At 37.6% G+C, this 130,413-nt stretch overlaps 7 protein-coding genes across 18 annotated transcripts; 3 read left to right on the forward strand and 4 right to left on the reverse strand.

Moving 5' to 3' along the window:
* The first annotated feature begins 248 nt into the window (after window positions 1–248).
* On the forward strand, window positions 249–23,682 carry LOC311073402 (acidic mammalian chitinase-like). Of its 4 annotated transcripts, XM_084099136.1 has the most exons (15): window positions 250–369; window positions 1,130–1,252; window positions 4,011–4,066; window positions 4,166–4,209; window positions 14,097–14,168; window positions 14,260–14,286; window positions 15,846–16,050; window positions 16,190–16,246; window positions 16,341–16,506; window positions 20,983–21,107; window positions 21,245–21,368; window positions 22,000–22,182; window positions 22,283–22,399; window positions 22,483–22,615; window positions 23,489–23,682. In XM_084099136.1, exons 5-15 carry the CDS (start codon window positions 14,141–14,143, stop codon window positions 23,635–23,637), a joined length of 1,314 nt encoding a protein of 437 aa, XP_083955262.1. In that variant the 5' UTR covers window positions 250–369; window positions 1,130–1,252; window positions 4,011–4,066; window positions 4,166–4,209; window positions 14,097–14,140; the 3' UTR covers window positions 23,638–23,682. The 4 variants fall into 4 exon arrangements, with proteins under 4 accessions (XP_083955260.1, XP_083955262.1, XP_083955261.1 ...); XM_084099135.1 differs by having other exon boundaries at window positions 252–369; window positions 1,088–1,252; window positions 4,011–4,209; XM_084099134.1 differs by lacking the exons at window positions 4,011–4,066; window positions 4,166–4,209 and having other exon boundaries at window positions 249–369.
* Window positions 23,683–34,829: 11,147 nt separating this feature from the next.
* Window positions 34,830–40,212, reverse strand: pm20d1.2 (peptidase M20 domain containing 1, tandem duplicate 2). The gene is made up of 13 exons (XM_084099132.1): window positions 39,930–40,212; window positions 39,635–39,721; window positions 38,629–38,867; window positions 38,447–38,533; window positions 38,245–38,378; window positions 38,037–38,156; window positions 37,800–37,875; window positions 37,645–37,706; window positions 37,082–37,160; window positions 36,925–36,996; window positions 36,413–36,578; window positions 36,234–36,333; window positions 34,830–36,158 (listed from the first exon to the last, which is right to left on the reverse strand). The coding sequence occupies exons 1-13, from the start codon at window positions 40,147–40,149 to the stop codon at window positions 36,029–36,031; spliced, it is 1,572 nt and encodes a 523-aa protein (XP_083955258.1). The 5' UTR covers window positions 40,150–40,212; the 3' UTR covers window positions 34,830–36,028.
* Window positions 40,213–42,200: 1,988 nt separating this feature from the next.
* Window positions 42,201–51,551, reverse strand: LOC311072718 (N-fatty-acyl-amino acid synthase/hydrolase PM20D1.1; the record flags this gene model as incomplete). Its single annotated transcript, XM_084097906.1, has 13 exons — window positions 42,201–42,752; window positions 42,829–42,928; window positions 43,047–43,212; window positions 47,346–47,417; window positions 47,525–47,603; window positions 47,696–47,757; window positions 47,842–47,917; window positions 49,232–49,351; window positions 49,434–49,567; window positions 49,654–49,740; window positions 49,837–50,075; window positions 50,612–50,698; window positions 51,338–51,551. The coding sequence occupies 13 exons, from the start codon at window positions 51,549–51,551 to the stop codon at window positions 42,638–42,640; spliced, it is 1,551 nt and encodes a 516-aa protein (XP_083954032.1). The 3' UTR covers window positions 42,201–42,637.
* A 2,216-nt stretch (window positions 51,552–53,767) lies between these two features.
* lemd1 (LEM domain containing 1) lies at window positions 53,768–70,445 on the reverse strand. Of its 9 annotated transcripts, none has more exons than XM_084099746.1 (11): window positions 70,053–70,178; window positions 68,725–68,754; window positions 63,053–63,157; window positions 60,410–60,515; window positions 60,164–60,322; window positions 59,262–59,323; window positions 56,313–56,414; window positions 56,088–56,183; window positions 55,927–56,013; window positions 54,636–54,700; window positions 53,768–54,508 (listed from the first exon to the last, which is right to left on the reverse strand). In XM_084099746.1, exons 4-11 carry the CDS (start codon window positions 60,489–60,491, stop codon window positions 54,226–54,228), a joined length of 936 nt encoding a protein of 311 aa, XP_083955872.1. In that variant the 5' UTR covers window positions 60,492–60,515; window positions 63,053–63,157; window positions 68,725–68,754; window positions 70,053–70,178; the 3' UTR covers window positions 53,768–54,225. The 9 variants fall into 9 exon arrangements, with proteins under 9 accessions (XP_083955872.1, XP_083955875.1, XP_083955876.1 ...); XM_084099749.1 differs by having other exon boundaries at window positions 60,164–60,319; window positions 70,053–70,176; XM_084099750.1 differs by lacking the exon at window positions 68,725–68,754 and having other exon boundaries at window positions 60,164–60,319; window positions 70,053–70,445.
* Window positions 70,446–85,513: 15,068 nt separating this feature from the next.
* Window positions 85,514–93,346, forward strand: mfsd4ab (major facilitator superfamily domain containing 4Ab; the record flags this gene model as incomplete). The annotated part of the gene is made up of 10 exons (XM_084098932.1): window positions 85,514–85,743; window positions 87,183–87,381; window positions 87,800–88,033; window positions 88,113–88,266; window positions 88,891–89,021; window positions 89,106–89,279; window positions 89,459–89,606; window positions 90,944–91,014; window positions 91,094–91,211; window positions 91,309–93,346. 10 exons carry the CDS (start codon window positions 85,514–85,516, stop codon window positions 91,434–91,436), a joined length of 1,587 nt encoding a protein of 528 aa, XP_083955058.1. The 3' UTR covers window positions 91,437–93,346.
* Window positions 92,601–100,373, reverse strand: nucks1b (nuclear casein kinase and cyclin-dependent kinase substrate 1b). The gene is made up of 8 exons (XM_084098933.1): window positions 99,871–100,373; window positions 98,092–98,141; window positions 97,752–97,806; window positions 96,857–96,885; window positions 96,598–96,735; window positions 94,439–94,609; window positions 94,190–94,330; window positions 92,601–94,047 (listed from the first exon to the last, which is right to left on the reverse strand). The coding sequence occupies exons 1-8, from the start codon at window positions 99,885–99,887 to the stop codon at window positions 93,734–93,736; spliced, it is 915 nt and encodes a 304-aa protein (XP_083955059.1). The 5' UTR covers window positions 99,888–100,373; the 3' UTR covers window positions 92,601–93,733.
* A 16,686-nt stretch (window positions 100,374–117,059) lies between these two features.
* Window positions 117,060–124,947, forward strand: LOC311073576 (chemokine-like protein TAFA-4). The gene is made up of 6 exons (XM_084099433.1): window positions 117,060–117,178; window positions 118,022–118,063; window positions 118,508–118,664; window positions 119,779–119,934; window positions 123,105–123,229; window positions 123,469–124,947. Exons 1-6 carry the CDS (start codon window positions 117,173–117,175, stop codon window positions 123,478–123,480), a joined length of 498 nt encoding a protein of 165 aa, XP_083955559.1. The 5' UTR covers window positions 117,060–117,172; the 3' UTR covers window positions 123,481–124,947.
* Window positions 124,948–130,413: the final 5,466 nt, after the last annotated feature.

Here is a 130,413-nt window from a genome sequence, read left to right on the forward strand (position 1 = left end):
CCTGGTCAGTGGCGGAATTGTTTTCTAAACCTGCAAAATAGCATCAGGGAACGTTTGCGCCGGAACACGCCTCCTCTTTGCGCTGAACCGCCCCCGGGAGCACAAATGCATTTCCGACGTGCGTCTGTGGAGGGAAAAGTCCGCTGTGCGCGGGTGCAAAATAGGAATGATACATGCGTCGGTGTACAAAGTCAATTGCACTGGGTGCAAAATAGGGCCCCATAAGAATTAATCATTGACAGTATGACAGAGCAAAGTCAAAAATATAAACTCTGACATACAGAAGACTACTTGTAAAGTTGTGAAATATTACATAAAAATGCAATAACCTGAAACAGTGGATAGGAGCAGAATGTGGACAAGCCAGAGGTAATGTGTGCAAAGAATTAACCTTTAGTTACCCAGCAGCACTAACACAACAGCTAGTAAACAACATTTCCATTTTTTTTATAGGTTTTTCAATAACAAGTAAATCTTAAGATAACAGAAATATTGGAAGACATATTTTACGTGGACAGAAGATGCATATACATAACTTTTAAAACTAATGCATAACTTTTAAATCTAACATAACTATTAGAAAAATATTTGTACACTATGTTTTACATGAAGACAAACCTCATAAATGGCAAGATATTTTATATATTTACACTGGTAGCATGAGTAACCTAGTGATTTGTATTTAAAATGTTAACTCATCCAGGGAAAACTACCTAAAGATACTATAGAAAGGAATTCCAAGAAAATTATTTTTATTATCAATTTTACATGCATAATTTCAAGCAAGTTTAGGATCATTCAGCATCATTTCAGCATCATTACTCCAGTCTTCAGTGTCACATGATCCTTCAAAAATCATTCCAATATGTTGATTTAGTGCTCAAGAAACATTTCTTATTATTATCAATTTTGATTTTAAGAGTTGTGCTGCTTAAAATATTTTTTTGTGGATACTGTGATGATTAGAATCTTCTGTTAAATTGTGTATATGTATATATATATATATATATATATATATATATCTTTACTTTCACTTTTGATCTCTCTCTCTCTCTCTCTCTCTCTCTCTATATATATATATATATAGAGATATATAGAGAGAGAGAGACATGACATCTGTGTATTTTAGGTGCGAGGTGGCGACAAGTTCCTAATGTCACTATTCTGCATGAGTTGAAAGTAGAACAGCACGATCTCTTCATAGTTTTGGATGGAGATTCTCTCATTCACACCATGGAATCTAAAAGGAAGTGTAAGCGGTTTAATATTTAATTACTTTTACAGCTTCAGCAGGAGTACCATTTCTCTGTGTCCTACCTCGCAGAATCACCGGGTTTGTACCATGATGGGGCAAAGGGGTAAATGTCCGGAGACAGTTCAGTGTAGTGCCGGCTGTCAGTGTTACCCACACAGATACCTGTGAGAGGAGACCGTAGAAAAAAACTAAGAGTGAGAGAAGCTCTTCATGAGTCAATGATGTATGTAAAGGGGCACTTAAACCCCTTATGTCAAGGATGACAATGCTTAAAGCCTTACCAGGAGTTACAGCGACCTGAGGGTGTAAGGACTGATTTTCCTGCTAAGACAAAACGCACCCTGCAATAAAGCCATAAAATGCACCCTGGACCGCAGATAGCAAAGACAGAGCACAGAACCTGTGAAGCTGCTTTGATACAATCTGTATTGTAAAAAGCGCTTTATAAATAAAGGTGACTTGACTTGACTTGTATATACGTATGATTTTTCAAGGCACACTATGCAGTTTCTGTTTTTTTCAAACAGCGACCCCTAGAGTCGCTGTGGAGTACTTGTATTTAACGTTACTGTTGTAAATACCACTCACGCAGAGCCGTCTCTGCACTCTTCCAACCGCGCTTTCTTAATTTTCTTTGTCGACTCTGCTATGATTCACGTCTGAAATGCGTGCTAGTGTCTTCCATAGAGGCTGCTTCATATGTTGTCGATGTATTCTCTTGGTCGGCGTTACGTCACAAATCATGTGACCTGCATGGCAACAAGCCGCCGCCAAGTTTGAACAGGCGGTCAGGGTTTCATATTATTTTGAAGGTACCCCCGGGAGCCGCCATTGGCTAACAAGCCTTCACCTGCTGTTAGCATCCCATTGACTCCCATTCATTTTGGCGTCACTTTGACAGCGAATAACTTTACATCTGAGGCGTTTAAAGAATCCATTTGTCCATTGTTTATTTCTAAAGAAACACGACAATGTATAAAAGGCTCCATTACCTTGTATCTTACGTTATGGCCCCGTAGAAGCAGTTTTTGTAAAAGTAGGCTAACGATTGCGTCATAACCACGCGACTCTCTGGAAATTACCGTAGAGACAGGAAGAGAAGCTCGCAATCAATCGGGGGGACGTGGAGGTATAAAGTCCGATAAAGTCAAGGGAGAAGCCCATAGAGAGTCATGAAGTTGCTCCTGCTCCTAGCTCATGGACAGCTCCTACTCACACTCTCCGTCTCTGCGAGATTCGTAAGGGAATGGTTCCGATTTCGCTTGGCACAGCTACTAGAAAACTTACAACTGTCAGGCAGGCTGCTCACGTCACATCTACGTCGTCAAGCTCAGTTTGAGTCTGCGCAGTACGCTCGGCAATCAGGAAGTGACTGCTTCTAATGTGCTTCAACTTCTCTCCGTTGAAACCTATGGGGTCGCTGTGTCCAGTTTATATACTGTCTATGAGTTTGAAGGGTAAAACAAACTGAAGGCAAAGCCCGAGGCAAATCAAAAATGTATTTATTCACAGAAGTTTTGCTGTGGATTATGTCAGTTATGGATACTAACGGACTACTTTGTATTAATGATGAATGATATCTGTGTATGCAAATGTATGTCGGTGGTGAGAAGTTAATGTAATAAAACACTTATGTAAAGCGCTTTGTGACTAGCTACATGTCTGTGAAAGCTCAGTCTGTCAGTGGCACAGCTTGTACAGTGTCAGTGAGGGACACAGTTTTTTCAAAAGCCAAAAAAGGCTAACTGCAGAAATGTATCTTATTCCCCACACAACTAGTGCATTTTCATTGTTGCTTATCAGTGTAGAGCTGCCGACCATTATTCATAGCAATGTCATAACATAGCAACAGAAAATGGAGTGGCCATCTCTGCAATGGTATTATTTTGTTATTCTTTGATTTGCCCCTCAATTTGTCCATTCATTTGAGATTACATGGTATGTGCATACCCTCTATTCACACTTTTTGCATTAACCAGTCATCAGATTCAATTTTATTGAATGTAGTGTCTAACAACAACAGCTAGACTTTAACATTTGTAATGAGAAATTGTTTCTTAGACATTGTATAAGTTGTGAAATACTAAAAGGCGTGAAGATTGACATGCATTTGTGCTGTGTGAACTAACACCTCTTCCAATCGCCTGGAGCCATTTCTCTCTCCTTTCTGGCTCAGTTGCCTCGCTAGGAATCAAATAAAAGGAGAGGTCACTCCTTTTTACGCTGTTGTTGGTGCAACCAACAACACAACAGTTTTTCAGCATGATTTGCAACCAAAGGAAAAGAGCTCGGCGCTCGTTTGTCTTCCGCTTCGTGTTGCTTAATGGCGGGCGCTTGTTTGTTTTACCCTTCGCCGCGTTGCTATGCGCGCGCAGTGCATTATGGGAGTACAAGTCCCGGATGTCCGACCTCGAGAATGTGACGTCGTGCCGTAAAGCAAGTTGTGATTCTCGCAAGATTTGTTGGGGCGCCACCTCTCAAACTTGCATTGCTGGTTGAAGCTGTTATATTAAGGTACAAATCTTGCATAGTGTGCCTTTAAGTATAGTTTTATACCCATCTTTTTGTATAATTTTTAATTTAGGTAGGAAAGATCACCAATCAGTTTTGAGTATGCAAATATTTTGATGACTCAGTTGCTGTTGAATAATGCAAATTCTATAGTTGTACTTCCATGGCATATTTTCATACTTGAATATATTCCATAAAGTTTGCTAAAACCACATGTTAAATAATTAATGCCCTCACTTTCTAGACGTTCTAAAGCTGATTGAATCCACCATATCCGATGAGCGTGTGAAGGTAGAGTTGGTGAGTGGATTCGACCCTCTGCCCATCAGCTCCTATGATGATGATACATTCGGGTACCAGATCATAAAGAAAACGGTGCATGACATTTTCCCGTGCAAGAACCATCCATTGGCCCAACGACGGAATCCAACGGCCTGGAGAAGGTATAATGTGTGTACGTCATTTCAGCGCTCCAGTGAAGTTCACTTAATTTATTGGAATTTAGTTTTAGTATTACTTTAGCTCTATGCGTAATCTGACTCCAATTTCAAATGATAATCAAATTTAGATTGTGTAATATTGTAAGATTGATAAATATTGATTATGAATTAATTTAGATCTTTGATTATTCTGGGCATCTCACACTCTCAGAAAAAAAGGTACACGGTGGTACAAATAATGTTCCTCAAAGAACAGTTTTGTACCTTTTCAATAATAGTACCTTTAATGGTACAGGAAAGACCACTGATGATACTGTTTGGTACCTGTTAAGGTACAATTGAAATGAAGGTACATAATTGTTCTCACATCAAGGGTACAGTGATGGACCAAATTACTGTTTCATTCATGATTGGTTGCTGTGTTCAATATTTGGCATAGCAACAAGTCAATGATTGGTCGAAATCGCTTCAGCCACGGAATTTTCCGAACTGACAGCGGGAAGCAGCGGGCTAACATTACACAACTGCAGCGCGGTCGATATTATTTTATCAAACTTGAAGAAGACGAAATTTAAAGGTGAGTTCTGATAATTTATGTATATATTTAGTTCACAAGTCTAAAATATAAATGTTTCAGCCACTTAACATTAATTTAGCAAGTTAAATTTGCTCCAAATGCTTTTTAGCCATTTGACTTGTAAGTTATAACGTTACACTTAAAAAATAAAATAATGCAGTTATTGACTATTATTAAGTCATCACGTGTACAATATATGGCGTTTGTTCTCCATTATCCACTATAACGTTAACTGTTAAATGTTAACTTTGCTATTAGGCAACATGAAACTGATTGCCCAAGGTTGCTGCAGCCGTTACTGCATTTTCAAATAGACCGGAGAGCGGGAACTTCGCGAAGCAGATTACGAGCCCGGAGCACCACCACAAGCCGTGGCTTCGCCCTCGTCAGAAGAACTTTAGTGGCTGGACTCCAATTATAAGACGAAGAGAAGAGGGAATTCAAAAGTGGGTTTTATGTTTGTTTAACCAAATAAAATGTATAAAACGTTACAGCTACTCAACATGATAATAGCGAGTGTAACGTTAAATAGCTTAATTGTAACTTACGAATCCAGTCAGTGATAGCCGTCTGCAATTGAGTTTCTGTGTCGTAAGTTCACATTTAAAACATTATTGCTGTAAATGAATGCTCAACCAGAGGTGCCATGCTGGTGTAGCCTACTTTACACATTAGTCCACAATACTGTAAGTTATGCGGTTTTGGAACAACGTGATTGAACGCCAACGAACAGTGCGCAGATAAAATAGTTGATCACTCGTTCTGTGTTTAAATTAATGCGATTACCTGATTCTGTCCTAATTCATCATATACATGTCATATACTCAGCTAATGTGTCTGTGATTTTTAGATCATGATGGGGTAAACTGTCAGTGCTGGTCTCACTGACTGATCACACATCTGAAAGTCTTCCTGCGTCCTCAGCTGTGAGGCAAGTAACTTATCAGTACAATGTGTTATTTGAGTTTCTTAATCTTATGATATTCTTTTTTCTGATGAGGTTGAATTTATATTTCTAAGACAAAATGTTTGCCATAATGACAGAGTGATGTCAATCTTGATAAAGCACAGTAACTGCACTTCAAATGAACTCTGAAAGATTTCTGTCACTTAACTGAAAGTATATTCACCTAAAACTCTGACACTCACAAAGTATGGTAGCATACCGGTACCAAATGTCAACATGAAATGTAACGTGCAAAATGGCAATGCAATGTGTAAAATGGCAATGTATTTCTGTATTTATATTTACATTTTCTATATGATATGTGCAACATCTGGAGCAAAAAAATATTCAAAATCAATAATATAATAATTTGCATTACTACACTAGCTTTAACATAAAATTAAAACATACATTTGAAAATGAAATGTATTACAGAAATTAGATGTTTAAAATGTTCAAGCAAATATTATAGCAAAATTATAATTTAGGTTATTTTTCCTAGTTGCTTTTACACTCAAAGTTAAGGCACTTGATGCAATGATCGTCTCAGAATCCTTTTTTTAAATCCAGATTGAATTTTGCCACGTTCATCACGGGTATTTAATAAAAATGCAATCATAAGTGTCTTAACTGTGAGTGTAAATGCAATTAAGAAAAATAGCATTTAAATTATAATTTTGCTACAATTTTACGTTGAACATGTTAGTTCACCCAAAAATGGAAATTCTTTCATCAATTACTCATCAATTGCGAGCTTTCTGACCCCCCATAGACAGCTACGCAACTACCACTTTGACGCTTTAAAAAGTTCCTAAAGTGTTTGTAAAACTAATCCATATGAATTGAGTGTTTTAGTCTAAATTTTGTGCTTCATTTATGATGAACAGGTTGAATTTAGGCTTTTATTCATCAATTCACATCAGATACGGTAAAAGGAAGCTCTAGCATGTTCGCTTGACATGCGAAAACAAATGAGGTTCATTCTCGTGTGTTGCGCAGCACGTTTGAGAAAGAGGTTTGTTCTCACGTGTCAAGCATGTTCGGTTGAGCTTCTGAAATCTGTTCATCATATAAAGTGTTCATGTCTCTTCAGAAAATTTTAACTACGGTAAACTGCTCGATTCAAATGGATTGGTCTTACGATCTCTTTATGAACTTTTTGAAGCATCAAAGTTTTAGTTGCATGGACTGTCAATGGGGGGGCAGAAAGCTCTCAGATTTCATTAAAAAGATCTTCATTTGTGTTCCAAAGATGAACGAAAGTCTTACAGGTTTGGAACAACATGAGAGTGAATAATTAATGCCAGAGTTTTTTTTAATTTTGTGTGAATTATGCCTTTAAACATCTCTAATCATTTTTGTAATATGTTTAAATGATATGTTAAAACAAGTGTAGGAGATGGCTAATTTAATTATATTATTGAATGTGAATTGTCACTTTGCCCCAAACATTGCACATATGGTATGGAAAATGTAAATTTAAATAAGAAATACATTGCCATTTTATATATTACATTGCCATTTTGCATATTAAATTTCAAAATGTCTTTTGATACTTGTATGCTACCATAATAAAGATATCGTAAAATAATTTGAATTGAGCAGTTTAGTCCAAGTTTTTCTGTAGAGATACGGTCATTTTATATGATGAACAGATTTAATTTAGGCTTTTATTCACATATAAATATTCATCAATTCACACATCAGTTGTGGTAAACGGAAGCTCAAGGGGCGGAGCTTCATGAGCTCGCGCTCAGTCTCTCAGGACAATTTAATTTCACGGAATGATGATAATATCAGAAACTCTCAGTAACGGTGTTCATTTCGAGTCGGACAATAATGCCTACAGAGTCAGAGTGCTGTATAGAGATGGAACAGGTATAGTTTAGTAGTTTAATAACGGTTATTATAACGTATTTGTCATCTGCTTGTATGTATCCATTATTCATTAATAGCCTACAAGTCTGCTGTCTGAATGATGATCAAACATATACTGATGAGTTTAATAAAGTTTATTGTACATCACACAAAAGATGAAGCGTCAGTTTTACTTCAGAAAATCACCGTAAGAGCTGAGTAAACACAGTAAGTTATAAGAAGTGCGCAAGTACATAAACGAATTTCGGTAGAGTTGAGGGAGCATTCCTGTGGGCGGAGGTTAGTCAAAAAACTGTTCTAGTGACGTCATTAAAGAAGGAAGTAGTTAAATAAAATATCTTGCTTGGTATTGAACTTTGAGCTTTATAATTTTACAGATATTATTTATGCTCTAACAGCAACATTACACACTAACTAAAGTTTGAAACATGGGATCACGAAGAACGGGACCTTTAAATGTGAATAAAATCCTAAATTTAATCTGTTTATTATACTAAGTGGTAGTCTCTTCAGACATTTTTTACTAAACTTCTCAATTCAAATGGATTAGTTTAGACATGTGCCGGTATTCGGTAATGCGATAAATCGCGGTAATGAATATGCACGATATTGTTATCGTGGGCACTTCAAAATACCGTGAAAAATAATAGATCAGAATTTATATTTATAGAATGCGCATTAGCTTATTTTCCATCAACCGCTTAAACAAACACTGCGTATGCTGCACGAAACACGTACGCACTCTGATGTAAACAATCCCCACATGAAGCACTGCGTGCACGCGGCGCAGTGCGCACTCTAGTCTAATGTAAACAATCCTCACATGGAGAAGAAGCATGGCGGAAGGAGGAACGCTGCCGACGATTTATCCATAGGCATTAGGCAGTAAAGTAAAGGATTTATCCCCCTTCTAAAAGCAGGGCTGTCAACTCTACGCATTCAGCTTGAGACTCACGCAATTTACACTTTTCACACGCTCTCGCGCCACACATCCATTTTCTCATGCAGAGAAAAATCGCGGAGCAAAGAGGACACTGACACCGACAGACTAGACAGAGCAGGTTACTTTTCATATGAAATAATTCTCAGCTCTCAGGTTCTGTCCATTTTATTACGAAAATCAGACAATAAATACCGTTTTGGCGCTTGTAAATGTGACGTGACCGATCGCTGTAACGCCTCAGTTCAAGTAAACCGATCATCTGTTACCTCATATTTAAAGATACAGTACAACTTACTGAAAGGTATTTATGCCTCATACATAATATCGATCAATCAGTGTTTTTCAACCATGGAAAGAGGTCAATAAAACTGCAGGTGAACAATTTATGTCACAGAACGTTACATTTACCTCAGGAAAGCCATTTAATGACCAATACATTAGTTGACTAGAAAAAATAGCTATAGAGAGGAGTATTTTGCTAAATATGTGCACTATATTACATTTGTAATATATTTTTACTTGTGTCATAATTGTTATTATAATGAAAACCAAATTATATTTAATTTAATTTTTAACCTTAATTTAATTTTTAATACCAGCTGACAGGGCTCTCTGTATGTTTACAGCATTATGTGAGATATATTTTTTCTAGAGAAATAATAACATTTAGGCTATGTACTGTAGCCTACCTAATATTTATCCAAAGAGTCAATATTGAATCAAGATTGAAATCAAATCCCAAAAATTGAATTGAAATCGTGAAAATTGTGTAAAATTCTGTTTAGTTACCAAATGTTTTGACAATCACAATTACACCTATTGTGATGCAAGTTGTTTTTTTTCTACATCCCCTCCCAATCCATCTGTTTCTCTTGAGCAATTAAAATATCGTGATAATACCGTATACCGTGATAAAAGCTCAATCAATTAATCGCAGCATGAAAATTTGATACCGGCACATGCCTAGATTAGTTTAACATTTTACTTTTCTGGGTATTTTATATGAAGCTTTAAGTGAATCATTTCAAACTTAGTGGAAAATGTCAAAATAAAGAGAGTTTTTTTGTGTGTGTGTGTGTGAAACTTGTTTTCTTATCTGCATTTCAGTTATTCCAGAAAATGGACCGAATGCATGCTGTGGTTGATTTAAGGTGTTTCCAGGATTTCTTAAAGGTATAGTTCAGCAAAAAAAATGTATTCTGTCATTAATTATACACCCTCATGTCATTCCGAACCTGTAAGACCATCGTTTATCTTCGGAACACAAATGAAGATATTTTTGATGAACTCCAAGAGCTTTCTGTTCCTCCATTGGTAGCCTACGCAACTAATACATTCAAGCCCCAGAAAGGTAGTAAAGACACCATTAAACTAATCTAAGTGACTCCAGAGGTTTTATGAAGCGATGTAAGCTTTGTTTTGCCAAAAAAAAAACAACATAATTTACCTCTATATTTACAAAATAATATTTTCTAAAGCACATTCACGGAACAACACCTGGTCTTGAGTCAACACAATTCGCATGCGTCGTAGTGCTCCCCCTACTAAATAAAGTGGTAAATTGTGTTTTTTGCTAAAACAAAGCACCTGCATCGCTTCATAAAATTGGTTAAACCACTGGAGTCACATGGATTACTTCAATGATGTCTTTCCTATCGTTCTGGGCCTTGAATGTGTTAGTTGCATTGATCCCAATGGAAGGACAGAAAGCTCTTAGAATTTCATTAAAAATATCTTCATTTGTGTTCTGAAGATGAACAAAGGTCTTATAGGTGTGAAATGACATGAGGGTGAGTTTTTGGGTGAACTAACCCTAAGTAAAATTGTTGAGGTTGGCTAAGCTGAAATCCGTTATAGAAGCACATTACATGGATGCCAAACGAGATGTTGCAGGATTTGTAGTTCACCCAAAAAATTAAACAGTCAATGAGGCCCCATTGACTTCCAGAGTATGAAAATAGTATGAAAAATATTCTATGGAAGTTAATGGGGCCCCATCAACTGTTTCATTTTCAATTCTTAAAATATCTTCTTTTTTGTTCAAGTAAACAGATTCGGAACAACTTGAGGGCGAGTAAATTACAGAATTTTTAGTTCTAGGTGAACTATCCTTTTAAGTTTAGAGGTCAAATTTGAGCTTGTCATTGGAAGTATAAATTTAATAAATTTACGTCTGTCTTTTCTAATATTGATTCTTCATTATGTTCAGGAAGAACCGGCTACATCTCAACCCACTGTGCAGATCTTGGGAACTTCTTGACTGGAGGGGTCTTCAGTGAGAGGAGAATCTTCAGCAGTGGAAAAATGGAGGGATCTGAAATTGCCGAGCAGTTCGGTTGGAGGATGGTGTTTTAAAAAAGTTAAATAAATGCAAGGGTATTGTGTGAAAGTAAGGGAAAAAACAAGTCTAGCTTTGTTGTAGATGAGAAAATATATTTTATGTACTGTAACATTTTAGTGTAATTGCATTCTAAATTATTTCAAATCTTTTTAAAGAAGTGATATTCTGTTAATTTTGCTAAGTCTTTATTGTATTGTGAAGTCTTTGATGTATTTACACAAATAAATACTTTACTGTAAGTTGGAATGAAAGTATTCAAATGTTCATATGTATTTGATATGTATTTACAGAAATTATTAAATTGATGCCTTTTGGATTCAGTTGTTGAATGTACATGTTATTCAATAGAAAAATAGCCTTTAATAGTTCTCGTAGGAACAAATTTTACACAGTTAAGGTACAAAGGGGCTTGTCACTGGGGTGGTACCTTAAAAGATCAAATTTGTACCTTTGATGAAGGTACAATATTGTATCAACAAGTTTTAAAAAACAAAAGGTACATTTTGGTTGCCCATGGTACAAATCATGTCCTTTAAGGTACAAACTGGAATGGAACAAATTTGTTCCTCTATATTAAGGTACAATTTTGTACCAGTAAAAGGTACCGCCCCAGTGACAAGGGTTTGTACCTTCTTTGGTACAAAATTGTACCTTTTTTTCTGAGTGCATAATTTCAATTATTAATTCACTAAGGGACTCGATGCCGCACAGAGTCACACGCCCCGGGTTTACGTGGATTTCACGGACACAGCCTCGCCAGTCTGATCTTGGTCAGAGGGTGTAGGGTTTGCTAATACCTCTTAAGTCGGTTGCCTACTGCTCACGCATACAAAAAAGTGTAGTTTATTTAGCCACTTCCGTACAACTTGCCAATTCAGGGATAGACAGAAATCAAAAGGTCTTCAGATGACATGCCTACTGCTCCATTCATATGCGCCTTTAGTTTGACCTATCCTGGACACAGAGCTGCGGTAGCACCAGCCTCCTCATAGTCTACTAAAATAATGATTTCAGAAAACTACAGAATAAATCAAGATGTAACATTTATTTTTCAGGTAAAAATGTATCATGCCAATTACAGAAGTAAATGATAAAAAGCCAATTCAGAAATAATAAATACATGACATCATTTACTCAAAGATGACTCTAAAAGTAAGTAATGTTTTCCTGACAAAGACACACAGTGATGTGTCAGGGCTTTCCAACAGGAAAACACTGAAACAGCACTGTATGGGGGATGATCCTGGTAAAGAGTCCCCAAGACTGCTCTGACACCTAGCCTTAAATACCTAGACAAGAACAAAAGGGTTATACAAATATTGTTTAGAGTTGTTTGGGCCAATCCATTTACCCCAGGGGGTAGCACCTGGTTTCTTGAGATATCTTAAAGAGATATCACCCATAGAGGAGAAACAGGATTCTCCTAATTTCTCAACCTTTCTCATCAAACCAATGACTGCAATGAAATTAAGACCATTTTACCAATCGCACTGAGACACTTAAAATGATACCAAACATGAAAAGGAAAAACAATATATTCACAAGAAACACCATATGTGATATATAGACATTCTTACTGAACTTTCAGTGACTTGAGGATGGACAGGGGGGATGAGTTGAAGTCAAACAAGGAGACAAGAAAATAAGTTTGGGCAGGGCAAGGTTCTGTGCTCTGTCTTTGCTATCTGCTGTCCAGGGTGCATTTTATGGCTTTATTGCAGGGTGTGTTTTGTTTTAGCAGGAAAATCAGTCCTTACAGAAGTGATAGGTTTAACATATTTATAACACGGAGTCAGCTTTGCAGCCTTGGCTAAATTAAGTTTACACAAGAATATATAATGATCTGAGATGTCATCGCTCTGCTGTAGAATTTCAACGGCATCAACATTGATTCCATGTGATAATATTCGATCTAGACTCGCAGGGGTGGGCAGCTTCGGTCCTGGAGGGCCACTGTCCTACAGAGTTTAGCTCCAACCCTGAAAAAATCACCTGCCTGTAATTTTCTAGTAATCCTGAGGACCTTGATTAGCTTGTTCAGGTGTGTTTGATTAGGGTTAAAGCTAAACTCTGTAGGACAGTGGCCCTCCAGGACCGAAGTTGCCCATCCCTGATCTAGAGTATGATTACGACAATGGTCCTGACACATGTTGTCTAACTCCAATAGAGTTAAGAATGTCTTTAAATGCCAATCCCAATGCATCTTTTTCGTTATCTACATGTATATTAAAATCACCAACAATTAGGACTTTATCTGCAGCCAATACTAACTCTGATAGAAAATCAGCAAATTCTTTGCTAAAGTCTGTATGGTGCCCTGGTGGCCTGTAGACAGTGGCCAGCACAAATCTCAAACGTGATTTATCCTAATTATATTTGAAACTAGACTTCTAGTAATTCTGAAAATATTACTATAAATTACAGCAACACCTCCCCCTTTGCCTTTCAGACGAGGCTCATGTTTATAACAGTAATCTTGGGGGACTCATTTAAAGTAATATAATTGTCTGGTTTTAGCCAGGTTTCTGTCAAACACAGCACATCTAGGTTATAGTCTGTAATCATATCATTAACAATAAGTGCTTTTGAAGTAAGGGATTGAATATTCAGCAACCCAAGCTTTATCATTTGCTCATTTGTATTATATCTGTTTTTTATTTGTTGAACATCAATAAAAATGTTACCCTTAGATGGATTTGGAAGTTTTTTGTATGTCCTAATTCGGGGAACAGACACAGTCTCTATATGATGATAGCTTGGTGAAAGAGGCTCTATGTGATGGGATTTATCTGACCTGCAGTGACGTGAGACAGCTAGAAGACGGTCGGTTTAGTCAGTCTGTCTGCTTCCTGAGCTGAGCCCCAATTCATGTTTGAGCTTTAAGACTATGTGCCATATTACAAACAATTGAAATAATTGGCTACTTTATATAGCTCACATTTGTTTCAGTTCAAAAGTTCTTAAATAAGTCTTAATGGTTTGTTCATTTAGAGAGTAAGGATATTTTTTTACTTTATAACTTTATGATACAGTACTCATAACTTTATGATACAGTAGTTTGTGATATCTGGCAACATCCTGGACAGATAACAGTGAGCAGCTTTTCTGTTTTGGTTAATCATTGTTTAACCAATCATTGTTTGTGGTAAGTCATGTGTTTTGGGGTTAAAAGGAAGTAATATACATGATACATTCTGCATTTCAGCAATAGCAGACACAGTTTCTTGACTGACTTCAAGTCTTCACTTTATGATGACCAAATTTATTTTTCTAGCTGGTAAGTGATTGTTGCTCTTAGAGAATGCTTTTTAAGAGTTTGAATGTTTGAGTGTTTTATTTGTTAACATTCCATTTGTATCTCTTTTCAGGCTTTTCTCTGGCATTGTGCCACTTTGGTAAGTTTTTATTTATTTATTAGTTGTTTCATTATTAAATATTATATTGAAAAGCCACATTTAAATAATACTAATAATAACAATTCAAATTTATCCATTATCCAAACAGCTTGTCCTTTGTAGGGTTGTGGAAATAACAATATTAATACTAATAATAATAATTCATATTCATATTATTATTAGTTCTGTTTTTTATTATTACTAGTGCAAAATGCCCGTGCAAAATAATTTTTTGTGTGTGTTTTTAGTAATTGTTGGTTTGGTGCCCGTGAAAGAGACTGTGAACGCATTTAATTCAGGGAGCAGGCTAGGTTACTACAAATGATGGCTGTGAATAAACTATAATATTCAGAAGTAAATAGTGTAGCTGACTGAGTGTTTATGTATACCACAACCTTCTAAGTGCTAGTGCAAAATGCCCGTGCAAAATCAGTTTTTGAGTGTGTTTTTAGTAATTGTTGGTTTGGTGTTTGAGTGCTCATTGTTACAATTACACAGCAAAAGTTCAGTGACATTTTTATTTGTGCATGGTAGAAAGCACACAGTGAACTCCGAGAAAACGCTACGCTTGAGGAAACAGTTTGTGAATAGGCAACTACAAATGATGCCCGTGAAAGAGAATGTGAACGCATTGAATAGGATATGTTTAGTTGGTGAATAGCATAGGCTACTATTACACAGCAGCGATAACGTTAATCGCACCAGAATGAAATATAATATTCAGAAGTAAACAGCATAGCTGACTTACAGATTCAGTTAGCATCCACAAATGAATAAGCGTGTCGATTCAGGGAGCAGTGCAAAGTGCCCGTGCAAAATCAGTTTTTGTGAGCTGATCGCCGTCAAAAAAGTTCAGGAGATATTTCTTAGCGATGGCTGATTTCAACAGTTTCAATATGATAAAAAACTTTTATATTGATTCAATGGATTAATTGCATTTTGGAAAAAAAAGTGTCATGAATTTATTGCATTTTTGGGGGAAAATAATCCATTTTTATAATAAATCTTCGAAAATCAAAATCTGGATTTGAATTTTTTATGTTATTATAACCTAAAGATGCTATGTGAAAGTTTGAAACAGAAAATAGTGGTTTTCATCTTGCCACTTTCTTGGTAAAGAAAACACATTTTTACTCAAATTAATCAAAATGGATTTATCACGTTCTGGAACCAAACTATAATATTCAGAAGTAAACAGTGTAGCTGACAGAGTGTTTATGTCAGAATGTTTATTTTTAAACCACAACCTTCTTGGGGCTTCTTTGACTGATACAAGCCTCTAATGTCAGAATGTTTATTTTTAAACCACAACCTTCTAAAAATGATATATTTAACGATATCTTTAGCATTTCTCATCCAAACAATGTCAAACTTGGCACTGCACTTACTCATGCCCGTAGCGAGACACCTGTCGAATTTGAAATCCATCGGACTAACGGTTTGAGAGATATGTGGTTGACAGACACACAGACAGACAGACGTTTCTGTAATTTATAGATATATTATTAATATTTGTGTAATAAATATTTGTGTAGTAATTATTATTTTATTTTTTTCAGGACTGGCCTTCCAACTGCTATGCTACTTCACAAACTGGTCTCAGTACAGACCTGATGGTGGCAAGTACCTGCCATCTAATGTGGACCCAGATCTATGCACTCATTTAATTTATGCTTTTTCCATGATTGATGAGGAAAATAAATTGACAACCGTTGAATGGAATGATGAAATTCTCTACAGATCTTTCAATGGACTAAAGGAAAGGTATGTGTGATCATCTGATGTTTTGTTTATGAATATATTTGTTTACAGAATGGAATGCATTATGTAATGTAGTTTTGAATAAGTTTTTTTTTTTTTTTTTTTGTACAGCGAATAATGATACAAATATTTGTCTTGACAGAAACCCCAGCTTGAAAACTCTCTTGGCTGTCGGAGGATGGACCTTCGGCTCAGATCAGTAAGAGTCCAGCTCAAACATTGAATATTGAAGGATGTGTGTCTAGAACAGAACTGTTTATTTAATCTTCATGAGTTTTCCTGCTTTACTCTAGGTTTAGTAGCATGGTGTCCACATCAGAAAACAGGAGTACGTTTATTGAGTCCTCCATCGCATTTCTGAGGACCCATGGCTTTGATGGTCTGGATCTGGACTGGGAGTATCCTGGTGCTCGTGGAAGTCCTCCAGAAGACAAGCAGAGATTCACTCTGCTGTGTAAGGTACTTCATTATTTACAGATTTGTATTCTCTCACACAAATCAATGCTCTTTACAACAAGTTGATAACATGGTTGAATGTTGGAGTAAAAATCAATAAAGATGATAAATAATCATATGCATGTACGCATGTCCATAAGCACACTGGTGAAAATGCTTATTTTGGATTTTTCTATTTAAAAATGGGTAACGCTTTACAATAAGATTTCATTTGTTACAATTAGTTTACTACATTAGTTAACATGAACTAAGAATGTTATTGTTAATTTCAACATTTACTACTACATTTTTAAAATCAAAAGTTCTATATGTTAACATTAGTTAGCCTAGTCAATGCTCTGTAAATTAAGATGAACATAGACATTTTATTAACTAACATTAACAAATGTTTTCTAAAATGTATTGCTCGTTTAAATGTGCTCTAAGCTATGCCACGCGTTTTTTAGGCCAAAACATTTTTTTGTCACATACAGAAAACAAACATCTCCTCACTATCCGCTAGCTGCCTGTCCCCTGAACACACTGTAAAAAAAACGCGGTCTCTGTAGACACCACAGGCTCCACAAACGGCAACAAAAACAAACTGGGCTCACCCAGAGCCCGTCTACGGAGAGCCTTGGCACTTCCTATTAGCCCCATTGTATCGATCTTGGTTGCAGTTCCATTAGAATTCCACTGGAGGTGATCGCGGGCGAGTGCAGACTGAATGGGAGTCTATGGGGATAGGCGGCTAAATGTGTCTCTTTCACCCGATTGCCGTTGAGAAATCTCAGATTTTATTGTAGGTTTTGCAAGTTCAACATGGGTTATAGGTCGAAAGTTGAATGAACGAGTACTTATGTCCTTTCGATTTCTTACAGGTAGAGTTGTTGTTGCCCATAACATGCTAGCATTCTGCTAATGAACGCTGATTGGTCAGTGAAGGACTGATTACGACAAGAGATACCGCTTGATGGCATCGTGGCATCCGAAGCGGGACCAGAAACAAACAAAACAAAAACTCTTCTAGCATGTGTATTTACCTGTGTCAGCTGTGTTGTCGATGCCTCGAGAGAAAAGAAAGTGCAGAGCGTGAAAGCACCGTAGTGACTGAAGGATTGTCGTAAAGCAGTATCTCTGGTCGTATGATGTGTATGACGTCATTGACATTTTAAAAGACTTTTTAAAGCAAATAATTGACTCTAAAAAATCTAACACCCAGCAATGTGTAATTTCTTTGCATATCCTTTCGAATACAACATTCAGATTACTAGAAAAAAAATTATATCCTGATAAAAGTGGATTTTGATGGGTATTTCGCCATAGACCTCCATTCATTCTGCACTCGCCTGCGAGCGCCCCCGCATGGACAGAGACGTGTTACTGCAGCCAGTCCAGAAACCGGAAGTAAGCAGAGAGTGACAATTCTCTTCCACCCCTGGCTCACCCGCACCATGAAACCATAGACTGTAAAAAAATATGGACGTAGTGTCCGTGACGTCACCCGTAGGTTTCTGGAGAGCATTTTTGAAGCCTAAAGTGGGCGGAGCCGTCCGTCGCCATCTTGGCCTTGCGTCACTCCCGGATAACAGAAAATAGGCAAACAGTGCGTGAGTGGAGCTGAGGAGCCTGGCCCTGGCCATAGATATGAGCCTGGCTATCTGAAATCACCTAGCTCGACGTGATCGAGTTAGCTGATGATGTAAAGCCAATTAAAAGTTCCTGTTTTTGCCCTTCGAAATATTATAATAGTTAAAATACATGGCTACAAGTGAGACTGTGTATTACTTCGAGAGTGTTTGTGTGTGACAGTGATTTATGTGCATACATGTCAGTCACTCTTTCATGGTCCGTCAGCGCGGCATCGCTCAAGTTCGTAGAGAGCTTATTCAGTCCATTTTAAATTCTGATTTCGGCCGCCTCTCAAATGGGTTAAACCGTTAAACCATAGATATAGCTGCTATTGCCTTTGAAGTGCAAGTAACGTTAAATGCGCTAGAAAATCCGCGCTCATTCATGGATGTGCATTTATTGCATGAACGGAGAAAGCGCCGACGCCTGCATGATTTCATCTGACGGTACATAAGCATATAATCCATCTGTTCCGTGAGAGCAGAACGAACGAGCCTTTATTGACGTTTTAAATTTGAAAACCCCAAAAAGCAACGAAATTGTCAGACATCCATTAGTGCATGTTCACAGAGGAAAACAACTGAAATACAGCGCTGGTTGTTCTCTCAAACGATACTCGACGACAACGACTGAATCCAAAGACGTGGGCTTTGTACCCAAGTATTAAATTGTATGAAATAATCCCGAAAAAAAGCAAAAACACTGCAGAGAAGGCAAGTTCAGCAGCTAACATTTGCTGAGGTGAAGTGACGGCTATAGTAACAGCAGACAAACGGCTAGCATTGACATCAGCGGGAATCCACCTGTCACTCAAGTGGCCACACCCTTAAATTTAAATATTAATCAACTAAACGGATGAGTTATAAAAAAATTCACCCCCCTCACAGTTGTTATGAAGGGCAAAATTAGCTGTATAGACCAAAGCCACAGAGAGAACCAGGCTGTAAACATGTTTTTGTCTGCTGTAAAGTTGGTAATTTTAACATGAGGGAGATACAGATTTGACTCACTTCTGCAGCCAGGCCAAGCGGCCAGTTAATGAATTGCAGTTTAACTCACTTCCGTGTTGGTTTCAAGAGAGAGACGGGGAGGTTGCCGCTTGCATGAAACACAACAAACAGTGCTCCCGCCAATCACCGACAAGAAGTATTTGAGGGTGGGGTTTGGGGGGTTAGTGCGCGTGCACATGAAGTGGGTGTGGAGCCGAGCGTGTGGAGGAGAGAGAAGCATGAAGAGGGAAGTTTGAATTATGGCCGAAACACGACCAAAGAGACGACGTTCCGATGAACAAATTGCAAAGAAGAGGGACAAGGATAAGGAACTCGCGAAACACCGAATTTACATCGGAAAAACCTTTTAAAGGTGGCGAGAACTCCGCCGACAGAAGGGCTTCCAATCCGACATTCAGTTGCTCTGTTTTTGCAGAACAGGTAACGCTAAATGCGTTTTTCTTTCTAAACTGACGTTCATGTTCGCCAAACCAACACAAGGATGTGAACAACTTTGACTAAATTTTTAGTCAAAAAAATCGTTGTTTATGCTCACTGGTAAACGCGAAGCTAACGTTATCTTGCTAATTATTGCGTCCTTGTATAGGAGCTATACGTTAGTTATAACCTCAGGTGGCGAAACGATTTTAAGACAATGTTTCTCTTTTTCTGCATTCTGTTCTGCAATATATAAAACCCTTTATCTAACTTGGCGACATTACACATTGAATGAAGTATCAGTAAAACTTAACTTTGTTTGTGACTAAAGGCCAATTTATACTTCTGCGTCGGGTGCGCGTAGTAGGTACGGCGTAGCATACGCATAGACGCATATCATACGTCGTACCCTTCGCCGTACCCTGACGCGCACCTCCTCAAAAATGTAACTACGCGTCGCGGCGACGCGGACCGCAAGATCTGTGATTGGTCGGCTTGGTAGCATCGCATTTCCTCCTACACATTTCCGGCGTGTTCTTCTGCACCGCCCGTCATTTTTAAATTCGGTTCAACCGTCAACAGGTTCACAGGTTGCACGTACCATCTCCTCCGACGCCTTCTCTCGTTTCTGCCTTTTAGTTTTAGTGATTTCACTAAAACTGTTTTTCCACCTCGATAAGCTCCAACTCCAACATGATCCACTTTCTTTCAGACGCTAGTAGCCTAAACTCAAAACAGCCGCGAGGAATCTAAACACAGTGGAAAATTAAAACCCGCCCCCGCCAACTAGCGTCTCGGTGGTGTAACTGTAGAGCAACACAAACATAACGCAGAAGTATAAATGCTCACGACGGAGTCACCTACGTGCGTAGCCTACGACGTACACTACGGCGTACACTCGACGCAGAAGTATAAATTGGCCTTAACTTTACTTTGACTTTCCTTTATGCCGGAAGGGAGGGGAGGAGGGAGGAGACGGGATGAGGAGGAGGGAGGGTCTAGCTAGCCTCCGTTTTGTTTGACAACAATTCGAATGTCAACAAGAAGTTACGACTCCCGGCATCGCTTAGAGCACCTTTAATGTATTAACTAATGTTGACAAATAATTCCTTATTGGAAAGTGTTACTTAAAAATGTAAAAAAATAATAATAATAATATGAGCATAACAAAAACTTGAGAGGAAAATTAATTACAATTTTCAACCATGCTGAATTTCAGCCCATAAAAATGCAAGCCCTAAAAATACAATGCATTAAAATGCAAGCATGGTTAATGCAATGCCTATTTTTTTCAAGTAGTGCAATTCAACAGGCTTTTTATTTCAAAAACATTTGACATTATTTTACTTCCATATATTAGATTTTGGATGGCAGATTTTCAATGTGTATTATACATTGAGTTAAAAAATGCATTAATCCACTGCAAATATGTGACTAACAGGAACTCCAGGAAGCTTACCAGGCAGAGAGTGCCGCCACTGGACGCCCCATACTCATGCTCAGCGCTGCAGTGGCTGCTGGGAAAGGAATCATTGATGCTGCTTATGAAATTGCAGAAATGGCCAAGTATGTCTCCTGTTCACTTTTTTGTTCACTTTGAATCATGAAATATGATTATGGTTTGGATAGAATCTCTTAAAATGCCAATCCGATGTATAAATGGGTGATAACTATGAACTCGCTATTTCCCTTTTGTAATGCAGATATTTGGACTTTATTAATGTCATGACCTATGACTTCCATGGCTCAAACGAGACGGTAACTGGGCACAACAGTCCTCTGTACCGTGGCTCTGAAGACACTGGAGACGATATCTACTTAAATACTGTACAAAAGCCTTATATCCTACTGTAAAATTTCTGAAATACACTGCCTTGCCAAAAAAAAAGTCAAATGCCTATTGATGGAAATAACATCACAACATTTATTTCCATCAAGAGGTGCATCAATTGTTGGTCAAGATCTTGTATTGACAATGCAATAGTCAAGCACTCTGTAAAGTCTCCTCCAGCAAAGGCTTTCAATATATTTAAGGTCTGGTGCCAATTCATGTGTGAAAATCATTCTTCATGCTCCCTCCAAACCATTCTTTCACAATTTTAGCCTGATGAATGTTGACATTGTCTTCCTGGAATATGGCCATGATGTGTCTTCCTACTGGTTGTTTAAGAAATGAAAAGCTAGACACTCCATCAATTAGGGTTAGAAGAACTGTTGTCAAACATACAGTATAACATGCTTGAAACATAATAATCACTGCAATAATGATCAAATCATAGATTTTTATTAAGCATTTGTCTATTTAAATCCAAAAACTTTTTTTTTTTGGCTGAGCAGTGTACAGTATAACATCACGTATAACATTTAAATTATTTATGAATTATACTATGAGTCATTGCAAACACCAAGCAGCTGGAAACATGCAACAGAAAATAACTGATTCATCATGACAATGTAGGATTTTGCAATGAAATACTGGAGAGATCAGGGTACTCCTGTGGAGAAGCTGAGGATGGGCTTTGCAACATATGGAAGATCGTTTCGTCTGGCGTCTGCAGCCAGTGGAGTTGGAGCTCCAGCTAGTGGACCTGCCTCAGCTGGACCTTTCACCGCAGAGGACGGATTCTGGTCCTATTATGAGGTCTTATCTTCAAACTATACTCATGCACTTACATCATAGCACAATATTTAATTGTGAAAAATAAGATCAGAAGAGTTATGGACTGATCATCTTCCATCAGATCTGTACTTTCCTTCAAGGAACCACCGTGCAATGGATTGATGATCAGAAAGTTCCTTATGCAACCAAGGATGGGAACTGGGTGGGATTTGACACCAAGGAAAGCTTTACGACTAAGGTGAATATGTCATAAATGTTGGAAATTACATACAATTTAATGCAGTTCTCCTGCTTTCAATAATTAAATCTGGTCTGCTACAGGTGAACTACCTGAAGGAGAACAAGTTCGGTGGAGCTTTCGTCTGGGCTCTGGATCTCGATGACTTTGCAGGACAGTTTTGTGGGCAGGGCAACTACCCTCTTATTGGGCAACTCCGTACACTTCTTGATACTGGTACAGTACATCTCATATTTATAGAAGCCTATTCCAAAAAAAAACAAAAAAAACAAAACATACTTTGGTAGATCATAATTATCACGTGAAAAGTCATAATTATGAGATACTAATTTATAATTATGAGATAAAAAGTCAGAATTATGACATAAATGGGAAAAAGTAGGAAATTGATTATCCTACTTATTTTTTTTATCTCCATAATTTCAACTAGTTATAATTTCCATTTGTCATAATTAAGATTTTTTTAATCTCATAATTATAACTATCTAATTTTGAATTTTTTTACTTTTTTTTTTACATAATTATGTGCAAAATTTCATGTCAACTTTTTGTGATTTCAATTTGAGTTCAATTTCGACTTTTGATCTAATAATTATGCCATTATTTCAACTTTATTTCAACTTTATCAGACTTAAATTTCGACTGTCATACTTCAGTTAGTCAATTTTAATTTTGTCATGACTTATCATAATTTTGACATTTTATCTCATCATTTTGACTTTTATATCATAATTATTACATTGTATCTAATGATTATATTATATAAAGAATAGATAATGTATCATCTGTTCTGCATCACCCTGTCACGGTTTATTTTGCAATAATAACCGACTGACTGTACATTATCCTTTATTACTCCCCAAATAAAGAAATAATAAATATGTGGGGGTGAAATATTGATTTGAAAGTGGTTCATAATATTACCCGCACGCTTAAGCGTAGCCATGTTAATGTTTATGTTCCTAAATATTAGGAAATATCAAACCACTGATTAACCAGTCAGAATCCAGTATTCCAATAAATATAATAAACTAAATTAATAATTGGAAAACTTCAGATAAAACATAAAATTCTAATTTCCTCCTCCAGAGTTTCCTCTCCCTCCAAATACAACCGTGCTCTCTGGGACCTCAACAACACCATCCACCACCCCTTCATCTACACCTCATTATGTATTTAGTGTTGGTAACTTGATTATCCTGCAGTTGTTTTATTATGCTGTAGATGGCGCTGTGTAACCATGTATATTTTGAACATTTAAACAGTAAAAGAAGACAGTTCTAAGCCTACTCAGTTTCATTGTGTTATTGTTATCTATAGCTCCTCAGAACACAATGTTCTGATAAACACAACAAAATTGGCGATGAGGAGTGGAAATATTGACTTTAACCTTTACGGAGAAGATTAACGTAACCGAGTGTACTTGCTGACATAGATGAAGAGTGCACGGTGTTGCAGAAGACACTAGCAACAATCGAACAGTGGGCCAATTCAGGATGGCGACTATCGGGCATATTGATGCTTTTGACGAGGCCATCGAACAGTGGACAACATATATTGAACGGTTTGACCACTTCACAAAGGCAAATTATATCAACGAGGAAAAACTAGTACCAGTGCTGTTAAGTGTTATGGGCTGCGTTTCCCGAAACCTTCTTAACGCTATGTCGTTCTTAAGTTACACCTTAAGCGATTCCGTTTCCACAAACGCAATCAACAGGAAAGAGAAATAGTTGCACAGTATGTAGCAGTATTAAAACAATTCTCTGAACATTGTGACTTCGGTACACATTTGCAAGTTGCCCTTCAAGATAGATTTGATTGTGGATTAAACAAAGAGGCGATACAAAAGCGACTTCTCACAGAGGCTGCACTTACTTTTCAAAAAGCAGTAGAGATAGCTGTTGCCGCGGAAAGCGTCGCCCGCGAAGCACAGCAGCTCAGCAGTTCCCTTAAAGTCAATGCAATGCATGTTTCCTCGCCCAAACAGCGACATGATTGTAAGAGATGTGGAAAAACGAACCACACAGACGAGGACTGCTGGTACAAGGACCAAGCCTGCCATTCATGCGGAAAGAAAGGCCACATCGGGCGAGTGTGCAGACATAAAAGGAACTTTGAGAGAGAAAGAAAGCACGAGAGTCAGTTTAGTCAAGTAATCGACGTAGTAAAGTTGATAAGAGACGGGTGCATCATTTGGACACGGGTGGAAAACAAAGTGGTGAGTCCAGTACAGACACCGAAAAGGAAATGTCACTGTATATGGTGACTAGAAGTGAGCAACTGGCACACATTTGTGTAACGGCAGAAATTGAAGGGAAAATTATTGAAATGGAATTGGATACAGGCGCTGCAGTATTGTTGATTTCAAAAGGAAAATATGACAGTAACTAGCAGCATATTCCACTGCAGCCAACGGACATAATCTTAAAAACATACACCGGTGAAGCACTAGCGCCAGTAGGGGTTATCAGTGTAGCGGTGAAGTTGAACAATCAGTTGGCACGATTGCCTCTGTATGTTGTTAACAGTGATGCACCACCATTATTTGGTAGAGAATGGCTGAGAGCTATAAAACTAAATTGGCAAGACATAAAAACAGTCAAGCATGGAGTCACAGACACTATGGAGAGTGTGTTAAAACGACACTCCCAAGTTTTTGGAAAAGAACTAGGCGTCATGAAAGGAATTGAGGCAAAAATTACACTCAAGCCTGACCATACTCCAGAATTCTACCAGCCACGGGTAGTGCCTTATGCTATTTGACCAAAAGTGGAGGCTGAATTGACACGTTTAACAGAGATGGGAGTGATTTCACCAATGCAGTACAGTGAGTGGGCCACACCGGTGGTACCAGTTATAAAAAAAGATGGCTCAGTGAGACTGTGTGGTGATTTTAAAGTGACACTCAACCCAGCCATTTGTGTGGATCACTACCCAATTCCATGCATAGAAGATCTTTTTGCATCTCTGGCTGGTGGTCAATTATTCAGTAAGCTGGACTTGACAAGCGCTTACTTTCACACATTGCAAGTCATTTGGAGTTGATGCGCACTCCAAATGACTTGCGTTTACTTGCACACACGAGTCAAGAAAACTACTCACCATATCCATTTAAAAAGGGCTATTCTGCTATAACCGCTTACCCTTCGGGATTGCCCCGGCCCCTGCATTATTTCAGAATGCAATGGATCAAATCCTTTTGGGAATTCCAAACACTCACTGTTATCTTGATGACATACTGATAACAGGACGAGATAATGTGGAACACCTCGAGACATTAGACCAAGTACTCACCAGACTGGAGAAATATGGTCTGAAATTGCAGTGTGAAAAATGTGAATTTTTCAGACAGTCCCTGGAGTATCTGGGTCACTACATCGACGCAGCTGGATTACACAAATCACCAGAAAAGATCAAAGCCATGGAAGCACCTGCACCGACCAATGTAAGACACTTAAGTCATTTTTCTTGGGATGATCAACAACTATGGCCATTTCATTCCAAATCTGCCATCTGTTTTGAACCCCCTCAATGCTCTTTTATGTAAAGAAAAGAAATGGTGCTGGAGCGTGGCATGTGAACAATCATGAAGGATCTCCTTACTTCAGCTGTACTCACACATTATGATCCAGAATTACCTATTTGTCTCGCCTGTGATGCTTCCCCATATGGGGAGGGGCTGTGATATCACGTGTGCCCCGATGGGGAGGAAAAGCCGATTGCTTTTGCGTCTAGGACACTCGGAACAAAATTATGTTCAGATTGAGCATGAGGCCCTGAGTATAATTTTTGGAATTCGCAAATTCCATCAGTACTTATACGGAAGAAGGTTTACCCTCTTTACTGATCATCAACCTCTAACGGCTATTGTCAGTCCCAACAAGAGCATTCCATCCATGGCAGCAGCTAGAATGCAACGATGGGCTCTGATATTAGCCGCCCATGACTATGTCCTTGAGTATAAGAAAGCAGCCTTAAATGCCAATGCAGACGGACTGTCACGGCTGCCATTACCAGTGACACACAATGGGAAAACGGACACGGTGGATGTGTTCTATGCTGCTCAGATAGCCACCCTGCCTGTCAGTAGTGCTGAAATTAGACGTGACACCCTAAAGGATCCCACTTTGTCACCTGTGCTGGACATGGTTTCAACTGGACGGTTCCCAAAATCTAAAGAGGTACCTCAAGACTTGCTACCCTTTGTGACACGTCGCCATGAGCTCACAGTTTTCAAGGATGTTTAATGTGGGCAAGTCGTGTCGTGGTACCAATCAAGCTTCGCTACCGGGTGTTAGCTGATCTGCATTTGGGCCATCCTGGGGTGGTAAGGATGAAACATCTGGCCCGTAGTCTGGTAGCCGGGTATTGATGGACAGATCGAATCTCAGTCCAAAACATGCCAGTCTTGTCAGCGTATCCAAAATGCCCCCTGTCCTGCACCACTTCACCCATGGATTTGGCCAGTTCATCCTTGGGAAAGGATACAGGTGGATTTTGCTAGTCCCTTTGAAGGCCATATGTACTTCATTGTAGTTGATGCGCACTCCAAATGCCCAGAAGTCTCAATTATGGATAGTACTACCACCAGCAAAACCATTCAGGTCTTACGAGAACTTTTCAGTCATTATGGCGTCCCTAATGTCATTGTCAGTGACAACGGCCCACAGTTTGTGCTGAGGAGTTTTCACTTTTCCTGAAGGCAAATGGGGTGCTACATATTCAAACTGCCCCATATCACCCCTCTAGCAATGGGCAAGCTGAATGTTTTGTCCAAACATTCAAACACGCTCTAAAAGCTTCAAAAGGGTCAGCTCCAATCCAACAGAGACTTGATGGATTCCTGTTAACATACAGAAACACTCCGCATGCTACCACAAAGGAGTCACCTGCGATGCTATTCCTCAATCGCAAAAGAAGAACCCAGATGGATCTTCTAAAACCTAGTCTCGCCAAAACAGTGAGTCAGTCCCAGGATGCCCAGCAGTTACGACGTCAAAAACACTCCAAGTTCAGAGAATTTCGTGCTGGAGAGTCCGTTCCTGCTTGTGACTACAGAAAGGGGGGAAAATGGATACCTGCAGTGGTGATGTCCAAAACGGGACCTGTCTCCTACATCGTCAACGTGGGTGCTTCTGGAATCTGGAAATGTCATGTAGATCAATTATGGAACCAGAAGTTCCTGCTGGTCCTGATAATTTTCAGGCACATTCAGAAGAACATTGGGGAAAAGACTGACAATCTTGTGGAGGTGATGACTGTCAAACCAGGGTCAGGCAACAATGACCAATCACCCCCGGGGACTGTACAAACGGGAGAGACTATTAAGCGATATCCTACCCGTCTCACTAGACCACCTGTTCGCTAAGACGTGTTCACTAAGTAGTGGTGTTGTAAAGTTTTCTTTGTTCGAAGCAGAGACCAGTGAGACAGTCGGGATCGCGTTCAACAGACGTTGTTCTTTATTGAGAACTCCACTGTACGCGGCTGTAGAAACTTCCAACATGATCTAACTCTAATACAGTATGCATTGTAGTTATATACATTCCAAGGGGGAGGGATTACATAGAGGTGGAGACTCTGAACAAAGCATGCAAATGAAGTAGGAACACACCCTACTCTGAGTCCAATTGAATCAGCATAACTACTCAAATGATCCAATCAGCCTGACGGTATCACCCATATCTTCACATGATCACAGAGACAAAAGCACAGCTGTACATTGAGCTTACTGGGCAGGAAATGCATAAGGACAAAGGGTGAGGGTGAGAGTCTCAGGAATTGACTCATTTAGAGAACAAAGGAAAACCAGGTCGGGCAGGAATATCTTGCTGTAAACTCAATAATCACTTTCTCAGTTTATATACTAACTAAATTAAACATTTAATAAAAATGTAATCCAACACTTCCCCCTTTGAGAGTTCTAATAACTCTCACAAAAATACAAATTTATACACTATAAAGTTCATTCTTGTAACTGGTGTAAGTTACAGGCACATATAACTTGCTCTGTGTTGTTCATCTGTAATTGCATGCTGACACAGAAACAAACATGCAATTTAGGGTCCGTGAATTTCTCTGCGTTGTGTATTTTTCATTTTCTTTTGTGATAGTTCGTTCAGCAGTGGGTCTGGTTGTCTTCTTGAGGTTGGGGCTTCAAACGCAGATGAGACGGTCGTTGCATATGGATCTCGGAAAAGAACATCAAGTTTTATCTGCACACTGTAAGACAGAAAACAGAAAAACAGAGAGCAGTATTTCTTCAAAACACTACGGTTGTAGCAGTTTAAACACTATGGTTCTATCGTTTTCAGAGTCTACTGTTGTCGTTTCATTCTTTCCCTATTTCTTAATTGATTTGACACCTATGGACCAGTGAGGTAAGGATGGACTAAATGGGGAAAGGCCTATGAGGTTGTCTTCACCCTGGATTGGCCCCCGACGCCTGTTGCGTCAGTTCTTTCCAGGGCCCTCACTGAACCGTGTCCTATTCTGTCCCTGTGTTGTGTACACACTGTACAGTGTGTGAGAAAATTGGCACATTTTCATTCTCCAGTGAAACATCAGTCTTAATAGACATCATATAGAGCATGGAGGTCTGACTGGAATATTTCTGTGGTATAATATTTTAAGGCTGTGAGTTTTCTGAATGTCCCCCAAACAAAGGCTGTGACAGTCAATAAATCGGTCATCTTTGTTGTAAGTTACTGGGGAGATTAAGCAATCACAGCCTAAATGGTTAACATCTTATCAAGTTGCCCCACGAGTTTAACGAGGAGGGGAGAGGCTGCTTCAGAGTATCAAGCAGGCTAAGCAGAAGCTGAGTAACTTTATTTACATCTTTAAAGTTCTTTTTGCTTTTCCTACACTCATTTCCAAAATGTCCATGCTTGCCACAGTAAGAACAACTGGCTTCTCTAGGACTTTTGCGTTTCTTTGGCTTCTCTGAGTTGACCTTAATGGATGCTGCTGCAATTCTTACTCTCTCTTTGACATCAGAATTTCTTTCCCAAATAGCTAAACTTTCTAGGTTACTTCTGAGAGTTCTTTTAGCCCACGTAATATCTAGGAATGGCAAGGCTGTTCTGTACTCAGCTACAAGACCATCTGCCCAAATTCGGATTAGAGCTCCTTTGTCAGCTAACACACTTTCGGAATCATCCACTATTCCACTGTACGTTACCGCTACCTGACAGAACCTCTCAGTATATTCACTCACAGTTTCTTCTTTCTCTTGTACACAGCTAGTAATCTTTGACCAGTCCACGTTCGGTCCAACAATGTTCGTTAACACTCTCAAAACTCCATCTCTCAATTCATCTTTTCTGGCATTTTGAAACTCGGAATTGTTTACAGCACTTTCAAAATCATTGAATTCTGACTCAGTCAAGATCTGTGATATTAGCTGAGTGACTTCAGCTAGAGACATATCGTAGAGCCGCATCTTTTTGGACAACTCTCTCCTAAACTCAGAAAAATTTCTTTGCACTGATGGCAAACTTTCAGCAATTCTCTCAATATCTTTAGGACATAAAGATGTTTTGACTGCTTGTGGCTGCAATATGGGGGTTGCAAATGAAACTGTATCAACACCTTTTCCCTGAGGCTTTTGTCTAGCTACGCACACTTCAACTGCATTTACATCTGCATTGACATTGTCCTCTATACTATCAAAAGACTGTAAATCAGGATAGCTTTCATCTGACTGTTGGTTTTCTGAGTCACATTTGGTTGAGGCCTTGAGGCCCACCGTTTTCGTGAAACAGGACACTTGAGTAAGCAATTTTTTGTTCTGTTCTTTCAAATTATCTATACAACGAGCTTGTTCTTGTACAATGGATAAGCTAAATTCTCTGTGACAGAAGATAATGCCTTTGACACTGTTCTTGCGAATACTTTCTCCTAGTACCTTCTTACAATCTTCGATTGACCAAACGTTGCCTGGATTAATGCAAAATTTCTTTGTTAAATTCAATCTGACTTCCTCAGTCACGATTGAGTCCATGTGCTCTGATAACAAAGACTTGAATTCACTATCTGTCCAAAAAGGTGTAATCTGTCTAGTACTTTTCCTAAACATTTTTGTGAATTTCTTTGTTACCACACAATCAAAAACATTAAAACTTCTCTCTACTGTCTACAATAGAGGGTACACTTGTTAACACAGCTTAACTATTGTTAACTTTCCAAATTACCACACTTAACTTCCCTGCCGACAAGAACAGAGAATCAACAGAAATAACTAGCACGTAAAGCTAATTCTTCTCTGCCTAAAGCAAAGGATACCAACTATTAGCACTTGATGCTAACTTTCTCTAGCTTACAGATAGGTCTTCTCTAGCAAGAGCATACACATAATATTAACATGTAACTGTTAATCTTCCCTGTCAACAACAGAGGATCAATTTCATCTCTAAAAGAAAACTTTTTAGAGGCTTATCTTTAGTTAACCAAACTCTACAGCTGTTTGTTAACTACTTCTCTGAACGGCGCAGAGGAAAACATTTGTACTGGTCTGCATTGGTTCTTTGAATGGAGTGTAAACTCACCGAATCGTTGGTTGTACAGAAAAATTTCGTCTGGAACTCAGTCAGCTTTGTTGAGATCTTTGAGCTTGAAGTTTCAAGATTCAGTCTGGAACTCAGTCAGCTTTGTTGAGATCTTTGAGCTTGAAGTTTTCAATCTGGAGGAAGCTGGAAAGATTCAGTCTGGCAATCTTTGTCAAATCTTTTGTTGAGCTTGAAGTTTCAAGATTCAGTTCATTGAGCTTAAAATTCTTTGAGTTTCCTTCTCCATCCGGGTCACGGCACCATCTGTTGTAAAGTTTTCTTTGTTCGAAGCAGAGACCAGTGAGACAGTCGGGATCGCGTTCAACAGAAGTTATTATTTATTGAGAACTCCTCTGTACGCGGCTGTAGAAACTTCCAACATGATCTAACTCTAATACAGTATGCATTGTAGTTATATACATTCCAAGGGGGAGGGATTACATAGAGGTGGAGACTCTGAACAAAGCATGCAAATGAAGTAGGAACACACCCTACTCTGAGTCCAATTGAATCAGCATAACTACTCAAATGATCCAATCAGCCTGACGGTATCACCCATATCTTCACATGATCACAGAGACAAAAGCACAGCTGTACATTGAGCTTACTGGGCAGGAAATGCATAAGGACAAAGGGTGAGGGTGAGAGTCTCAGGAATTGACTCATTTAGAGAACAAAGGAAAACCAGGTCGGGCAGGAATATCTTGCTGTAAACTCAATAATCACTTTCTCAGTTTATATACTAACTAAATTAAACATTTAATAAAAATGTAATCCAACAGTGGTGTAAGCTTGCACTCGATCGGCCCAAAACCGGCATCCGACCAGCACGGAAGGTCTTTACGCGTTACTGTCCTTTTCTCGAGGCAAAGTATTTTTTGATTAAATGCAATACATTTGAATATGTATTCTCTCGTTATTTCATCATAAATGAAAAGGTTTTAATGATATCTGTGCATCATTAAATGTGAGCGAATGTTTGACTATTCCTTTTAACTCTTTAATGAAAATAATGCCAGAGTCGGTTAGAATAACCAAATGTAACAATTTATTATGTCAGGTAAATGTATCATGCCAATTTCATAATCAATTCAAAGATCATCGATACAAAACATCAAATGCTCTGGAATAGAGAGAAGATGCAACCCAACATTAAGATATACAGGTCTCACTCTCAGCCTCACGGGCTAATCTGAGATACAGAAAGGGCCCAGAATTACCGGCTGCATTTCATTATATAGACAAACCTCTTTCACATGGAAACATGTACTAACAAAAGAAATTTGCATTCAGAGGCTGCACCTTTTGGGGGTGTGTGACCATTTGCCAGGAGATCACCTTTCTGTGTATGTCAGTTATCCCTAAACTCTTAAAAAGCTTATTACCTTTTGTTTTACTTATTTGGAAATGAGACATTTGTACCAGTCACACTGTGACATTTTAAATGATACCAAACATGTATAAAACTGGATGATAATTGTTAACATTAAACCATATGGATTTCTGGGTGATTTACATGTGGTCTCAGCATGAGAGAGGGGGAGTGGGGAAGAGGGGGAGAGATGTATTCTCAGGTGAGACTTTGCCTCTCAAATGGTGAGTTCAAATGGTCATTTCCAGAGAGATCCTTTTGTCCTCTTAGGGTCTGGTCGCTCTTCAACCAGACTGTCCAGCATCTCCTAATTTCTCAATTCTTACAGTGGTAAAAGTTGAATTCAAGAAAATAAATATTTCCTTTGTTGTGTTTGACAACCCTTGATTTAAGTTGGGAGGAAATGTTATGCGTTTAGTGTTGGTAACTGGATTATCCTGCAGTTGTTTTCTTATGCTGTAGAAAGCAGTAGTAACCATGTAGGCGCTGTGTAACCATGTATACTTTGAACATTGAAACAGTAAAAGAAGTCTAAGCGTACTTGGTTTCATTGTGTTATTGTTATCTATAGCTCCTCAGAACATAATGATGTTCTAATAAACACGACACTCATGTTGTGCCGACAGCTCCCTCAGGAACAGAGTTCTGTGTAGACAAACCGACGGGGGGAATATATGCAAACCCAGCTGACCCGATGACCTTCATTCATTGTATGGAAGCTTGTTTCCGCCACAGAATAAAACATTTTAAAAGGTAATTGCGACTTTTTATCTCACAATTGCGAGTTTACATCTCACAATTCTGACTTTATTTCTCAGAATTGCGTGAAATAAAGTCGCAATTGCGTGTTATATAGTCAGAATTGCGAGATATAAAGTCAGAATTGCGTGAAATAAAGTCGCAATTGCGTGTTATAAAGTCAGAATTGCGTGAAATAAAGTCGCAATTGCGTGTTATAAAGTCAGAATTGCGTGAAATAAAGTCGCAATTGCGTGTTATAAAGTCAGAATTGCGTGAAATAAAGTCGCAATTGTGTGTTATAAAGTCAGAATTGCGAGATATAAAGTCAGAATTCTGACTTTTTTTCTCGCAATTGCGACTATATCACGCAATTCTGACTTTATAACACGCAATTCTGACTTTATAACACGCAATTATATCTCGCAATTCTGACATCTTTTCTCAGAATTGTGAGATATAAACTCACAATTGTGAGATATAAAGGAAAAAAGATAGACTTTTTTTTTTTTTTTTTTTACCTCAGAATAGTTTATATCTCACAATTCTGACTTTATAACACGCAATTGCGACTTTATATCATGCAATTCTGACTTTATATCTCCCAATTGCGACTTTATTTCTCAGAATTTGCACTTTATATCTCGCAATTGCGACTTTATTTCTCAGAATTGCGACTTTATTTCTCACAATTCTGACTTCATATCTCGCAATTGTGAGAAAAAAATGTCACAATTCTGACTTGATATATCGCAATTGTGAGAAAAAAAGTCAGAATTGTGAGATAAAAAAGTCGCAATTATTATTATTTATTTATTATTCAGTGGCGGAAACAAGCTTCCATATTCATTGTGCTAATGGCATGACCTATGTAAAGAGATGCGCTGAAGGGACCGTCTTCAATCCCAACTGCCTGTGCTGTGACTGGCCTAAGAATTAACCTCAAGTTATCACGGTTTCACTATTCAGGGCCACTAGTGCCGCAATAATTTCACATTTTATCTTTAAGTATTGTGTTAATGTCTTCAAATTTAACATAGACAGTCAATGATATAATACCACTTTCGTAAAATATTTTGTTAGGTCTAAAAAAGGGGGCACAGTCTAACTTGTCTGATAAAAAAACAGCACTTGTCCACTTATTTTACATTAGAGTGTGACTGCACCTCGGCAGCGTGGGTGAAGGTATTCTGCGTGCAGGTTTTTACTTGCACTTCTAAGAATTTAGTTTTAATTTGATTCTAGCTCTGTGTTTAATCTGATTCCAATTTTAATGTATTATAACATTTAGACTTTTACTTGTTAGGAACTAATCATAAACATTGGTTATGTATTAATTTAGATATCTGATTATTAGGTATCCAATACTTTCAATTATTTGTTCATTAGGGACACGATGTCACACAGTCTCATGCAGGCCGGGTCTCCCCCTCGGGTGAAATCATGTTCCGGGAGAAACCGCAAAACGACCGAAATCTTTTCTTCAGATTAGCAATTTATTATTTTGTTGCAAGCTGTCAGTTTTTTGTGAGAGCTCTTGCAGATTTTCGGTATTACAGTAACCATTGTAACATGGTTAATTTTTAAATATGTTTTTTTAGATAAGATATTTTTAGATACAATGTTCGAATATTTAGCAGAAACTTCGGTCTTACAGTAACCGTTGTGACGTGGTTAATTTTTAAACATTTTTAGGTACGATATTTTTAGATACAATGTTAGAATATTTATCAGGAAAAAATACAGAATAAGAAAAAACAAATCTATGTTTGTATTAACAAAAATATTTATTCATTTAACCTTAAAGTTCATGAAATTAAATAAGTTTCATCAAAAAAATCAATGCAAAACATTCAATGTAATTTTCAGACCATTTCAGTGCAAACAACTAAGAATTCAAATTAACATTCTAACAAACAATAACAATAACTTGGTGTTGAGTAACAGCTTTGTGATTCACATGATATCCGAAACAAATGTTTATGGAGACAGACATAATCAATCATAGTCTAACACAATATCTAATGATAATCTATTGGCCCATACTGCAATTTTTGAAATTGTACTAATGTTCTAACTTTCAATAAAATCAATCAATAACTTTCAATAAAAAGTTAAGAGTAGAATAACTATATAGAGAGCTGTATTTCTCAGAAAGTTGGTTCAAAACACCAAAGCAGCATGTCTGACCATGTAAAGTCAGAAATATAAACTGTGTGTTTTTGTAATGAGATATGCAAGATGTTTTTTCCAAGCTCTATCATGTCCCCTGAAACCAGTAACACTTTCAAACACTAATAGAATTTTCCACAATTTTGAGTGTCACTTTTTATCTTGAAAACTAATTAGCACTTATTATTGATCCATTCGTCATCATAATGCCCATTTTGTCTGATTTATTCGCATAGCTAACTTATTTTTCAGTGAAGGAGCTCAGTTGAAGTGTAATTGTGCTTAGCAATGCTTTTGTTTTTGGTCAGGGTTTCTTATGTTTGCATTTAGTCAACGAACTTATAATTATTTGGTCAGATGTTACTCATGACAAATGCAATGACAAAATCACTACTTAGGGTTATAACTAACAAAGTTCAAATAGAAATGCATACAGTACGTATGTAGTATGACTCTTTATACTATTCATACTGTATACTGCAAGCCACTTTGGGTAAAAGCATCTGCCAAATGCCTTAATGTAATGCAAACCTAAGTGCAGGGTTAATTATTATTAAAATTACACCCATGCCCTGCTGTCAACACCTGACAAACAGCAAACTTGTGATGTGTTTTTAAAATCGTTCAGTAAGGAATGCAAGAATGAATCTTTATGCTTGAAATGTTTCACAACCTTCAATTCCTTTCTAAAGCTGCGGTATTCATTTTATTCAGATTTTCAAACTGAGCTCCTTAAGCTTTGTTTCAAAAATTTCACTCAGTGCTTTGAGATTAGTGTAAGTAACATCCCACCATTTACAGCTCATGCTGGCTACTGTGAGGAGGCGGCAACTTCCTGATGTCATTATTCTGGATGAGCTGGAAGTAGAACAGCACGATCTCTTCATAGTTTTTAATGGAGATTCTCTCGTTCACACCATGGAATCTAAAAGAGGAAAATGTACCCTCAAGCTGGATACTCCACTACATTAATACAAAGAGCCATTCTCCTGTGTCTTACCTCTGAGGATCACCTGGTTTGAACCACGATGGTGCAAAGCGATATATGTCTCGGGTGATATCCTTGTAGTGACGGCTGTCAGTGTTGCCAACACAGATACCTGTGAGAAGAAACCGTAGAGCAGTTAAATGTGTCTCTTCATAAGGGGAACTTAAGCAGAACTGCATCACTTCACTTACCAGGAGCCACTGTGAGCTGAGGAAACATGATTTGCACTGTTTTCTTTATGATCTGGAACCCAAAAGCCTGCTCATCATAGGAGCTGATGGGCAGCGGGTCGAATCCATTGACCATCTCTACCTTCACACGCTCATCTGATATGGTGGACTTGACCAAATCCAAAACCTAAAAGAAGACCCCAAAAATGAAAGTTCTTCTCATCTTTCCAAAGACACACATACAAAGATATTTTGAAAAACAATGGGTTACAAACAGCACTGGACCCCCCCTGACCTTCTTATTTTGCGTTCCATAGAAAGAAAGTCATATTTTTCAGTCAAACATAAGTGTCATTTTTGGGTGAACTATCCTTCTGCAGTTATTTATTCAGAGTAACAGAGTAACTCATGTGAAACTGTTTGAGAAGGTGTGAAGAGCAAAAGTTAATAGTTCAGCTAACTCTAGCCGGGACTAACTGTGCTTCAAGGCTAACTGAATGAGTCATAGCTGTGGCTTCAGCGTGACCTCTCACCTCCTGCAATGTTTGGGCTGAGTGGATGCGGAAATTGACAAAAGCTTCAGCGTATGACGGGATTATGTTAATCTGTAAGAGAAAGAGAAATATTCAGAACTCCATTCATGCTACAACTTAGTGAACTTACAAAAAAACAAAAAAAAGAGTGCCCCACCTTTACACCCGAGTTAAACATTGTGACAGCAGTTGTGGTCCTAACAAAGGCATTTGTGTCAGGTTTTCTCTCTAACACCCTGCATATGAAAAGGACACCGGTATTATTATTATATTACTATGACAAGGGTTTTCCTGAGTTTTTAAAAGCTTATGTTGGTGTTTATTTACAAAGTTAGTGTTGGTTATAATTAATTATTAATATGGTAAATCATATGTTAAATATTTTACATATATCCTGTTATGGCAAAGCGAAATTTTCAGTAGTCTCCAGTCTTCTGAAGACTACAATCACAGAGTTTCAGGGAGTTCACAAATAGTGCTTACTTATATAGAGAATTACTCCCTTTGGAGTGGACTTTGTAACTTTGCAGATCTTTTTCATGTGCAAACAGCAGCAGTGCACACTAAAGAATGTTGAAAATGTAAAAAAGCATAATAGGTCCACTTAAATTGACTTCAGTGGTCGAAACCATTTTCAGTGCAGGAAAAATCCTGTATAAAATATACTTTGATATGACATTAGAGACTGTAGTGAGCATTAAGACAACCAATATGAACTACCTGCTGAGTAGCGGAGAGAAGAGCCACAAATTAGACATGATGAATCTGAGAGGCAAGCCAAACTGCAAAATAAAATAAGAGAAATGGTTTGTTGAAAAGCAAGTCCATATTTCATAAAATGTAACCAGTAAAATCCTCTGCTTAAACACTTTTACCTTATGTGCCAGGTGTTCAAATGTGCCACGCTCAGGACCATAACCAAACAGTCTGGGCATCGGATTTTCCTCTAACCTGGGAAAAGATATTACCGAAAATATAATTTAAATATAAGAATAATTTAATAGCAATAAATAAATCACTAAACAAAACATCTAATAAGAAGAAAAAGGATCCATCTTGAAGTATTTCCAACTGTTTTACAATAATGAAGCATTTTAGGGGTTTCCGCTTGCCTTCTGACAGCTGAAGCCAAGATGCCAATGCTGCTCTCTCTGGGAGGCATGGATGAATGTCCTGGAGCGCTGCTGACACTCAGCTTTACCGTGGTCTGACCCTTCTCACTGATACCTATCCTACAAAACACACACAGGGCAAATATTACAAACTAATTCAATAATTAAATGACTCTGCTAGTAGAGTTGCTCAAAATAACAGTCTCACAGGGCAGCAGGTCCATCCAGGCCACTTATGACACCGTCCAGCACTGCCAGGCCTTCATCTAAAACATACTGGAGCTTCACCCCTCGACTCTTCAGAAGCTTCACGATATTGACTGCGCCATGCAAGCCATTCACCTGACATATAACCGTATAAATAAATGCATCAAAACAAGTGACTACTAGTTAGTTAACTTGAGACTGACCTCCTCATCGTGACCCAAACCAATGTAGAAGCTTCTGCGAGGGGTGTAACCTCGTTCCAGCAGGTATTCCAGCGCCTGAAGGATCCCCTTCAAGATCAAACATTGTAACAGTTAGCTTTAGGCTGGAGTGGACTGATGTGCAATTTTTGAATGAAGAGCGATGCAGCGTTGATTCACTGTACCATCACAGACTGTTTGTTGTCGATAGTTCCTCGTCCATAAATGAAGCCATTGAGCTCTTGAGCAGAGAAAGGAGGAACGTCCCACCCATCCGCCTCATCGGCCGGCACTACATCAATGTGAGCCAGCAGCATGTACGGCTCCAGATCAGGCTCTCTCCCAGGAACCGTGAATAAGTGGCTGTAGTTTCCCACCAACTCATGTTTGACCAGGCTGGATGATGAGAAGACCTTTGGGAAAACTGAGACAGAAACTTAAATCTTAAAGTCTTAAATAACACTACTTTAGTTTCACTCAGTACAAAACCTAATATTACTAAAAGAAAAGTAGCTACTTTCCATAAATACAGTTAACAAATAGTGATAGTGAAGTGTCAGTGAAATGAAGTGCTTAACCTTCAGAAAATGCTTGTTTAATTTTTTTAATTGTATTTTTATTTATTTTATATGGGGTTTGGATTTTTTGTTATCCTGTTACCAAAATGTAGGACATGTCTAAAGCTTAAAGGCCAATTTGTGAGTATTTAATAAGTATTTAATATATTTAAAGTATACAAAATCATTACATATTAATGAAATACTAGGTTAAATAAAATTAAAATATATTATTGGTAAACATTCATTTTCAGGAAAAAAAATGTATTTGATCAATTTTGTCACAACAGCTAAATAAACAGTGTTGAATGGTTGAGCTTGTCAAATCTAAAACATGTGTAAAAAATGTTTTAAATTAAAATAAGTTAATAATTAAAAGATTTTGTCTTGACTGTCAGTTCAGTAGACTGTCAATTGTGTAATTTTAAATATTTAGTAGTAACGTTACAGATATATTTTGTTTATTTTCTGCCACATAACAGTTTGTAAAGCATATATAATAGTTCTCACCAAAGTTTTTGTGATTTAATAGCTTAAAAAAGATAATAGGGCACAATTAGCAGCAGGTTTCAGTAATCTTGCGTTGACAGCTCTGTTTGATGCTGGTGTGTAACGCATGTTGTCTCAGTCTCACCCCTCCTCAGCAGCCCGTCAAACTCCTGCAGCGCGCTCGTGTTCACGTTCGTCTCAGTAAATGACACTGTGGGAATCTGTATGGCCGCTATGAAAGAGATGAAAACAATACATTTGAAACAGTTACATCATAATTACATGTGTAATATCTACAGGCAGCACCCATGTTGACAGCGCATCCCTTATCTCCGTTAACTGTATCTAACGTTATATGTCTACCTGATCTATTTACGTCACGAGTTTCATCATGTCAACCGGCGCGATCTGCGACTCAGTATTTCTACGTTGTTTGTTACCTTTGAAGTTTGCCAGCAGATTCTTCCTCTGTTGTGGACTTAAATGAAGAGAAATGGTTGTTGTATTTTCCCATTTTCCCAGCTGAAGCCCCGCGCCTACATCAAATGTAAACGTCCTAACTGTGGCAACAAGGAACAAAACTGTAATCAAAAATATGACACTAAACAGCAGCACTTTAAGAAACTTAAATAATTTCCAACGAGTGTTATGGCCTGTCATGTTACAGGAAGTACGAAAGAGTCATTTCATAACCAGGGTTCATAATACCTCACTGATGTGATTAGAGAGAACGATCGCCCTCTGCTGCTGTGGATTAGCATCACAGGTTAAAGAGCCATAGAGATTTTAATGTTAATGTTTGTGGTAACACTTTACAAAAAGGTTCATTAGTTAACATTAGTTAACTACCTTAGTTAACTTCTACAGCATTTATTAATCTTAGTTAATATTAATTTCAACATTTACTAATACATTATTAAAATCAAAGGTTGTATTTGTTAATGCACTGTGAACTAATATGAACAAACAATGAACAGCTGTATTTAACATGTAGCTCTAACATTAACAAAGATTAACTAGTAACAAATGTATTGCTCGTTGTTAGTTATGTTAGTTAATAAATTAACTAATGTTAACTAATTAACCTTATTGTAAAGTGTTACCATGTTTGTTTATATAGCCTATTATAGTATTTTTTTATTTATATAGTATTTATATTTTAATTTTTATTAATTTAGTGTTTTTAATTTTTATTTGTTTAACTTTAACTCATTTATATTTCAGTTTGTTGCTAAGAAAAATACATAAATATTTCTAATTTTCATTTAGCCTAACTTTAAGTTAAAGTTTTTTACCTAATCTATATTTTATTTCAGCTTTATTTCAATTAATGAAAATTATTTTTAGTTTACAATAACAACACTGGTGAGATCATTAACATTATTTTTTCTGCATTACAGTTTAGAAAACATTCAGTAATGTGGCTAATGTGATCATTTACATAAGAACCATCTCCATGGCAAAATCATAAATGGCAGGTGATACAAGATAACAGGCAATAGGAGACAGACAGGTGAAAAACAACAGGGACTTAAAATGAGGCATAGTTTAGATTATTCATTATTCATACTCATGTAATTAAATTATAGTGTAATATGAAGCCGTTGCACTGCGTACTACTTTAAACCACAGTCTGTTTATTCTGCAGTAACATTGAAGTTAAAATTTGTAATCTTATCATTTCTTTTTAGATCTGTACTTTCTTTCAAGGTTACTTTCGAAGCAAATGAGAGCAATGAAACAAAGGTAAAATACAGAGGTTATAAAGACGGTCTCAAAAGGTCTTTATCTGCTCTCTGTATCTTGATGACTTTGCAGGAGTCTACAGTAGTTCTGTATAGGGCAACTATATTCTCTCAGCCAGCTCCATAAACATCTGAGTACTGGTCCTTTCGATATAATGTTTAAGTATTAATCATTGACTGTGTGACAGAGCAAAGTCAAAAATATAAACTCTGACATACAGAAGACTACTTGTGAAGTTGTGAAATATTACATAAAAATGCAATAACCTGAAACCTAAGATATTCTGTTCAGTGAATAGGAGCAGAATCTGCGTGGACAAGCCAGAGGTAATGTGTGCAAACTGCAAACCCAGCTGATCCCATGTCCTTTGTTCACAGAGATACTCTGTATGTGCAGAATTAACCTTTAGTTACCCAGCAGCACTAACACAACAGCTAGTAAACAACATTTCCATTTTTTTTATTGATTTTTCAATAACAAGTAAATCTTAAGATAACAGAAATATTGGAAGACATATTTTACGTGGACAGAAGATGCATATACATAACTTTTCAAACTAATGCATAACTTTTAAATCTAACATAACTATTGGAAAAATATTTGTAAACACTGTGTTTTGCATGAAGACAAACCTCATAAATGGCAAGATATTTTATATATTTACACTGGTATTTAAAATGTTAACTCATCCAGGGAAAACTACCTAAAGATACTATAGAAAGGAGTTTCAAGAAAATAATTTTTATTATCAATTTTGCATGCATAATTTCAAGCAAACTGAGGAAATATATTTACAGTAATTTTTCAAAGTTTTGGAGTCTGTAAGATTTTTTTATGTTTTTGAAAGAAGTCTTTTATGCTCACCAAGGCTGCATTTATTTGATAAAAAATATATATTTAAAAAAAAAAAAAAACTGTAAAATGGTTCAATATTATTACAATTATTACAAACGGGTCTCTATTAGAAGAATACATTTAAAAATGTAATTTATTCCTGTGATGGTAAAGCTGAATTTTCAGCATCATTACTCCAGTCTTCAGTGTCACATGATCCTTCAAAAATCATTCCAATATGCTGATTTAGTGCTCAAGAAACATTTCTTATTATTATCAATTTTGAAAAGAGTTGTGCTGCTTAAAATATTTTTTTGTGGATACTGTGATGATTAGAATCTTCTGTTAAATATATATATATATATATATATGTATATACTTTCACTTTTGATCAACAAAGTCAGATTAATGTATCCCTGCAGAATAAAAGTATTTTTTTCAACCAAAAACCAAACTTTTGAATGGTACTGTACATAAACATGTTTCGTGCAGCTTTTATATTCAAGTTCATTTAGACAGAACAAATCTTATAAATTCCACAGATTTCAAAGCATGACATCTGTGTATTTTAGGTGCGAGGTGGCGACAAGTTCCTAATGTCACTATTCTGCATGAGTTGAAAGTAGAACAGCACGATCTCTTCATAGTTTTGGATGGAGATTCTCTCATTCACACCATGGAATCTAAAAGGAAGTGTAAGCGGTTTAATATTAATTACTTTTACAGCTTCAGCAGGAGTACCATTTCTCTGTGTCCTACCTCGCAGAATCACCGGGTTTGTACCATGATGGGGCAAAGCGGTAAATGTCCGGAGACAGTTCAGTGTAGTGCCGGCTGTCAGTGTTACCCACACAGATACCTGTGAGAGGAGACCGTAGAAAAAAACTAAGAGTGAGAGAAGCTCTTCATGAGTCAATGATGTCTGTAAGGGGCACTTAAACCCCTTATGTCAATGATGACAATGCTGACAGCCTTACCAGGAGTTACAGTGACCTGAGGGAAAATGTCATGCACTGTTTTCTTTATGATCTGGTACCCGAATGTATCATCATCATAGGAGCTGATGGGCAGAGGGTCGAATCCACTCACCAACTCTACCTTCACACGCTCATCGGATATGGTGGATTCAATCAGCTTTAGAACCTTTAGAAAGTGAATGGGGCATTAATTATTTAACATTTGGTTTTAGTAAACTTTATGAAATATATTCAAGTATGAAAATCTGCCATGGACGTACAACTATAGAATTTGCATTATTTGAAATGTAACCAACAGCAATTGTGTCATCATAATATTTGCATACTCAATACAGATTGGTGTTCTTTTCTCCCAAAATTAAAAATGATACAAAAAGATGGGTATAAAACTATACTTATAAATCAAACATAATAAACAAAGAAAAAGAAAAACAGGTGGAATTAATAATAAATAAAACGCCTCGGTAACGTACGGTAACCCTCGTTCCCCGAGGAAGGGAACAGAGACGTACGTCATTGCTGACGAATGGGGATCGCTTGCGAGAGCCTATCTACTTCGAGTGAAACTAAACGAGCCAATGCATATTGGCATGCGATAATTGCACCAGCTGCTGTGCATCGCGGCGCATCCTTGTTTTTCCGCTGAGAAGCCGGACTTGTGACTCGGCTGTCCAGCTCAGCAACTGTGGCAAGGGGACGTACGTCTCCGTTCCCAAGGGTTACCATACGTAACTGAGACATTGGGGATATCTTTGGATATCTACAAAAACGCCACGGCTGCTGGCCCTTCCAGCACTCCGCTTGAGCCTCCTGGCCTGACCACAGTGTTGGGCAGAAAGTACGAGCTCTAAGCAGAGAAGGTCAGTCACTGCTGATCCGCAAGACCCACTCAGTGTGACTTATTGGATAACGCTGGGAAAGCGTGCCCTTGGGGAGGGGAACGCTGCGGAAGTCACATCCTACCCCGGAGGGAGGCACTGTGACGGTTACACATATGGACTAGTCAAGCAGGGTAGTACAACACATGGCAGTCTCTGGGGTGGTTCCAGCCTAGTTATGGGGGGAAAGAACACCAGCAGAGACGACAGAGCGGGCTCTGTCAAGGGAAAGACACAGGCTCGTCCGCAGAAGAGCTGATCGTGGAGGAATATACATATGGTGTCGCCGCAGGGACTGCTACATATGGACACCCAGTCTAACACAGGTTCCACAATGCATACGAGTGTAGGCCTGGCGTCAGACACTCCGCAACGTCTGACTGCCGCAGGGGTGATGGAGGAACTCACAGGATTAGCCATTTCAGGGGAACACTACTGGAGCAAATGGACGCACGTATCTGGCCCATGGGCCCTTCGTAAGCCAAGGCGATGGCATCCACTATCCAGTGGGCCATCCTCTGCTTGGAGACAGCCTTTCCCTTCTGCTGGCCTCCGTAACAGATGAAGAGCTGATCTGAGGTCCTGAAGCTTTGCGTTCTGTCCACGTATAACCGCAAAGAGCGGACGGGACAGAGAAAAGCTAGGGCTGGGTCTGCCTCCTCCGAAGGCAGCGCTTGCAGGTTCACTACCTGGTCCCTGAAGAGAGTGGTAGGAACCATGGGCACGGATCCAAGCCGGGGTCTCAGGACAATGTGAGAGTTGGCCAGCCCGAATTCTAGGCACGATTCATCGACCGAAAATGCTTGCAGGTCCCCTACCCTCTTGATGAAAGCCAGAGCAGTCAGGGGCACTGTATTTAGTGACCGGATATTTAACTCAGTTGACTGCAGTGGTTCAAAGAGAGGTCTCTGCAGTGCGCTGAGCACCAGAGACAGGTCCCAAGAGGGTATAGAGGGGGGGCGAGGCAGATTCAGTCTTCTTGCTCCCCTCAGGAACCTGACGATCAGGTCATGCTTTCCCAGTGACTTACCTTCGATTGCATCATGATGTGCAGCGATAGCGGCAACATACACTTTGAGGGTGGAGGGAAACAGCCTTCGCTCCAACCCATCTTGCAGGAAGGAAAGCACAGCTCTGATCGAAGATGAATGAAGATGAATCCTGGTGGGAAGAGCACCACTCAACGAACAGGTCCCACTTCAGAGCATAGAGGCGCCTCGTTGAGGGGGCTCTAGCAGAAATTATGGTGTCTATCAGAAATGAGGTACAGCCCGAAGAGTAGGACTTTGTACTGACATGCCCGTCCCTCGAACGCAAACCGCAGGAATGGTCTGTGTCGAATTGAGACTCAGAATTGAGACATGAAAGTACTCGTCCTTCAGGTCGATCACTGTAAACCAATCATGGGGATGGATGCATTCGAAAATGCGTTTCTGCATGAGCATCTTGAACTGGAGCTTGTGCAGGGACCGATTCAAGGTTTACAGGTCCAAGATCGTTTATAGGTCCAAGATCGGCCTTTCTTGGGTACAATGAAGTAGGGGCTGTAGAACCCTGTCTTCATATTGGCTGGAGGAACTGGCTTGGTTGCGTCCTTCGCCAGTAGGACATCGATCTCTGCCCGCAAGACATCGCAACTCCGCACAGAGGTGAAGTGGATGCCCCTGAACTTGGGAGCGTGTCGGGCGAACTGAATCGCATAGCCGAGTCTAACGGTATGGATGAGCCAGCGAGACGGGCTGGGAACCGCTAGCCAGGCTCCAAGACACCGTGCAAACGGGACCACAGACGTACCCAGGGTGGGGCAGTGAGGTGGAATACAGGGACTCGGCTCGGGAGGCACTGAGGCGGCCTGAAGTGCCTCAGTGCCTTTGTGTGTTGTGCCACACTTACCTGGTTCCAGGGTGGGGCAGAGGGTGCATGGGAAGGCTTGGTGGCGTCCCCGAGCTGCACTCTGCTGCCCGCTGGCGATGGAAGAGGGGGAAAGGAGTGGCAAGGCATGAGCATCACTCACTGCAATCCGCGCCCTCTTATGACCCAGAGATGGAAGAAATTGCTCTTTTATAGAAAATGTGGGTACCGCTGGACTCCGGGAGCCAGCGGCGGAACAGAAACAAAATGAAACCTGGTCCTCCTCTGGTTCCTCCATCGCTGGGACACCCGTCTCAGGGCCGCTTGCCCTTATGCTTGCTGCCTGATTTAGCGGGGGCCTGGACGGGCTGGGCGCTCCTCTTGCAGCCAGCCACCTGCTGCCTGGGTGGAGAGCAGGGGCGGAGGCGGCCGCAGGGAGGCGCCCTGAGCGATGAGCAGACGGAGGTTACCCCTGGGTCAGAACCACCCTCGTGCAATTCCTTGAGCACCATGGCATGCAGGAAGGAGGCAGCTTCTCCACAGGCTGAGTAAGCCTTGTCCGCGAGAGCGGACGAGAACTTACACGCACGGGAGGGGAGGCGCGGATTTCCCCGCCAGGAGGTAGCGGCCTTGGGACACAGCTGCATCGCCATAGACCGCTCCACTGGGGGGATCTCCACGTAACCCTTAGCTGCTCCGCCGTTGAGGGTAATGAGGGAGGAAGAAGCACCAGAACGGTTTCGGACAGAAAAAGGTGCCGTCCATGCTCTAGTAACCTCTTCATGCACTTCCGGAAAGAAAAGCACTGGGGCGGGGCGCTGAGAACCAGCACGGGCCTCCCCGAGATACCAATTGTCCAGCTGCGAAGGTTCAGGACATGGTGGTGGGTTCCACTCGAGCCCAACATTTGCGGCAGCCCAGGAAAGCATAGCCGTGAGCTCTGGGTCTGACTCGGGCAATGCTGGCGCACCCGAAGGAGGCAGTGCAGCTGAGTCTTCATCCCCAGAGGACATTAGCTCACCCTCCAATGCAGCAAACGACATTTGATCATCCGGTGGAGCTCCAAAAGAAACGACTGGGACCGCCGTGGACGGCCCAGCACGCTATCTTGGAGGCTCTGCGGGTAGCGTTACAGAGGAGTGAGGGGCCCGAGGAGACTGGCTTGGCGGGTTACCTCTTACTGTGATTTTCTTTAGTCTGAGGCTTATTAATTTGTCTTTTTGTGTAAAACGGCCTTTACATTTGCCAATTTTATTTTGTTACAAAAACAAAAATAACAAACCAGCAGGCCCAGCCCAGGTGAAAAAAAGTAACGCAAAAGTAACGTAATGCATTACATAAAAAGTAACTAATGCAATCAGTTTTTTTAGGGAGTAATGCAATATTGTAAAGCAATACTTTTAAAAGTTACTTTTCCCAGTATTGAATGTCTGTCTAATGGTTAACTAAGAGTTGAGCTAAAACTTCCTTGGTTGTCAAGCACTGGTATTTCCTTCAGCAAATGCAAATCTAGTTAAAAGTATGAGCTAACAACATGTGTGAATTCTGTGGCTACAGCGTGACCTCTGACCTCCTGCAATGTCTGGGCTGAGTGGATGCGTAAATTGACAAAGGCCTCAGCATATGCCGGCATTACATTAATCTGTCAGAGAGAGAGAGAGAAATAGTCAGATTTCTATTCATGCTAAGTGTGTTTTTTTGTAAATTTGTGTATAAACAGAAAAAGAATGAATGTGAATGACAACCCACCTTCACACCTGAGTTAAACATTGTGACGGCAGTTGTTGTCCTCACAAAGGCATTTGTGTCAGGCTGTCCTTCCAAAATACTGCAAATGTGATTAGAAAGATCAGATCAGAGCATATACTCTTTTACTATATTACTATATTAATTACTGTATTGAGCAATAATGTGGCCTACCCGCTAAGCAGTGAAGAGAAGAGCCACAGATTAGACATGATCATTTTGTGTGGCCAGCCGAACTAGAAGGCACAATAATAAAGAATAAAGCAATTCAGTATTTGTAAGAGTGTCATAAGCATTTCAAATCATCTTTGATTTATCACCTTATGTGCCAGGTACTCAAAAGTAGCACGCTCAGGACCATGACCAAAAAGATTGGGCATCCGGTTCTTCTCCAAACTGGGAAATTATATAACAAAATACTAATTAATGAATCTATCTATATCTATCTATCTATCTATCTATCTATCTATCTATCTATCTATCTATCAGTAAACATCAACATTATACAATCTGAAAAATTTAACAAAAAGTGTAAAACTAGTTTAAAAAAATAATAATAAACAGAAAAATGCTAGGGGGAATACATAATAATTAAAACAAAAAGGTCACACTTTCCAATTAGGTCTCACTTGTTAACATTAGTTAAATAATAAAACAAAGTAAAATACATAAATAATAATAAAAAAGCTTATAAATATTTCTCAATAGTTTAATATTTCTTAATATTTATTTAGAGAGAAAGACAGCCTGCATGGCTTCTTTTAATATTGATTAAATGTTTTCATATACTTTACACAGCAACTGAATGAGTGAAATGGAAAACAAATGCAAAAGAGTTTTGTGGAAATTTACATTATATCCAGTGTTACATCATAAGCATAACTAATTGCATTACTTAGTTACCTTTTATGGAAAGTAACAAATTACTTATGCTACTTTTGCGTTACCTTTACTTACCTTTGCTGGGCTAGCTTGTTTATTTTTTAAATACATTTAATTTATATAATAAATGTTTAGGCACTTTCACTCCAAAAGTGAAATGAATAAGCCTCAGCCTCAGGCTTAAGGAAATGCAAATTCTCACCCGTACAGTAGAGGGCGCAGCACTTTTACTTCAGCAAATAAATTAAAAAATATATAAATAAATAAACAAACACAAATATGATGTTTAACTAAAGTAATTTTTGCTTATTCGAATGGTTTAATTGGACCATCAAAAGCAAAGACATTGTTTAATATAGTGAGATTAATTACATAAATTACATAAATGTAATATATTTAATTATTGCAGTAATATTCTGAGTTTGCATTTCACTGTTTTTATTTATTTTGAGGAATACTGAATCCTTTATATATATATAGTAAAATTCAAAAGAAATGCAGTACTTTAATAGTTACTTGAAAAGAGTAATCTGATTACTTAACTTGCGTTACTTGTAATGCACTTCCCCAACACTGATTATAACCTGCTATAATACCGAAGTTTTTAATACAGTAGAGTGTAATTTTGTTATTTATTTTTCTACATAAATGTGCCAGACAGATATTAATAACAGCTTCTGTACTGGGTTTGTTCCCAACTATTGCTTTTTAAAATGAAATATAAAGTTCCTTGTGAACAGCCCCATTGCAGGTGCAAAGAAAATATCTACATTAAGATCATGTTAACAGAGTTTTCATATTACAGTAGATTTTAACATATTTTCCTGCCTTCTGACAGCTGATGCCAAGATGCCAATGCTGCTCTCCCTTGGAGGCATGGATGAATGTCCTGGAGCGCTGCTGACACTCAGCTTTACCGTGGCCTGACCCTTCTCACTTACACCAATTCTAAGAAATCACACAAGGCATAAATTACACAGTAGCTCAATCTCAAAATAATTATAATAATGAAGTAAAACAATGCTCTCACAGTGCAGCAGGTCCGTTTAGGCCATCGACCATTCCATCCATAATCGTGAGACCTTCATCTAAAACATACAGAAGCTTCACCCCTCGACTTTTCAACAGTTTCACAATATTCACAGCACCTTTTGGGCCGCTAATCTAAGAAAATCAAATAAACAGCTGAATTAAGACAAGCTTTGATTTCAGCAGATGAACTATGGTTAACATGTGACCTTGAGACTGACCTCCTCATCATGACCCAAACCAATGTAGAAGCTTCTGCGAGGGGTGTAACCTCGTTCCAGCAGGTATTCCAGCGCCTGAAGGATCCCCTTCAAGATCAAACATTGTAACAGTTAGCTTTAGGTTGGAGTGGACTGATGTGCAATTGTTTGAATGAAGAGCGATGCAGCGTTGATTCACTGTACCATCACAGACTGTTTGTTGTCGATAGTTCCTCGTCCATAAATGAAGCCATTGAGCTCTTGAGCAGAGAAAGGAGGAACGTCCCACCCATCCGCCTCATCGGCCGGCACTACATCAATGTGAGCCAGCAGCATGTACGGCTCCAGATCAGGCTCTCTCCCAGGAACCGTGAATAAGTGGCTGTAGTTTCCCACCAACTCATGTTTGACCAGGCTGGATGATGAGAAGACCTTTGGGAAGACTGAGACAACACAATTCCCAGCTAACAAAAATATGTTTTTGCTACCATTGAATATGTTATTTCTGAATGTTCTCTGAACATTCAAAACATCTCCAATTGTATTCGTTTGAAAGAAGAATGTCATATGGCTTAAGGGCGAATAAATCATGGGGTAATTTAAATTTTTTGGGGGAACTATCCCTTTAAGGGAACATTCCATTTGATCATTTTGCAAACATTAGGGAACATTACTTTCAAATGTTCTCTGAACATTCTGAAACATATAGTAGTTAAACGTTGAACGAACGTCCAACTAAAGCGTTTCAGTAAAAAAGTTCCATGAACGATGTATAAATAATGTTTTTGGGCTAATGTTTTGAGAACATTATTAAAGACCAAATAACTTCGAACACACATTCTATTAACGTTACTGGAAGAACATTTGTTCAAGAGAACCTTGTAAGTTCTGAGAACGCTCCCTGTTAGCTGGGTTTACACGTAAAACATGCAAAAAGAATCCATAAGTTCCCATGCTTTGGGTTTCATCAGTTTCTCACCCCTCCTTAGTAGCAGGTCAAACTCTTGCAGGGCGCTTGTGTTCTGATTTGACTCTGAAAATGACACTGTGGGAATCTGAATTGCCACTATAGAAACATGAAAAACAAAAACAAAATAATAATAATAATCTGATCATTAATAATAATAATAATCTGATGATAATCTGACAATGTTTATAATGCACATTCTGCATTCTGATTAAGGGCAATATTCTGATTTAGTCTTTATTCTGAAAAGAGGTTAGCATTGGGTTTTTAGGCCCTGAACTCAATAATTCTCATTTATATCATTAACAGACAAAAACACAATGCCAAAACTTTAACCCTATAAAGCTTAGTATGAGCTCCATATTCTCTGCTTTATGAGCCATAAAATCCCAATCTATCAGTATCAAATATAATAAAAAACATCAAATGAGCAAACTTTTACAATACTATCATGTCAGGCTTTAAGGGATTAAAACAGGCATGTCAGCTGTTTTAATGTAATCTGAACATTTGCTCAATTAAGTTATGCCAATTACTGTAATATATTTAATTGGATATTTTATCTTTCCATAATCTGTAAATGACCAAATTCTGATTCAGAATATTCTGCATGTCTGCAAGTTTTGTTCCCCAAATAACACACGTCAAAAACTCTTTCATATATTTATAGTTATTACTATTCATCAGCTTTATATATTTAAGCAGTTAGACTTTTGATAAAACTTAAGCTTTTCTTACCTTTGAAATTTTGCAGCAGATTCTTTCTCTGTTCTGGACTTAAATCAGGATAAATGGTGGTTGTATTTTCCCATTGTCCAAGTTCTGTATTCACTTTGAATGTAAATGTCCTACCGATCACAACAGAAAACAAAATTAAAACAGAAAGTAGGAGAATTCCCAGCAGTATTCCAGAAAATTTCAAAACGGTCTTCTTATTGATTTTGGTCTTCATCTTTCTGAAGTTCAAGAGGAATGAATGACAGTCATCTGTATGATCAGGGTTCACATTTTTTATTGCCTCTCTGGTGATGGAACATAAGGGACCCCTGCTGGTGTGATATAGAGCCAATCACAAATGTGAAGAGCAAATGAGATGAAAATGAGACCGCCTGTTGCATTTTGAGTGATCAACAACAGCGATATCGAAAGCTTTAAAACAAATGAACAATTTAAAGTAATTTGCAGAATATTGAGCTGCAGTACTCCTAAGTAACTGCCTTCATTAATCATATAATTATCCTTACACCATTACATTACATATTTGTAAGGTCATATTTAGTAGAAAAAAAAAAACAGCTGTATTCTGAAATTAAACTCAGATCATCCTTTTCTGATATTGATTATATTTAGGGGTTCACAAAGTGCTATTAACCCGTTTAATCCCAAATTTTTCCCAGACACAAAAATATCCAAATCATGTGTCATTAGTATCCCTTTGAAACAATCAATCATAATTTTTAGAAATTTTCATGGAAAAGTGTGTGAAAAAGTGTGTTATATGATCGGTCACAATTGTGACCGGTGGGATACTGTGTTGTATCAACCATTGGACAGACTGAATATAGGTCTATTTGACCTGTGCAGTGTGTGTGTGTGTGTGTGTGTGTGTGTGTGTGTGTGTGTGTGTGTGTGTGTGTGTGTGTGTGTGTTGTATCAACCATTGGACAGACTGAATATAGGTCTATTTGAACTGTGCAGTGTGTCTGTTTGTGTGTGTGTGTGTGTGTGTGTGTGTGTGTGTGTGTGTGTGTGTGTGTGTGTGTGTGTTGTATCAACCATTGGACAGACTGAATATAGGTCTATTTGACCTGTGCAGTGTGTGTGTTTTGTGTGTGTTTCTGTGTGTGTGTTTCTCTCTCTCTGTGTGTGTGTGTGTGTGTGTGTGTGTGTGTGTGTGTGTGTGTGTGTCTGTGTGTGTGTTGTATCAACCATTGGACAGACTGAATATAGGTCTATTTGACCTGTGCAGTGTGTTTTTTTGTGTGTTTCTCTGTGTGTTTCTCTCTCTCTCTCTCTCTGTGTGTGTGTGTGTGTGTGTGTGTGTGTTTGTGTGTGTTGTATCAACCATTGGACAGTCTGAATATAGGTCTATTTGACCTGTGCAGTGTGTTTGTGTGTGTGTGTTTCTGTGTGTGTGTGTGTGTGTGTGTATGTGTGCGTACATGCGTGTGTGTGTGTGTCAGTGTGTAAAATTAGGTAGAAAGTTAGGTAGCAGTAGAAAGTAAGGTAGAACAGTTAGCCTATATGTATTAGTATGTAGATACAATGGGTTATCCCACCGGTCACTATTGTTGCCGTTGACATGTTTGTGAGTGCTATGACCACATTAAAAAAAGTTGAGTAATTGCAAATGCATATATCAATACTAGACACCTTAAACATAATGTGTACCAAAAATCTATGTCCTATCTTTATGTTAACATACTTTACTAACATATTCTTTGGGAGCTTTCTTGCTGCCATCCTCTTCTCTTAGCGCAAACAGGAAGTAAACAGCTCTGGTCATGTGACAATTTACAGTAAACATGCGACACTGCACGTATTTTATTGAGACCCTTTATTATTTCAATATCTGCTGGAAATGCATTGATAGATCATTTAGTAACATTTTTATAGCCTTAGAAATGAAACATTTTTTTACGGTCACTTTTGTGACCGGTGGGATTAAATGGGTTTTTAATACACTAATTTATTAATTCAGGAACTTGTGCTTTTATAAAGCTTTTATAAAGCTTCCTTTTTTAAGGCCACTGGTCCTATTTTTACAAAATTTGGCATATAGAGATCCTTCTAATATTAATATAAATGATTTTCTTTATAAGCTCACAAAGAACAATCTTAAAGTCCCCATGTAGTCTATCATTTTATCCCTTAAATCTCATCTTTGATCACCAAAATGACATAATAAAATAAATAAAAATGAAACCCTACACCCTTCCATCATTTAGTATATGCGGTTCTAGGAATATGCAAATTAGCCCCGTCTCCACTAACTCACACCAGCTCTGAGATCCACTCGTTGACAAACCATGATTTTGAGACTGTCTTTGGTTCACTGCTGTTTTAAGGAGACAATACTCAGCAATGGTGTTGACTTGTGAATTTGCACATGGTTTGTCTTAAAGCGTATTAAAAACACCAAAGATAACATTAAAAAAACTTGATTTTCACCAAAGGGGGACTTTATTTAGAACATATTTATTTACTCACAAAAAAAACAAAGTACATGTTTAAAAACTGAAAGAGATCATACAAGACTCATTACAGCAGTGCAAGATGTAAGAGAAGAATGTAATTGCTCTTGAGTTCGGGTAGCTGAATCAGGATGAACGCTGACAACAGCACAAACAGCCCGCACAAATTTCAAATGGTATAAAATACACATCTATGGTAAAAGATAATTCAGAGGAAACAATGAATGCACATGACTAGCCAACTAAACATCCCATCAGTTCAAATTTAAAATTCTATGAGGTATTTGAAGGCAGGTATGGTGGAAATATGATGTACAGTATTTTCATTCAGTCCAATCACATATACATTCCTCTGACACCACTTTATAAAAGATAGTCATATGAAGGATATCTTGCTGACTAGAGCCTGAGATGAATCCTTTGCCGTCAGTGTTAAGCTGTAGCGTCAGTGGCGGATGAGTCCTGTGAGGTGGATATGAGAGCATCATCATGCAGAGCAGTGAACGGATTGGAGAGCGGCTCTTCCATGGACGAGTAGATGAGGTACAGCAGGCAAGCCACCAGGAGAAAAACCACGATCTGAACCCACAGAGGCACCAGACGCTGCTGAATATCCTGCCTCTCCAGTGTAGCTGGACTCATTGGTGGCATTTCAAGGTATTTAAATTGCACCGGGCATCCTGCAGCTCCCTTTATAGGCCGCCTCTTTGTAGCACTGCAGGCGGAAAAAAGACATTAGAACTGATTTACACAGTCAAAATTAAAGCAGAGGCATGCTAACCAATAGTTTCCAAACAATGGTAGTACTTAAGTATGAGAAAGGTATCACAGATGATACTCACTAGATTCCAGTGGGGGTTTTGGCAGTGTCGGAGAACATCTCTGAGAGAACATCTATCACAGGTTCCTATTGGCCAGAGAAAAAAATAAAAACAAAACAGTCTGAATGAGATAAACTACATGTAAAGGTGTAGTCTACAATAGAAATGAAAGTGAAGCAGTATATCATAAAATATGGGAGGATAGAGTGAAGAGGAAGAGAAATACCAGCCCAGACCCAAGAAAAACATGGGACAGATTTGCAAGTCATTTGGAAAGCACAATCAGTGTAATGGAATAAAAAAAGGCATCTAATTATAATGATATATTTTAAAATGAAAATATTTTTGCATCATTACTCCAGTCTTCAGTGTCATACGATTCTTCAGAAATCATTCTAATATGATGATTTGATGCTCAAGAAACATTTATTATTATCATAATCAATGTCGAAAACAGTTGTGCTGCTTCATATTTTTGTGGTGATACACAATGAATTTTTCCAGGATTGTTTAATGAATATAACATTCAAAAGAACTGCATTTATTTGAAATAGAAATATTCTGTAAAAATGTCTTTACTGTCACATTTGATCAATTTAATGCATCCATACTGGATAAAAAGTTAATTTGTGACTTAAATCTAATCTTACTGACGGAATAGTAGTGTAGTAGTGTACTTAGTACTTAGTAGTGTAGTAGTGTACTTTTTATAATAATTATATATATTTTCATGATAATTTCCTCAAATTCTCAGAAGCCAACTATAAAGAGGAAAAAAATATTCCCATGCTTATCACAATGATTGGTACATTTGTAAAGCACAATACATTTTTTCCTAATGCTTTTGGGTTGAAATAGGTGATGAAGAGTGTAACAGTGCGGCTCAGCCATACAGGGTTTAAGAATCATGTGAGCTGCATTCATGCGCATTAAGATCGAAGACACATGGGTCAGAAACAAGAAAGCCAGGCCTTTGATAGAACTCATGAGCGCTTTCCTCTCTCTGACCTACCTACCAAACACCAATGCAGTGACTTCACGGTATATTAAACCAGGAGAAAGAAAGCAGTACTAAAAATATACTAAAATTTGTATATTTCACAGAGGTTAAGTCAGTGCAATAAAGTGAGAAAAGGAAGAAACAAAAGAAAACTCAGAGGGATTTCCCAAAGGACAGAGGGAGTGTGAAAGCCCATTAGATGTCTGGCAATGCAATATGTCTGCTGAATTAAACATCAACCGAAAGAGTGAGGACAAACGAAGAGGCAGACCCTGAGGAGAGAAGAGCAAGGCTGAGGGGGAAAGCAGTTACTTTGATAGTTTGTTTCTGATGGGCTGATGGAGATGTTAAACAAAGAGATCTGCCTGTCATGGTGTCTTTATCCAGCCTCATGTAGCCCTGATGAGAAATAAGAGCTTTTGTCAGACATGAGTGCTGCTGTTAAAGCAAACATATTATCTGTAGCCACAAACCCGCAGGGCCCTGCTGTCCACCGTCTGCTCGGTTCTCTGACCAAATCTCCTCTCAATCTCTGTTTGCTTTGACTGAGGACTGAATCTGTTCTCCATCTGCAGACAAAACGAATACAATCACACAGCAAGAACAAACCCCTAAGACTTAAAACTACAACTAATTAAAACAAAATCACTGCCAGCCAATCATCTCATAATTATTAAGATATCTCAGTTCAGACTCCCCTCTTCCACCATCTGAGTGATGCTGAAGGTTGAGTACTGGGACCCACTCTGACCCAAAGACCCATTCTGGGAGGAGTCTAAAGACTTGTGCTGAATCTTTCCCTGCAAAAGAACCAAACTGAATAAAGCACAAGTGGAATGTATGCAAAGCAATATGACATCCGGAACAGTCAATCAGATGTAGCACCAACAGCCCACAATCCTATAGTGCAATGGAATCAAACAATCCTAAAAAACAAAAAGTGCAAGTGCATAAAATACAGAGTCCTTAAATCTTTCACAACACAAAATCTGTGGAAGAAACAAATGATACTGTAATTGACCCCTTTATCCCCTGCAGAAAAGGATCAGGTGGGACGCTTTAAAGGGCACCTATTACGCAAAATTCACTTTTACATGGTGTTTGAACATAAATGTGTGTTGGCAGTGTGTGAGCAAAACCACCCTAGAATGATAAAAATCCACCCAGTGTTTTTTTTACAATCTCAATAAATCATAAGCACTGTCTCAGAATGAGCTGTTCTCAGATTCGGCGCAATGTGACGTAGAATTGAGCAGGCCCCTCCCACGACCCGCCCTGAGTGAGCTGGACACAGAGTCCGCCATTGTTCGATGCTTGAGCAGCTGTAGACAAGAATGTCTCCTAAGCGATTGAGGTGTGTTGTTGTTGGATGTAAGAATGAACATATCAGTCTTCATTTACTCCCGTTGTTACTCGAGGATGGATCAGTACTGTTTGTGATCAAGCTTACACTCTCCGGAGCAACAGGCCTAACGTGACTGGACAGGGAAGAAATGAAAGTGCGAGCGCGCTCTTTATGACAGCTCTTCGAGTCATTTTACGGATATAAGGTTTACCAGTTTATTTAGCACCCACTGAAAAGGTGTGTATATTTGTTTACTGTTAGTTGTAACGAGTGTTTTGTGTACTTCGCTGTGTATGTTGTTGATAATGAGAGAGAGAGAGAGAGAGAGAGAGAGAGAGAGAGAGAGAGAGAGAGAGAGAGAGAGAGAGAGAGAGAGAGAGAGAGAGAGAGAGAGAGAGAGAGAGAGAGAGAGAGAGAGAGAGAGAGAGAGAGAGTGTTTATGGATAAGACTTTAATGCTCACTTCTTATACTGTGTTTATTCAGCTCTTACAGTGATTCTCTGGAGTAAAACTAACGCTCATCTTTTGTGTGATGTACAATAAACTTCACTGAACTCGTCAGTATATTTTGGTCATCATTCGGACGGGGTTTGCTACCGCAGGCTTGTATTAGTGGATAAAAGCAGATGACAAATAAGTTATAACCATAATTAAACTAAACTATACCTGTTCTATGTCCATACAGCATATATTCTCTGGCTCTGTGGGCATTATTGTCCGACTCTTGAGTCGAAATGAACATCGCAACTGAGAGTTTCTGTTCTGATATTATCAGATGAGATTGTCCTGACTGAAGCGCGAGCTCGTGAGGCTCCGCCCCCTGGGCCGGCAGCAGCAGTTAATTTGCATTTAAAGGGCACACACTAAAACAGCGCGTTTTTCTGAGCCCCAAAAAATTACAATTTAAACATGCTGTAAAAAATGATCTGTTGGGTATTTTGAGCTAAAACTTCACATACATACTCTGGGGACATCAGAGACTTATTTTACATCTTGTGAAAAGAGTCATAATAGGTGCCCTTTAAAATTGTGCCCATAAAAACGGTCATACTGTACATTTACGAATCCAGCTGAGGGCATAAAGCAGCCGGGGTAAAAATCTCTGCTCTGACTGAACATGCCCACCTGTGGATGTGAAAAATGCAATACAACATACATCACAATTTAATGCCATACTAACTTTAACCACAGAGTGGTACTATTGTTCATGTTCACACTACTGAAAACCACATTGAGACATTAAAGCTGCAGTGCATGATTTTTTTATATTAAAATACTTTATTCTGTCTAGCTTAATATGCAGAAACAACTATTAGTAGCTTCTGTAGGTTGAAACAACAAAGCTCTGCGGAGCTAAACATTGTTCTGTTTGGTGCTTGCCTGTCTTTGGTGTGTGGGTGAAATTGGGTTAGATGCAAGCTCCAGAAATTGAATAAAGCCCATATAAAAGCCCATATTTTCTTAGCAAATAATGTCAAAAAAGTACAGAGTATCTATAATACCATATTTCCATTCAGAACAAATTGATACTATCTCAAGTTTAATCATGCAACGCAGAAACATTTGCTCAATTAAACAGGCTACGGTACACCATAAACTAGGAATTTAATCAGCAAAACAGGGTAACTGCAAGTACTTAAAACATTTAAATACATTTTGAATAAAACGTGTGTTGAGTATTTTATGTACTAATATATTAATACATATAGTCACCAATATGACCACAGATGAATTGTTTACAATAAGATCTATAACATGCATTTAAAAAAAAACAAACAAAAAAAACACTTTAAATGTGTCATTTTGGTGATCAAAGAGTAGTTTAAGAGATAAAATTGTTGACTACAGGGGGACTTTAAGACTCTTTTTAAGGACTCACAGAACCCTAAAGTGTCCTAAGCTGCCCAACATAGCAACATTGGTTCTTTAGGGCAGGATTATCTGTGTTTGCCATTATTTATGACACCCTTTTATGATGCTGGTAGCATTGAAATTATATACTTCAGCTTTAAAATCCATCATACCACCGAGTGAGCTAGAGTTACCATCAAGGGCCTCTTTGCTACATCAAAAGTGTCAATCTCACTTACATAATTTATATCCTTACACAACAAAACTGATGGACAGCTGGTTTGCCTTGCCTCTTTACACAGAAAGACCCAAGCAACAACTGTTGTCCATGTTAATAATCAAAACACACTCATAGCAGAATATGGAGAGTCAGTTGAGATAATGGATGAATCATGTTTCAGTCTCAGGGAAGTAACAAAGGATGGATTCAGGTGCATGTAAAGCCACTTACTTTGCTTGCTGTTTTGCTGGTCTCTGTACGGGACACTGTTTTAGACCGAAGCTGCTCTGAGTCTAGAATACATGCAAAATGAAAATGTATTAATAGCAAAAACAATAACAGACAAAGTCTTTAAGAGAAACACAATACATAATTTTTTTTTACTATAAATTAGTGATGGGACACATTGGTTGACAAGATGTAAAAAAAATGTTTTGGCCTTCCATCCACACTGAGACAATGTATGCATTCCTGCGAAAATTGAGCTTTTTAAAGACACTCTCCCAAGTGGGTAAATTTGAAAACACAGTTTTCATGTTTTAGTGTGGACAGTGAAAACAGAGGCATTTGAAAATGATAACGCATGCTTAGTCATGTGATGCAAATTGTAACGAATGAAATCTATGTTATACCGGTATGTGCCTGCCAACTATGTGCCATTCACTTTCACAGTGCTGCTAAAGATAAATGTTACTTCATACAATTTTCATATTACATTCCTGAAAAATGTAAAGTCACCAGTAATTGGTAAGATATTTTGCTAATAAAACGATCATGCCAGAAGAATGGCGCAATAACTGTATTATGTCTGGTATCATTTCAGTGAGCTTTTATTACATATTAAGTATTCGCAGTAAGATGATATTTTGCATTATCCGATGTTTCAGTGTGAAACTTTTGAAAAATGTGTGGACAGAGCGTTTTAAAACAAAAATGCGGTTCTCAAATGCATACGCATTAATGTAGACATAGCCTTATTTAGCATGCAAACAGGTCTCAAGAGTTTTAAAGTCCTCTAATTGGGGTCAGTTGAACCCAAAGAAGCCTATTTATTCAAAGATTTGTTAAATCGATAAATCGTCTAATCATTCAGGCAACCCATTGAGTATTCGAGAGTCAATGCTGCCTCCTACCGGAGTCCTTATCCTCGTCTTCCTCCCTCTCAGCCTCTTCCTCACTGTCCGAGTAGAGGCCTACGTCCCCTGTGCCGTTGAGCCTGTGGTGTGAAGTCTGTGCTGAAGAATCCAGCAGCCTTTTCAGCTTCTTTTCATATAAAGCTCTAGTGGAAGCTGCTTAGAACACACACACACATAAGAACATGTTGAATTTATAGCATTATCTGTTTTGAAAGGAAAAGACTGTGACTCAAACAGACTGACCTACAATGGGTCCGGCTTTAACCCCATACTGGAGCAGTTTGGCTTTCAGCTGATCATCAGCCAGTGAGCAAAGGTCTACCATGTCTGCCGCCTCTTCTTTCTCGGCCTGTACAGGGAAATAAACACACAACAAACTATTTAATCAAATCCTCTGGAGGCAGTGAAATTATAGCGATTCATCATGGTGGAGTGAGGAATCAGCACATTTTAGCATAATCTAATAAACATATGCTGACACTAGCTTGCCAAAGGGTGAACCTCGGCTCACGCAATCCTCAATAGACTCTTGTTTTGAGGCTTTCTCGCCTTTGCATCTTGCACTGACACGTTCTGAAAAGGGGTCACATCCAATATTAGCTGCCGTAGCAGTTTCCCAAACCCATACCAACCTCAGGCTGAAGAAACTTCTTCACATTTTAGCAGAATTGAGCAAAAACGCTTTCCACGATCAAGCACAAAGTAATAAGGTGTACAGAAAAGAGCCAGATAAAGTGAGTCCGGATGGAAAGTGAACAGTATAAAGAACAGTGTTGTACAAATATTTGAGGTTTGCATGGTTATGTAAAACCAGAAGAAATGCACAGCAGTGCTAATGGATCAGAACAGATGGCATTTATCTGAGCCGTTTCAATGCAGCATTTAGTCAGAAAACCCTCTAGCAATTTGTTTCTCAAACATTTAGGCGGCAGACCACTTCAACAATAAAACAAAAATTGCAGACCACTAATAGTCTCATTTGCTAGTCTTCACCGATCCTGCCTTGAGCCACCAATAATATCCATACTTTTTGCTAGCAAAAATGCTAGAAAGCAGTTTTGTGCTTATTTGACTGGAATTTATTAGATGTCTACTTTCAGTTAATGACCCTAAATGAGCCGTCTGTTTGCTAGCTAAGAAGTTAGACCAAAACACTTGCATTATTCAAGCGAGACAACAGTTATTGTGTGTGAATGTATAGTATTTAGTATTAAAACTTTCAATTAGCTTTCATTTTCATTTAAGTAACTTTATGTGCTTTATACCATATAATAGTATTTTTATACAGCTTTAATTTTTTTTATTTCAGTTTTAGTAAGTTTAGTTCATTAACTTAAACTTATTTTATTTCAGTTAATTGCCAATGCAACAATTCCAATTTTCAAGTTCTTCATCTAATGTTTATATTTCAATTACCAAAAAATATTTTTTATAGTTTTAGTTAACAATACTAAATATAGTCACAAACAACTTGGTTTTCATTACCTCGGTCAGTCTACACAATCATACGCAATATGCATGTTGCAATTAAACACAATGAGTGATGGTTTTTATCCTGTTGCTCATTCTTTAAAAAGTTCTTAACATTTTCTTATAATTAACTAAAATTGCACCAGTAATAGCTTCAAAAGGGTTTGTTAATTTAATTTCATCACAAAGTGCACACTTCTAATCATAAACGGAGAATTCGACACCCGAGTCTAAGATGGCCCTGACCCAGATTCCCCAGCCCCCTTTGAGGGCCCCCGACCCACACACACACCTGCAGTGGTCTTGCACACGACCAGTGTGTGTGTGTGTGTGTGTGTGTGTGACAGCTGGAGCCTTATTCTACAACTTTGAGGGATCATGTTTCAGTCTCACTCAGGAAAAAAAAAATTCTCATTTCGACAGAACAGTCTTTGATGTTTAGAGATGCATGCATGCTTTAACTGTATTTCACTGCAGTTGGGAGCTGACAGGCAATGACCTACAAACTCCTCAACAGCTTGAAAGCAAAGAACATATGGGTATGAATATTCACAGCACATATCAAATCCATTTCAATCACGCCACCTTGCGTCAAACTACTGGATAGACAAGTATGGATAGAAACAGTTTGGGGAATCCTACAAAACCTGTCTGCAAGATGTCAGACATCTTGTGAATCAAAACACTGTCAAGAGCAGAAAGACATATCTTCAGGAATGAAGATTAATAGCGTGACCTCTACAGCTGCTAAACCTGCGTTTTAACTCACGCTGGCAATAAGATGATGATCCTCCTCTTCATCACTAGAGAAATCTGTGCTGTTTGTCCTCACATGTTTCAGATAAAGCTCCACATAAGCGTGTTTCTTGCTCCCAGGTGGAGGTAGATCCACATTATGCGCTATGAGCGCCGACATCAGCCTCTCTTTGGAGAAGTGAGCTGGGTCTTCCACAAACACCGGCATGTGTCAGCTGTGGAAAACTAACACATCTGAAAATCCAAGCCCTGAGGAAATGAGTTTTGAGAGTCCAAACAGCCTTGTCACCAACAGCTGCTCACTAGGCTCTCCTTATATGCGCGCTCAGAAACGCCTATTGATTCATTCATGCGGCCTGGTAATACAAAATAAAATAAAATATATATATATAAAAACATGACTGTACAAGTTTAAATCAACACAGAAGTCACAGGAAACCAGAAACGCGCGGATAATAATTTATGGTCAATAACGTTAGCAGCTTGCAGGTAATAAATGGCAGTCTAACTCTGTTTAGTCATTGTTTGCGCGTGACCTGTTCAACGCGAAAAAATATGAAACCAATGTTTGCAAACTCACCTTGCTAGAAACTGTAGTGCTTTTCACTGCGGACAAAGAGCAAATGGTGTTTTAAACAAGCCTCAAAGAAGCAACGTTACCTGGATAGTATTTTAATATCCGCGCGCTGACATGACGTCCTCTGGTTAATAATGACAACGTCACAAGTTGGATGTTTTCCCGCCATTTCTTCAAAGGCATGTCAACTGAAAAAGATATAATTCTATCGTTAGTGTTTATGTATTTTAAACATATATATGTAAGGGTTAGAGTGGTAATGACTAAATGAATAAAATAGTCCTACAGGAACTACTGAAATACTGAACTGATTTGATTCTTTTTATTATTTCTTACTTGTAGATTACCTGAAAGTCGTCATGAAATCAAAATGGGAAATTCTTATTTTATATGGAATATTGCAGTATTTATTATGAATGGTTTAGCCAATCCGTGTACATAATTTATTTATTTAGCCTATTTATTTATTTTAAGTGCTCACGGCCTAATCTTTAATCAAATAACTTCCCCTCCCTCTTGCAGCAACAGTTCTTCTCTGATGATGTGTTTACTGTTTTTACAACTTGTCACTCACAGGACATCACAGCAAAAGCAAACCAAAAGCATCCAATCAATTCCTGATGGACAAAATCAAATCCCGCCCTACGTTTTGCCCCTCCTACACACAGGCTTATATATACAAACAGGCTTATATATATATATATATATATATATATATATATTGTGTGATATAGAATAGTTTGCAAGCTGTGAAAGCAGACTAGTGCATATAGATGACGTTCGACATGATGACCCCAATAAAATCTCCATTTAGTAACTACTTTTTTCAAGACATGTAAAATCTTTAAAAAACCACAAGTGGGGTATTACTGGTGTGTTTTATGTCATAGTAAAAAGTGAAAATATCTTGAGCTTGTTTCATGACTTTATTTCAGGCTTTACCAAAATCCTTTGGGACGATGGAACCAGAGTGCTAAACTCGTTTTCAGGTTTTGCCCTAAAAAAACCCCGTCATCCCTGCAGCACTTCATAGGGAAGAAAAGATGATCCCAACTCTTGTTACATGCTGACTTCATGAAAAGAGAGAGGTCGTGGAATCATACGACCTCTGTATGTTGCCATTGTGAAATATCCAGTTTAGCGGTCATGCAAAATTATTTGACCATTCAATGTTGTGACTGACTAATATTAATCAAATATCCCAGAGATCAATATAATAATGAAGTTTAGTAACAATAACGATTAATGTAATGACACCTGCTGCACAATTACCAGTTTTCCCAAGAACTGCTCTTAATGGCAAGGCAACATATTTGAACAGAATATAATCTGTACAAATAAAAAGCAAATGCTCCAAAACTGCTTCTCAACAAACAGCAGATAATTTTCTTATTCTTCACAGACTGTAGGTTTTCAATTTATTGGCTATAGACCGCATTTTGGTTATTCACCAGGCTTATATCTTCCTGATACATTACTCCATAGGGCTCCTAGCAAAAGGATTATCGTGTACTACAAGCCACTAATAAGCTTCAAGAGTCCAGAAGGATCTGCCAACAGTAAACGTGCCGTGCATCACAACTGCGCTCTGTCTCCCCCATGTCAGTGGCGGGCGCAGGCACAGATTCTGTGTGTTTCACCACTAAGGTGCATCCCTAGTGGATGAACTCTGATTCACTCTGCTTCTCTATTCTGGAAATGCAATGCTTTGCCTGTTGCCAAGATTAGTGTGGCATTCATTCACTCATCAACATGCATAACCCACCTCCTCTCCCCACCCCTGTCTTTCTGCGTTTTTCTTCTCATCTTTTTTGTTTAATTTTTTTTCTCCTTTCATTCTCAAATGAATGCATCTCTTCTCCCAGGAGACCATGATGCAAGGGAGGGCAAATGTGAATATACCATCACCCCAACACTCACCCAGCCAGCCCAAGACTGGCAGTGCAAATTGCATGTTTAACATTCAAAACTGACACTCGGTTAAACAATAACACTGCTGTCTATTTAGGCATTATTATGTTGCTGCGTATTTCTTGTAAATTAAATGTTTCACTGTATGTGTCTCAGCTCTCGTCATGTTTTAGAGCCCATTTTAGTCCATTCTACAGACAATTTTTCTCGAACTACAACAAATGGGTCGTAGCAAAAGCTCTAATGGATATATATTAGATTGATTAAATCCACTGCTGATAAGCCACTCTGTACCTAATGGCTTTGAACCCTACATGATACACCATATCAAAATCACATAGGAATAGAAAGCCATAAAGCACAGTAGTGTTGAGTTCCGAGGTGAAACCACCATGAGACCTGCTGTGTTTCCGTCCTTTATTACGTGACTGTCTTTTTCGCAGCTAAACAGATTCTATTTAAACCACTTGAGCCAAGCTGCAGTCTGCACAGAAGATTAAAGAGAAAAAAACTTCACATCATCATGAATAATTAAACAAAAGAGAGACTATTATTCAGTTTTTCTGGCCTGGGAGGATTAAAGTGTTTGTATCTCATTGTTCTTTTTAAAGTTACTCCTTGGGGGAAATTCTGAGATTTTCTCTTGATTTATGTATGGGTTACTTTTTCATTTCTTTCATTTCTTCTATATGATTTCCACATCCCAGTTCTGTAGTGAGATGTGTTTTTTAGTCCATCATTCTCTTAGAACATTCCAAACAGTCTTTGATTAGACTCTGTAACGATGCCAAGAAATAAAAAGGTACAGCATAATCAAAAGGCTTTTGTGATTTCCACAGTGGCCCTGGTGAATGCTGAGAGGATTATGTAAACATTCAATTTACAATTAGACTCTAAAGTCTAGCTGACTTTCTGCCTCTGACAAAATACTTTTTTTTACACACAGCTCAAGGGAGTTTAGCACAACTGATTAAGTTGTGAACACAATCTATACGTAAACAGTTAAGCAAACTTGCCATTCAGACAATAATGAAATGCCTGATGAAATGGCACATTATAGTCTGATTTTTGTTTTGAGGTCTGTGCTTGGTGTTGCGATTTATTCACGTAACTAGGATACATATGTGTTGTTTAGAATCCCAGAAGAATTACCTACTATATAGTAGGCAAAAAACAGTATGTGACAAAATAGGTAGGCCTATGTCCGAATTCACAATCCTCATCATAATCAAAAACTAACCGGATAACCGACTACCGGTGAAATTCTGAAGTGTGTATACGATGGACACGATGGCTGCATCCAAAATCGCATACTGTAGGCGAAAAACAGTAGCTATGTGACAAAAAAAGTATTTCCAAATTCACAGTATTCATAAAAGAGTAGGCAGAAAGTACCTGGATATAATTACCTGGAAAGTACCTATATATAAGCCTATATAGAACATACTTTTTTAGTGCCAGTTGAAGTAATTACTTATTTAAAATAATAAGTAATTACTTATTTATTGTACCTGCGATTTTGGATTCAGCCAATAATATCCCATGAGACCACAGGAGAGGATTTGTGAATGGCAGTGAAGCAATGCAACTGACTGGTATCACGTGATAATGACAACATGGCAAATGTAGTATGTCCATATTACATTTATACTACACACACATTCATACTATATAGAACATAATTACCTTTTACCGCTCGCAAAGTTTACTTAGTATATCACTCAATCAATTGTTTTTTTCAAAACACTGATTCATTCAGGAATTAAATAAGTCACACTTTATGAGTGAGTCTTTAAATAATTTACTCAATTGATTCAATCAAAACGGAATAGGCCTAAGGGACTCTTTATAAGTATTTAAATAATTTACTAAACTCAACTGATTCCTTCAAAACAAGTGACTCTTTATCAGTGAGTCATTTTATTCATCTAAAAACACGACTGATTCATTGATTAATTCATTAATTCATTCAGCAACGTCACTCCTGCGTGATGCCGATGAGCGCGTGACTTTACTGCTGTGGTTTTGTTTGGAATTTTCGTTGCCGGAGCAAAAAACAGATGGACTAACCTGCTATATTGTGTCTGAAATGTAAGTTATTAAATATTTTATTGTTTACTGCTGTATAAAATCAATTCGCTCTGAAAATCAGCACGGCTGTCAATATCTGCGATAGGCTAAACTCTCACAAACACTAAAGATGCAGACAAGACGCAAGGCTTTGGCAATTAAGCCAAATATATGAATGCTAGCATCATATTTTCACAGTATTTATTAGTTCACAAGCAAAATAGCATACACTGTTGTTTTGTGTGAGTCACATAGTCCTATCAGTGTTCACTGTGCCCAAATTGTTGGTTTTGATGTCTCTCTCTCTTTCTCTCTCTTTCTCTCTCTCTCTCTCTCTCTCTGGCAATAAAAATATTGGTCGTCTCTGACCATTCATCCTCATAAATATCTGGCAAAGAGCCGAATAGAGAGAGAGAGACATGTCATCAATTCAGCTCTTTATCAGATCTGATTAATATTTGATTAACATTTATATTCATAGCATATGAATCCTGCCAACATAGTGCTTGCCAGAATGGGAAAGAGACACTATGTGCTTGTGTCATGACAACACAACACAAAAAATATTGACATTCTTCTGCTATTGCAAATCTTCCTACCTCATTATTTGAGCGTGTTCAGTTCAGACATTAACACTTCACATAGAAATCCCTCTCTGGAAGGCTAGAATAGATTGGTAATTGGAGGAATATAGCACAGGATTTGAGCAAAAGTGATAAAACCATTTATTAATGGTTTCTGTAAAAAAAGAGAGAAATTTTGCTGCAAAGGAGCCCTAATTTTCCTTATATTATGAGCACCGTGTTATATGGAGCATATGAGCTATACATTGCTTTTGCAGAAAAATAAGGTTTAATGACACTGGGTGAAGTGGGAAGGAATGTGTAAACCTAGCCATGTATATTCCCATCATTCTCCTGTGGGAATTTGTATGGTTTACACATTCCCAACTTAAACTATTAAAATTGTTGAATAGCTCAAAATACCATTTAAGATGAAAAAACAAAGTCGCCATGCAATGCAAGTTGCGATAGTCTTTCCTGTGATGTATGCCTATAGCCTAGTGAAACAGTGTGTATGTTGCTCATGAATCTCTCAAGGCAGAGGAAGTTTCGCCCCCTTTCTGATGCTTATTCAGGGACCCTAATTCACATAAAATAACTACCAACAGTAACAACTGCAATAAATCACAGTACCATAACTCTGTTACCATTTTTATATCTTTTAGGCAAAAAAGATTTTAATCAAGCAGCAAACATAGCCAATTAAAATGTTGTCAAGAATAACATGTGACAGAAATATAAATATAAAATCCGCCTATTAATGTAATCTGACAGGCTGGTTTCACATGCATTATAATTCAGCCTCAGGAAAGGGATAAGGAAAGATTTGTGTCTTGCTCAGGCCAATGAGACAACACAGAGTTAAATGAAGTGATTCAGGTTTATGCATTAGACATAACTCTAATTACTCACATTAACACAGACGCATGCACTAATGATCATTATGCCAAGCCAGTGCAACACAGCAAAACAGTCCGTTTAGAGGCTCCTACGATCGTTCTGATTGGCTGTTAACTCTGATTTACTGACAAATCACTATAGAAGTCACATCTCATGAAAGCTAATTAGACAAAAACATTACAGTGTTTGGTCAAATGGAAGTTGTTAATGTAACATAAAGCACACTCATTGTTTGTGTATATATTAAAAAGACATAATGAGGGATGCTCAAGATATAAAACATATTAAACAGGAATAAATGAGTAGCTCACCAGACTGAGGATGTGGGAATGGGCAACCAACTATGAAGTGAGAAAAAAAGAGACCAAGAAAGTCTGAAGAAACCAATTGGTTTCAATCCGGTCATTATAAGCTATGTTTCTTTTCTTTAAAGCAAGAAGTGACATGGAAAAAAAAAAGAAAATGAATAAATTCAGTCATTTTTAAAGGCCACAATAACATATGAAACAAGGGTGAGGACGGGCCCCATCTTTAACCAAGCCTCTTTCTTACTTTCTTCAATGAGTCCTTGTGCTTCTGTTTTGGCACTGCAGCCGTTGCCTCTTAGAGGAGGGGGAAGCTATTGTATGTGTCCCCCTCTTCTCAACACTACAACTGCTATTTGAGTTACACACACACCGGATGCTGCACTCTTCATACTCGAGCGGTTTGATCTGCTCCAGAAAGGAGCATCAGAATCCCCACATAGGTGAATTCTCTCATCTGAACACAAATGCGTTTATCAACGTTCAGCAGAGGGTTCCCACTGGAGCCATTCAGGGTTAAGTGCCTGTTCAAGGGCACAACATCTATGTCTAGGGCTGGGATGTTAAAAAGCAAGATTGATCAGGTGGCATTTCATGTGGGGGGCATTTTCTAGTTCATTCTCCCAACTGTTGAGAGCAAGCCATTGCGATCTCCCCACACATTTGAATGACATCACCATTTTACTTGAAATGTAGATTCAATAAATATTTATCATATATATTTATTATAAATAATATTTATAATAAATAAATAAATAACAAATATACTAAATAATATATCAGTTAAATATAATATATTTAATAAAAAATAAATTAATACATAATATAAAAAAAATAATAAATAATGCATATTATACAATAATAAATCTTGTTTTACTGTGAAATTGATTGAAAATCAGTTGGTTCTACCAACTGTTGAGAACAAGACATTTGTAATGTTTACTACAACAACATTTGTTTATTTGTAATGTTTAATACAACAACATTTGTTTATTTGTTTACAACATTTATTAAAAATCATGTATTATAAATATTATAAAAATAAAATAAATAATACATATAATATTCAATAGTTTATTGCAATAAATGTACATCAGTCAACAACATATGTATATATAGTCAATCTTTTTATTGAGAAATTGATAAATCAATTTATATCAATTTATAGGCCTATATAAAAATATCAATTTACATTTATATCAATTTATATATAAAAATATATATTAATCGTATTCAGTAAACATATAACAATAAATATACATTATATATAAAAAAAATATATACTATATATAGTAAAAAAAACAAATTACAGAGAAATTGATCAAATTTCTTACCTATTTTAATGTTTCTTTCCATGTCTCTTTTCCTTTTTGGTGCCCCTTTAGGTGGATAGAGGAACACAGAACAGTGAGGGTCTCCGTGCAGGTGCTCTGCCTCTCTGAGGTGAATTCAGTCTTTTTTCTTTTTTCTTCTCTGAAATATCTCTTTTTACAGAAAACCATATCCAGCATATTTTCGCTGAGAAACTAGTGAAAAGGAGACTAAATAAATAAATAAAATTCACAAAGAATTCAGTAGTATATCTTCACAACTCTTCTCCTCTACAATGCCTCTTTTCGCAGAAGCCCGGCAGACCCCTGTCAAGAAACTGAAGAGAAAGAGGACAAAAAAACAAAACGAGATTACATAAGAATTCAGTAGTACATCTTCAGAACTCCTTTCCCTCTGACAGGGAAAAGCAGAAGTGAGAGGGGAGGAGTGGAGGAATGGGAAGGCTGTCTCCATTCTCCTCTGCATCCCTCTGCTATATTCTCAGAGCTCTCCTTGTAACACACACACACACACACACACACATGCTGCACAGCCCCCACCTCTTTCCCCCATTCTTCTGCTCTGTCAAATAGACACACAAGCTTAGTTCATTACTATTCACCGGGTCTTCCTAAGACATGCAATGCTACCCTACTAAGAGAGGAAGAGAGCGAGGGGGGAAAAAAACAGGCTTGTTGCATATATTCTGAAATGGATTGTCTAAAAGCTTCGTCCATTCTGAAACATCAAAAACATCCTTCCACCTCCCCTCGTCCAAAAAACTGTGACGCAATGAGCAGCAATGTAATATATTCCTTTGTCTGTTGTTTTTGTTGCTCATGATACAGTTATGTGCTGAATTTGTCTCGAATCTTATCTCAAAGTTCCTCTCCCACCATCTTAAAACGCCATCTTATCCCATTCACCGAATCCCTCTTGTGTTACCCCCGATCTTTGCGTCTCTACCATTTTTCCCTCTACTAGCGTTTGCTGGGGAGTGATCTGTCTCGCTTGGCTAGAGAGCTGGCAGCAGGGATGAGGTGAGGAGAGAGAGCGAGTACACTGAGGTTAGCCATGTGAGTCCTCCAGCACACTCAACTTCACCAGCCGCTTCCCCTGAGGAGCCGCGTGCTTTGGGCTCTGCACTCACTTTCATCAAGTTAAATAACTTTTTTGCAAAAAAAAGGTTTTTGATGAAATTTGAAAGATAGAGTGTGATGCATGGGGGACACAACTTCATAGAGTGTCATTTGATGCTTTTTCTGTCAGATTGCGGTTCCTGTGTATCGATGCATTTGTGTTTGCAAATTCTTGGAGGCATTTCTTTGTTCGTGCGTGCCAAATTCCTGGCAGGGACGGCACTCTTTGCGAATTACCTTTCCTGCAGTTTTTCCTCCTTTCCCGCCCGCCCTGCCTTGTGTTGTTGACTGAGGAGTGAAATGAGAGAGAAAATCCCTTTACACATGATCTGGTCCGTTAGGCTTGGTTAGTGGCGGCTTTCTGCTGTATTTTTGTACTTGGTTACTTGTCATTTTAGGTTTATGTTAAGCATCAGTAAACTAATTGTAACATCTCTGGACAGACTTGCTTGGGGTTGAATGGCTTTTTAAACTTGCATCTGTTGGTATGAGTGGCCTAATTCCAAAAGTCTGAAGAAAATGGAAATTTACCTTATCTATTTTCTTAATGTGTCTTAATAATCTTATAATGAAAGATTCATCCATGCTTATGTAAAAAAAAATTGACCTTGGAATTTTTTATCAAAATACAATTACTGGATTTTCCAGTGAAACATCAGACCTCTCTCTGGTGATGTATGCTGGACTTCTCCAATCATTATGACCGCCGCTAGCGTAGCTAGCGAAAGCGGTCATATAGGGATTGTCAAAGTTTTTTTTTTTTTTTTTTTTTGTCATCTACTGAATTTTTCGTCAACGATACCAGGGACACCGAAACACCGGGGAACATGAAATTTGGTGGGCATGTAGCCCCACTAGACTTTTACAGAAACATTTCGTTTGGTCCCCGGGGGCCACTCCCCCCCCGCGCTGGGCCCCCCCAAACCCAAAAAATGCAGTTTTTCCTAAATAACTACCTGAACCGTGGCACCGAGGATGAAGAAATTTATACCATACGCATGGTATGTTGGTCTTAAGGGCCCACATCAACCTAGCCCATAATCACTCATTTGTGATTTGCGCCCCTCCCATAAAAAATGAAAATGCAATATTATTCTGCTTTAATCGCCCCTATCTTCAGCTGAGATGTTCAGAACTGCACCATATTTCATGTGTATGATTAACTTGACATCCTCTGGGGGTATGCTAAGTTTCGTAGAATTTCATCCATGGGGGGGTATAAAATAAATTAATTTATGTGCACATTTAGTGACTGTACACTCATCGGCCTGTAGATGGTGGTGTTGAGCGAAGTGTTGCTGGTTTAGGATGATACTGTCACACACACACATGCAGGAATACAAACAAACGCAAGCATGCACACACACTGACATCCACACGCACAGACACACACCCATACATACACATACAAATCCACATGCACAGACACACACACACAAACACACACGCGCACACACATGTACGCACGCATACATACACGCACAGACACACACACACAGACACACACATACACATACACAAACACACACACATACACACACACACAGACAGACATGCACATACTACTACTTTTTTTAGGTATATACATAAACACGTAATACAGCCAAATTGCTCCACGTCATTTATTTTTGTGGAAAGCCAGTGCAGGCCTGAGCGGCGGTCATATTTTGTACCGCCATGCGGTACATCTAGTTTAGTACACTTAAACCCAGCCCCTTTCTTACAATCAGCTGCAAGCTCGTATTCAGATCTGCCTCCATCCGATCAACAACTGATGCGAACCAAATACCCGCCCTACATTTTTTCCTTTTTCGATAATCTGAGCAGTCACAATACAGAAAAGCATTACTACTTCCATTACATTGCAACTTTAATGTGAATAAATGTCATTATTTACTCGCTCTCTCGTCGGTCCAAACTTTTATGACATATTTCCTTCTGTGGAACCCAAAAAGTGAATTTTATGTTTTGTGGTGAATGTCTTGACCACTCTTTTTAATACAATACAAGCAAATAAGACAAAAAAAGCACAGTAAAAGTGGTTCATATGATTTATTTCAACAAGAAATATGCATTCCATCAGTTGTATAAAAAGCTATGAGTATAAACAGTGACAAAAGCTTTAAATGTTGACGAGCACTGCTTTCTGTGTTGATGTATTTCCTGTTGAAACTGGAAGTCTATCTGCCCATATCAATGGGCTCATCCCATTTTCAAGTCAATAGCCTTTACTTCACATCACAGTCATGGCACGAGCTGCATCCGCAATCACACACTGTTGTACATTTGGATTGAAACAATCTTTGCGACCATTAAAGGGGACATATCATGCCAAATGCACTTTTTTAGCCCTTAAATGCATTTTGTTGTATATTTGGAGTGTTTAGAAGTACAGAAAATATGAAATTATTCTCTTCAGGTGCTTCGTTGATATCTTTATATTCTGTTTTGGTCATATTTTTCAACCTGTTCCGATTTTTCTGTTATCTATGACGTTTTTTGAACTATTACGTCACAGTATTTGCAGCGGAACTGCCAAATAAGGACATTGACTTCCGGCCCAACACTTCGAGCAATCCGCCATTTTTATTTCTCGCTGCAATTTTGTAGTCCAAGCTAAAGGATGCAGAAGTTACGAGAGGGTAAGTTAAAATGTTCGGTTGTTGGATGTAGTAACCCACACGCTTCATTACACCGTCTAATGTAGATGAACTGCCGCGCTTGTGACAGGACGCATGTTTAACTGAAAGAACGAGCAGAGAGAGAGACCCGGTCGCGCGTGCGCACTCTCTCTCTCTTCAGAGCCAGGCGAAAGTGTAAACAAGACATCACCGTCTCCAAACTAGACGCTGTCTTGCTCTCTCTCCCTCGCACATATTAATCAAAATAAATCGACACGGTGGTAAAAGGTCGGAAGACCAAAGTTTCATGTGTAAATACAGTACACACCATTGCGATACATCCATATGAAGACGTTGTTCTACAGGTTCGTCGTCTTCATTTTCATCTCGCTCCTGCTCCGACTCTGGCTCGAAAATGTAAGAAGTCTTCCGTTGTTGACATTTTGTTAATAACGTGTGAATAAAAAGTTTCTGTGCCGCTAGATAATCGTATCTCTGCTATCAAACTACAAAAATGGGTGGAGTTGAACCGAGTGTGGGCGGGGTATGAAGTGTCTCAATTGTATTTAAAGAGACCGCACCAAAACGAGTTGCTCTCAGACGCACATCAGAAAAGGGGTAGAAAAGGGTCCTGTGGAGCTATAATAATGAGGAATTCAGACCCAAGCATTGCAGTTCCGCTTTATATAGACTACAAATGTATGATTTATATGTAAAAAGGAACAATTTAAAAGCATGATATGTCTCCTTTAAAAAAAGTCTTGACACTTTTCGCCCACCTTGAATTCTATACTATATATGAATTTGGACATACTACTTGTCTCACATACTGTTTTTGGCCTAATTTATAGTAAGGAAGTTGGCATATTCGGATGCAGGGATGAACTATTATTTGTGGGATTATAAATTTAAGAATGTGTTTAAGATCTGCTGAGAACTACAAAACTAAGAACTACACTGTATTGGGCATAGCTATATTCGAAATTGGTTGGGCTTGCCCCACTGCTTTTCGGACACAGGTCTCTTCGGCCGGAACATGCTGGAGCTCCCCAGTAAATCCATCAGCCTAGGGTACAAGCAAGAGAAGATTCTTGTACTGGAGCTAAAGGACTCAGCGGACCCACTTATAAGGAGTGCGAAAGTCCCCATCCGCACAGGCCGCAAATGGAAGGCGCAAGCTGAAGTAGAGCATGCTATCTCCAGTCTGCAACATCGAGAGGTGATGGGGTTAGTCCAGACCAGTCGGGCTGGCCTATGCTGGGGAGTACCTCAGCAGCTCTGGTCTAAAGCCAACAAGAGGTAGCAGAAGACCATGGTGGTGGATGAAGTTACCAGGTTGGAGCAGGAGCGCTTTCACGTAAAGGCAATATCCCAGAGCAGTCGAGCCTGGACGCAATGGGACGTAACTGAATAGGCGCATCACCTGGGCAGACATATGGAGGATGCCACAATCCAGGCTCAGATTCCTGTTAAGGGCAACCTATGACACCCTCCCATGCCCCCAGAACCTCACCCAGTGGTTTGGAGATGAGGTAGGCTGCCCCCTGTGTGGGAACAGCAAATTAAGCCTCCAGCATATCTTATCAATGTGCAAAGTGGCGCTGGCCCAGGGACGCTTCAGTTGGCGCCATGATCAAGTCCTGGCCAAGTTGGCGGAGGTCCTGGAGAGCTGTAGGGTAGCAGCAAATCGCACAACAGCAACTTCCCCAGCAGGGTTTGTCAAGTCTGGTAGCATGCTCCAACTTCCTGCTCAAAAGAGTAAGCAGGAAGCAGTTGGTTTTTCCAAGAGAGATTACGACAACTGCCCTCCGGCCAGACATTATTATGTGGTACCCAGTGGAGGTCGGGTGCCGGGGCTTTGTGGGCAGAACAGCAGTCCAACTGCTCCATGGCGCAGGAGTGGTGGGGTCAAACCTGCGGAAAGCTATAAAGGAGCTGGGAGAGCAGGCTGAGAAAGCAAGCTACTGGCTGTGGCTCTGGAGGAAACGGTTTGGGCCAACACCCCGGTAAAGGCAGCTGCAGGGGGTGGCGGGGAGACGTCCCCTATATGCCACTGCATATATGCACTCAACTGCACGTTCTAATAAAGAATCCTGCTTAAGATATAACCAAGTCTCCTGGTCTTTTAGATTTCCAACACTATTCTATTGCTGGTCAGAAGTAGGCGGTAATGGGGGCGGGACATATTCATTCTGGAGCACATTGGATTGGACGAAGATTTGGCTTCAACTCTTTACAGATCTTAAATATTGGATGTGTAATGATTTGTGCACTTATCAAGTGGGAGTTTTGTTTCTCTTCTCTCCCTCTCTTCCTCAGCTGTCAGTCTGGTCAGGTCCAGTCTGTTTGTAGCTCTATTTTAAGCGAGGACACAGCCGGGGGGAGGGGAGGAGGAGCAGGGAAGGATGAAGGCTCCAGGGGCGAGAGGGTGTCGTAATGAAAGACTTATCAGCAGGCCAGAACACTCTTCTAGACAGTCTATGAGATCAAGCAGCATGTAGATTTTCATATCCGTCCATTGACACTCACCTCACATATCAAAACAGTCAATAATTAACCAGGCCTGAAGCTATAATTATTCATTATCCAGCAGAGGTGCTGGTAATCTGGTCATGGCTTTATGATAGACTCGCTGCTCAAGGTTATTTGAAAATGATGGTCATTAAAGTGACCCTGCTTGCCTATAAAAAGTGTTATGCCGCACTATGGAGGTACATTTCTGAATGCTTTAGATCTGTTACAAATGGCTTGATAGATTATGAGCATATCTGGTTTTGTGGGGCATTTGGCAGCCACAGTGAGGCTGTGTTTTTCATGTGGTCATAAAAGGCAAGTCTCAAAACAAATTGTGGCTGTTGTGGATGGCCAAAAACAAGAGCTGTCTCATCAGAATTATAGCCATCTTATCTTCTCTCAGCCAGACGGCTGTGTGTGAGGACAGTCTAAACCTCTCAGAAACCTTCATCGAATCTTCCTCTTAATCTGCATATTCAGATGGTATTCAGCGTTGTGATCATCACACAGGCCTGCTCTTGTGGGCAGGGAAGCCTGGTTTTGTCTCAGATCTCCACAGATGTTTTCCATCAGTCTGAACAACTGCTGAATAGCAAAATATCACACTATGGCAATTCAAAGTGCTTTGCATAGAAAATAAGCACAAAATAAAAGCAAGGGAATTAAAACAACAAAATAAAAAGATGATTTGCCTTTATTTTTTTCTCCTAGCATGTCTTTCATTTGTCTTTAAATATCAAATACAAACTGACATACTCTCATGCAATCTGTCTCTTCACATACTAAAACAAAATGATTTTACCTAAGCCAGACCTCAAATTATACTCTTCGACTACATCAATCTACTAAATCAATGGGAATAAAGCATAGGATGAATACTAAAGGATAATACAGTAAGTAATAGTGCATACTAAAGCATGTTACAGCAATTGAATATTAAAGTGTAATGAAGTGTTTTTTATACAAGTTAGTTAGTTTTATACACATTAGTGCTTGTATACTAATGCTAATAGTTTATGTAGCCTACTAAAGCATGATACAATGCTAATAGCTTGTTTACTGAAGCATATAGTGCTAGTTTGTATACTGAAGCATGATGTTATGCTAATAGTAGTTTGTATAATGAAGCTTGGGATGCAATGCCAATAGTTTTTATACTAAATCATGATATAGTGCTAATGGCTTGTAAACTAAAGCATTATATTGTGCTAATAATCTGTATACTAAAGGGTGATATAGTGCTAATAGTTTGTATACTAAAGCATGTTACTGGACGCATATGAAAGTATTCTGCAATGCTAAGAGTTTGTATACTGAAGCATGAAATAGTGATCATTTGCATTCTAAAGCATGACATATAATGGTTTGTAAACCATATAGTGCTAAAAGTTTGTATAATAACTAAAGCATAATATAGTGCTAATAGTTTGTATACCAAAGCTTGATAAATGGTATATTCTATACTGAAGCATATTTCATGAAGCATGAGATTTTTCTATACTAAAGCATTTTATAGTGCTAATGGTTTGTGTATACAAAGCATGATACAGGGTATATAGTACTAATAGTTTGTATACTGAAATATGATACAGTGCTAATAATTTCTATCTTAAAGCATGATAAAGGGTGCATACTAAATCATGATATTGTACTGATAATTTGTATCCTAAAGTATGATGCAGTGCTTGTACAATGAAGTGTGATTCCGGATGTATATGGAACCTAACTGTATAATACAGTGACAGTGCTAATAGTTTCTAAAGCATGATACATGATGCATACTGAGGCAAAAGGGTGCATACTAAAACATGATAGAGCAATAATAGGACACATACTAAAAGATGCATCAGAAAGGGTGCATTCTGTTCCAGGACTCATTCAATCTCAGTCAGATGCGAGCACCGTAAAGTCTATAGAGCTCTAATTATGACAGAACAGTCTGCCTGTAACCAACCTGCAAACAGCCCCATCTCATGCCTCTCATTTATCTTGTTTGGAGGAGGGGAACTGGGTTTCAGATAAAGCATAGGATATGGTCCTGCTCCTGCCTCAAGGCAGTGGGATAGATAGTCTACCTTGGTGTGTCAAGGTGGAATAGATTGATTTGTTGTGGTTGAGGTCTTTGCAATGGATGTTGGAAAATCTCGTTTCAATTTTATTGCCTTTAAAACCTTGGGAAGGCTTTTTTTGTGGCTTGTATTGTACACTGGAGAGCATTTGGTGAAGATAACTTCTGTACAGTGCTACTTTCACCAGTAGGCATTAATTCTGGTTTTCCTGATTGTTTCTTCTTTCATTATCTATTTAAATGACTCAAAACCAACACTGTTGCTCAGCTCATGTAATATTGTTTAAATTGCACCTCAGATTTGGATGTTTCATTCTTTATTTTGGGCTTTGGTTGGAGTAGAGCACAGATAATATCATGGTCGTGCCAATGTACAGCCTACATATGAGGGACCCTTGAGCGTTTAGTAGCTCAGCCTGTCCTTTGGGAAATCCCCCAGACCGGGATAATGTCAGGTCCATGTTTCTCCTGCTGTAACTGTGCAGCTTTAATTTACAACCCTGCAGAGTATCTATGTGTGTGTGTGTGTGTGTGTGTGTGTGTGTGTGTGGATGAGAAGGTATTTAAAGATTTACTGTGTGAGATAATTAAAAATTCACTGTGGAAGTGTCAAACAATTATTCTGTATACAGATTTCTAATTATCCCCAGTTTATGTGTGTGTACACACTGCATTTGCTGGGAGTGAAAGTGTTGTTAAATGTCAGGCAGTGGAGGAGGGTCATGCCAGCTGCACGACACTGACGCGCCACCCATACCAAATATCAGCAGATGACAAGAGTCTGCATGTTTGTGAGGGTGTGTGTGTGTGTGTGCGTGTATAAATAGCAATATAATATCACTTTATTGAAATGTAGCCTATATAATTTAAATATTAATATAATATACGTTTCTTGAATTTTGTTAAAATATTACAATATAATTTTTAAATGTAGTTATCCTAACTGTTTAATTTTTTTTAAATCTACATGTATGTATTTAACAAATGTAATCTGAAAATAAATATGAATATATATGAAACTATATGAATTAAATATTTACAATATAGTATATAATGTAATATTTATAATCATTAACATTGAAAATAGTATTAAATATAAATAGTAGTATTTGACTGATGACTGCAGAAGGCTTTTTTTTTTTTTTTTAGAACATCCTCCCCCTCCCCAAAATATTTCAAAATTTTGCTAAAATATAATGTGGTTAATCTGTTATATAACTTTGATATAATATTAATTGAAATATCTATCTATCTATCTATCTATCTATCTATCTATCTATCTATCTATCTATCTATCTATCTGTCTGTCTGTCTGTCTGTCTGTCTATGTGTCTGTCTGTCTGTCTATGTGTCTGTCTGTCTGTTTGTCTAATATATAGCCTAAAATCATTGGCATTATATTAAATATAAATAGCAGATAGTATAAATAAGTATATATAGTATATCATTTCACAAATAACAAAAGTGAAACGGCTGCGGAAGGCTCGGTTACATAAAATCATTTCTGTTCCCTTAATTGTTTCACTCAACTTCATTGAGGTGTCACTATATTATGACATCTAGTGGAGACTGTAAGGAATAACAATTATTTTTACCAATAATTATTTGTGATTCAGGACACCATTTAACTAAAATTAAGCTGGAACAAGGACAAAGTACACTTTTGTGTGTCACAAGTGTCATAAGTCTCCCTTTCTCATCTCAATTTGCAAAATTTCAACATTCTATGACCTTGTGCATTTCACAAATCAAACTAACATTAAAATGCAACAATGGTTAACCAGTGCTCACCAGTGGTTTTGCATTTTCATAACATATTCAGGCCATATGTAACCAAAAAAAGTGTTGCATTGACAAAATAAGTGAAACAAGCTTGTCAGTTATATTCTGATGCTCAAGAGTTATTGAAACATTAATTACGCCATAATCTGTTGGTCTGTGGATAAATACAACTGAAAACAATTTTCCACTACTAAATGTGTATAGATAAATTACCCCTTTGTGTGTTTTAGTACAGCAGTTGATGCCAAAATTGCAAGGCAAATGCAGAATGCGGTATCTGATTACAACAGGGTGATGCATTAATAATAATTATGGATTTGACAAATTGCAGCCTCTGTTAGACAATCATTTTGCAATCAATTTTATTTGGTCTCTGAATGCTTTAGAAGGCGTCAGATGAGATGAATGAGGCCTCATACTTTTATGCAACTGAGGCTGAATACTGAGAGACACCTCAGATCTCCGTAATCACGAAGTAGGCTACATCCTGCAATTCACAGAATGTTGAAAATTAACATGTCTTCATTCAGAATGTCAGACGTGTTTGAGGTCTTAGTCTACAATTACCTTCCAATAAGTCACTTTTTGGGTTAGGTTTACTTGAAAAAGGAAGTGAGAAAACGCTTAAATGTGTTAATCAATGTCCATTATAAAAACACACACCTGCCATCAGCTTCCTGTCCTCTAAGATCTAAGACAGACATTTCGTGTGCTCCCCCAATCACTTCTCTCTCTGTTTGGTCACATAGCATTACATTCTATTGTTATCTAATCAATCAGATTTGATAAAGAAGAAATCAGCATGTATGTGTGAACATGACTCGTGATGATTGAACGTTTGAAAATAGTTGCATAGTTGATAGCCCTTTGTATGTGCTGTTGCTTGATGTGGTGCAGACTCAGAGCACACCATTTTTAGTTGATAAGCCTGTTTGCTTTGCAACAATTTATATGCTTAATTCTCACTGTAAAATTCACTTTACAGTTTTTTTCTACAATCGCTTTGGCTCAATTCTCAAATGAGATTTTTTTTTTGCTCAAAACAAGTTCAGATCTCTGATCAGTTAGTTTCTTGTTCACATCAGATTGGAATTTCTTATTGATTTAAGAAAATTGTGTGTGTTTTGGCACATGTGTGCAAAAGAATAAGTAAAATTGTCTACAATTTACACAATAACTAAATGCACATGGCTTGATTCTCAGTGAAACTGTCAAACTCTTTGCAACTTCTAAACATTCTTTCATCGTGTGAGCCTTCACATGCAAAATGTAGAAATGTGTGACATGTAAACTGAAAATTCAGTTGCTTGTCGTGGAAGAGAAATATAACATGTAAGAATGTGTGGAGATGGTGTGTATGGGAAGACATATTCTATTACAGGGTGTAAAAATGATCAAGCAACTGTGATTTTTCAGTTTACATGTAACACATTTCTGCAAAAATAAATGTACTTTATAAATAAAAATGTTAATTATCTTTTTGTGTGCCACAGTATTGACTTTTCTCAGTAAATTGTTACCTACTGTTGAAATCTGTATCTAAAAAGCTCAGTGATACACAAGAGCATTCAGCTAGACAAAACTGACAGTCTTGTATTGCATAGAAAGCAGTCAGTAGAAAAACAAACAAACATGAAATTTGTAAATATTTCCTCAGTGAAAAATCTTGACTTACACAATGACAAAAACAATTATTTTTTTTGGTGGCTTTGGCCAATTTCAGGGTCACGCAATTGACACTTTTCACACGCTCTCACGCCACACATCCATTTTCTCACGCACAGAAAAATTGTGGAGCAAAGAGGTACTTTTAATATTAAACTAATTCTCAGCTCTTAGATTCCGTCAATTTTACTACGAAATTCAGACAAAAATACCTTTGGCGCTTGTAAATGTGACGTGACAGATCGCTGAGCGCCTCAGTTCAAGTGCACGTGAACCGATCATCTGTTACTTTTTTATTTAAAGATGCAGTACAACTTACCGAAAGTATACATAATATCGACCAATTAGTGTTTTTCAACCACGGAAAGAGGTCAATATAACAGCAGGAGAACAATTATGTCACATAACGTTACATTTAGCTCAGGAAAGCCATTTAATGACCATAGCATGTTAATTGAATAGAAAAAATAGCTAGAGAGGAGATTTTGCTGAGCACTATATTATATATTTATTATATTTTTACTTATGTCATTAAATAATTGTTATTATAACAAAAACTGCATTATATTTAATTTAATGTTATTTTTAATAATACCAGCAGATTGGGCCCTCTATGTTTACAGTTTAAAATAAACGTATCCAAATTAGTCAATATTGAATCAAAATCGAAATCAAATCACAAGAATGGAATTGAAATCTTGAAATTTTTGTCAAGCAATAATAAAAACTGTACCAACAGTTCAACCCCCCCCCCCCCCACCCCCCCACCCCCAGTCCTTGAATGTACTTCAATGTGTCTGTAATATCTGAAATATGTACAGTAAATTGCATAGTCTTTAAAGCTATACTAATATTTATAATATGATTTCAAAATATGTGTATATTATACATTTATATTTTTAATGTGGTTAATCTGTTATATGACTTTATATTCAAGTTTAAAAATATAAAATGTTATATTTATATAAACTGTGTGTGTATATATATATAAAACAAAATATGATTTTTTTTTAAAAAAGATTCATATAGCCTACATAATTAATCCGACAGACAAAATGTTTATTTGTATTGTTTTATTTCTAACTAAATGTGGTATATACTGTATATAACATAACTTTATATTAGCTAAAAAAGTTTTAAAAACTTTAATATAAAGTAAAATATCTTCGTATGTACTCTGCAGAAGAAAGAAGGCCATAAAGGTTTGGAACGATATGAGGGTGAGGAATGAATAATGAAAATGCTGTCATCATTTAATTTATTGACTTAAAGGAACACCTGTAAGCAGAGGTTTTGACATTTCACACAAAGTCTTAGGATGAGTTCATAGGTCATTGTTTAAGAAATACTATATAAGTAACACTTTGTGAATGTACAAAGCTAATAATTGTCCCATGGCTTTATTACGGTGGCCGAGAGAGCTCAACGCGCTGCAACTGTAGAAAACACATGCAAATAGAAAAAACACCCGCAAATTAAGAAAACATCTTCATCAGTTTCACAACACATGTGTGCTCCAAATACTCACAACACAACCAAATACAGAAACGCGCTGCAAAAGTTCACAACACAAACAAATACAGAAACGCGCTGCAAATAGGACAGAACACAACGGAAATGTTTCCGGGGAACCCAATAAGTGACGGACGGACGGCTGGGACGTGCTTATTGCTCGTGAGCATTACCTATGCCCTACTCTCTTAAAAGGGCAGACGGCAGAGCCCTTGAATTGGGCACTTTGGAGGGAGCGGGGCACTTGTGTGCCATGTTGATGAAGGGAGCAACCAGAGAATGTCTAAGCAACGAAAGACAACATAATTTCCTCATTATTTTCACCTGGGATGTTCCCATGACAACGCAGCGCGTGTCCATCAGCTGAATAGCTGTTCTTACCAGAAATATAGTATTATTGCTGTTAACATAACTGTTGCAAATAAATATACATTTTATACAACAAAGTTTTTAAAATATGCGTTATATCTGTGTGTGAGTGTCTCAACTTTAAAACTTGCCGTCTCATATTTGGACCCTAGCTGCATTCTAACATTTCTTATGAAACTTATTTTAACATAACATGACAAAATGTGTACAATGTAACTGATGTATAGATTAATGTCTTTCCCTCATGTTCTTTTTCTCTATATTTATTTATTTATTTTAGTCTTCAGCTCATTGTTCTTTTTAGTATTATTATGACATTGAACATATTGTAAATACATTTTGTATATTGTATACAAAGTTGTATGTCATAAACGTGTCATTTCTGTATGTTTTGCAAAAAAAATAAATAATAATAAAAGTAGACAGCTGTAAGCACGTCCCAGCCGGGTCCGTCACTTATTGGGTTCCCCGGAAACATTTCCGTTGTGTTCTGTTCTATTTGCAGCGCGTTTCTGTATTTGTTTGTGTTGTGAACTTTTGCAGCGCGTTTCTGTATTTGGTTGTGTTGTGAGTATTTGGAGGACACATGTGTTGTGAAACTGATGAAGATGTTTTCTTAATTTGCAGGTGTTTTTCTATTTGCATGTGTTTTCTTCAGTTGCAGCGCGTTGAGCTCTCTCGGCCACCGTACTTTTTGGATTATTTTGTTGAATAAAAGCGAATCAGTGACGTAGCCTTGTAGCATTGCATTGATTCTAAGTTGAACAGCCAACAATAAAGCATTTAAAACCAACCTTTAGAAATGTTCTTTTAGGAGTTCTTTGCTGGTGAATGTTTAGATTATGCTGATTTAATATGAGTGGTCCAGTTATGTTAACATTATACTACGGGGCAGCTGAATGCTCGAATCTGATTGGTTGACGAGAAACCCACGGCTAAAGTAGTTCCAGCTGGTCTTAACCACATTACAGTTCCATATCACTTCGCCAAATTATTTTATTTCAAAGGTCTTTACAACCGACAACAGCAAAAAAAAAGGACCAAAACCCACAACAACACTGACCAAGCGGAAAAAAATAATCTTTTGGCACAAAACAACAGCACATTCTTTCGCCAGCTCTGAAACGTCAGCGCTGACGTTATAAATAAAAATGTTATTTTTGTGTGCCACAGTATTGACTTTTCTCAGTAAATTGCCAAAAAAACACTCAGGTAATTAATCTCTCTCTCTCTCGCTCTCTCTCTCTCTCTCTCTCTCTCTCTATCTCTCTCTCTCTCTAACTGCAGTAGCCTAATAACTGCATTATCAGTGTCAGCTATCAGTGGCTCAAGCCTCCGTTACATGAACAATATTTTGTGGTAACCGTATAAGTGGAATAATTGACGATGGGCCGTTGAATTATGAATTATCATTATTATTCGAAAAATAATGCACACCCGCTGAGTGAGTGACCGTTACGCCTCGGATGTGCCTTTCCCTCCTTATTAATTATTCAACGGCCCGTCGTCAATCCAAGCCCAACGCATCACATTCTTATCCACGACTCTCATTGAGGATCAAAATCATTGACAGTTTAACTGAAAATCATTGACAGTTTCGAAGAGATCCTTTGAAAGGTGATTTTTAGGCATTAACTTCCGAAGCATCGCACAAAGGTTCATGAAATGGGAGGAGTGAACGAATATAAATGTGGGGAATGATCTTCTATTCTGACATCTGTCACCTAAGTTAAGCAAATGGTTTGAAACCCACCGACAGGAACATCCAGACACCAGTACAGCTGTCAGTGGAATAGATTGGTCATTTTCACGCTATGTTAATTGAGGAGCGTATATTAACACTTTTCCGTAGGAACTGTCAACATACACTGACATACTGGAGTGTGTTCTTTAGCTTTGGACTGAGCATCGCCTTCCTGGGGCCTACGATCGTAGATCTGAAATGCCAGACAAGCTCCACGTTACAGGAGATCACCTGGGTGTTCTTCTCCCAGCAGCTCTGCCTGCTCATCGGCAGCTCGGCTGGAGGACTCTTCACCAAAACGTGAGTATGTGAGTGTGTCTCTGCTTGCAAACTGTGCGGGGAGTCCAATGAAGATATAGATAAACTCTCAAGTTTGTGAAACTATGTTTAAAACTGTCAGACTCCGAGTCTATTACATTCTTGCCTGGGGAGTTTATGCACTTTTGGTCATTTTCTTCTTTTTTTCAAGTGCTTGCTCCTTACCATGTGAATCTCAGAAGTTGGTTAACTTTTTATTATGTCCATTTTATAGTTGACACAGATTTATTGCAACTTTTCATGTCAGCTTTCAGAATAAAACTTCTTGACATCCTCAACAACAGATGTGATTTGAACACAGTGCAATAAAACATGCTTTCGCTGTCACCATGTCTCTTACACAAACAGCAAATTGTGAACCTTGAGGTGAAGCTAACACCTACATATATATTTGTATAACTATATTTATTTGAACCACATTTAGAAATATATTTTGAAATCATATTTAAAAAATGAAAATAAAATCCATTTAAATATTATTTTTTATTGTTTTAAAGACAAATGTATACATTTTACAGATTTCAAAATATATGTATATTATATTTTAAACATGGTTAATCTGTTATATAATATCTGTTATATTTTAATGAATTAAATGAATATATATAACAAACATATTTAATATATAAAAAATATGAAAAAAATGTCAGCTGAAAAAGAAAATTGAAAGAAAATTCATGTTAAATATTTTATAGCTTTAAAGACGAATGTATATATTTTATGGACATATTGTGATATTTCTGATTTAAAAACTGCGACGATAATTGATCATATATTAATATGGCTATAAAATAATAATAATTATTACTAAATAAAAATATAAAAATGACTAAAAGATTATTATTTCAATAATCTAAGAAAAAAAGATCATTTTTATTTTATTCTAAAAAATGACAATGCTTAAAATGTATGGATTCCTTATATAATTTTCAAGTGTTAAACCATAAAACTTTATTTTGATGAAAAAAGCAGGGAGCCCTTAAAGCTTCTCTTTTGTTCATAAGTGCTTCTCATTACAAGTTTGGGGAAATGGGTGGCACATCTCAAACGCATTTTATAAGCGACCCAAACTCAGAGCAGATGCAGAGATGGAGTTCGAGCCGCTCTGAGATAATTAATAAAATTGATAATAAAAGATAATAATAAAAGAACATAGTGCCATGCTTCACTCTGAAACTTAGTGCATGTATTTATTTATTTCAATTGATCATGCAGTCCTACTACTTGCTATCTGACTAACTGTCAGACACATGAAAGCACTTAAAAAAATAAAATTTAAGACTGTCCTTGAAGTTCTAAGAAACATCATGTTTTGGAATATCAATTTGTGAGGTCACTTGATAGCTATTACAGATCTTAAGTATTAGCATTTGTAATTGACAAATAATCAAGCAACCAAGCTGTTTTCCTTGTCTTCTCAGGTTGTTCGGTGCTCTCCTCGCTCTCTTCTTCGCCTCCCTCATCATCTCTGTGGTTTTTGCTATCATCCCACTTTGCTATAATGTGCTGTTGCTGGCGGTTGCTATGGCAGTGTCAGGCCTGGCTATGGGCATCATCGACACTATTGCAAACTTCAGACTGGTGTCTATGTATAAGAAAGACTCTGCTATCTTTCTGCAGGTGAGTGAAGACGTTTCTCTTCATATATATATATATATATACACTCAGGGAGGTGTTGATCTACTCTATACATACATTTACTGTATGTACAGTAGTGCTTATTTCAAATAATCATATTAGTGTTTTATTTGAATCAGTTGTTGGTCAGTGATGGAAAAGAATTTAAGTCAATAGGAACTACATCAACGTAAAATAACAACATTTGATTTTTTTTTTACTATTGGTTTTTGGGGAGGAATCTGACCTGGACATTTTGCGAGATTCACTCCAGTATTAATTCTGTGCTGTCTGCTTTAGCTAAGTGTGGTTTGGATAGGGACATAATAAAATGCATGATTTATTTATGTTATAATCAGTTGTATTAAAGGTTGATAGCTCTAAATAGTGTTTTCCATCAGTGTCTTCACTCTCTTTCCAGGCACTGCACTTCTTCATTGGGCTCGGTGCTCTGGTGAGCCCCCTGATTGCAGAGCCTTTCATATCAGAGCACTGTCTGGGCAGTAATAGCACAGAAAATGCCACAGAGATACTTCACCACTTCAGATCCAGCGACAGGTCACCTGTAATCCTTGCTGAGAATTCCTCGTACTCTGAGCTGGTCGAGGAGAAGGCCAGTGTGTCGTACGCCTTCTGGATCATGGCTGTCATAAATGTAAGCTGATGTACAGCTCTGTGTGAAGTGTGCAGGAGAGCCTGGATCTCTGTGAAAGCTCAGTCTTTTTCTCTCCTAGTTGCCTGTGCCGATTGCGGTTTTTGTGTTGATGTACCAAGAGAAGCTGCTTCCCTGTTGTACGAACAGCCCTCCACGACTGCTGGACAAAGATGAGTTAGCAATGGAAACTAAAGCACCAGAAATCACAGAAATGCCCGAACCTTACGATGCAGGTACAAGTGATCTTTGAACTACACTAACATTCAGAACTTTAGGGACGCTAGGATTTTTTGTAAGAACTATCTTATGCTCATCAAGGCTGCATTTATTTAATAATAAAAAAACGTAATATTATGAAATATTGCAATTTAAAATATTTAATTTATATTAAATGTAATTTATTCCTGTGATCAAAGCTGAATTTTCAGCATCATTACTCCAGTCCTCAGTCACATGATCCTTCAGAAATCATTCTGATATGCTGATTTGGTTCTCAGGAAACATTTATTATTATTATTATCAATGTTGAAAACAGTTGTGCTGCTTCATATTTTTGCGGAAACCTCAAAACATTTTCCTTAAGATTATTTGATGAATAGAAACAGCATTTATTTGAAATGGAAATATTTTTTTTAACATTATAAATGTCTTTACTGTCTTTTCTTTATCAATTTAATGCATCTTTGCTGAATAAAAGTAATCATTTCTTTTTAAAAAATCATACTGACCGCAAATCTTTAAACAGTGGTGTAGGTGATTGAAACTAACATGTAAAACCATTTATGCAAGTGAACTTCTGACTCAATAACTCTCCCCAACTTTGTTTCACTTTTTTTTCCTTATTCCGGTCCCCTTAGATTTTCATCATTCAGGACATGGAAACATTTTCAGCTGCTGTATGAATGGTAACATGCGTGGGTTACCGGTCACTTTTTTTGTTATCCATATCTTGAGTGGAATGGTGCTGTTTATGACAGAGGGCATTATGGTGAGAAAGCTCAATGATTTTTATGAATATTTTTTGAGAACTGCAAGTTAAAATTCACACTTGACCCTTGAACCTCACCTTTAGGGGGTCTATGCCGGCTTTGTTTACACGTATGCTGTTTCAGCTCCCATATCTCTGCACGCTAAAATGGCAGGATACCTGAACAGTATCTTCTGGGCAGCCGTCACTGCTGGACGACTGGTGTCTGTCCCGCTATCTTACCGCTTCAGACCGGTGTATCTGCTCATCGTGAACCTGGTAATCTATAATTAAATACTGTGATTTACATACATAGAGCTGATTTTCACCAAGTTGTTTCCTTCATGCTCCATTCAAGCTGTTGCTATCAGTTGTTAGAAATATTGAGTATGTGATGAATCATAGATTTACAAATTTGGATCCTCTCTGCTCTCTCCCTCTCTCTCTCTCTTGTTAAGGCTGGTGTGAATGTAACATTGCTGCTGTTACTGATCCTCTACACAAACAGAGTGTTTCTGTTTGTTGGGACGACCTTGCTCGGGCTTTTCATCAGCAGTGTTTTCCCCTGCATAGTGGCCTACACTGAGGACATCCTAAACTACCGCGGTAAACTGCACACAGCATACTTCATCTTTTATATCACAGCCACTGAATTAACACATTTTTTCAGTTAAAAACATTTAACGTAATTAACGTAACATCCGTTTTTTCCCTTTGGCTAGCGCTACATTATATGATCACGCTCTTCTTCATGCTAATGCTTTTAAGCACCATTCAAGCGCAACAGGACAAAAGAGAACACAGTGCAGTACTGGCACTCATCTGTGAATCTCCTGTCTCCTGACACACACTCATGCGCACAGAAAGCCGCTTCAGACAGCCCTTGAACGAACAAAAACACACAACTTTGATGCCTTCTTTCATAAAAATATGCCATTAAACAAATATTTCAAATATAGGCTACTGTATTTATGTTGTTTCTACATTAATTTGAAGAATAAAATTTTTATATTTAATATAAAATGTCATTATTTATTTAACAAAAATAAAGCCAAAAACAGAGAAGCCATGTGATATGGTATTGGCTATGAACATTGTATTATTTCATTGCTTGCAGAGCCACCTTTAGCAGTAATAACTTAATCGTTTTCTGTATGACTTTATCAGTCTCTCACATTGTTCTGGAGGATTTTTTGCCCACTCTTCTTTACGTTGCTTCAGTCCATTGAGGTTTGTGAACATCTGTTTATGCACAGCTGTCTTAAGGTCCTGCCACAAAATTTCAGGAGGGTTGAGGTCCGGACTTTGCCTGGGCCAGTGCAACCTTGATTCTTTTCTTTTTCAGCCATTCTGTTCACTAGAATAATTTGGTTTACACAGGAGTTGAGGAGTATGAGGTGCTGATATGCTGCGTTTAGTTTTCGCCTAACTTGGCGCTGTGCATTATGGCCAAAAATCTCCACTTTGGTCTCGTCTGTCTAAAGGACATTGTTCCAGAAGTCTTATGGTTTGTTCAGGTGCTGCCATGTTTTTTAGAGAGAAGAATCCTTCTCCTGGCAACCCTTCCAAACATGCCATACCTGTCCTGTCTTTTTCAAACTTTTTCTAATTGTACTTTAACATTTAACATGTTAATTGAGGCCTGTAGAGTCTGAGGTGTAGTTCTTAGGTGTTTTGCGTTATCTCTGAGCATTGCACGGTCTGACCTTGGGGTGAATTTACCTGGACGTCCACTCCTGGGAAAATTGGCAACTGTCTTGAATGTTTTACACTTAATAATAATCTTCCCCACTGTAAAATAATGGACTTCAAATTGTTTGGAAATGGCAATAGAATTATTGACTACAGGGGGGACTTTAAGAATATTTTCAGATATCCCTAATATGGACAAACAAGGCTACAAAAACAAACAACAACAAAAAAAAATCTTTTTTTTCCTTCAGGATGCGCAACAACAGTTTTAGTGACAACTTCCGGAATGGGTGAGATGACCTTGCAAGTGTTGGTTGGATCAGTAAGTTCTTGCGCTCATGTTTTAAAACTTGGGAAGGATTTTCTAAAAAAGTAAATAACCCTGAACAAATTTCTTCCAGCTTATTCAGAAAAAAGGCAGCTACAGTTTTTTGGTGTGTGGTATGGTCACCGGATGCCTTGGTTTCCTCTTCCTCTTTAGCGTGATCCTGTGCAACCGCATCCACAGAAATCTCACAGGTAAAAACAACATACATGGTGATAAACAGTATTTATATCAGCATGTAACTTAAGTAAACTGGGCAACATTATATGACTCAATGTCTTCACCATCCAGGAGCATCTAAAAAAGCAGCCATGGTGGAAGCCCCACCAGCACCCGCTCCACCTGCGTCAGAGAAAGCTGCTCCAGAACAGAAAGTTGCTGTAATACAGCTTGAATCAATTAAATGTGACTCTGGATGAAAGCATTGACAGGTCACAACCTGCTGGAAATACTTGACAACTAAACTGTAAAAAGTTTGGTATTATATATGTATTTTTTGGTTTATTTGTTTAGTTTATTGCAAATAATCTTGACTGTTAATTATGAATATTACAGGAAGAGAAATGTTTGATTACAGGAAGGCAATTAAGTCATTTATGGCATAAAATTGATATAAAGTTTTGTACTTTACCCAAGACACCAAATTAAATGCCAGAATGAACTCGTAATTAATAATTCACCAATCTAAGAATTCCTAGAACTTCCATATTCCTTTAAAACTATTTTTATCTTGTTAAAACTGGTCTTAGGCTGGAAGGTCATGGCCAGAATATTGTACTGTGTTCATTTGAAAAACTCAACAGCTTCTGGAAAACTCATGACTAACACAAAAAGTTATTTGCTGTAATATTGCAATAAATTATTGTTTACCGTGTCAAGAGACGTAATGTTGTGCAAGCTTTGTGTTCTGGCAAAATAAATGTGCAGAAGATATTTTAATGTCTTTATTTTGTTGTGTTATTTAATTTAAATATTCTTTAAAATACCCTTTATGTTCCACAGAAGAAAGTAATACAGTTTTAGAATGACATGAGGCAAGGGTGAGTAAATGAGGATCACCTTTGGGTGAACTATCCTAAAATTGTCGTCATCAAATTACAGAGAAAGTTGGGCAAAATATCACTGGTGAAAAGGTCAGTTTTTTTATTATCAATAGTGCAGTGATGTATGAAGTCAACGTGGAGAATCTGCATGACCAACTTGAACACGTGTGGAAAACTTGCACGCTAGTTAGCAATATTAGCTAGCAAAAATTCATGTTAGCTTGTTTTCTATTTAAATGACTTGATTTTGCCCATGAAAAATCATTGAACATTAAATATAAGCGCACTTCAAAACGAATTCCTATCGAAAATGAATGGATTTTGTCCTCTGTGAATGTTTCTCTCAAGCTATTGCTTTGATTGCATGTGTGATCTTAACTATATTCAGCTATTCTGGGAAGTAGCTACAGTATTTGTTATAAAAGACAGCATGGAGTATCAAGTAAATTAGTACATGATGTCATTTCCGTTACAGTCAAACAAAATAAAGAAGACAGCGCTGTAAAAAGTGAAGTGAAAAACAGGCCACCAACTACTCGATTTCTTTAAAGATACATTTTATTTTTCCTTGTAAAACAAATTTTTACAAAAATCAGAATAGCGTAATTAAAACAAACATTTATTTTGGATAAATTATGATATAGACTGAAAGGCTACAGATTAGGATGGAGATACACGCGATAAAAATAGTCGTATGAAGCTGAGAAAGCTATGAATGGTGTGCACTGAATTCAGCTCGTTTTTACCATTCTAATGGCTCAACGGACTGCATTAAAAAGGCATCTATAAGCATCAAAATATTCTTAAAAAATGCACACATGAAGCATCACAGAGGTCAATAATAAGGTTTTCACTAGCTCACTTCTGACATCACTCATCCTGAGCCCGAGACTCCACCCACCGACGTACTTCGCACCACGTACATGAAAGCATGCCAACCATGAAAGAGGTTCAATACAACCATAGAAAAAGTCATCTTAGTTCAAATGCTCAGACGGGAAAAAGCTGATTTACTAGACTGAATCAAGAAACAACTGCACGGAAAGTGGGAGAAAGTAGCGTACTAGAGCTATGTGACGTACAGTTGATGTAGCAAGGAAAATCACGTGACTGAACTGCAGCCACAACAATCCAGTGCAGTTCATGACGACAAGCGTATATGTTCATTATAAGCCTGTTTTCAACGGTCAAACGCAGCTGGGATGAGATCATGTACATTAAAAGTCACAAAAATTTGCTTGTTTGGGAGTAAACGAGCAGTTACGTTCTTCTTCAAATGCATTTTTTAATTAAAAAAAACTGAAGGTGCCCATAAAGTGAAGTACAGAGCCTACAGTATAATCTGTATTTTTTTGGGCACGTCATTTTCATCCTTTGTTATACGTCGAAAGTCAACTATAACAAAACGGTTTCGGCAAAAACGTTGCAAAGCTATAATTGAAACATTGATTAGTGATTACTACGAAAGACCGCATTTTGGGATAAGGCCAAACCGTACAGTTTTAGAATAGGTCTGATGATGCTTTACAGATTTCGTTCGGAGATATGGTATTTACAAGCTGAGAGACATAACAAACATCCAAAACACTCTTTGAGTATTGTGGGAAATAAATTCTACTGCTCCTCATTAAGAAAAACAGATAACAGACACGTTCACCAGCAGGCGAAAGAGCTCAGTCTTCACCTGATGGAGCTTCCTCCTCAGAAACATCGTCTTTTTCCTCTTTCTCTTTCTCATTCTCTTTCTCCTCCTCTTCCTCCTTTTCTCCGTTGTCATTATTTTCCTCCCCTTCTGCGCCACTTTCGTCATCCTGTGTCTTCTTCAGGGCGGGCGACTCTTTCCTGTCTTCCTTCTTCGCCTCGTCCTCTTCCTCCTCCTCCTTGTTGCTCTCGATATCTTCATCTTTGGCTTTAGGCGAGGCCTTTTTCACAACTCTCTTGACCTTCGTCTGACGTTTTCCTCTCCTCTTCTTGGGCCCTCGGGTCACTGGGAGAAGATAATTGACTTATTACTGTGACAGTTAAAGGTATCTAGAGGAAGTTTGTAATTAATTATCTAGTGATTAATTATCAAGGTATTACAGTAGACCTTTTTTTTGCAGTCATAATCTGATTATGAGTGGCTTTACCTGAAGCCCTCAGCTTGGGTTTAGGGGATTTCTTGTCTTTGCTTCTCCTGCTCACTTTTGAGATCTTCCGTTTGGGTCGGCCATAATCACTGTCGTCATCATCGTCCTCAACCATAAAGTCTTCATCGCTGCCTGAGTCCTCTATGAGCAGATGAGGGAAGTATAAAATATCAGGCATCTCACGGTTAGCTAACGTGCGAATGTCAATGTTCTTGAAATAGTTTGACTCTGACATAATACTGTTTGTACCGCCAGTGTAAACGTCACTGTCATCTTCTTCCTCCTCTTCCTCTCTTTCCTCATCCTCACTTCCTCCGTCCCCAAGAAGAATCTCCCTCTGTTTGGACGCCGCTTTAGTGGCAGCCTGACGCACCTGCCGGCCCTTCTTCTTCACAACTTTTACCTCATCGTCACTGTCATCTGTGTGTCAAAAGAGCAGATACATGGTTAATTAACACAAGCTGAAGGTTTGTTAAAAATATGCATTAATATGCAAAATGCATAAACACTAAATCACAACACAGGCATGAAAAAAATTGACTGCGGTTTTGCTTAAGTGAATAAGAGCAAGTTAATTAGCAGATGAGAGCAGATTCACATTGTAAAAATGAACAAAAGCATAAAATTGCATTTTAATAGCATAAAAGAAAATGAAGAAGAGCATGAAACTGAAACACTATTAGATACATGTTATGTTGTTTATTATAGATATTATAGAAATTAAACTGGAATCCCGATTTTGAATTGAATAAATATATGCACAGCGTGTTAGTGAAGAGCAGCTCTGTGATCAATAGTAAATGCTGCTCCATCAGTTTGAGTCACTTACAACGTGCATTTGAAAAGGCAACACACATCTAACATCTTCCCAAACTACAACATTATAAATATACTTTATTATTATGAAAATACCCGAGATGGCTTGAAGAACTCAAATACACCATATATTGCGGCAGTCGTGTGTTTATTGTCTTTGTGTTTAATAAGTAAAAGTGAACTATCTTCTTTAATTCAGCAACAATAGCTTGATGCATTTGTCCACATTAGGGATTTCATGGAACATTATAAGTTATATTATTTCTGTGAGGCATATTTGGAGTTTCTGTGCGTGGGCACCCTCCAGCTTCCAGTATGAGCGCTCATCCGCTCAGTAATGCTCACTCCACCCTATTTTGGGTAAAAAATAGGAAAAATAATACTCTCTAAAGAAATTTATATGATAATCTATATGTTTTTCTCCTTGGGTTATATTTCATATTAAAGACATGGACTTTGATTTTGCATACCTCCTGACAAAAATCAAGAAATTAGTGTTACAGATTTTTATCATATATAATATTTTATAAAAAATCCTTAGACCTTTCTATTGATTTATAGTCATAGGCTGCCTGCAGGTTTAACAGGTTTAACCCTGCAATTTCTCTTAAAATGAGTTGTCTGTAAAATAACATTATTATTATTTTCATTGATATATTTATTCTTAAATACTGTTTTTTATTTTAATAACGAAAGTGATATTACAATAGTAATATTTCTTATTTTGTTTAATATTTTTATTTAGCAATAATAATAATCATAATAATTATTAATCATATTAATATCTAAAAACAAAATGTTGGGCCAAATTGTGCAGCCCTACAAACAAGCACAACAAACCAGGTGTTATATTTATTTTTATAACTATATATATATATATATATATATATTTTTTTTTTTTTTGTGCAAATGGCAATTATAACCAAAAAAATAATAATAATTGCGTTTAGATCCCCCCCCCCCCCCCCCACCACCAAATCGTGGAGCCCTATTCTGTCATTTACTCATTCTCCTGTAATTTCAATCCCATATGACTTTCATTCATTTTCAGAACACAAATGAAGATATTTTTAATGAAATCCCTCAGAGATTTCTGTCCCTCCACTAAAAGGCTGAAGTTCACCCAAAACTCTGATGCTTCAAAACGTTCATAAAGAGATTGTACAATAAATTCATATGAATCGAGCGGTTTAATCAAAGTCTTTTGAATATGATGAAAACATTCATTTTAGGCTTTTTTCACATATAAACATTGATCAGTGAACATACTATGGAACACTCAAATATGATGTCATGAGGGTGAGTAATTGATGACAGAATTTCATTTTTGTGTGAACTAAACCTTAACATTATACACTACCAGTAAAATGTTTGACCACACTTGATTTTGGATGTCAAAATAATTAATATTTTACATTATGAATTGCCACTTGAAGAACACTTGCCATTGTTGTTATACATATTGTGCATTTATATTTTTAAAGTAGCTAAAATATAACAAAATTTAAAAGGTAAAATGCCAAATGTGCACAGAAAGTAGTTGTCAGAGGTAACTGAATGACTATGTAATGAAGTGTTTATACTGGTAATACCTGCAGCCCTTTTCCGTTTAGCTGTTGCTTGTCTCCCTTTGCTGGCCTCTTTAGCATCAAAATCACTGTCACCACCATCATCATCCTCTTCCTCATCCTCCCCATAGTCATTGTCATTGTCATCATCACTCAAATCCTCTGGAATATTGGGATAGAAAAACATTTAGTCAGAATGTTTAATAACTGAATTAAAAAAATCTATATAAAATAATTCTAAATAAAAAAGTTAAATATAAGCGTAAAATAAAATTTGACTTACTCTTGTGGTCCTTGATTCGAGAATCCTCACTACATAGGAAGAAATACAGCATTTATGTTTTAGCGATATATAAAATAATTCAGACAAAATACAGCCCTCATGAATTTAAAAAAAAAACGAATAGTGTAATGAATATGTATGCAGCTCATGAATAATTTTCGAAATGGAGGAAGCTAAAATAAATGCATGCAAACTTGACAGTGATTAAAAAAAAAAAAAAAAAAAAAAATTACTCACCCTCATGTCGTTCCAAACCCGTAAGACTTTCAGTCATCTTTGGAACACAAATGAAGATCTTTTTAATGAAATCTGAGATTTCTGTCCCTCCATTGACAGCTACGCAACTACCACTTTCACGCCCCATAAAGGTAGTAAAGACACCATTAAAGTAATCCATGTGACTCCAGTGGTTAAACATCAATTTGTCAAATTGACACGTCTTTTGTTTGCGCACTTTTTACCACTTTATTTACAAAATATTAATCTCCAACGCACATTTACCCAACAGCGTATTCTCTCGTGTCAACACAACACGCATGTGATGTGGGTGCTCTCGTGAACTCATGTTAGAGAGTAATATTTTGTAAATAAAGAGGTAAATTATGTTTTTTATGCAAACTAAGCACTCGCATGGTAGTTGCGTAGACTGTCAATGGAGGGGACAGAAAGAGAAAAAAAAAATCTTCATTTGTGTTCCGAAGATGAACGAAAGTCTTGCGGGTTTGGAACGACATGAGAGTGAGTAATTAATGACAGAATTTTCATTTTTGGGTGAACCATCCCTTTAAACTAAAATATTACTTTTACAACCAGAATTGTATTAGTTTTGCTATCATTACCTTCTTAGTTACTACATATGTACTAAAAAATATTATAACTAATCAGAGAGACTGACCTGCGTTTTACAGAAGTTTTCTCAGGTCGCTCCGCTTCTTTTCCATATTCCTCATCTGTATCAAATCATTCAGTTTGAATCAGGTTATAAAACAGCATGACTTCACAGCACAAACAACACTGCATCTACTAAAGTATTAATGCAGCACAGTGACATTATTTAACAATAGAGATCTTGTTCAGTTATTATTAATATTTGTAATAATTTCCATTACTTTTCAAAGCCTGGAAGAAAACACTTTCACTTTTCGCCCCTTATATTTCCTGACTGTGGGAAAACCCTGTTAAGTGGGACACAATAGTGAGGTGTGCAACAGGATATTTGCATTAGAGGAACTTACCTGCGTCGTCGGACTCTTGGAATTGTGCATAGTCAACAACCCTTTTATTCCTGTGCACAAATAACAGGAAAGGAAATATAAATGACCCACAAGAGAACAAACATGTATGCAATAGGTTTATAAATTATTTATTAATAGTCACAGTGAAATAAAAATGGACTATTCTTATTTTGTATGTAATATTGCACTATTTATAAATTATAAATCAATTAGCTGTGCAATTTTTTTTTTAGAATTCATGTGCTCTTATAAACTTGGGATCAACCTGTCACTCACATGACATCAAAGCAATAACAACCATTCAATCAACTCTAGATGGACAAAAATCAAGCCCTGCCCTACTTTTTTTCTTGTTTGAGAAGCAGTTTCACTCGTATATGCGTCACAATCATAGACTGTAAGGTCACAACAGGGAAGAAAAGACTAGTGCAACTTCTGATTAATGTCGACTTTAAAACTTCCAACCTATATTAATATTTTATTTATATCAAATTCACATGCTTTGATGCTTAAATTGCAACAAACATAATAAAAAAATAATCAATAATGTAGAGACTACTTGCACCATATTGTTTACTTTTTAATGTGGAAGGGAAAATAAAACATTTATCAAAAAAATAAAAAAGGAACCTGACCTGAATGCAGCAGAACTTCTCTTTAGGCTAACAAAAACGAAATCATATAAATCTAAAAAATAAATAAATGGTTGCAGATTTTCTGATTCATTCTCCATATGGCAACAGAGCTGTCACTCCTCTTATTTAAAGCAGTGAAGGGGCAGAGGAGCCAGGGGTGCCATGTTGGAGCAGGTTAATTGCCATGCCAACAGCAGCAGTGTGCGGAGGGAGGGAGGGAGGGACTCTGTTTGTTCAGATAGGGGCATTGAACTACAGGCCCTGCAGGTCAGACAGTATTCACTGACCACAGGACCTCCTCAGTCCATAAATTACACCGACGACACATGCATTAACTCCCTGCTCCGAGAGGGTTGCATATTAAATAAAAGAAATCGGTTTACTGTTTGACAGATGATAAGCAACACGTTGCCACTGTTCGCGTCACTTGGCTTGAGCTCGTGGGTTCATATCAGCGCTACGAAATCAACAAGGGCGCATTTAAATACATTTATCGCGAAAAGCAAACACATTTGTTGACTTCCCACTTAGGAGCATTCATTTCAGAAACCAGATCCAACCCCAAGGTGCATTAACTACGAACACAAGTTTGCAGGAGAAATGGCTCAAGTCGTGTGTGTGAAATAATGGCGCGCGTTCACGCTCAAACACACGCTGCCGCTAAACTAACACCAATGCTCGCGGGGCTAACTGAGGAAAATACGCGAAACTTCCACAGACATACGCTATTAGTGTATCACATTTACTCTGAATTACGAATTAACCATAAAGCTATTTATTTTCATTTTTTTGTCATAATGCCTAGCTGGCTGGTTTTGAACAACATGAATTCCCCAGCAGCGAGAACTAACGTTACTATCCCGCTTTTTTTATTTAATGCTGGCCGCTTGAGGTTAGCATAGGTACGTTTGGGGATGTAGCGACCGACACTGCCATGTTTTAAATTAAATAATATCCGTAAACATATCAAGAGATGAAAATCTACGTGTTTAGGTGTGATTTGTGCTGTTTTGGGAAGCTATGTAAACACGCGCAGAAAATGCTGGTTAGCCAGTTAGCATTTAGCAACATGGAGAGACCCACACACAGATCGCACATCATGTGCGAACCTGCGAAGCTACAGAGACTAATAAAACGCACTTACCTTGAAGGTCGAGCCATTCTGCTGACAGATTGCGAGACTTTTGTTTTCCCAAACTGAAATTTAATTTGTAAACCCAGGTGCTGGCTTTTTGCAGCTGAAATCCAGGTGTCTCTCCTGCTGCTGGAAAGCGCTTTCTGTAGCACGGAGCTGTACGAAACTACCTAACGTTAGATGCAATGCAAACTGCACTAAAGACGCGCAAATGTGTGCGATCTAGAGCATCTGCTCGCACGCCGCGTTGGTCTGTGTGGGTAGAAAATGGAGAAATGTTGAAGTTGATCCACAGGCCGGATTGACCTGGTTAAGCCTGCTGTCGAATAGTAGCTAACTAATTAGCCACTGCCTGGCCTGCCAGCCAGGAATCTTTTATGAGTAGTAAAAGTGGGATGGGAGTCTGAAGAACGCAAGATGCCCGCAAACCAGGATTGGACGACCCCACTCAGCAACAGTCCTTTACTACCCACTCTTGATGGTTAATCAGTTGATTAGATTATTTTATTTTAACTGTTTCCAAATCTAGTTTTGTCAGATAATGTTATTACCATGTGATAACGAAGCTGTAATCAGCGTAATAAACACAGGCCTACTAAAGTTTAAAGGCTGTTTCCAACATCACCAGAGTATGAAGACATTTATACATATTCATTATGATTTATAAGGGGTTAAACAAACAGATGGATGATATTGATAAGTAGCCTATTTTGTGTTGCAATTGAAGGCTTCAGGTGTGTAATGCTGTTTTATTTCAAAGGCAACTGGCTTTCTTCTCATTAACCATGGGTTATTAAAACACACAAACTGTCTGTAGGTTTTTTTCCTCCAGGTTTTCATGTTTATTTGCACAGTGCTGGTAATGGGTTAAGTGCAAGAAGTGCTTTCAGAGGGTTCGGGGTACAAAAGGCATATATAGAAAGCCCACAGTAGGCTATATCATGGGCAATCTTAACCAAGACACTGCAACTGCTTGTCCTCATCGATAGATTCATAAATTGAACCAATGAAGGTTTATAGCTATTTATAGCTATAGCTATAGGTTTAACTATTGCTGAAAATCTATCAAAGAGTGTTAAGCGTTAAGTTACATGGAAATTTTGCAGAGATTTAAAATGAAATATAATTTTTATGATAAATGGTGTCCTATGCGAATGTATTTAAAATATACTGACATTTTGTACAGTTCTTAAGGATGTTGAATTTATATTAGCCTAAGTTTCAGTGAATTTGCTTTAATTTCTAAACATATGAATATCTTTGAATTGGGTTGCCTACAGGGAAAAAAATGGAAAACCTGTCACTAGGTACCCTAATATGTAGACTAGACTACTAATATGGGCTAAATAAGGTACAATAGTGAACTTTTTGAAAGGGTACTGCCCCAGTGACAGCTTTTGTACCTTTTTTTTCCTCAGAGTTATCAGCTATCAGTTAGCATTATGTGTGGAACAATATACATTTTAAAGACGAGTATTAAAAAGGGGGACTGTCTAAAATATGTATTATGCTATTTTCTCAGATAAACAGATGCAAAAGAGACTGCGTCTTATTGAGTAAGAAATTATGTTATTTTGAGTTCATGTTTCTGAGATTGCAGCCCTTAAATATTAATCTACCATCACTCCATCAGACAATTAAACTTACAATTAAAATCAAACGTAATTTTTCATCTAACTCACAAAATACAATAATCATAAGATGTAATACATCAGAGTTCAATAATTATATGGATATAACTGTTTCCTTAGAGGAGTTTATTATATATTGAACTATCAGTTATTTTGTAAAACATTGTTACGTATACACTGTAAAAATTTGTCATTTAGTTTTAATGGTTAAATGTAGCCTAAGTAAAGGGTTAGTTAATTCACCCAAAAATGAAAGTTACTTTAAATGAAATTACTCACCCTCATGTCCCCCACCAGGGGGCCCCCAAGACCACATGAAATTACAGCTTGAGTTTTATTTATTTATTTATTTATTTGTGTGATATATTATGTCAATGAACAATGGTAATGACAAAAACGCAATGTTAAATTAAAAAACGCAAAATTATACAAAAACGTAATATTATGTTAACGGCCAAGCACTGTCAGACTGAATGGTTGGCAGGGCCGGAGTGGGGCCACTTTTCAGCCCGGGAGTTTCAGGCCCAAGACCGGCCCACTTTTTCCATTGTGGAATTCCAAATTAGCACTTTTTCTAAATTGGATAAATGAAGCAACAGTTCAGCTCTTACTATTGTGTAGTTTGTATTAATACCATGGGTTAACAAATAATGTAAAAGTTAAATAATAATTCACTTAGACTTTATAAGAAGCAATTACGACTTTATTTCACACAATTCTGACTTTATATTTCGCAATTCTGACTCTATATCTTGCAGTTCTGACTTTATAAGCAACTGCAACTTTATTTCACGCAGTCCTGAATTTATATCTTGCAATTCTGACTTTATAAGAAGCAATTGCGACTTTATTTCACACAATTCTAACTTTATATCTCGCAATTCTGACTCTATATCTTGCAGTTCTGACTTTATAAGCAACTGCAACTTTATTTCACGCAGTCCTGAATTTATATCTCGCAATTCTGACTTTATAACACACAATTGCGACTTTATCACACAATTCTAACTTTATATCTCGCAATTCTGACTTTATAACACGCAATTGCGACTTTATTTCACACAATTCTGACTATATATCTTGCAGTTCTGACTTTATAAGCAATTGCGACTTTATTTCACACAATTCTGAATTTATAACACACAATTGCGACTTTATTTCACACAATTCTGAATTTATATCTCGCAATTCTGACTTTATAACACACAATTGCGACTTTATATCACGCAATTCTGACTTTATATCTTGCAGTTCTGACTTAAGCAATTGCGACTTTATTTCACGCAATTTTGACTTTATATCTCGCAATTCTGAGAAATAAAGTCAGAATTGCAAGATGTAAACTCGCAATTGTGAGATAAAAAGTCGCAATTATCTTTTAAAATGTTTTATTCTGTGGCTTAAAAAAAGCTTCCATACCTCCTGGCCTCTTCCTCCCATCCATCCTCCCTGACGCGTCACGGTAGGGCCAGCCCAGCTATCGGTAGGCGCCGGCGGTGCCGCGGTAACCTACCTGAGAAAACGTTTTGGAAAAGACGGACTATGGACCCAACCAACTCTATGAGGGGAGGGGAGAACTCCCTCACATGGTACAACCCATGCAGAGGCTGCGCGCTGCGGTGTCAGAATGCGAAACGTGTGTAGCCTATGTAACTAACGTGACATTGAAATGTGAAAAAAAAAAAAAAAAAAAAAAAAAAATCCTCGACCGGCCCAAAAGTGAAGCGGCCCACCGGGAATTCTCCCGATTCTCCCGATTACCCACTCCGGGCCTGATGGTTGGTTTGGATTATTGATGTGGATAGAAGAGGCAGCAGCATTGCAGCAAAACTGTCATAAATGTCACAAAAAAAGGACATATTCCTTTGGTGCAGAGAAAAGAACAAAAGAAGAAAACCGAGTTAGAGAAAAAACAACAAGATAAAGGTATGTTTAGAAAATTTATGTAAACTCATCTAGGCTATGTTGCGAGCTAGCGTTAGCTGGCCAGTTAATTAACACAGCCTAGGTAGCATGTATTTTAGGAAAGTTCATGTAGAGGTGTGTGATATAAAACACAATTTGTGGACATTTAAAATGTCTCCACGATCTGCTTTTGAAGAAATATCGTAGGTATTGCGTAATACGGTACAACTAGACAACTCAATGTACATTCACATCACACGTTAACGCAGTGGTAGAGTTACACTCACGGGACATTGCTCTAATACTGTCAAATACACACAAGGTTTACATAAACACAGTTGGTTATGTCTAAAGTGAAAGTCTGTATGATAGATGCGTGCAGGTCTTAAAGTGACAGCAGCCTAATTGTAAAAATGCTGCCCCTTGTCCTTAAAGGGTTAGTTCACCCACAAATTAAAATGTTGTCATTATTTACTCACTCGCATGTTGTTCCAAACTTGTATTAATTAATTTCTTGTGCTCAACACAAAAGAAGATATTTTGAAGATGTGACCAAACATTTGCTGGTTCCCATTGACTTCCATAGTAGGAAAAATGTACTATGGAAGTCAATGGGGACCAGCAACTGTTTGGTTACCCACATTCTTCAAAATAACTTTTGTTCAACAGAAGAAAGAAACTCATTCAGGTTTAAAACAAGTTGAGAGTGAGTAAATGATTACAGAATTTTCATTTTTGGGTGAACTATCCCATGTTAATACATTTATTATGATGTTATCTTGTTACAGGTCCATCTGATCTGTTCATTTTATGTCGCTATTTAAGTATTTAATTTAATGTTGTCCATTCTGTACATTTATATTTGTTTTTATATAAGAAGATACTGTTTATCTAAAACAAATTTATTTGTAGTTAATTGTTCTGCATTTTTGCACGTTGCTAATTTTAACCAAAAGCCATTAAAGTGTTTTTTTGTGTGGTTTTTTTACAGTAAATGCATTGTCTGCTGGTTTATTTAACTACTTTTCAGGACACTACATTAAGTATGCCACTTAGTACTGTAAGACTTTGAATATTAAAGTGCAAATTAACATCTGACCACTGCTGTGGGTTTGCTGTTGTTACAATTAAAAACTGTAGAAGGGTAAAAACATGCCAAGCAGTATTGATATGATGTAAACAACACAGCTACTACAACTAATAAAATTCATATTGGATGTGTTAGATTTATAGTGTGCGAATAATCAAGCATTGGCAATAGTCAATCGTATTGGCTGCACCGAGGGGCCCCCAACTAAAATTCTGCTTAGGGTCCCATAAAGGCTTGGGCCGGCCCTGCATATAGCAACCAAGCAAATATAGCACCTTTACAAACAAAAGTGCTTTACAACAAGGACATTCTTAAAACCAACATTAGTATTAGCCAACAAACAACATAGAAAGAGAGAGAAATAAAAAATAAATGAAAAGCTATGCAAAAGCTAAAAAATAAAAATAAGTTTTATAATAGGATTTTAAAGTGACATTGATGAAGCTGACCTCACGTGGAATTGGAGACTATTGCAGAGATTTGGACCTATTATGGAAAAACATCAGGACAATAGTATTCATTTGTGCAGCTGTAAACATAATTGTATTCTTACTTTTACCTGTTGTCTTCTTCGGATGACCAGTATACATTTAATGCAGATCTGTATAAACTACTGTTCTTAACTGTTCTTCAAAGGAAAAAAAAATCTATAAAATTAAATGGTGTTTAAAGTGGGTTATGGGCCTCCAAATTGTGATAGTAGTTAGTGGAAAAGGTGAGCAAACTCTGGCAGATGCACCACCGCAAAGCAGGCTGGGTAGAAATAGACGCTGCTGAAAGTATGGCGGATGAAAAGAGCCGTAAGTGCTGAATAAACAATGAGCACAGATGGACTTATTACAGCATTATTACATGGATATGTGATCGTATGCAAGCTTGTTTGAACCTTCTCTTATTCCCTCTTTTTAGGGGGAGGAAAAGAAAAAGAATAATGGCAGTGACTGAGAAGTTAGTGATGAAATAAGAGCTGGCTGCACGTTTGAGGATTGCTCAGCATAGGGACTGTCAAAATTCACCCTGTCTCTGACTAATAAACGAAGCGAATAAAGTTTATTCCAGCAAAAGTGTTTTTACGTTGTTTGTTTACTGTGTATTATGCAGGGATTTGGTACAAGTAATGCTTTTTAAAGTCACCAAATTAAAATTGACAAAGATCACGGCAATAGCAAATTTCAACAATCCAATCAATTCCCAATTCAAAAAGGTGTTTCTCTCAGATATACGTCACAATAGAGAAGAAAACACTATCGCAGCTTCAGTTTCATGCAGAGTATCGTCAATATTCAATACAATACCTTTGCGTTTTAATGCATCCACATAACAATTATAATAATGTGGCTCAAATGCTTGCGACTTCATTCTCATTGCAAAAAATAAGGTTAATAAATAATTCAATTGGATTATTTAATGTTGGTAATACTATTGTTTTGAATTATTTTCATCAAGTTTGTTTTATTTCTAGCTTGGCAGTTGAAGTTTGCAGCATTGGTTTTTGGGATGGCCGCTGGAGTCATGTGCAGAAGTTTCTGGAGAGATCTGGCCCTTTCACACATACAGACTTTGAGCCTAGTGACGAGGTGAGGAAAAAAAGACATTCTGCTTATTTTTTAATACTTTATATTATTTTTTAGTAATAATCAATTTTAAAAAATTGTACTCTTGTATTTTTGTAATATTTAGATGTTAAAAAAAAAAAAAAGACACTCCAGTTTCTGTTAGAAACATGCAAAATCCTGGTAATTGGAGCTGGGGGTCTTGGCTGCGAACTACTGAAGAACCTGGTAAGGTTTCTATATTTTTAATCCAGTCTCTCATTTTTTTTGTTTTCAAGTAATAACTTGTTGATCATATTACTCTTTTTTTAAGGCTCTGTCAGGCTTTTTTCATATTCATGTTGTGGATATGGACATCTTTGATGTCTCCAACCTCAATTGACAGTTTCTCTTTAGGTACGACTGTGTGCATTTTGAAACAGATATTTGAGTTTGTTGGCAGCCACATTTTTTTTTTTTTTTTTTGTTAATGAAGATTTCTGGGACATTTCCTAGTTTAGTGGTCAAAATGGCATTGAAATCTCACTTGTTTTTATCTATGAATTAAAACAAAACAAAAGCGACGATACATTTTGGAAAAAAAATATGATTAATTATTATTATACTATTATTATAATTAATAATTAGTATGATGTCTGTATTAAAACTCTTACTTGTTTTAATACAGTTCACCAATTCTTTACAATATATAGAAGTAAATTTGCAGATAGATAAAAGCACTATTATATTGTAACAAAATTATGACTTTACACATTAAAAACATTACAAAAATAAAACAAAATAAATTAACATGTATTTAACATAATTTCCATTAATTTCCATTCCATTTCCATTTCAAATGTTTTTAACTTTTCAGATATTATTTTATGTTTGTGCTTTTGAAAATTGAACTCTAATTAGGCTTATTATTTTGCATTTTCACCCAGTACTTTCACCCACATGGTATAATTAAGATGTGTGTGCAGGAATTTTGCGACTACCTTGAACCTGATAATGGAGTCATTCAATGATAATAGCGCTTTCGTCTAGGTTAAGTTCTTTATGTGATCAGTGTAGTTGCAGTGCCCTTTTTGTCTTGCCTTTTTTTCATTATTTGCATGATGTAAAACGGGAACATTTCTGTGGTCAGCTCTAGTTGGGGAGAAGACAAAGACGTCTGGTCACCCTACTATATACTTTGTGCCTTTAGAAAGTCTTTAGAAAGAGCAGCTGAGTTTAATATCACTGGTGTCACCTACAGACTCTCTCAAGGTAAAGCCACACAAGCTGGACTGATGTATCAGAGAAACCACAAGAGCACTGTCTGATAGACTTTTATTCTATTTATTCTATAGACTTTTATTCTTTTATTCTATAAGATGTTAATGCTTTTCTTTCAGGTGTGGTTAAATTAATCATCCCTGCTGTTGCATCCAAAAAAGCAGTCATTGCTGGTATGGATTTTACCTGAGAGGAATTTTACTCCCTTAATTCAAATCGTTTTAATCGCGGTTTTGTTTATTTTCTTCTAATAGGTTTGAAAAATAAGCAGATCTAGCAACTTTTAAGGCCATGCTCTCTGTCCATGAAATGCGAAAAAAACTCAAAAAGTTTTGTTTTCTTCCAGTTGCGATCCATTTTTCTGGCTGCTCTCTTAAGGGCCTGAGTGTGCTTGTTGTACCACGGCGTTGGACTATTTTCTTAAATCTTCTTTAAGCGCAAAGGAGCAACTGTGTCTAAAGTGCTGGAAAAGAGAGAGTCAAATGTTTCTGTCACACAAGGGCGTAGATTTGGTTTGAACATTGGGGGGGTTGAAAAATGATTCTGCATATTTTTCATGTGATCATGGTATAAATATTGGGGGGGTTGTAATGCATAGATTTAAATATTGGGGGGGTTATCTCCCCCCTAACCCCCCCACAAACTACGCCCCTGCTGTCACAATATCGAATTCTTCTAAGCTATCTGGGATGCTGAGATGAAACTGATCAGGAAGATCAGATAAAGATAAAGCAATCTTTAGTGGCAGAAGTGATAGGTCTAATTTGTAACACGGAGTCGACTTTGCAGCCTTGGCTAAATGAAGTATACACAAGACTAAATAATGATCTGAGATGTCATCGCTCTGCTGCAGAATTTCAGCGGCATCAACATTGATTCCATGTGATAATATTAGATCTAGAGTATGATTACGAGAATGAGTAGGTCCTGACACGTGTTGTCTAACTCCAATAGAGTTCAGAATGTCTTTAAATGCCAATCCCAATGCATCTTTTTCGTTATCTACATGTACTAGTGCAAAATGCCCGTGCAAAATCAGTTTTTGTGTGTGTTTTTAGTAATTGTTGGTTTGGTGTGATTGAATGCTCATTGTTACAATTACACAGCAAAAGTTCAGTGACATTTTTATTTGTGCATGGTAGAAAGCACACAGTGAACTCCGAGAAAACGCTATGCTTGAGCAAACAGTTTGTGAAAAGGCAACTACAAATGATGCCCGTGAAAGAGAATGTGAACGCATTGAATAGGATATGTTTAGTTGGTGAATAGCATAGGCTACTATTACACAGTAGCGATAACGTTAAGCGCACCAGAATGAAATATAATATTCAGAAGTAAACAGCATAGCTAACATATAGATTCAGTTTACATCCACAAATGAATAAGCGTGTCGATTCAGGGAGCAGTGCAAAGTGCCCGTGCAAAATCAGCTTTTGTGTGTGTTTTTAGTAATTGTTGGTTTCTTGGTAAAGAAAACACATTTTTACTCAAATTAATCAAAATGGATTTATCACATTTATCACCAAACTATAATATTCAGAAGTAAACAGTGTAGCTGACAGATTGTCAGAATGTTTATTTTTAAACCACAACCTTCTTGGGGCTTCTTTGAATGATACAACTCTCTAATGTCAGAATGTTTATTTTTAAACCACAACCTTTTAAAAATTATATATTTAACGATATCTTTAGCATTTCTCATCCAAACAACGTCAAACTTGGCACTGCACTTACTCGTGCCCGTAGCGAGACACCTGTCAAGTTTGAAATCCATCGGACTAACGGTTCGAGAGATATGCGGTTAACAGACACACAGACAGACAGACACACACACACACAGACAGACAGACGTTTCTGTAATTTATAGATAGATATTAAAATCTTTATAAAAGCTTTATCAGAGGCCTCAGTGCTGTGCAGTGACCCTCACCGTCCTTCAATGTCTTCCGGTGACCTTCACCAGCCCTGGTGTCTTGTGGTTACCTTTACCGGCCCCAGTGCTGTGTGATGACCCTCACCGACCCCAGTGTCTTCCGGTGACCCTCATCAGCCCTAGTGTCTTGAGGTGACCCTCACCGCCCCCAATGTCTTTCAGGGACCCACACCGGCCCCAGTGCTGTGTTATGACCCTCATCGACCCCAGTGTCTTCTGGTGACCCTCATTGGCCTCAATATCTTCCAGTGACCCACGCCAGCCCTAGTGTCTGAGGGCGAAGCTCACCAGCCTCAGTGTCGTACAGTGTCGGGCCCAGTATCTTACATTGAGGTTCACCAGCCCCATTGTCTTCTGGTGATCCTCACTGGCCTCTTTGTCTTCCAGTGACCCTCACCGAGCCCAGTATCTTGCAGTCGGAGTCACCAGCCCCATTGTCTTCTACTCACATATGTCTAGGTCTCCATTTTTGCAGCGGCCTCTTCACTCTCGATATTGTTACTGTGTGGTGAAGTAATGAAAAAGTAAGAAAACAGATCACGTTTGTTCACTCAACACATTCATTACCTGAATAACTAAATCTAACTTTACCTATGTCTTAACTTATTCGCATCTACCACAGTAAAACTTCATTTCAAAACTACATATGGGCACATGCAGGGCAACAACCAGATCAGTCTTAAGATAAAGATCCTGCTGCATACCTGCCAAAGCATGAGAAAAACTTTCTCCCAAAACTGCTTAATCTTTTTCTCAGTCGCCCAAGTAGTCCAATTTTAGGTAGCTTTGATCTGAAAAATACACAGAACAAGCATGAAGATGGACTGACCAGCACTCAACAATAAATGGTTCTAAATAAACCCATAATGACCAGAATCCTACTGTATGTGTGCATGCTTGTGGGTGTATGTGATCTGTGCATTTGATCAACAGCTGTTCGCCAACAACACAGGTCTGCATGTGCTTGTGAGTGTGTGTTCAGCATATTTACCTAATTTCTGTGACTGGCAGCTGTTTGACACACTCTTCGTCAGCCCAGTCCCCTGCCTCCTCAAACACACAAACACATTTCTAAGCATTTTCAATCTCTCATACATATACAAAACTAAAGAATTAACGTTAGCCTATCTATTATCATTTTCACTCTTAAACACTAGCAATGACTAATAATTTAATTTAATTATTTTTATAATGACAGATTCAATTTCATAAACCCAAGTCACATACAGATGCCACCATCATTTGAAACAAACTTATAACACAGTATAAACTCACTGCTCTGTTGCCGGTGGATGCATGAGGGTACATGTTCGGCAGCAAATGTTTCAGGTTGTTCAGCAGGTGCTCTGTCAAAACATTACACAGCTCCTGTTCCTCAATCATGGTGGGGCCGAGAGGAACGCTGCACACACAGATAACAAACGTGTCACATCACTATACAACAGACACCCATCTTTCTTTTATGATTGACTGCTCCATCAGACTGGTCTCTGTGTCTCATAGGATCCTGAAAACTTGTGCATGTAATTCTTGAAACCTCAGTACTTGAGTTACATTGTAATGTGCTTTGGAGTACAGACTCTATCAGCTGAATACACACACACAAACACTTACTGAAAGATGGTGGGTCCAAAAACTATTGACAAGTTCTTGGATGTCATACGATTTAGAAGACTCTCAGCTGCCACACGGGACAGGAAGTACAACAGGTAGCAGAGGACGTTAAAATGTTCCTCCGGAAGACTGTTCAGGATCATCCTCACAGCCTGATTCAGTTCTTCCTCTTTTGAATCTGCAAGATACAATGAAGAAGATTCAATCAGATTTGATTTTCTTATCCCAAAATGTTCACTCCTCACCACTGCAGCTTCACCTACCCCTGAACACCTTAAGCAGTTGTGTCCTGTGTGACTCTGGAATAAGTCCACCAGGCAACTCCCTGAGGAAAAGTTTCAATAAGGAGGCAAGAGTAGGAATATCCCCACTGTCAAACTCCGGAAAGCTTCCTTGATCAAAACCTTTCCTTAATTCCTGGCAGAGTTTCACTTTCCCGCTAACTCTGAACAGGCCACTCTGACTGAGACCTAAACACAAACACACATTTTAGAAATACACATAATCTCAGCATACGTGGAGACTGAGAAACAGTGTCAAACACACTAACCATGCTTCTTCACAAACTCCACTATGTGCATGAGCGCTAGAGGAAGACCCTGCCTCATCTGTCCACTCTTCCTCAGGCCAATCAGAGGCACACCAAACACATCCTTCTGTGTTTCCACCTGCACAAAAGTTCAGAATAAATAAAAATCAGGACGGTTTACTAGGAAATGTAGGCTTAAATAACTTTACAGGAAGCTGTCTACCAAGTGTGCATTTTAAAGGATGTATAGTCAGGAAATATTACATTTACAATAGCATTTCTTCATGTGGGCTACACTTACACCAATTTACGGTTTGTCGTTTGTTAATTTCAATACTAGACATTAAAAACAAGACTGAAAAAAATAAGAAAGCTGATTTTAACACACATTTATTAAGTTCTTTTACTGGAAGTCAATCTTTGTCCAATTGTTAGTATTAGTCTGCTGTGTGCATATCGCATACTTACACACACTGGTAAAACTCCGATCTCCATTTCAATGAAAGGATCGGCTTTTTTTTTTTTTTGTCGCCGAGCTGTCAACCAATCTGTAGAGTCCGAAGCCGAGAGTCGAAACCAGAAAAGGGTCAAAAATGGCTTATTCAAAAAAGCTTTTTCAGGGCAGTAGCCAACTAAGTTAAATAGAAACAGTGTTTATACCAAATGTTTCAAAACTAAATGTTGCTATGGTTATCACATTCTCATGTTGCTATGGTTACTATGTGAATCATCGCAATTTCATGACTCGCAGGACTAAAATGTAGCGGATTCACTCCCACATTTAAATGCAGTTATCACTCTTCAGTGTTTCCCACACATAGACTAATTCGTGGCGGTACGCCACATAATCAACACCGGCCGCCATATATTGCGTTTCGTTATAAAAAAAATGTTTTTACGCTATTTAAAACACGCAGCGTAACGTATTCATTCAGCTGCATTTCCTTTCCCTGCTCTCCCTCCGTCTCTCTGTCACTAACGCGTCTCTCTCACAAGCGAATTTTTGTCTCGCCAAAGCCTTATTTGATCGGTGAGTGATGTAGATGACAGCTGCGCTTGCGATAGGGAGCATGTTACTGAAAGAACGAGCAGAGAGAGAGGCCCGGTCGCGCGCGCGCGTCTTCAAACTGTCTTGCTCTCTCTCGCTCCCTCGCGCATATTCAAAATCAATGGAGAATTGACACGATGGTAAAAGATCGGAAGACCGAAGTTTCACGTGGAGCATTCGGATATTTTTTCCCTGAATTACCGCTGGGTGTGAATTGTGCTAAAAAACCTTTTTTACGTTGCCTTATCTTCTCTGAAAAGCTTCTCCGCTCATTCTGACATAAAAACACTTTCAATAAACAAAACAAAACCTATCCAATGATGAAATGTTTTCTGTGTTGACAAATCTTGTGCGATGTCTCTTTAACTGCCGGGATAACATAACGCATACAAGTCCGTTAATGACACGTCCGATTCGCGAACTAATGACTCCTTTGAACCGATTCCATTTAATGAATGGTTAAAACAACTGATCGGGGGTGCGTTTCCCGAAAGCATCGTTGGCCAACTATGGTCGCAAGTTCATCGCAATATCCATTGAACTCTATTGGTAACGAGGGAACTTGCGACCATAGTTGGCTAACGATGCTTTCGGGAAACGCACCCCTGTCCAACACTGAATCGGTGTATAACAAATCGGTAACACTTTACAATAAGGTTCCATTTATTAAACTCTAGTTAACTACATTAGTTAACATTAACTATTAATGAACTAAACTTCAACAGCATTTATTAATCTTTATTAATGTTAATTACTAGTAGCCTACATTATTTAAATCAAAAGTTGTATTTGTTAACATTAGTTAGCCTAATGCACTGTGTGAAGTAACATAATAAAAATACAGCTGTTCATTGTTTGTTCAACTAAGATTAACAAAGATTAATAAATACAGTAACAAATGTATTGCTCGTGGTTCATGTTAGTTAGCCTAATACATTAACTAATGTAAACAAATCAAACCATATTTAACACCTCTTAAAATGAGAATGTAAGTGTGCTTACCCCATTTTTTTAGTAAGAGTGGTTAGCAAGATTTAACCTTAATAAACTACTGTATTTTCAGGTTATCTATATGACAATGTGTAGAACAATTACCAAAACAATCTTTTAGTTTAGACTGTTTGCGGTAAATGCAGTTTGGTTGTCGAGGTCAAAACTCTAAATAAGCTGTGAATCAAATAAACTTACTGTAAATAATGTTATGTCATTTTTTTACTCTTACACTGAATGTTTGGATTTTGTGAAGGTGTGAATCATTTTTTTATTAATATTTAATATATAATAAAATTTTGTGTAACAAATTATTAACAAAGGAATATATTGTGTCCTCCAGTGCCTGGACTCGACTGTACTAAAATGTCTAAGTCCGTGTCAAGTCCGAGTACATTTTCATCCGAGTGCGTGACAAGTCCGAGTTCATTCAAAATTGGACTCGAGTAGAATTCATAGACGATTGGAAAAGTTTTTGGGGCAGACCTGACCTGTTGAAAAGAGATGGTATTCATCCCTCCTGGGATGGTGCTGCTCTTCTCTCTAGTAATATGGTACATAGTCTTAGAGCTCAAACATGAATTGGGCTCAGGTCAGGAAGCACGTCACTGAGGTCAGATAAATCCCATCACATAGAGCCTCTTTCACCTAGCTATCATCATATAGAGACTGTGTCTGTTCCAATAGAGACTGTCTGTTCCACGAACAATAAAATGTAAAATTTAAATGAGTCCATACCCCAAGATTACTGTTATAAACATGAGCCTCGTCTGAAAGGCAAAGGTTGCTGTAATTTATAATATCTTCAGAATTACTGAGAAGTCTTGTTTTAAATATAATTCTTTTGAAGTGTTGGTGCTTAATGTAACACTATCTAGTGTAAATGATAAATCACGTTTGAGATTTGTGCTGGCTACTGTCTACAGGCCACCAGGGCACCATATAGACTTTATCAAAGAATTTGCTGATTTTCAGAGTTAGTTAGTTAGTTTTTCAGTTATCAGAGTTAGTACTGGCTGCAGATAAAAGTCCTAATTGTTGGTGATTTTAATATACATGTAGATAACGAAAAAGATGCATTGGGATTGGCATTTAAAGACATTCTGAACTCTATTGGAGTTAGACAACACGTGTCAGGACCTACTCATTCTCGTAATCATACTCTAGATCTAATATTATCACATGGAATCAATGTTGATGCCATTGAAATTCTGCAGCAGAGCGATGACATCTCAGATCATTATTTAGTCTTGTGTATACTTCATTTAGCCAAGGCTGCAAAGTCGACTCCGTGTTACAAATATGTTAGACCTATCACTTCTGCCACTAAAGATTGCTTTATTAATGATCTTCCTGATCAGTTTCATCATCTCAGCATCCCAGATAGCTTAGAAGAACTCGATATTGCGACAGAAACTTTTAACTCTCTCTTTTCCAGCACTTTAGACACAGTTGCTCCAGTTGGCATTAGTGGAATTGCATTAGCATGGTTTAAATCATACTTATCTGACCATTATCAGTTTGTAGCAGTAAATGAAGTTCTCTGTTAAGTCTTCATCGTCGGTTAGGAACCTGGGTGTGCTCTTTGATACCAATCTTTCATTTGAAAGTCACGTGTCTAGTATCTGTAAAACCGCATTTTTCCATCTTAAAAATATATCTAAATTACGTCATATGCTCTCATTGACAAATGCAGAACAATTAGTTCATGCGTTCATGACCTCAAGGCTAGATTATTGTAATGCTCTACTGGGTGGTTGCCCTGCACGCTTAATAAACAAATTACAGCTGGTCCAAAATGCAGCAGCTCGAGTTCTTACCAGAACCAAGAAGTATTACCATATTAGCCTGGTTCTGTCAACACTGCATTGGCTCCCTATTAAACATCGTATAAATTTTAATATATTGCTGATTACTTACAAAGCACTAAATGGTTTAGCTCCGCAGTACTTGAGCGAGCTCTTAACGCATTACAGTCCTTCACGTCTATTGCGATCTCAAAATTCCGGCCAGTTGATAATACCTAGAATATCAAAATCGACTGCTGGCGGTAGATCCTTCTCCTATTTAGCACCAAAACTTTGGAACAGTCTTCCTACCATTGTCCGGGAAGCAGACACACTCTGTCAGTTCAAAGCTAGACAAAAAACACATCTCTTTGACCTAGCATACACATAACACATTATAGACTTCTATAATTCCATATTAGGCTGCATAGATTAGGCCAGCCGGAACCGGGAACACTTCCCATAAATCCTAATGTACTCGTTACATCATAAGAAGAATGGCGTCTACGCTAATATTAGTCTCTCTGTTTATACCGAGGTTTACCGCAGTCCGCCGGATCCAGGCCGCATCCAGATCTGATGAAGGACCAGCGCCTGGACGCGACGACAACGCAGTCCTGAAGTGTCAACTAGTCTCTCCTCTTCCGCCGGATCCAGGCCGTATCCAGATCCGTTGAAGGACCTGCGCCTGGACGCGACTACAACACAGTACTGAAGTGTCAACCAGTCTCTCCGTTTACTGAAGTGAGGTGGACCCCGGCCGTATCCAGATCAGATGGTGGATCTGCACCTGGACCTAACCATGACGCATCCCTGAAGTGCCAGCCTCATCAGCCCTGTGAAGGCGTCATCGACACGACCAATCTGACTTCTGACCTGTAACGCTGCCTGGATCATAATCACTACACTGTCAATACACTGTTCGCTCGTTGGCCAGAGGAGAACTGGCCCCCGACTGAGCCTGGGTTCTCCCAAGGTTTTTTTCTCCATTCTGACACCTGAAGGAGTTTTGGTTCCTTGCCACTGTTGCCTTGGCTTTTGGCTTGCTTAGTTGGGGACATTTAATATTCAACAATATTATTGATCTGCCCTATTAAGGGAGGACGATGATGCAATTTTCTTCTAGAAACAAACTTTGTTGTATCATTTTCATGTTATCAATGTGAAGCTGCTTTGATACAATCTGTATTGTAAAAAGCGCTATATAAATAAAGGTGACTTGACTTGACTTGACACTAGTGCTGGTGAGGGTCACCGAAAGACATTGGGTGTGGTGTGAGTCACTGCACAGCACTGGGGCCGGTAAAGGTAACCGCAAGACACTAAGGCTGGTGAGGGTCTCTGGAAGGCACTAAAGATGGTGATGGACGACAGGTGTGATTTATGAAGATACAGACAAGACAGATGCTGATGTTGACTCTGAAGCTGATTCAATTAAAACTTGTCATCTTTAGTCAATTAGCGACTCTCTTTTTTCTTTATTAGGTCTGTACACAGTCTTTTGTTTGTAGTTGATCATGCAAGTTGAATTTACAAAATGTCAAATTTAGAAAAAGCCCAAATTCAAAGTTCAGCTAAATAAATACATTTATTTACACCAAAATAAAACAAAACACCTCATTTTAAAACATTTCTGAATCCTGTTATTGACTTTTATTGAAAGTGTAATCACTTTTATTGGTGCCGTTATCAATGAACATTAATATGTAAATGATAAAATGAAAAAAAGTACATAATAAAATATCTTAATGAAACTCATGAGCTCAAGGCGAGCTATTAAATAAAGATCCTTGTCCCCCACGTTACTAACACGAGTAATCGCCTTTAGAGTAGTAATAGAAAAGATCTGAAAGTCAACAGATGGTCTCTTGATTAAGTTTGATACTGATGCAGGGAGCGTCTTCCTGAGGACTTTCATAAACCAGCAGTCAACGTGTACATGAATCGGGGGGACATTGTTTTCCTGAGGAAATGCAGGTAAGGCAACTAATTTTTCCATTCGTTTACAAAATTATCCTCAAACATTGTAATTTTTATGTGTTAGTGAAAATGATGAGTAGCCTAACGTAAACGCCGCGTGGCTGCGTTTTGTACGTCCGCGCCCTAGACTACAAGGATGAAAAAAGTTATCGATGTAGCCTAATAGTAGCTAAATGCTCGCACGTATCGCATTAGCTTTTTTTAATTTCCCCGTCTCCATCTACTAGCCATAATAGATAGAACAGAAATAGCAACATACCACACTATGAAACTATGAGATTCACAAATCAGCAAATCACGTAATGTACCACACTTATGTCTGTTTAAGAGTCAGAAGGTGTCTAAATTAATATAGGCTATCAGTTAAGTAATAGCATTGTATACATTGTTTTTCAGTTCTGGTTTGAATTCGTTTATAATGGTCTTTCTCGGTTAACCTGTGTATTGTTTTGTTGTTTCTTTAACTTTGGATAAAAAAAAAAAAAAAATCTTTAACTTTTACAAGTATTGTAAAGCCCGTTAATTTTTATCCTTTTTTTAATAATAAAAAAACAACAACAACAACAACCTGAATTTAAAACCGAAACAAAAGAGCAGTCATGTCTATTCTTCTTCTGCTTCATTCTAACATCATGTTTTGGTCTAATAGATAAGAGTATTTTCTAAGCATTTTGTTAGCATATTCATTACATATCCTGTCAGTTGCATATGATGAGCTGGTAAGTGGATCTAGACAGATTTGCAGTTTATTGTGAAGTTGCTACTGAGCTTTAAAAATGTGTGAAAATCATGAATATTATTAATGTTATCCTGACTACATTTTTGTGGTTCTATTCCCAGGGAGACCTAGAAAAGCACCAGGGAGCAGTTTTCCATAGTCAGGTACTATGAGCACTTGTGTTGAAAGACAGACTTTGGCAGAGTTGCAGATCGGGAGATGGAAGATCAGATTAACCCTGGGACTTGACAGTAATACCGACACTGATCGCTAACAGTAAATTATTCCCCTTACAATCTGTTTATTTCTAGGCGTTGCTGAAGATGACGGTGATGATACTTAACCTCATTAAGTGAAGTGTTGTAGTCGTATACTATCCTCTTTCTTTCTTAAGATTTAGCAATTTGACTTTTGAGGCAGATCAATGAAAATGGTTGATAAGTCGCAAAGTGTCATAATATTTATATTTCTTGTTATTTTACCTGTGTTTTTGCTTTAAACTTTGGTCACATTATGTTGTTTTTAAATGTGCTATAGAAATGCATGTACAGAAATAAATATTTATTGAAATAATGATCAAGACAAAATACACTCCTTTTTTATCATAGGAAAATGCAAGCATGTCCGGCAAAACAGAAATCTGTGTGAAGCTTGCCTACAGGAATAAAGTAAGGCAGAAACCAAGGGCTCTTCTGCTTGTGTGTGTGTGGCTCCTGTGCTCACAGTCAGTGTCCAGCAGCAACCAAAACTCTCGAGGCCAAACCGGTAAGCTAAGCCAACTACTAGTGCACATCTCTCTCACTCTCCCTTTCTCTCTCTTTTTGTCCCCCTTAGGTCTCATTACACACACTGGACACACACTTATATAGCCCCACTGGGAGCAGAGTCAGACCACTGTGAATAACAGCTAAACAACCATTTGCCACCTAGTTATAACTCATTCAGTCATGAACATAGTGAATCTAAAATGTGATGAGATGGCTGGTATAGCTTTAAGTATATATTTGCATCCATATAAAGTCAAATAATATGATAAAATATAATATAAATAATATAATATTTGACATGCATATATATATCAAACTGTTATTTTAGTTTATATAGATTTATAATTTTATTTACATTTAATTTTTTTTATATTTTTATTTTTATCAATATTTTATATTGATGAACTGATTTTTTAAATTACTAATCTATTTTGGTTGAATTTATTTTTATTTAAGTTTTAGTTAGCTTTAATTGTTTATTTATTTCCAGTTAATAAATTCAGTGTTTCAACTTAAATTTGTTTCAGTTTATTGCTAAGGCAACATTTCTAATTTTCATTTCATTTTTTCAACTAATATTTACATTTGATTTCAGATTTATTTCAATTAACAGAAATGTTTTTAATAGTTTAAGTTGATGATATATACCCTGTGTCAAGATGTCACAAGAAAAAAAATATACACACATATATATGTGTGTGTGTGTGTGTGTGTGTGTGTGTGTGTGTGTGTGTGTGTACATATATATATATATATATATATATATATATATATATGTATATACTGTATATATGTGTGTGTGTATAGATAGATAGGTAGATAGATAGATAACTTGTTTTTTATCATCTGTATTTATAGAAAATGGTCTTTATATATGTTTATATGTTATGTTTTAATAATTATTTCTGTGCTGCTTTTAATAAAGTCACTGGATCAGAGCTCTGAGCAACTGTAGTGTTGTTTATGTCCATGTGAGGGCGCCAGGACATTAGAAATAATGTTATCTGTGCCTCTGTTATTACAAAATTTTAAGATGTGTGTAGGCACATATGACAAATATTCTGCATGTTATATAGCCCTCCCGTCTCTAACTGTCTTTCTGTCAATTTAAGGTCGGTCTGAAGTAAAGCCGGGTACCTGTGAGGTGGTGGCGGCTCATCGGTGTTGTAATAAGAATAAAATAGAGGAAAGGTCTCAGACGGTCAAGTGCTCCTGTCTCCCTGGACAGGTTGCTGGAACGACCCACACCCAACCTTCATGTGTAGATGGTATGTTTGTATCTCATTAACCTCAAATTACTGTAGGTTTAAGAAAAAATTAATCATGGCTAACTGCATCAGTGACAGCTCTCTATATTATTGTGTGATGCTACATCTACACCGATAGGTGTCAGTACAGTCCATGATCACTGTCATATTGGTCAAAACAAACTAAAAATGACTTGGTTCTTATGACAGCATAAGACGCAGTGATAGTTTGCAAACTCCTGTTGCATTTAGTTTCAGGAACAGGTTGGACTTCAGGGCTGCTTCTGATTTAAAACTCCAGCAACATTGGCTTTCTCAAGCTGTCACTCTCTTTAGATTTAGGCTTGGAGCTGTGAATCTAATCCTGCTCTGCCAGTTTGTTGACTCTTCAATCAGCAGATATTTTGGAGGGATTTACTGCCGCACACAGTTTCTTTCTGTAGGTATCTCTGTTTTAAGTTTTCTGCTGGAAAACATTTTTTTTTTTTTTAGGCATGCACCAATATTAAAATTCTGGCTGATACTATAAACTAATAATTAATTAACTAACCAATAAATGGCTGATGTTAAATTTCTATAGTGTTTTGTCTAAATAAATGAAAAATTAAAAAAGTGCCATTTTAAAGCGCCCCTATTATGGTTTTCGGATATTACCTTTTAATGTAGTGTGTAATATAGTGGATATAGCTATATCCTCTATATTAGCTATGTAGTTTTATAGAATTATTATCTCCTAAAATAAAATAAAAATATTCTAAACTGCCTGTAACGAGTCGACAGTAACTCTAGTCTTCCTGGCTCCACAAACCTATGTGCAGTGGGTTTGTAACAAATTTGCATCTTCATTGGCTGCCCACGAACAACGTCTGATTTGCAAATCACTTTGCATTCCAAAGGATGAGGTCTCTGGCTTGAATTGACATGGTAAAACCAACGCCATTGTTACTGTTTGTATCACTGTGTAACAAGTGCTGAGGAAGATCCGGAGCTGAAATTCAGATATGGTAATGGCCGTTTCGAGCCAGAGGAAAGTACTATTGTAGGAGACCTCCAAAATAAGATCAGGAGACTTTTAAAAAAGTATAAATGCTTCTTTAAATTCTTCAAGTGAATTTAGGCATCACAACATTATAATGTAAACTGGTTGTAATGAAAATGGACATGCATTTTAAGATTGGCTATAGCTTATGTTTAACAGTGTTATTTAAGATGAACTTTAAGTGGGTATTAGATGATGAGCATGTACAATTAAATAGTTCACTCAAAAATGCTTTACTCACCCTCATGTTATTCCAAACCTGTAATGACTTTCCTTCCTCTGTGAAACACAAAAGAATTTTTGAATTTTTTCGTTCGCTTTGACTTCCATTGTATTTTTTGTCCTTACAATGGAAGTCAATGGCAACCAAAACTGTTTAGTTACCAACATTATTCAAAATATCTTCTTTTGTGTTCCACAGAAGAAAGAAAGTCATACAGGTTTAGAGTAAATTACAATTTCGTTAAATTTTTGGGTGGACTATCCCTTTAAATATCCATATATGTCCAAAGTTTGCAGAAAACTGTTATGGTTATGATGTGTTGTGCATCCCTATTGTTTTATTAATCATTTCAATGAATATAAATAATATGCCACAATAATATATCCTATATTACGGCTTTTGTTTTTACACATATAGGCCACTTGAGCTTGTTCTCCAGAAAAACTCCTCTAGTCTAAATGATAATGCAGAATCATGCAGAATTTGATTCAGAGTCATTATAATTCATTCTTAGATAGAATGTCAAGAAAATAGTTTTGAAAGGAAAATCCAGATGTAATACCACATTCACTTTCATACATTTTCTCATACAATAGCATTACTATATCCTGGTGCCTCGGGTGCACATGTAATGTGTTACGCAGGATATTACCATTTTAATTCTTCAAAAGAAGCTGTTGAGTACGTATGGATCTCTCCCTGAATATCCTGCAGAAAAGACTAGCATGAATATTCAGACAAGCATTGTCTTTCTGATGAAGCTGGTTGACCAACGCAAGTCTCGCAGGTTAAGATTGTTAATAAGCCAGCACATCAGCGACCCATGACGTGACCACGTCCAAAACACAACATATGCCATTTGAATTTTTTCCCCTCAGCAGGGCAGTTTTGTCAGCATGGAGCATTAATCAGCCAAAGCTTGTGTCTTTCTGTGTAGTTTCAGCATGTAGGTTTGTCTCTCTGTGTGGGTTTGAGTGGGTTTATGTGCATCTGAGAGGTGGGCAGTGAGCTTATGTGGGTGTGTTATCATCATGGTCATTTTTGTATGCCTCTGGGAAGATTTAACAGACCTCAGTATTTCACAATTTGTTGTCAATTCATTTCAGTTAAACATTTGAATTTTATGTCGCTCTTATCACTCTGCAGTCTCTTTCTTCTCACATAGTGAAATAATTTCAAGTCAAATTAGTATTTTATGTCCTTGTTATATTTATTTACTTGGAAAGTAGCCATTTAATAAGCAGGATAATGAAGTCAGCTGGTTATTATCACAAAATAAACCCCTTCTGGATGAAACAAATCCACCCAGTGTTTGAGTTTTGATTGCCCTGTCAGGGTTTATTTTGTGATAATGACCAGCTGACTGTATATTATCCAGTACTTACACTACTGTTCCAAATTTTGGGTTCAGTAAGATTTTTTTCTTCTTTCTGCAGTAAATTGTTCAATTGTTCTGCATTAAATTAATCAAAGAATCCTGAAATAGAATGTGTCATAGTTTCCACAAAAAATATTAAGTTTAAGCAGCACAACTGTTTTCAATATTGATAATAATCAGAAATGTTTCTTGAGCATCAAATCATCATATTAGAATAATTTCTGAAGGATAAGACACTTAAGACTGGATTAATGGTGAAAAATCAGCTTCTAGGAATCAATTAGGATTAGGACCATCACAGGAATTAATTACATTTTAAAATAGTTTTTTTAAATTGTAATCATTTTTCACAGTATTGCTTTTTACAGTATTTTAAATCAAATAAATGCAGCCTTAGTGAGCATAAGAGACTTCTTTCAAAAACAAAAAAACTTACCGATCTTAAACTTTTTAACTGTACTGTAAATATTTTTTGAAAAAATCATCAATTTCTTGGTGGTACTGGATGTTGCTCCTGCATTTCACCCAATTTTCTTTTAATTCCCTCTCAGCATCAATCGTGCGGATGAAGTGGTGGTGTCAAATGGAGCCATGCTTAAATGGTGAAGAGTGTAAAGTATTGCCTGACCTCACCGGCTGGTCCTGCAGTTCCGGGAACAAAATCAAAACTACCAAGGTGAGGTGTAAGGCCTGGTCTTTGGAGAGAGTCCAATGTTACCTAGAAATATAGTCAATATAGAAATATAGCAGTTGGACTACCACCACACACACGTCAGAGCTTCATCACCAGATGTTTTGGGCTGAATGTCCCAGCATGTTTGTTTGGAGTACATGCATCAGTTTTCTAGTTATTCATTGGTAATTCTATCATGAAATATCTTCTAAAGTGCTTCTTGGCCCTTCTTCCCCGTATAGGTCACACGGTAAAGCAACACTTCTGTGGACATGTGATGACAACTCATAATTTCACAGGAGTGTATTTTAAAATCAGATCTGCAAATGTCAACAGAAACGCTCCAGCAGAAACATGCGACCTGTGAACTATGACTGTGAGAAGAGTTCAGATGACGCAAGGCATTGGGTTGACAACACAAATACTTCTATTTCAAATAAATTATCTTTTGAACTTTCTATTCATCAAAGATTTATGAAAAAATGATCCCAGTTTCCACAAAAATATTGATCAGTTATGTTTCTTGAGCAGCAAATCAGCATATTAGAATCATTCCTGAAGGATCATGTGACACTGAAGACTGGAGTAATGATGCTGAAAATTCAGCTTTTCCATCCGATCTCCATAAAAGTCTGCATGCTTTATTAGAATCATGTTGCATGTTTTCACCTAATTTCGTGAAGTTTTGAGTTTTCGTTTAGGATTTATTGGCTTTTGAGTATATTTTGCCACGCCCATTTTCTAAATGACCCTGTTATAGCTACTCAAAGGGTAATTTTTTTATTTTTTTTTAATTATTAACAATGGCTGAATCTGAAATCGCCCTTGGACAAAGACACTGCAAGCCAATTTTCAAGTCAATCGGACTAACGGTTGGGTGGTTATAGCCATTTTCGTGTTTTTTTTTTTCATGTTCACCGTGTGCATTTTCACACGACCACAGAATGAGCTCTTACATGGGTGCGCCGAGATTGGTGAAAATATCAAATTTCTTTCATGAGTTATAGCCATTTTTGTAAAAGTGGCTCCTCCCACTTCAAATGTTTTGGTGGGCCTTAGAGACCATGAATCGAAACTTAATTTTTTTTTTTTATAATATTGACAATAAGACTTACGAGCGATTTTGCACTTTTCACTGCTGTAGCGCCCCCGTCAGGCCGATCAGGGCGAGCCTTAGTGACGTTGTAGACGGTATGAGTACTACCAGCCCTCAAAATTATCCTTGCTGAACCTTGGAAATTTTAACAATTACAATTGGGTTTCAGCACTACGTGCATGAACCCCTAAATACATTAAAATAGAAAACAGTTATTTTAAAATGTAGTAATTTATTTTACAATATTAGCCTACTGTATTTTACTGTGTTTTTGATCAAATAAATTCAGCCTGGGTGAGCAACTGAGCATAAGAGACTTCTTACAGACCCCAAAGGCTAGTACATTTAACAGATCATTTCCAATGTACTTTTTTTTATGTTATTCACAAAAAAAGTAATACAGGTGTGGATGAGGGTGATAAATTGTTGACAAAATTAAAAAAAATTCCCTGTACTATCCCTTTAAATGTTTTTGGAAATCATAGGTACATATGTTTTGTTTTTTCTCTTTCCATCTTGATTAATCCATGTTCTCCGAGTTGTAACCAAGTTAACTCTGATGTTGTTTTTGCACAGCAAAACTTCTGAATATTAAGATAAAGCCCCTACCTGCGCAAATGTACTCAAACACACTGCTCGTCTCTTCATTTTCATCTGACTGACTTGACACACCACCTGCAAGTGGAGGCAAGTAAACATGGAAGTTTGGAGCAAAACAAGCCCTGTTTGATATGGAAATAGAACAGAGGAGTGTGTGTGTGTTTATCTGGATGTGTGAGAAAGACAGATGGAGAACCAGACTATGCTGGAGCCCATGTTCTCTTGAGTTGTAGGTTATTATCATATTAAGAGTTTATTAAAATTTGGGGTTGGGGAAGTAGGGTGGTTAGCTTCTAATTATGACTGTAACAACAGTGAAATATGTATTAGTTTCCACAAACACATGTAGGGGTTCACTACAGGTTATTAATTCACACCAGGGTCACCTTGACTGTTTTGAATGATTTATCATAAGGCTCATTAAGACTGCTGACAATTCACTGAATTAATTTGGTGGTTCCAAATGTAAAACTCAAACTTTTTTTTAAACCTTTTTTTTTAATTTTAATGAATTAATATTCATTATTGAGGTGCCATTTAACTATGAAGAATGTTGATATTTTTTCCCATTTTTGCTCTGCAGCAACCATACAATTATACCTGACAGTTTAAGTGGCAAGAGGCAAGATGAATTTGAATGTATTTACAATAAACACATTTCAGTTTTAATGACACAGAACTCTCCTGGAAAGAGTAATTGTTCTGTGTGAAGATTCAGAACACAGGGTATTACTTATGCATGCCGTGCCTGGCATCAGTCCCCTGGGGAGGGCCAGCGCGCTCCTGTAGTGCTTTAGACTAGAGGAACCGAGGACAGTGGATGTAAGTATACCTGCTTGAATTTAAATGATGTTGGCATCCATAATGAACTTAATGACGGCGTGCTTGAGTTTCACATTCTCTCTCTTCTGGTTTGCATCGCATTGTTGTTAATAAGAGTGCCGGCGAATAACTCGATATGCCATTGTTCGCATACTTTAAAGGAAATGAGGAACCCATGCCAACACAGTATGCCAGCATCTTATTACATCCAGCAGTGAGTGGAGGAAGACAGAGAAAATTGTTGGGCTTTGTGGGAAATAAAAAATTCTAATTATGAACTATTTTAGACCAGCAATCTACCATTACCAGGCTCTGGCGGATCCATCTTTTTAGAGGAGAAGATTTGCAGGAATGGTTGTGAGGGCAGCCCTCTTAGATTCAGTATCTTTTCCAAAATGTGTGTTCATTGGTCACATAATTACCCAAACCCTCCTACATCATACTCATAGTGGGGCAGAGAAAAGGAGGTGAGAGGAGCACGTCATGTGATATCTGTGTGCTATTGGGACAGTTAGCGTTGTCTTCGAGTAAACTACAAAAACGTGATTCTGAGGAAACCGTGACAACTTGCGCATGCGTATTAGCGCCCGTGTCTCGTTTCAAAGGCTGCGTCCTTCGGAGGTCGCTTTTGTCGTCATAAAGGATATCCTATTTCAGAAAAGTAACCAGTATAAAATTAACCGTTATTCCTAGTTTAGAGAAAATTGTTGTAGCCTAATTTCTTTTCAATGTAGTGGTCAGTTTATTGAAATGAAGCAGCGTTTTGGTGTGTGCACACCATTAGTCGTTTTTGCGGATCCGTGTGAAAGGAGATTGTTTTGATAATGACTTTTCAGTTTTTAGTACATTGCTGTCCGGTAAGCTAAACATAAGTTAGATTCTATCACCGTTCATCCTCATTTAGTTCCTAATTTATATGACTTTCTTTGTTCCATCAAACAGAAAAGAAGATTTAAGCTGCTCTTTTCCATCCATTGAAAGTGCTCTCAGACTCATTGTGAAAAAGTACACTTCAGGCATACGTTTAAAAGTGAGCTTATTGTGGAAATAATATACTTAAGTATACTAATATACTCTAGAATACTTAGTTGCGAACTGAATGCAAAGTTTTTTGGACACTTAGCCTAATGCAATCAAATGAAAATTTTGTTTTACAGTCAGAGACCCAGAACCAGATATGATGAATGAAGACCCGGAGTCAGAATTATAATAAATTAAAGAAAAGATTTACTGAAGATAGCTTCAAAACTCACACGGGAGTTCGTAGGCCGCCCCGCTTACAGGTACAAAGATCACAGCAATTATACCCTTCACCAAGGTCTAAGCTACGTCCTTGCTTCAGGTTGAATGATTCTGATTCGCTAAGAAATAGATAAAAATAGTAATTTTCCACACATGTACAGATAGACTGAAGCATATCTCCATCGATTATGCAGCGGACACTCGGACCCTGAAGTTAGGCATGTCGTGACCTTCCAGTTTTCAGATTTGGGTTGCTGGGCGCCAACATGTCCAGAACAACAACTCGGTCAATCCTGCAACCAAAAAGACTAACTCGCACACTTACACACACACTGACACACAGCTTTTCCAAGGCTGGATTTGGCCAGGCTCTAACTATAAACAGGAGAGTCGTCTCAAAACATCAAGATAATGCTTTCTTTCTCTGACGGAGAGCTACACTTTAGTCTAACTGGAAAGTAAGGGTTTAACTGAGAAAGGTTCCCTTAAACTATAGACTTCAATGACTCCTGTGACTTATAGTCGTCAGGGTACCGTAGAAAAACAGATGTATGTATTGACACATGTTGAAGACCTTTCTTAACAAAACAAAACATCTTTACATATTTGCCGAGCAAGCACTGTTACTGCATTCATATCAAATACAGACATTAGAGAATACATGAAAAGAACATTTCAGTAATCACACTGGTAACTTCTATAACAAAGTAAAATCTCACAAGCCTAGAGAAGTCATTCAACTCATGAGGAAAAATATTGATGAATATACCTTGATTATAATCACTTAGCCTTTTACATATACATTGAAGCAGCAGTTTATTCCAAAATCTATACCCTTCAGTATTATTAGTTTAAATTTATATTAAATGCAATTAGTTGAACCTAAGACAGTTTTTAGACCCACTTAAGTACATGTATGTCATGTATTTAAATATATTTACACTTGTAAAGATGACGTAATTTTGTTTATTTAGAATATGTAAACTTAACAAATGACACACTACAGTTTAAATTATAATTAAGTACTTTACATGTGCTTTAGTATGTTAGTGAATACATCAAATAAGTATACTTTTTTAAAGCACAAAAATATTATTAAAACATAATGATTTCAAAATGTACTTTAAAGTAAAACTTTTCATTTGACGCTATTACAAAGTGCACTTTTTAAAAGTGTTTAAGTGTGTATGAAACATACTACTTAATCTAAGCATACTATATATATACTTTTAAGATTTGAAGAGCACGTCTTTTTCAAAAGTGTTTATTTGGTTTAGAGACATGCCAACAGAGTTCTAGGTTAAAAATTGTGCAATCAGTGAATGACAGTGTTATCATAACTGTACAGGTACTTGGCATAAGTACTGTAAGTGAGAAATGATGTGCACCATTTGTTTTGGGATTTGTCTGTATGTATGTGAATTAGAAAGATGTATGAACTTCCGTACCTGCAGGGATCAAATCGATGCCCAGAAATGCATACTATGTAGTATATTTTTGCTTGCACATTAATCTTGCATATGGTATAGAGCAACACAGGCAAAACTGGTGAATTGTTATCATCACACTGTCTTTTGTATAATTGGGAAAACTTCACATCTGCTGGGAAGTTGTTGTACAGTAGGCTTGACTGATCTAAGCCTTGAAAAGGACTCGAGAATGCCTCTAAATGTGCCACATTTATTGATAAACCTAATTAATGATTAATGATGATTTCTATTGACTAAATATGGTTACAATAGCACAATTGGTTACCAAATAAAAACAACAACTACACATCACGCAAGAAATGATAATTAATTGGGGGTGTAGTAACCTCATTAGACATGTTTGATTTTTAATTCACCGTCACCTTAAAATTGTGCATGCTTTAACTAGTCTCATGAAAACTACTCAGTCAAGGACAGCTTAATATTTTTTGTGTCTGCTTGTCATGATCAAGTGTTATGGTGTGTGTATGTTAGTTGAGAGATACCTGTCTTGTTTGTGTATCGGGGTGTGAGAGGAGGCTGCGAATTAAGTGACTTGAGAAGGTGAAAATGAAAGGTGAAAACAAGTCTTGAGTTTGCATATAGTCTATCACCACAGCCTGTGCTTATCTGATTTTCAGGTACACTGGTTTAAAAAGGAATAATTGTGTGGCTGGCATTTTTTTAAAACAGAGCTGTGAGATTTGAACGGGTTGGTTTTGCTTTCTTGCTTGTCTTGTTCCTTAAACGTGTTTCAGATTTGGAAACAGTGCTTACCTCTGCTTTTCTTTGAATTATTCAGTGCTGTTTCTGGCTAATAAGACTAAGAGGTAGTGGTACTGGAGATGTTTTAGAGCTTTATTGCATGCACATTGCCAAACAGCACCCTGACTCTGTGCTGGTCATTAATAATTGTGATTGAGAGCAGGGTTGTGTAAGAAGCTCCTGATGTCAGGTTAAATTAGAGTCAAAAAGAAGTGCTTCACCAAGAAAACAACAAGGGAGCTCATGTTGTGATCAGTGCTCATGCTGAAGTTAAACAGAACAAGAGAGCAGCCATTGTTATTTTGTTGACTTTGATCATTTTTTTAATCTAAGATCGAAACTTAATTTTTATTCATCCGTATTTCTTTTGAATCTGTCTGAGAGAGGAAAAAAATACCAGCAAGTTGTTTTCAAAGGGATCCAATTTGCAACCTCATTCGTCGTCCTTTTTAAAGTGTTGTATAAATTACTTTTTGTAATGACATTGGGAGACTTTCAGAGCAGACAGAGAGCCTCACAGGAGCATTTTCAGACTCCCCAGACCTAGAATTGTCTCTCTGAGCAAATATCAGCGCAGTCAACGCCGTTTCAGTGATGAGGACATCGCTGCTTTTATCCTTCAAAGCTCCAGCGGCTTCATTGTATCAGAAACTGCTTTGAATCATTAATAGCCTCATTTACTGAACCTCAAAGAGCTTAACAAGCAACCATCAGCATGTGTGATATGTTTTTACAACACTTTTGCTGAAGAATTAACTTTGCATTTGAATACCTTTGCCCTTCCAAATAACACTGGAGGTCGGAAGTGGTAAAAGAACATGATGGAAAACTTGAAAAATATGTGTATTAGTTTATGTGAAACACTACGGGAAAGTTGATGTCCTGTGGTGTGACATGCTACACTCTCCAACTGTTTTTAACAGCTTGTTTTTATTCTGTTATAATTATTATGCATGCTGTTTTTGTGAGCTCATATTAATTGAGAGGCTTCAGAATATTTCAAAAATGTATTTCACCATTTAACTTGGAAGTAATGGAAGCAAAAAGGTGGAGAAAAATTGAGGGGTTATTATGTGACAAAATGTCACTTAGATGTGATTTTGATCTGATGTCTGATGTGATCTGTATTTTTTTTAGGCGTTTTATAATAAGCAATTGACTATCTCACGGGCAGAAGTACTGCAACATCCATA

The sequence above is a fragment of the Abramis brama genome (assembly GCF_963993115.1).
Source record: "Abramis brama genome assembly, chromosome: 22".
Taxonomy (NCBI): domain Eukaryota; kingdom Metazoa; phylum Chordata; class Actinopteri; order Cypriniformes; family Leuciscidae; genus Abramis; species Abramis brama.

What these genes read in the sequence shown, in the direction of transcription:
- pm20d1.2 (XM_084099132.1), bottom strand. Translation starts at nt 40,149, where the DNA reads ATGACAGGCCATAACACTCGTTGGAAATTATTTAAGTTTCTTAAAGTG. An exon ending in TTGGCTTCAGCTGTCAGAAG is followed by an intron (nt 37,876 to 38,036) that starts GCAAGCGGAAAC and finishes ATCTTTTCCCAG; the next exon opens with GTTAGAGGAAAATCCGATGC. An exon ending in TTCTCTCCGCTACTCAGCAG is followed by an intron (nt 37,161 to 37,644) that starts GTAGTTCATATT and finishes TTTCATATGCAG; the next exon opens with GGTGTTAGAGAGAAAACCTG.
- LOC311073576 (XM_084099433.1), top strand. An exon ending in GAGCAGTTTTCCATAGTCAG is followed by an intron (nt 118,064 to 118,507) that starts GTACTATGAGCA and finishes TTTTTATCATAG; the next exon opens with GAAAATGCAAGCATGTCCGG. An exon ending in AAACTCTCGAGGCCAAACCG is followed by an intron (nt 118,665 to 119,778) that starts GTAAGCTAAGCC and finishes TGTCAATTTAAG; the next exon opens with GTCGGTCTGAAGTAAAGCCG.
- LOC311073402 (XM_084099134.1), top strand. Translation starts at nt 14,141, where the DNA reads ATGATGACCAAATTTATTTTTCTAGCTG. An exon ending in CAAATTTATTTTTCTAGCTG is followed by an intron (nt 14,169 to 14,259) that starts GTAAGTGATTGT and finishes ATCTCTTTTCAG; the next exon opens with GCTTTTCTCTGGCATTGTGC. An exon ending in TTCAATGGACTAAAGGAAAG is followed by an intron (nt 16,051 to 16,189) that starts GTATGTGTGATC and finishes TTGTCTTGACAG; the next exon opens with AAACCCCAGCTTGAAAACTC.
- lemd1 (XM_084099743.1), bottom strand. Translation starts at nt 62,600, where the DNA reads ATGCCGGTGTTTGTGGAAGACCCAGCTCACTTCTCCAAAGAGAGGCTG. An exon ending in CCAGCAAAACAGCAAGCAAA is followed by an intron (nt 56,415 to 59,261) that starts GTAAGTGGCTTT and finishes GTTCTTTTGCAG; the next exon opens with GGAAAGATTCAGCACAAGTC. An exon ending in TGGACAGCAGGGCCCTGCGG is followed by an intron (nt 56,014 to 56,087) that starts GTTTGTGGCTAC and finishes ATTTCTCATCAG; the next exon opens with GGCTACATGAGGCTGGATAA.
- nucks1b (XM_084098933.1), bottom strand. An exon ending in TCGAATCAAGGACCACAAGA is followed by an intron (nt 96,736 to 96,856) that starts GTAAGTCAAATT and finishes CCAATATTCCAG; the next exon opens with AGGATTTGAGTGATGATGAC. An exon ending in TAAACGGAAAAGGGCTGCAG is followed by an intron (nt 94,610 to 96,597) that starts GTATTACCAGTA and finishes TTTGACACACAG; the next exon opens with ATGACAGTGACGATGAGGTA.